Raw genomic sequence first — 144,179 nt, 5'->3', positions numbered from 1 at the left:
ACCCCATCGTCTTTACGACTGTGCCATTGACCTGCTTCCAGGACCCCCGCTCCCCGCTAGTCGCTTGTTCAATCTCTTGCGCCCGGAGAGGGAGTCCATGGAGAAATATGTCCATGAGTGCCTGGCCTCAGGCATTATCACCCCCTCCTCCTCTCCTGTCGGTGCCGGGTTCTTTTTCGCTAGAAGGATAGTTCCCTTCGCCCGTGTATTGACTACCGTTGCCTCAACAACATCACGGTCAAGAACAAGTACCCTCTACCGTTGATTAACTCTGCTTTTGAACCCCTGCAAGGTGCCACCATTTTTACAAAGCTGGACCTCAAGAATGCCTATCACCTCATCCGTATCCGGGAGGGGGACGAATGGAAGACGGCCTTTAAGACGCCGCTCTGTCATTTAGAGTACAAGGTAATGCCCTTTGGGTTGACCAACGCCCCTGCTGTCTTCCGGGCCCTTGTAAATGACGTTCTCCGTGATGTCCTGAACCGCTCTGTTTTTGTGTATTTGGATGACATTCCGATTTTTTCCCGCTCTATGGAAGAGCACGTCCAACATGTCCGCCGGGTCCTCCAACGCCTGCTGGAGAACAAGTTGTTCGTCAAGGCAGAGAAGTGCGAGTTCCACGTCTCCTCCATCGGGTTCCTCGGCTACATTATCGAGGGCGGCCAGATCCGGGCGGACCCGAGAAGATCAAGGCGGTGCTGGACTGGCCCAGGCCCACCAATGTCAAGCAGCTCCAACGCTTCCTGGGGTTTTCGAACTTCTATCGACGTTTCATCAGGGATTACAGCCGGGTCGCCGCACCCCTCACCCAACTCACTTCGCCCTCCGTGCCCTTCGTCTGGTCCGATAAGGTGGACTCCGCCTTCTCCGAGCTGCGTAGGCGCTTCACCTCCTCGCCCATCCTCGTCCAGCCGGACACGTCCCGCGAGTTTGTGGTGGAAGTGGATGCCTCCAGTACCGGGGTAGGGGCGGTCCTCTCGCAGCGCTCCACTCTCGACCAGAAACTACACCTCTGCGCTTTCTTCTCTCGACGCCTGACCCCGGCCGAGGTCAACTACGATATCGGGAATCTGGAGCTCAAATAGTGATCAAATATTGAATATTGAACTATAATAATCAGTGCAGGAGCTCACTTATCCTTGAAAGACACGTTTATCACTGACTTAAAAGGCCCATACATCTCCATAAATGTTCAGGGGGGAGGGAATAAGTGCTTACCCTACAGACCCCAAGAAGTGCTGTATATTCTGTATTGTTTAATATTTAGCGTTAACTTGAGCCCAAGAGCAGAACACAGGGAGAGGAGAATGAGGCGGTTTAGGTTGTTTAATATAGGTACCAAGCAGACAGGTTATTGAGTGTTCAGGAATGTGCGACAGGTGCGAGCAGGAGTACATTTACATTTACATTTAGTCATTTAGCTGACGCTTTTATCCAAAGCGACTTACAAGTTCTGTACGACAAGCCATCAGGAAGAGCACAAGAGTACTCCTCGCAAAGCACAGGAACGGCCTGGCGGGTGGTGTCTCGGGAGACAACGTAGACCGGGCGACAGATGATCCTAGGCACAGGGAGACAGGGTTAGGACAAGGCAGGGAGGATAGAACAGCAGGCAGGTTATGTCCTCGTACCTAGGTAGGTGTAGCAACACTCGGACAGGGAGTGGCAGGACACGCAGGTCTCTTGTCAGGGCTGGTGATGACCTGACGAGTCTCAGGTGTGCAGATTGAACCTGGCTGACAGTGTGTGGAAGCAGCGACAGGAAGCTGCCCATATAAGGGTGTGGAAGCAGCAGGTGAGAGAGAGGCCCTGGCTGTGATTGTAACAATAAATGCATTTTTTATTCCAATCTCGATAAAAAAAAATTATGATCTTTTCCCCCCTCCTTTTTCCGTTTTTATCCCATCCCAATGTTAGTCGTTATGCCAATTCCCAATCCCCTTCCTGGTCGTTGCGCACTCTACCGTCGGTCTGGGAGGACGGAGACTATCACATGCTTCCTCCGACATATGTGTAGCCAGCCCACCGCTTCTTTTCACCTGGCAGTGCGGACTCTCACGTGTGATGACTTGTCGTACAGAACTTGTAAGTCGCTTTGGATAAAAGCGTCAGCTAAATGACTAAATGTAATGTAATGTAAATGAAGGGTCACACTACCTCCCCCAGATCCTTCCCTCGCTGTGCAGGCGCCCCGACCGAACTGTAGGAGTCGCTGTTTACAATGACCAGGACCCACCCCACCGGCTTTCCCACCCTGTGACACTGCCAATTGTGTCAGTATGGACGGCCGACCAAGCCAGAGGTACCACAGCTGGATTCGATCCCACTGTCTCTGCGGTGGTAGACAGACGCTTAGTCCGCTGCGCTACCCGGCCGCCCCCTACAATCTCGATTTCTATTTGAGATTCCCAAATCCCATCGGACTTGACTTCTTCGTGTCCCTCAGTGAGTGTAATACCAGCATTCAACTGTATGCGCCACAGTGCCACACAGATGTTGGCAGCTGGTATTGCACTGGGAAGTGATGAGTGCTTCAAATAGTTTTGACTTCATGAGTTGAGTGTATTGTTTATTAACATAATTGTACAAACCGAACATATTTGTACATATACAGTATTTCGTTTTTGGTGTAAAGTGGATCTAAAAAAATATAATAATAATAAATGGTAAAAAACTTAAAGGGCACTTTTTTTATGAGGCACAAAAGGGCAGGTGCTCGAGCACCCTTTGGGCTCTATGTGTGCATGTGCCTGCAGAGGACTACCTAAGGGAAGCGTGGGGGAGCCCAGAAGCTACCGAAGATGCTTGATAACAACGTGGTTGTCGAACATGTCTACAGTTAGGCCAAGCTAAGTTGGCCACGCTCTGAGACTTTCATTGTTGCGATGCTAAGCTAAGTCAACCAATTAAGCTATGCTAGGTTAAGCTTGACCAATCAAGCTAGCTAAAGCAGATGTGTTCTTTTATTAAGCTAACAAGTTATAGCAGACTGGCTACATTGGCTAACAAGCTCATGTTATTTGGCCCAAGACAACTATATTTAAATTACGATGGTTCATAGTTGATGGATAACAGACAATATATTGAAGCTAAGCTAAGTCAACTGGGTTCCTTCATGTTATGACCATCATACTGTTCAATCAAGTTAAATGGACCATGTGTGTGAAGCTAACAAACTGTATTGCATTAAGCTAGCTGTGCTATGTTCGTTCTAGGTTCGTCTTTTAAGCGAGCTTTTAAGCTGAGCTATTGAGCTCGCTCGTTAGCCTAGCGATTATGATATGCAAGCTACAATGGCTAACAGGTTCTAAGTTGATTAATGTTAGACAACCCTTAGATGCCAGGCAGAGTTTCAACAGCGTTCCGCTGATGACACGCAACACATAATGAATTACCATATTAACACTTTGACTGCCACTCACTGCTAATCTCGGGTTTACGATAGTTACGTTGAAAGCCACTCACGAGTTTTCTCGTAATATATATATATATATTTTTTTTAGCGATCTGAAATCATATTGCATCACGCGAGCCTACCCTAGCCTACCCAAGGGCCGCCGGCGATCAGATGTGAAAAAAGCGCCCCCTATCGTCTCCCAGATGGTAAATGGTAAATGGAATGGACCCAATGAAAATGGATGGGGGAAAAAAAATATTCCAGTCCACATTTTCCAGTCCACTGATGCAGCCGGGGTTACCAGAGTTCATTCTGGAGCCTCTGAGCCGCGGGGAATCATGTGTTCTACTGTACACACGTTGGATCTATACACTTATCGATTTTTTCGAATGGTGATCAGGAATTGGAATATACCATTTGGATACCATCTGATGTCAGGTAAGGAATCTATGTTATCAGTGTTAGGATAATCAGACTCGTTTTCATGAAGATATAAGCTGTTTTGTGAAATGTGCTCTATCGGTTTCACTGTAAAATCCATGAGGAAATGAAAACGGCTATTATCAGCGTGCGCCTCGAATGTGCGTGCGTGCACGTGTACTATTGATCATCTAGCATTTATTTGAAAACGATTCATAAATAGGCCAACAAATATCAACGTTCTGGAATATTCCAGTAAAAGGCGATTATCACAGAATGGACTCTTTTTCACCTGAAAACGGGCGCTTTTCAAAATGCTCTCAAACGGAAATGAAGCGATAAAAAACCAATCTGCCTTGACAGCACTGACTGGAAAATGATTCTTTGATAAGCGACGGGCAGATTAGACACATAGCCATAATTTAAAACATAGATTAGGCGCTATTAACGTTAACATTGGCGCCGATGGTGGCATTCAAGCACTAAGTCGTGCGCCCCCTGGTGGCACTGAAAGTGTTAATTCAGAATTTGAATGAGTAGTTTGATTATGTCTTATGGTGTATATATGAATTAATGAATTACTTTTATTTATATAGCACCCTTCACAGCACGAATGCACAGGGTGCTTTACACTACAGCTAGTATATAAAAAGAAAAAGAAAAATCAGAAATAAATTACAACAACAACAACAGACAGCAGTTAAAAACAGTGAAACCAAATAAAATAATAGAATAAAATCATTTAAATAAAATCATCAGTCACTAATTAAAAAACGAAACTATATGAACAGTGAGGACAAGAAAGAGTGCCTATGTATGACCAAAGGCCTGTCTAAACATAGTTGTTTTTTAAAGGAGAGCGTTCCAGAGCCTTGGTGCCGTCACCTCAAAGGCTCGATCACCCCTTGTTTTGAGCCTGGACCTGGGGACCACCAGGAGGTGCTGATCGGCAGATCTGAGTGAGCGGGTGTTGGTGTAGGGATGGATGAGTTCAGTGATGTAGATAGGGGCCTGACCGTGGAGTGCTCTGAAAGTAAAAGTGAGGACTTTGAAGTGAATTCTATAGTGTACCGGGAGCCAGTGCAGGGATGCCAGAATGGGAGTGATGTGACATGATTTTTTTGACCTTGTGAGTAGCCTGGCTGCAGCATTTTGGACCATTTGTAGTTTGTCTGTGGATGATTTGGTGAGACAGGTGAAAAGTGAGTTGCAGTAGTCAAGCCTATAAAAGCATGCATGGACAGTTCTAATTCAGAGTGAGATATGATGGTGCGTAGTTTTGCAATATTTCTGAGGTGAAAAAAGCAGGTGCGTGTGAGTGTTTTGACATGTTTGTCTAGGTTCATGGCCTGGTCGAAGACAACACCCAGGTTTCTCAGATAGCAGGATCCCTATTATATGGCGGTTTTACCCCGGCCATTTTTATTTAACTTAGCAGCCTATCAATCTGTTGACTAGGATTAATGACAGCGATAAAGAATGCTTTATTCTTATACAATTTGTACAATTCACTACTTTTGATACTCAGTCATTTGGGATACACAACCTATGGGTGATACAGGGGCGATGGTCATTTTAGCCACTACTGTTGTCTGTGCTTTATATATATATTTTTTTATATACCTAAGGGTCAAGACACTGCCTTTCTTGTACTTCATATATACTGTGGAAACATTAATTTCACGTCATAATTTGTTTGTTATTGCACCAGTGTGCTGGGGCTGCTTAAAAGAAGATTAGCAAACCGATTTTATCATGTAATATCCTCCTCCGCGAGCAACAAGACACGAGGTGTCACCATTGTGGCAAAACGTAATCTAGATATTAGGGTGGTGGATGTTTGGGCTGACTCCGCGGGAAGGATAACAATGGCAAAGGTTGAATTCTCTAACATTCTCTAATTTGATACCTTGATCATAATATTTTAATTTCTAAATTACGTTCATATGGTGTGAGAGGAATGGTTATTGAATGGTTGAGTAGTTATCTCCACAATAGGCAACAATATGTGCAGTTGGCAGATGTCAAATCTGAGCTCATGAAAATTGAATGTGGGGTACCGCAAGGTTCGGTTTTGGGGCCTAAACTCTTTCTTTTATATATGATATTTGTGATGTTTCAAAACTATTACAGTTTGTCTTGTTTGCTGATGATACCAATTTATTTTGCTCTGGAAATAATTTAAAGGAACTAGCTGAATATATTGTGTATGAAATGACAAAGCTAAAATAATTGTTTGATGTAAATAAGCTATCACTGAATCTTAAAAGAACAAAATTTATGATTTTTGGCAATCGAAAACTAGATGAAAATATTTTTTGTTATGAATAAAGTAAAGGATGTAAGGAGTATGAGGCAATGAGAACACTCTGTTCACTCATCTCACCTTATCTCAGTTATTGTGTTGAAGTATGGGGGAATACTTATGGGACCAATATAAAACCATTATATATACTACAGGAGAGGGCTGTAAGAATCACACATAAAGTGAATTATTGAGAACACACAAACACATTATTTATTAAATCTAGAATAATTAAACTTGAAGACATGGTTAAGTTTCAAACAATGTTAATTATGTTTAGGGCAAGAAATAATACACTGCCAGAAAAATTACAAAATCTTTTTCATTTAGAAAGTGAGTTTAGTAGCAGGAAATTAAATTTTAAACATCAGTTTGCGGATCAGCAGCGCATGGCTGGTTGACTTTTGGGAGCTCAGCAACCGCGCCACATTAACACTTTGATCGCCATTGGTTAAATTCATAATTTACCATCCCTCGCCATCTCTATTTGTCTATGGAGAAGTTCCCCTTCTTTGCAGGGCTATAACTTTTTAAATTCTATTGCTAAATTGCCATTATTATGGCCCATTCAATGTCCTATAATTATGTATTGTTCAGGGTGTAGCAACGTTAAACTTTTTCATTCACATATTCATACTAAAATATGGTCTAAAGTATAAGTATGTTTTTATCGTTTTCTGCAGCTTTCTTCAGAACGTGATTTATAGCCCTAAATGCATTATATTGAAGATCAAATACAGTTTGGTAGGAATCTGTGCGAGATAAAAAATTTCAACTGGATGTGCTTCTAGGAGTTACTACATATCATCTGATGATGACCGGATGGGCGGGGGATCGTTTATAATTCCGTGGGCAGCGTTAGATGATTCATCCAGAGTGGGTCATATGTTCATCATAGCAGTTTATATGGAACACGTTAGAATATAACGCTGAATCTTACCGTGGCTTCCTCGCGCCGCTGGCAGATGAGCGTGGAACAGAATTTTTTCTATTATGGGATGGAGAAATGCCCGATCCATTTCCAGGTTGTATAATAGTATATACGTCCAAATCATGTTGTTTTTTCGAGTTATTTCCACCGATCGATGTTCACTGTGTCAAGACGGAGTCTCTCTAACGATAGCGAGCGCCCGGACCACATATGGATGAGCACTACCGGTTCAAAGGGTCATTTCCGGTTGGTGATCTGCCGATCGGCCACCAGATGGTGCTCTTGAACCGCTAGAGAGTTGAGTGGAGCTTTGCAGTGTGTCTCAGGGCTCCGGAGGGGAAATATGATTTCGATCACAGATTTTTGAAATATTGACATCAAAGACGAGTTACGGCGTCTTCGGCAGAATGAGCATGGCTAGGAATGACGTCTAAACACGTCATCGGCGATCATAGTGTTAAGGTTGATTAAGTTATTATTTTTACACCATCTGCTTTTATTTTACATTAGAACCATGTCTAAGCAGACACAGACCAGGATGGGAACGCTGAACGCCATGGATAAGGAGTTCATTAGGTCTATATTCCGTGAGGAAATAGAGGCTATCGTGGCTAGGCTAACCGACAGGGTTGATGTACTCCAGGAGACGGTAGCTAGTGTAACGGAGGTACCGCAGTATATCCACAGTCACGGGTACAAGTAGTGACGTGGCTGTGGATGGTAAGCGGTACTGCAAGTAAACTCCCCAGAGGCATCCAGACCCGGAAGCAAGAAGTGAATTCACTTCTTGCTTAGTGGTCTGTGATGCCGCCCGCAACGCGGGCGTCCGGGGTTCAACTCCCACTCAGGGCGATCCCTTAACAGGGGTCGAATCGACTAAACACAACGCAAGTAAGATCACACCGGCTACATGTGGTGCCGTGACCCGGATGCCCTGGGTGGAGTGAGTTTAGGGGGGTGAGTGTAACGGAGGTACCACAGTATATCCACAGTCACGGGTACAAGTAGTGACGTGGCTGTGGATGGTAAGCGGTACTGAAAGTAAACTCACTCCCCAGAGGCATCCAGACCCGGAAGCAAGAAGTGAATTCACTTCTTGCTTAGTGGTCTGTGATGCCGCCCGCGACGCGGGCGTCCGAGGTTCAACTCCCACTCAGGGCGATCCCTTAACAGGGGTCGAATCGACTAAACACAACGCAAGTAAGATCACACCGGCTACACTAGCATAGATACACGGTTAGCCGTGGTGGAGGAGGGCTTAGCCACGGTCAACTCCGCGGAGATATCGTTCTTGGAGGACAAGCTGCGGGCTTGCAAGATGAAGATGGCAGATCTGGAGGACCGTAGCAGGAGATGCAATGTTAGAGTATACAGGTTTCCCGATGAGATTGATGAGGACGCGCCGATTATGTTCCTCGAGAAAATGATACCAAAATGGTTCCCGAAGCTAGCCTGCCCTGAGATAGAAAGAGCGCACAGGATCTTCAGAGCCGCGGCCCCGGCAAAAGGCGAGCGTACAAATCCATGCACGTTCATTTTCTGCTGCCTGAGGTTCCAGACGAGACAGGATATACTAAAGGAGGCCAGGATGAATCCTCCGGTTGTGGACGGCCGTACTTTGAGATTCGCCGCTGATTTTAGTGCACACAGCGAGACGACGCAGAGCTTTCGCCAGAGCCATGGATCTCGCCCGTGAAAGGGCGGTGGAGGTATACCTGTTGTTCCCGGCAACGCTGAAGGTGAAGACGGGCCGTGGAGCTGTGTCGTGCAACCGTCTATTCAAGTCACCGGCCGAGGCGGAGGACTTCATTCGGAAAGGCAAGACGAACATCCCGGCTGAGAGGAACAGACCGCCCCCGGTGGAGCAAGCCTCGAGCGACGGAGATTGAGGGTCCGGAGTCTGGTGCTTGGGGCTGGCTTCACACGAGGCCTGCTAGCATGCCAGCTATCCAAGCTAACGCCCCTGGAGCATGGGCTAGCTCCACACGAGGCCTGCTAGCATGCCAGCTATCCAAGCTAGCACTCTTGTAAGCACTGCCGACCGCAGATTCTCAGTCCTCGGAACGGTAACACTCAGGATTTATCTATACGGTATTGTCTCAGATACGGATATGAATATTGACTATTTGAAATGTAATTCAGACAACCTTTATTCTTAAAGTATCGTTTATTTTATTTTTTTATCGTCTGCCACTCGAACTATGCATTGAACGGCGCTTAGATTGTTATGTATGGCTGGTTGACTTTTGGGAGCTCAGCAACCGTGCCAATATTATGATCTAAAAGAACTTGATCAATATAAATGAAAATAACAAATGCTTTGGCAAAGTGGTGGATCATGGAAGGTCATATGTTTCTACTGTTTGCTTTTGTATTTTGGGTGGGTTGTGAAATGTTTGTGAGTGAAAAATCTGACATGAGACAATGTGTGAATACACAGATTTAAAGTCTTTTGACTTTCAAGACCACAAACTTTATGGGGTGTCAAACTCATTTTCACAGAGGGCCACATCAGCATTATGGTTGCCCTCAAAGGGCCAAAGACCGTATAAATGTTAATGAATGTAAAATAAATGTAGCTACTCATTTACATATTGTTAAACATGTTGTTTCTGTATTTATTACTTATTCAAGTTATTGCATATGCATTTGCATAGATGTAAAAATATATGTTAGCTTATGTTATTTTAACAAATAATTTTAGTTTATCAGAACCCCATATTACTCCATTAATCAATGATCAAACCATTCAAGTAAATAACAAAGAAGAAGATCATCAAATACAAGCTATGACAATAAGTTTGTTCAAAACCTTTTTGTCACAGTCAAGAGGGGCAGAACTAACAACTGAGCTGCAAAGAACACGTGGGACAGATGTAGCAGATGTTACAAAAACAAATGGCTGCACACAACCTTGCAGAGGCCATACATCCAACTAATGGAAGATAGTTTAATTAACTTTAATGAACAGATTGCAGAATGGGTACAGTACAGTACAGCTCAATACACACAATTGTTAAGGGGATGCAGACCAGAGAAAGACTTTCGACTTGTTTACATCAGGGTCCACCATTTTCAATTCGTAATGAAATTGCTATTATGTGTCTGCATGAACACACAACTGTAACTGTACTCAAAAATAACAAAATACGGGTTGTCTCAGTTCACAACTATATTGGTCAAGTTTTGGGTGGGACTTGTTTGCGTCCCTACAGCTTCTTATTCAATTGAGCGAGATGCTCGGTTATGTCACACAGCCAGTTTGCATCTGACAGTTCAGACAATATTTCTTCAACCCTTTGTTACCTATTCCGCCTGGATCTTTTTTGTATTTTGGGCTGTAAAATTGTCAAAGAATGTCTGAGGAGTAAGTGCTTTTGGCTTTTTTCCTTTGTTACTTCATCAATACCTCAGATGTTCAACATACATGTATGTGTAAGAATGTGTAATAACTAAGGCTGTCAAAGTTAAAGCTTTATTAACGCATTAACCCACAATTATTTTAACGCCGCTATTTTTTAACCCAAGATTAATGTTAAAAAAAAAAAAAAAAAATCCACTTCTACCAGAACATTGATTTGAATTGTGAATATTATTCAGAAGACAAGTTCAATTCAAAAGTAAAAACTGAGGGGTTTTCAGTGATTAATTTCAATAGTAGGAGTCTCTACAGAAATTTCTCAAAAATTAAAAAGTGCCTTCAACAGTTTAAAAACAAGTTTAGTGTAATAGCAATTTCTGAGACTTGGTTGAGAAGTGACAAATAACTTCAAGGGGGATTAGAGGGCTATGAAATGTTTTGGAAAAACAGGGTCAACAAAAAAGCAGGGGGTGTTGCCCTGTTTGTGATGTCTGAATTTAAGTGTAAAGTAATTGAAATATATATATAATGGTCATTGACAATTTGATGGAATGTGTAACCATTGAAATCAATGTTGAAAGATCCAAAAATATATTAATTAGTTGCATTTACAGAACACCAGGGTCATGTATTGATCAATTTAATAAGAATATTTCTGAATTATATGAAATGCATAAGGATAAGGTGATTTTTGTTTGTGGTGACTTCAATATTGATTTGATGAAATCTAATGAACATACTAACATACTAAGGCATTTGTTGATAATATGTTTAGTTTGAGTTTATATCCCCTAATTATAAAACCTAGCAGAATAACAAAGGACAGTGCAACACTGATTGACAATATTTTTTACAAATTTAATGGATGATAAGATAATAAGTGGACTATTAGTGACTGATGTAAGTGATCATTTGCCTGTCTTTGCTGTGTTTGAAATGAAGAATAAATTAAAAATAAGAACAAATAGGCATTCACACAATTTGGTTAGGAAAAAATCACCTTAAGCAATACTGGCTCTGAAGGCAGACCTTTTGAGTCATGATTGGCAGGAGGTTTATGTAGGATACCAATGAAGCATACAATGCATTTTTGGGTACATTTTTGCAGACAAAATCCTAAAAAGAGGGTGAAACCATGGCTAACCAAGGGTCTGGAAAAAGCTTGCACTAAGAAAAATAGGCTCTACAGGGAATTTATCAAACATCTAACAAAGGATAAGGAGGACAAAAAAAAGTACAAAAACTATAAAAACAGATTGACATATATTATGAGATCACAAAAAAAAGACTACTATAATAATTTGTTGCAAATGCATAAAAATAATATTAAGGCTACTTGGGGTGTGCTTAATGACATGATTAAAAAGTCCAGTAAAAAGGACTTTCCAATATACTTAGGAAAAAATTACAATACATTTATTCAAAGTATAGAGGAAATTGTAAATGAGTTTAATGAGTATTTTGTATAGGCCCAAATTTGGCTAATGAAATTGACCTCCCTACAGATGGTGAAACTTATTCTGATTCACCATCAAACAGCAACTCAATGTTCCTTGGTGATGTTTGTGAGAGTGATGTGCTAGAAGTGGTTAGAAAGTTTAAGAAAAAGAAATCTACTGATAGTAATACTATTGAGTATTGACATGTCAACTATAAAAGAAGTCTTTGACTGTGTCCTCAAACCATTCATTTATATATGTAACAGTGTTTTAGTTTTAGTCTTAGTCATGTGTCAAGTGCTCCTTTTTAGTTTTCATCATATTTAGTCATCTTCATTTATTTTTCGTTTAGTCAGTTTTAGTCAACTAAATGTCTGAGCATTTTAGTTTTAGTAAGTTTTTGTCTCAATTTTGTCTTTTTTGTTTTAGTCTAGATTTTGTCGACGAAAACGGATGACATTTTTGTCTATTTTTAGTTAATGTACAAAGAAATTATATAAATTATAAAACTTTTTTTTTCTTTTCTTTTTTACAGCTACTGTTTTATATATACTGTTTTTTTTTAGTAATAACTAGAAAGTAATGGTATTTATTCAACAACAGGTGATTGTATAGATTAGTATTAGTATCATTAAAAGTTCTATTCTCAACTATGCTTCACCCACGGAAAGGTTGTTGGCACATTGGTTCCACACGGACATTATACGTTGTTGCGCACTTCCTCCTATCCAGAAGGCTCCGTTTAGGTTAGCTACTGTAGTAGCAGAGGCTCTGTTGTGATTTTAAATGCACAATAAATATTCAACATTCTCTTTTGAGACTCCGCCTCAGACTCTTATCATTTGGCACTAAAAGCTAAACATTGTCACCGGTATGGCTGTCCGCAACATGTCATTAATTGTGTGGGAGAGGTCGATCAGTTAGCCACATTAGCGTGAGCTAGGTTAGCCACTAGTTAACGCGAGCTAGATGGAAATACAAACAATGTAACGTTACTGGTGAAAAAGTGATTTACCTTGGAATACTCCTTTGCCAACTTATACTTTGCCCTTCAGGTCTGCAGCTGGATTATGAATAGTCCCAACTTTAGCCAACACAGTCAATTTCACTGAGTAAATTTGACTCAAACTGAGTACATTTTACTCAAACTGAGTAAAATTGTACTCACTTGGGCTCAAATGGACTCAGTTTGAGTAAAATGTACTCTGCGAAATGTACTGTGAAGGTAACGTTAAAGCTAAAACTAGCTTTTCAAATAGCTCTTCAGCTAATGCTAATAACATAGCTCCCCGTCACACTGCTCAACTCGGGACGAGGGCATTAAGAAAAGTTATAATTATTTTGTCTCGTCTTGTTTTAGTCAACAATATCAACATACATGAAGAGAAATTTCGTCCTGGTTTTTGTAAATTACATTTTTGTGTCCTGAGTTATGGTCAACGATATTTAATAAACTATTTAGTCTCGTTAGCGTGACATGGTATTCAATAACGTGACGTCACGTCTCATGGTCGTCATGAAAAAAACCTTTGTTGACAAAGATCTTTTATCACCATTTTAGTTGACAAAATTAACACTGATATGTAACAAATCCTTTTTGACTGGTATTTTTCCTGATGAAATGAAAATGGCCAAGGTGGTTCCAATCTTTAAAAGTGGTGACATACATACTATATCAAATTATAGACCTATATCATTGCTACCTCAATTTTCAAAGATACTCGAAAAATTCTTTGTAAATAGACTTGATGGCTTTATTGAAAAATATGGATTATTGAGTGACCATCAATATGGTTTTAGAAGCGATAGATCAACATCCTTAGCAGTAATAGATTTTGTGGAAAATATATCAACAGCAATTAATGAAAAACAACCCTCAATAGGTGTATGTATTGACTTACGTAAAGCATTTGACACAATTGATCATTCCCTGCTTTTACAAAAAATTGAACGGTATGGAATAAGAGGTGTCACTCATCATTGGTTAAGAAGTTATTTAGATAATAGGTTTCAATATGTAAATATTAATAATACAGAATCACATCTTAGAAGAGTAACCTGTGGTGTTCCACAGGGTTCCGTATTGGGACCCAAGTTGTTTATACTTTATTTAAATGATATTTTTACAGTATCGAATATTTAGAAAATTGTTACGTTTGCTGATGATACTAATTTACTTTGTTCAGGGGAGGACATAAAAGAATTATTGAAAACAGTAGAAAGGGAATTGATAAAGTTAAATAAATGGTTTGATAGGAATAAGTTGTCTCTTAATGAAAACAAAACAAAATGTATGGTATTTGGTGGTGTTCCTACCGACTGTGAAATTAAACTGAATTTAAATGGAACCGAAATTGAAAGAGTATATGAAACAAAATTCTTAGGTGTGATTATAGATCACAAACACTGTTGGAAGCCACATATACAATATATCAAAGGTAAATTAGCCAAATCTGTTGGCATTCTGTACAAAACAAGGGAGCTGTTAAACCAGAAATGTATGCATATATTGTATTTTTCACTTGTGGTGCCATACATGTCATATTGTGTTGAGGTCTGGGGGAATGTTTATAAAACAAATATAGATCCTATTATTAAACTACAGAAAAGAGCTATTAGAATAATAAATAAAGCTAGTTACCTTGAATCGACAAATCCATTATTCATAAAGTCCTGCACATTAAAATGTGTAGATATGGTTTACATAAAAACTTTGGAGATAATTTTTCGTGCTAAGAGTAAGAACCTACCAGCTTGTATTCAATGTCTCTTTCAACCAAGAGAAGGAAAGTATAATTTAAGAGGGTTGTGCATTATTATTATACATTTTTTTATTATCTTTTTCCCCCTCCTTTTTTCCGATTTTTATTTATTTATTTTTTTATCCCACTGTTAGTCGTTATGCCAATTCCCAACCCCCTTCCTGGTTGTTGCGCACTTTCCCCTACTGTTGGTCCGAGACGCCGGAGACTGTCACATGCTTTCCTCCGACGCATGTGCAGCCAGCCGGCAGCCAGCCTGGCCGCGCAGATTCTCACTGGGAGAGTGTAACGTGTGGGAGGCCGCACTACCTCTCTCCAGATCCTACCCTCGCTGAGCAGGCGCCCCGACCGAACTGTAGGGGTCGCTGTCCACAACGCCCAGGACCCACCGCCAGCTTTCCCCACCCCCTAATACTGCCAATTGTATTAGTGTGAACGGCCAGCCAAGCTGGTGACAACGCCGGGAGCTGGATTCGAACACGCGAACCCAGCGTCTCCAGCGTTGGTGACGAACGCAATCTAAAAAGCTGTAAAAGCTAGATGTGTTTCAATTTTGAGATTTAAAAAGGCCCTGAAGGATAAAATAATTCAGGAGTACAGTTTTGAGTAAAACATCAAACATAAATGTTTCTCTTTTTTTTCTCTTAAAGAAAAAGAAATAAAATTATATCTTGCAGCATATTTTAAGTTTTTCTTTCTTATATTAAAGTATATTTCGTTTTTAAGAATTGTAAAGGATAAAAAATAAGCATGTGCTTCAGCCTATTCCTTTTTTCGGTCATTGAGTTTGGAATTTGTGTGTGGAGCTCCAGATTAAGGTGGTGAAAAAGGAGATTAACTCCATTTTAAGACAACGGTCTGAATTTCAAATGCACAGAACAAGACAACACTACTACTTTCATGGCTCTAGACCTAGTCACCTACTAGCTATGAAGATACGGGCCAGTGAACAATTTGCGGATATCCCTGCCATTAAGAACCAACAGGGGGAGGTAACCACCAGCCCTAACAAAATCAACGATACATTTCTCTCATTTTATTCCAACCTATACAAGTCAGAAGTGGTCTTTGATCATACTAAGCTGGAGGACTTTCTTAATCAAATTAACTTACCACAGGTCTCAGAGGATGACGCTAAACGGTTAGCTGCACCTATCACACTAGATGAGTTTAGGGAGGCGATTGCTGACATGCAACGGGGCAAGGCTCCTGGTTGGGACGGCATTCCACCGGAACTCTATATTGCGTTCTGGGATGTACTCTGTCCCTTATTACTTTCAATGATTTTACACTCAGTCAAAGAGGGCAATTTTTCTAGGGATGTCAATATGGCACTTATATCTGTTCTACTCAAGAAAGAAAAGGATCCCACCGAATGTGGCAGCTATAACTAAGTCTCCTCGGAGCCGATCTCAAGCTATATGCTAAGGTGCTAGCCATCCGACTTCAAAAGCATATGACATCTCTAGTTCACCCTGATCAGACTGGCTTTATAAGAGGCCGACTGGTCACTGACAATATCAGACGGTTACTGCACGTGATTGATGCCAGCAAGGATGTCGCAACCCTTGTCCTTAGACGCGATGAAGGCCTTTGACAGATTGGAGTGGTCTTATTTGTGGGCAGTCCTTAGAAGGATGGGGTTAGGTGAGGGTTTCATTCACATGATCAAAGTTCTCTACACAGGGCCTTCGGCCACGATCTTAACAGGGAAACTCTGCTCGCCACTCTTCTCTGTCTCGCGCTCTTCTAGACAGGGTTGTCCTCTTAGTCCTGGACTCTTTGCTTTATCCCTCGAACCTCTAGCTCAGTACATAAGACAATCCCAGATTATATCCCCTGTTTCAATTAACACATTGGGCGCCATGGGTTATATCCATCAATATAGCCAGTCTGCCACCGTTGAAAGCCTATGGAGATTTACCTTCTTTGCAGGGCTATAACTTTTAAATTGTATTGCTATATTGACATTACTATGGCCCATTCAACATCGATTATCTATCGTTCAGGATGTGGGAACGTTATATTTTTTCATTCATACATTGTTGTGTTACTAGCGTCGAGAATATAAGTATGTTTTTAATCTTTTCTGCTGTAATTCCAAAAACAGTAGTTATAGGCCCTGAAGCATATATAGATTATCGATTGGCGTTTCGTTCCTATACACGCTATATTAAAAAATTCAATTGTATATGATCGTATACATTATGCTTCATCATGCGTGAAGGAAAGGGGGGGGGGGTGGTGTTTATAATTCCTTGATCGTCATTAACGGCTTTATTTACTATGGGTTGATACGCTGATCAGATGGTTTGCAGTGAAATGAATAAACAATCGGGCTGAAAATAACGTTAGTGTCCTCTTACCGTGCGCCGATGAGACTGGAGGAGAAAGATCCCATTTTTATTTTATTTTTTTTATTATCTTTCTTCCCCTCCTTTTTCCCGATTTTTCTCCCATCCCACCCTTCCTGGTTGTTGCGTACTTTCCCCTACTGTTGGTCGGGGAGACCGGAGACTGTCACATGCTTTCCTCCGACGCATGTGCAGCCTGGGGCAGGCCAACCTGGCCGCGCAGGTTCTCACCGGGGAGAGTGTAGCGTGTGGGAGGCCACACTATCTCTCCTCAGATCCAACCCTCGCTGAGCAGGCGCCCCGACCGAACTGTAGGGGTCGCTGTCCACAACGCCCAGGACCCACCATTCAGCTTCCCACCCCCTGATACAGCCAATTGTATCAGTGCGAGAGGACAGCCAAGCTGATAGCAACGCCGGGAGCTGGATTCGAACAGGCGAATCCTAGTGTCTCCCGGTGTTGGTGACGAACGTAATCTCTGTGCGCCACCTGCCCCCCAAGATCCCAATTATTTGACGCCGATCTCCTACATCCATTTCTGGTTTGTATGGCGCAATAAACGCCGAAATCATATCGATTATTAAGTTATGGAAGCGATCCAAATGCACTATAGTGTTTGTCTGGAGTCCCGTAACAAGATGTGACTGCCGGAGGGATTTCCTCGACGCACCGATCGGCACTTCCGGTTTTCGCGAGAGTGTAACACGCCCGACCATCCTCCAGGCGGCGGTATTGAGGCGTTGCACTCTCATACAGGGTCCCGCTGGAGTCCGGAGGTTGGCTGGATGAATTATGAATGCCATGGCGAAAAAATGAAATATTGATCCTGTGGTATAATATAATGTCCTCATGTAAATATACTCCCCTCCCCTGTGTCCCCCTTACCTGTGCCCCCCCCCCTCTCTGTGGAATAAGACATTCCCCTCCCCTTTCTCCCCAAACCTGTACCCCCCCCCCCAATTGACCTATCAAATGGGACCACACACCCCCCCTTGTTGAACTATATAGGGCTCCTCCCGACCACAATCGAGGTCTTCTCACCTGGGTCATTTCAGCTGATCACCTGGGGGAAGCCCTCAGCCATTCTCTCTATGTACTTACTATCTGTTTGGTTAATAAACCTTTGTTATTATCCAAACCTCGGTTGACTGAGAACATTCTTCATCAGGATATCCACAAATATCCCACAATCCCAAAAACGGCTTACGCCGTTGTTGGCATTCAACGCATGGCGGGCAAAAACGGCGTAACTCGTTCTTGGCGCAGGATGTGTTAAGGGCACACATCACCATATCAGCTTATACGCAGATGATGTACTCTTATTCATGCAGAACCCCGCTGTCTCTCTACCTCATCTTCTCGAAGTAATAGATGATTTTGGCAGTGTATCTGGATTTAAGATCAACTGGCCAAAATCAGCCTTCCTTCCAGTCAATGAGACTGCGAAGGCTACCATCCTCCCAGCAAACATACTCATGGTAGAGCACTTTAAGTGTCTTGGGATTGAAATATTCCCCACTATTAGCCAGACAGTAAAGTATAACTACTCCAGCTTGGGTGACAGGATTACGAATGACTTCAACAGGTGGTCCAAATTTAAAAACTCATTACAGGCCCGTGTGTCAATAATTAAGATGAATGTTTTACCCAGAATTAACTTTATCAGCTCCATGCTACCGTTACCTCCTCCTGTTGGTTACTGGCAAAAACTGCACTCTGCTGCATATAAATTCGTCTGGAACAACAAACGCCCACGCTTAAAGAGATCCACTGCACAGAGGAGTAAACTCGACGGGGGTTTAGCATTTCCAGACTTCAAATATTATTTTCAAGCTTTCTCGCTGGGAGACCGGACTCAGGGTCCTCGAGGGTTGGGAACCATGGCAGCTGGGTATGGGGATGGAGGGGGCGCGGGATGATCATTGTGCATGCTGTCTCAATTAGTGTCTTGTCATGATGTGTTAAGTTGATGTCTTATGTTATCTTTTTATGTATTATTATTATTATTGTACTGTGATATTCTTGTTGTTGTTGTTTCATGTTTGAAGAAAGAAAATAAAAAGATTTGGTCAAAAAAAAACATCAGTTTGCACGTACCACACTTAAACAGATGTGTCCTTCAGTTATTGGTGTAAAGTTGTGGAATTCTCTCCACAGCGAGCTTAACATTTTAAGTGCCAGCAGGGGGCGCACGATTTAGCACTTGAGTGCCAACGCTCTATTCAATGAGAGGGCGAGCACATTTGCGAACGCATAAACTATATCTTAAATTATGGCTGTGTCTAATACGCCCGTCGCTTATCAATTACTTGCTTGCAGTCAACATTGTCGAAACGGATTGTTTTTTTAATCGGTATATTTCCGTTTTATACCATTTTGAAAAACGCTAGTTTTTGAACATTTTCAGAAAAAAGGTGATTCTGCAGGAATCGCCCTTTACTGGAATACACAAAAACGTTGTAATTTTTCGGCCTATTTATGAATCGTTTTCAAATAAACGCTAGATTATCGATAGTATAGGTGTACTTATGCACGCTAGAGTAGCGGGCTGAAAAATCGATTCTCTTATTTCCTGATCAGCACACACACACACACACATACATATGGGACACGTTGCTATATCTGTGAAAAAAGCTCTGATTATCCCAAGACTGGTAAAATAGATTCCTTACCAGATGTTCTCCAAAAAGATTATTCCAATTCCTGATCGCCATTCCAAATATCGATCGTGTTTATTGATCCAACGCTGGGTGCTTGAAACACATATTCCACGCTGTTCTGAGGGACCACAAAGACTGCAATCGGCTCGGTTTACATGCCTGACAAGTAAAATGTGGATTCCGGATTTTCTGTGTTTTCATTCAGTCTAATCCAAAGGGTGCATTACCATCCGGGAGACGATAGGGGGCGGTATTTTCCCTGTTCGAGCTCAGAGTGAGTCCCAGTGGTAACGTGATGAATGGAAATCGCTAATAAAAAAAATAACGATTAAATAACAAGATTTCTCGTCCTTGGCACTCAACGCATGGCATGAACTAACGAGATTTCTCGTGGCTGGCACTCAAAGTGTTAAGGGATGTAATAATGTTTGTCAATTCAAAAATAATTATAAAATATAGATTTAGTCAGTATGAAAGTCAAATGTGATGTGAATAGTGAGATATTTTCTTTTTTTATTTTATTCTTGATTATTATTATTATTATTATTCCATTTTTTCTTGTTTAAACTGTGGATTGTTTGTTTCTTTGTATATGGTATAAATTATTATTTTGTGTAAATTAGGTTGTACGCCGACCATCAAGTAATACTTGTTTAGTTTAGGAATAAGGGGCAGGTAACTACTGTATAAGAATTATTCTTCTTCCTGCTCCTTTTGCCCATGGTATGGTATTTATGATTTTGTATGAAGAACTCTATGATTGTATTGTTTCCATGTGGCAAATAAAACTCTGAATGAATGAATGAACAGGAAAATTGCATTAATTTCGATATATGCTCCGAACATATTTGACGCAGAATTTTATAAGACAATAACTAGGATAATGTTGGAACTCCATGACTACGCCTTTATTGTGGGGGGCGATTTTAATACGTGTTCGGACTCAACGATTGACAGATCCGTAATCTAAGAGACACGCGATCAAAAGCAATCCTCCGCTGCCCTTTGGGCCTGGGCCCGTGATACTGGTCTAATAACCTATGGTGCCTAGTTAACCCTACGTTAAAGGACTTTTCCTGTTTATCTGCCAGACATCAGACCTTTTCCAGGATCGACTACTTGTTCTCTTCTCCCAATTTCTTCGACAGCTTTGATATCTCTTTATTACCCATCATGGCTCGCTCCGATCATAAAGGTATCTCTTACGCACAGGGCCGCCTGGGAGAAATGCGAGGCCCTGTGCGAGATTTAAACGCGAGCCCCCCCCCCCCCCCCCCCCCCCCCCAAAAGGTAAAAAATAAAAAAATTATATATAATTTTTTTTTTTTTTTTATACAGTCAACATATTCGTAAATAATAGCGCTGCCCGAGGCTGGGCATGATACAGTCAACATATAGCAAGAGAGAGAGCGAGAGAGAGCTCCCGTTCTACAGTCAATATACAGTGTACAGAGAGAGAGACACATTGGAAAGAAATTGAAATGCTATTTGGCCCTAAACAGAGAGTACACAGTGGCAGAATACCTGAGCACTGTGACTGAAGATCCTTGACTAGGTACAGACTCAGCGAGCACAGCCTAGCCATCGAGAAAGGCCGCCATAGGCAGACTGTGTGTGTTAGAAAGAGAGAGAGAGAGAGAGAGAGAGAGAGCATGTGTGTTAGAGAGAGAGCATGTATGAGAGAGATAAGCAAAGATGACCCCCTAAAGGATATTCAACTTTTAATGAAAGAACAAAACAGAAGGAAAAGATAACTTCACAAAGGCAACATGAATATACATAGATCCAAAAGGACAAAGATCAACACTTAAATCCAAAGAGAAGAGGGTCTATACCAGAGAAAACAAAGCAGCAAGGAGCCAATGGCCGACAGCTAAAGGCTAGCCAGGTAGGCTACTGACACCAGGCCACACACAGCTTTGGCCAACGGCCCAACGCTACCCAAGCTACACAAACGAACAAATGAATTCACACACAGCACATGTCGTATCTCCAAATGTTGTGAAGTAACATATGTTTTGCCTGGAAAAAAACATCGTTATTAACAAAACATTCGGGAGGGGAAGGAAGGAAGAGTGGGGTAATGTCATGACATTTTCATTAATCTTACCTGCACCAAGGAACGCAGGGCGAAAGGCCGCAACACAGGTCTCCACGTTGACGAAAGGCCTCTCGCTGTCGGGACAAAAATAAGCTATGGCCAGAGCCTTGTCATGGTGCAGGCCCGACTACATCTTCTGTCAAAGATGATGTCGTAGTCAGAGTGCCAGAACCCCCTGCTATTCTCACGGCTAATGTCAATGGTCGTAGCACAAGCTAACAGCTAACTCAAGGCTAACTGATAGCATCAAACGAACGTTCCCAGCCGAGCGCAGCCGGCAGCTAACGTCGAAGCTAAACAGCTAACTGGCTAACAGTTAGCTCAACCAGGCTATCGCTAACCATTAGCTAACGCAGAAGCAAGCTATGCGGCTACATACAGGTGCTGACACCAGGCCACACACCGTTAGCTACTAGTAGTACTACAACAGCTAGTCGGCCAGTTTAGCTCCAGAGAGAGAGAGAGAGAGAGAGAGAGAGAGATGTCCACGGCGGGAATAGAATAGAGTTAATAGAATAGGTTAAAAACTCACCAAACGTCCAAGAGGATGGAGACAACCGCGTGGAGTTGACGAAGTTCATCTGCCAAACGACCATCCTCTTCATCTTGGCTGCATGTCTCTAGGTTAGCTAACGCTAGTTAGCCTTTAGCTAAGCTAGCTACTAGCCGACATCATCATGGCTATATCCCGACTGCATCATGACAAGGCTCCGGCCATTTGTCCCGCCAGCGAGAGGCCTTTCGTCAACGTTCCTTGGTGACCGACCGACTGATAATGACCAACCTCTTCGTCTTGGCTGGCATAACTAAGCATAATAGTCAAAAGCTGCACGCGCGAAATAGTCAAACGCAGCTGACTCACGCCGGCGTACTACACATGATGTAAGTAACCACTCCCTTCGTTGAAACCAATAGTATGTCTGCTGCAGAGCCCCAGAGCTCCAATAGTGAGTATGTCACTGCAGACCCAGGAACAAGTCAGACACATTCTACAAACGTGTCTAATGTGAAATATATAAGCATATAAGCAAAACTAGATTTTAGGTCTGTGATGAAAAAGGGCCTCGCGGGAAGGGGGGCCTCGCAAAAAAAAATAATAATAAAAAAAATAAATAAAAAAAAAAAATAAAAATAAAATTATTTTGCGAGGCCCCCCTTCCCGCGAGGCCCTGTGCGACCGCACTGCTCGCACACCCCCTGAGGCGGCCCTGCTTACACAGCTTTGTTTGGTAAACTGACCACAATAGCCCCCAGGTGGCGATTTAACTCGTTGCTACTAAAAAACTAAGACTTCTGTACCGAATTCAATGAAAAACTCACAGATTTTTGGGAATTAATGATAACACAGTAAAGGATCCTAGAATATTATGGAACTCGGTGAAGGGATTTTTCAGAAGCCACACCACCCTTTTCACATCCAACTTACGTAAAGCACGGTTATCTAAGCTTTAAAAACTAGAAACATTATACGCTGACCTGTCTACTTCAATCCAATCTAACTACAATTAATGAACAGACAAATACACAGCAGAAAATTGTTAAAAAGGAAATAAACTCTATTCTTAGACAGCGCTCCAAATTTTTTATGCACAGAATGAGACAGAATTACTACTTCCATGGTGCTAGACCCAGTCACTTACTCGCAATGAGAATCCGTGCTAATGATCAGTTTTCCGATATCCCTTCAATCAGACCCCAACAGGGGGAGTTAACAACATACTCAAAGAAGATTAATGACACCTTTAGATCATTTTAGTCAAGTCAAGTCAAGAGTTGTATTTGTCACGGCATACAAGTATACAATGAAATGCGGGGGGTCTTGCCCGCAACGATTGTGCATAATACAATAATAATAATATAATAAGAATCCAATAGAACGACATTGTGCAATAATACAAGTAATCAAAGTAGGGCATATCGGTATATGTACATGAGTTTTTACAGAGCATGGTAGGACATGCTAGGTCCTGTGGTAGTGCAATACACTGTTAGCTACAGATGAGGCACTGGGTCTTTATGTACACTGCTATACAATGCTATATTATACAATCTCAAGTTATACTATACTATTCTTAAAGTGACCTTTCCTTTTGTAAAGTGACCATAAGTGTGAGCGTGTGCAGCATGAGTGTGTGTGTGCTCATGTTAAAGTGGCTACTAGTGTGTGAGCATGTACAGTGTGTGTGTGTTGTGTGTGTGTTGTGTGTGTGCTCATGTGTGCTTGTGTGTGGAGAGTTCAGTGTTCAAGGCTGATGGCCTGGGGGAAGAAGCTGAGCCAAAGTCTCTCTGTCCTAGTTGCTGGTGTTCACAGGCTGTTCAGGAGCAGGCTGTTGTCCTGGCACCAGCGTTCCAGTACCTCAACCTCCTCCCGGTAGGCCTTCTCGTCGTTTTCCGAGATCAGCCCCACCACCACTGTGTCGTCCGCAAACTTCACTATGAAGTTGGAGCTGAACTTGGCCACACAGTCATGTGTGTATAGTGAGTACAGCAGGGGGCTCAGAACACAGCCCTGGGGGGACCCGATGCTCAGGGTGATGGTGTTGGAGGTCTGACCCCCCACCCTGACCACCTGGGGCCTTTCACTCAGAAAGTCCAGTATCCAGGCGCTCAGAGCGGAGCTCAGACCCAGCTCGATCAGCTTGTCCACCAGTCTGGTGGGGACTATGGTGTTGAACGCTGAGCTGTAGTCAATGAACAACAGTCTCACATAGCCCCCCTTCTGGCGGTCTAGGTGAGAGAGGGTGCTGTGCAGTACTTGGGAGACCGCATCATCAGTGGACCTGTTTGGCCTGTATGCAAATTGCATAGAGTCCATATCACTGGGGAGGGAGGCACAAATGTGATCCTTAACCAGCCTCTCAAAACATTTCATGGCCACAGAGGTGAGTGCCACCGGTCTGTAGTCATTGAGACCTGTTGGGGAGGATTTCTTTGGTACCGGGATAATGGTAGACATCTTGAAGCAGGCAGGTACCACGGATTCCGCCAGGGATAGATTAAATATGGTGGTGAACACAGGGGCTAGCTGGTTAGCACAAGACTTAAGTATGCGTCCTGTTATCCCATCTGGGCCAGCAGCCTTCCTGGTGTTCACCCGCATAAATGCTCTTCTCACACTGTGTTCCGTCAATGAGAGAGCGTCCCCGCCCCCCGCGGATGCCCCCCCCCTCCACGACAGCCGGCGCGCCAGTGACGTCACTAGCCGGTGAGCTAGCGTCGCTGCTGTTTGCACCAAACCGAGCGTAGAAGGAGTTGAGTTTGTCCGCGAGAGAGGCGTTGTCGCTCCCCATTGAGGGGGCGCTGACTTTGTAGTCAGTTATCGTCCGCAGTCCCCGCCATAAGCCTCTTGTGTCATTCTGTGCCATTTGTGCCTCCATCTTGTCAGCATACGTCCTCTTAGCAAGTTTAACAGCCTTGCGCAGAGTATAGACTGTTGCCTTGTACTCCTCCATATTTCCTGTCTCTCTGCCCAGGTTGTAAGCAGTGGTGCAAGTTTTCAGAGCTGCTCTGATAGTACTGTCCACCCACGGTTTCTGGTTCGGGAACACCCTCGCCTTTTTTGTGGGGACGATACTATCAGATAAGGTTGCTATGAAGCTAACAACAGTGTCTGCGAACTCGCTGACGTCACTGGTGCTTCCTTGGAACATTCCCCAGTCTACGTCCTCTAGAGCGTCCTGAAGCGTGGCCTCTGATTGGTCGGACCATCTCTTTACCTCACGTGACACGACAGCGTCACGTGATCTCTGCCTGTAAGCCGGAAGTAGGAAAATGGAGTCATGATCGGACGTGCTTGTAGCTCCCGCTAATGGCGGAGCCGGTACCGCTTTATAGCCGGCTCTGAACGGGGTGTAGCAATGATCCAGCGTGTTTCCTCCCCTGGTGGAGCAGGCGATGTGCTGAAAAAAGGATGGCATCACTTTCTTCAGATTCGCCTGGTTGAAATCGCCGGCTATGATCATAGCTGCGTCCGGATGTTTAATCTGGTGGATGTTGAGATGTCCCTGTAGCTCCGCCAGGGCCCTGGCGGTGTTCGCTTGGGGAGGGATATACACCGGCGGTGAATTCTCGGGGGAGATGAAACGGGCGACATTGAATGGCCAGATGTTCCAGGTCCGGGGAGCATGAACTGGAGAGTATCTTAATCTCCTTTGGGCTTACCCAGCCATTGTTGGTAAGGAGACAGACACCCCCACAGACGCTCTTCCCGGAGACTACTGTACGGTCCGCTCGGAAGACGGTGAAGGAGTCCGAAGGAGAGATGCTGTGATCCGGAGTCGCTGGTTTCAGCCATGTCTCCGTGAAGCACATGATGTTACAGTCTCTCACTTCTCGCTGGAATCAAACCCTCGCCCGAAGATCATCCATTTTATTCTCCAGCAAACGTGCATTTGCCAGAAAAATGGATGGGATCGCCGGACAGTAAGCAGATCTTTTTAGCCTTATTCTGATTCCGCTTCTCCTTTCCCTGTGTTTCTTCTTTGTCCTACTGCCTTCTTTGTCTTTGTCCCGCCTGATCTCCGATGGCCAATCTTGGCATAAAGTGTCTCTAAACTCCTCTTTAAGTCTGGAGTTTAGGTCTATAAGTGACTGGTATGACGTCCCCGCCAGTGTAGTTTCCCTAATGAATTTAGTAAAAATAAACATAATAGTATGCACAATCTTTGCGGAGCAAAACCGACGGCGACTGACCTGGGTCGCGCCATAGTCATTTTATTCCCATTTATAGAGTTCAGAAGTCACTTTTGATCAATCTAAATTCGAGGCATTTACCAGCAGACTGGAGCTACCGAGGATGTCCGAGGAGGGGGCTGGGGAGTTGGGGAGGCCGATCACTCTGTTAGAACTCAAAGACGCAATTGCTGAGATGCAAAAACACCCAGCTGGGATGGAATTCCACCCGAACTATACCTAGCGTTTTGGGACCCACTAGGCCCACTATTGCATGAGATGATTAAACACTCCATTGAACAAAGGGGATTCTCGAGGGATGTAAATATGGCTCTTATTTCTCTACTCCTTAAAAAGGACAAGGACCAAAACGACTGTGGTAGCTATAGGCCCCTAAGTCTCATCGACGCTGACCTCAAAATATTTGCCAAAGTCCTGGCCTGTCGTCTACAAAAATATATGACAGAGCTAGTACTCTGTGACCAAACCGGCTTCATTCAGGGACGCTTAGCTGCGGATAACCTTAGAAGATTGTTGCATATAATCGACACTAGTAAGGATAATAAAACACCAGCCACAGTCCTATCTTTGGATGCCATGAAGGCCTTCGATACACTGGAGTGGTCATACCTATGGACGGTACTGGAGGCTATGGGACTGGGAAAGGAATGTATTCATATGATTAAAGTACTCTATGCTACTCCATCAGTAATGATAATGACTGGCAAGATCTGCTGCCCTCTCTTCTCAGTCTCGAGGTGTTCTAGACAGGGTTGTCCTTTGAGTCCCGGGCTTTTCGCGCTATCCCTGGAACCACTAGCTAAATGTATAAGACAAACAGAGGAAATGTTCCCTTTAACAATCAAAGATACCCCTCACAAAATTGCTATTTATGCGGACGATTTACTGATCTTTATGCACTACCCCTCCAAGTCGGCCACAAACTTACTTAAAGGTCCCGTGTCTTATAAATGGCCTTTTCCAGTGTTTAGCATTGTTTTCTAGCAATGGGGGTTTGTATCAATGGGGTCTGTGTCTCTAATTGTCATTTTGGAGGATTGCTCCAATTCAGTTGAGACAATATCCTCCCCCAGTGAATTAAGCTATTCTGATTTGACTCGCTGTCCTACGTAGCACGGAGCTGATCTGCAGTAACACCCCCTCTATGGTTGTAGCGCAACCATTCGCTCAACAACAGAGCGAGTGGAAATACCTACACTTCCTCAAGCGGGTGCCGACAGAGAGAGACAGAGAATGAGCGAGCGAGGGAGAGAGAGAGATAGAGAGGGAGAGAGAGAGGGAGAGAGAGAGATAGAGAGGGAGAGAGAGAGAGGGACAGGAGCTTCTCTCAAAACACACACACACACACACTCACACACACAACCTCCCGACCGGCGAGCAGGGATGGGGCTTCTCCACTCGCATATCACTGTCAAAATATATTTGACTCCGACGCATGCACCCGTATTCCGATCCTTGCAATAATATTCACAGGGGTATATATTGTCATTTGAAACAAGTTACCAATGCATTGTCCTGTAGGATTATTCCCCCCACTGCGAAATTAGTATTAGTATAATTAGTATCCCCCTCAATCTTTCTATATCTCTCTCTGTCTGCCAGTCAGACTGTGGGTGACTGTCACTCAAAGCGCTTATGGGCGGAGCCCAGCCCAAAACAGCTTGAAATCTTGAAGTGGAAAAATGCTGCTTTAGAGTAATTGATTAAAAATACAAAACAATGAATTTTTTTGAAAAAAACGTTATAGATGTGTTCCATATGTGTTCCATAGACTCACAGGAATTGTGTAAAGTTGCCCAAATAGTGAAAGGAATAGCAATGCATGTCCCCTTTAAAGCTGAGACTTCCGGAAGCAGCTGACTTGATTAAAGGGGTGTGTTTAAAACTGCCCTTTTGTTTTGTTATGTGCCTCATTAAGGGCCTGGTTCCTGTTTAAAAGTAGCAGTTCAGTCTATGTTGAAATCACTCTGTACTGACATTTGCAGAGGAAGGACAGGACACTTACTGAGAAACATTGCTTTATACTGAAACCTAGGGTAAGCCATTTTAAGTTAGTTAGTTAAATCTTAAAGCTGAGACTTCAGGAAGCAGCTGACCTGATTAAAGGGGCATGTTTAAAACTGCCATTTTGTTTTGGTAAGTGACCCATTAACACATTGACCGCCACAGCAGGGAGCGCTGATACCCCATTCATTGCCAGGTCTTTATTCAATGGATATAGTTTTAGACTGTGACATTTGCGAGTGCTTAAAATATATCTTATATTATATCTATGGGTCTAATAATGCCGTCGGGTCTCAGTGAGCTGCTTCTAGTCAACATTGCTGAGACAGATTGTTTTTTCATTCGTACATTTGGGTTTTATACCGTTTTGAATAGAGTATGGTTTGGGTGTTTTTCAGTCATTCAAGGAAAAGGCGAGAAAAATTAATTTTACTGTAATCCAGTCATCATGTTGTAATTTTTCCGGCTGATTATCTAATCATCCTGAAATCAACGCTAGATTATCACTATTATGTCTCCTCGTCCATACATGAAATGACCGTCGTAGCGGGGCGCTCCCCTCCACCCCCACCGCAGCCAACGATAAACAGTCATACGCGGTCCACACAGATAGCTGTGATGGGGGTAGAAATAAATATCAGATCAATGATCAAATTCATATATGATGTTCTTATCTGATGTAATGCAAAAGAGATAATCCAAATATCTTATCGCAATTCCAAATAATGTCTGCCAGACCATCTGCCAGCTCAGACAGGGTCTGAAGACTATACCAGAGGCTGCAGCTATGAATTATGAATAGAATAGCGAATAAACTAAAATAACGATCCCAAAAACAAGCGAAGAGGGACAAAGAGGAGTTTTCCTGGAGTTCTCCACTGAAGGATCCGAACCACCCACCCACCTAGTGCTAAGTATACCATTATCCTATCTATCACTCCACTCTGAAACATTTTCCTTTCCTTCCCACTCTGCTATTTCTCTACCTCTCTTCCTCCCCTACTTCACCTTTCTCGCTGCTACTCTTGACACCACAATGTGCCTCATACCTATATGCACAATCTGCTCCTCCAGAACAGATTCAACCCACCCATGGCAGTTTGGTAGCAACCCGACTAATCTATCCTACCCCCCACAGCCACTAATATACCTGTCACAGTACAGGGAGGCTTATGGAATCAGGCATCAAGTAAGCTGACTTCATTACTGCCTACGCCCATAGTCAAAACCTACAGCTCCTGGCTCTAACTGATTCCTGGATAACCCCCAATAACTCATCAACACCTGTATCTACAAATGAATGAATGAATGAATGAATGAAAACTTTATTTAACAGATTGCAGAATGGGTACAATACAGTACGGCTCAATACACACAATTGTTAAGGGGATGCAGACCAGAGAAAGACGTTTGTTTTGTTTACATCAGGGTCCCCCATTTTCAATTCATAGTGAAAGAACCAGTGGCGGCTCTACCACTAGGGGCGCTAGGGCGCCGACCCACCTGTTAATTGAGAGAAGAAGAAAAAAAAACGTTTTAGTTTTTTGTTTTATAGCCCTATAAATAATATAAACATGTTTAAAATGAATAATATTTACTCATTTTAAGTATGTTTGTGTTTCCAATGCACAATATAACTTAATTTTACAAAGATTAATAATAGTTTTCCTGAACAGGAAGTGACGATTCTGTCTGATATAGACCTTTTCATTACGTAGCCGCAGGCATTTCTCCTCGCCGTATTTCTCTCTGGGCTAGGCGCAATTGCGCCTGGAGTGCGCGTGCCCGCCGTGCACTGGTTCATCGCTGTATCCGTCGCAGCCACGCGCTTTGCGTTGAATATGATGTATTATGATGGAACTCGGGCGCTGGTTTGAAACGACCTAGCAAGCAGCCGAGCGTCTAAAAGCTCTCTGATTGGCCGACGCTGTACTTTCCGTAACCGCAGTTTGAAACATGAGTTTATGCTGTTGTTGTGTTGTGTGATGCAGATATTTGTCTTGGAGCGTGATGGCAAGTTCTTTCAACGGTTAGGCTTAGGCACTCTTTCAAAGTTGGTTAAGGTTAGAGTTTGTCTTAGAGCATGGCGATAGAACACCAGGTAGTTTGCAGGCTGTTCGAGGCGGAAATGGACAAAGACACAGCTCTTCACTCACACAGTACTTGTTGGCTAACAACAAGCTATATGGATGCGGAGGGACAACAATGGATGGACATCAACACAGGCTGGATGGACAATGACATGGAGTGGATATACTTTATCAACAAGCCAACAACAAGGTAGATTAGCGATCTTAACTCTAGTTTAATACATGATACGTTGTCTACTGATGCCGCATAACGTTGTAACGTTACAGCTTTCAGCTAACGTTAGCTACTGCTAGCTGTTAGCTCCGTTATCTTAGCTGGCCACTTTTATAATTACTGCATGGAAATGGAGTAACGTTAACGTTTAAACGTTATGTCGAGGTCATACAATACTACAGTCGACATAAGGTTAACGTTACCCCGTTTCCATGAAGTGTTTAAATAGCAGCAATCTTGTTGAAAATGTAACTTTACTAAAATGCTCTCTCTCTCTCTCTCTCTCTCTCTCTCGCTCTCTCTCTCGCTCTCTCTCTCTCTCTCTCTAATTTCGCCGCGTGTGGGGCATAACCACTCAGACAATGAATGGTAACTTGTTTAAAATGACGAGCTTTACAAATGTGTTTATTATTGAATGGATCTGACATCATCTGAGAGAGAGAGAGAGAGAGAGAGAGATAGCGAGAGAGCGGGAGAGCGAGAGAGAGAGAGAGAGAGAGAGAGAGAGAGAGAGAGAGAGAGAGAGAGAGCTGTGCGTGTTTGTGTTGGGCTATTGGAAACGTGGTTGCATTTGACTGACTGATCATATATTGATCGATGGCAATGGTGATAATATTCGCCAATGCGGGCCTTGTACATGTTTGCAAAATGTTTGGTATAGCGCCCCTAGTGGCGAAGCATCCACGAGCCGCTACTGGAAAGAACCTGTGACCATAGGATCCACAGCCAGCGGACTAACGAGTTGAGCTAATCAGTCGGATTAAAATTACAATTACAAATTACAAATTACAAACTATAACTTCACTCACACACCTCGGGGTGGAGGCACTGGCCTCATGACATCTCCTTCATGGGCTACAAATTTAACACCACTCCCAGAACTGTCACTCTCCTCTCTCGAATATCATGCAGTATCTGTCTCTAATCCTTTCAATCTCACCATTGTTACACTCTATTGCCCTCCAGCTCTGCTCGATCACTTCCCAGATGAGCTGGACATGCTTCTAAGCTCCTTACCGGAAGATGGTACCCCCCTCCTCCTAATGGGCGACTTCAACCTGCCTGACTCATCTCAGTCGGACACAGTGGTCTCCCTCCTACAATCCTTTGACCTGACTCCCACTGTCATGCCTCCCACCCACAAAGCAGGCAACTCCTTGGATCTCATATTTTCCCGCAACTCCAGCATCATTAACACCATGGTAACTCCCCTACATGTATCTGACCATTCCTTCATATCCTTCTCACTAACTCTCATACGGTGGGGAGGAGACTGTACATTAGGAGGGGGTGGGTGGGTGGGTGGGAGAGAAATATACATATGGTGGGGAGAGAATATATACATACGGTGGGGAGGAGACTGTCTATTATATGTATATTTCTCTCCCACCCACCCACCCCCTCCTAATGTACAGTCTCCTCCCCACCGTATGTATATATTCTCTCCCCACCGTATGTATATTTCTCTCCCACCCACCCCCTCCTAATGTACAGTCTCCTCCCCACGTATGTATATTCTCTCCCCACCGTATGTATATTTCTCTCCCACCCACCCCCTCCTAATGTACAGTCTCCTCCCCACCGTATGTATATATTCTCTCCCCACCATATGAATATTTCTCTCCCACTCCCTCCTAATGTACAGTCTCCTCCCCACCGTATGTATATTTCTCTCCCACCCACCCCCTCCTAATGTACAGTCTCCTCCCCACCGTATGTATATATTCAATCTCTCCCCACCATATGTATATTTCTCTCCCACCCCCTCTTAACCTGTTAAGCCTTAAATCGATCAATAGAGACCGTATTAGATCCCCAATTATCAGATCGCCAAATGATTGACGGAGCTAGAGCCCCGGGAGTCGGGGGTGGTAATGTGTACTTTTGCGTACTTTGGGGCACGCCTCACATATCGGCATGTAACTCGAGAACCGCTGGACGGATTTTGTCACCTGAAAGGGAAATCGACAGGCAACAAATAGGGCTTTAATTCTATCTATATATTGTATTAAAAAAAATGCACACCGAGCCACTAGAGGTCGGCAAAGAATCATCCACATGTGGGCCCTTGGATGTTAAGAGGTCAATGTTTTTAAATATTTTTTTTTGTAGCCAAGAGTAAAGACCATAACCCTATCAAAAACAGTAGTCAAAGTGTATATTTTCATTTTTACCGATGTTTTATACGATTAATCGGAAATACAAATGTATCGGAAAATGCTAATTATTGTAAAAACCGCAAGAAAGATTCAACCCTGCCATTGGAAAGAGGAGCATTTTCCCTATCCATAGATGTATGATTTGGCCATAATAAGGTCAAGGTCAAGTTCAAGGTCAAATATGAATTTATAATTAAAGTCAATTATCATTAATTACTGTATCTACAAATCCTTCTGTTTAATCATCTTCCCGCGGTTCATTTGCTTAGATTTTTTGTACACATGATCTCAATAAGGTGGTGAATGAGCTCAGTGAGCATTTTCTCCTACCCGTATACATTTTTGATCATCATCATCAAAATCATAAATCATAATTAATCATAATTCATTTATTCATTACAGACACAATATTACTAGTAACAGACACAATATTTCTGACACTGGAAATACATACCCCCAGGTCCCTAGATGTTCCTAGATACCAAGAACATGCAAATTGACCTTGCAGAAGTGGAGCAATCTTCCATTTACTTAGGCATGTACCTTTAGGCGAAAACGGTCTACAGATTAACAGGCTAATGTACAGTCTCCTCCCCACCGTATGTATATTCTCTCCCCACCGTATTTATATATACCGCCAGTGGCGGCTGGCCACCGGGGGCGCTAGGGCGCCGACCCACCTGTTAAATGAGAGAAGAAGAAAAAATATAATTTTTTTAGTTTTTTGTTTTATAGCCCTATAAATAATATAAACATGTTTAAAATTAATAATATTTACTCATTTTAAGTATGTTTGTGTTTCCAATGCACAATATAACGTTAATATATCAAATAAAAAAATAATCGTTTTCCTGAACAGGAAGTGACTCACTCATTTCTCCTGCCGCATTTCTCCTAGCCGTATTTCTCGGCCCGGGCTAGACGCAATCTCGCTCTGAGTGCGCGTCACTGTTTCATCGCTGTATCCGTCGCAGCCAATCAGTGCGTAACGCGTTGTGCGTTGAAATATGATGTTTATGATGGAAGCCGGGCGCGATTTGAAGCGGTCTAGGCAAGCATTTAGAATTTCCGTCTAGAATTTCCATAGCCGCATTTCGCGGAGACGCTCTCTGATTGGCCGATGCGGCGATGCCAGTTCTTTCCTTAGCCACAGTTTGCAACATGTTCGAGGCTGTGTGTTGTGAACTTGTGATTCAGTCTGGAGTCTGGACAGTGGGCAGTGAGTGTGGATATACATCGACAACAGTCTGGGGGACAGTCAGTGGACATACACTTTATTAAGCCCTCCGGCTGGACCACGTTTCAATTAAACAAAGTGAGTTTATGCTGTTGTGTTGTGATGCAGCTATTTGTTGTTAGCTCACACAGTACTTGTTGGCTAACAACAAGCTATATATGGATGCAGTGTGGAGGGACATGCATGGACAATGGACATCAACACAGTCTGGACAATGGAGTGGATATACTTTATCAAGCCCTTCTGCCTGCTGTCAACTTAACAAGGTAGATTTGCGATATCGCTCGCTCTCTCTCTCTCTCTCTCTCTCTCTCTCTCTCTCGCTCTCTCTCTCGCTCTCTCTCTCTCTCTCTCTCTCTCTCTCGCTCTCTCTCTCTCTCTCGCTCTCTCTCTCTCTCTCTCTCTCTCTCTCTCTCTCTCTCCCTAACTAACTAACGTGATTCTCTCTCTCTCTCTCTCTCTCTCTCTCTCTCCCTCTCTCTCTCGCTCTCTCTCTCTCTCTCTCTCTCTCTCTCTCTCTCTCTCTCCTCTCACTCTCTCTCTCTCTCCCTCTCTCACCCTCTCTCTCTCTCCCTCTCTCTCCCTCTCTCTCTCTCTTGCTCTCTCTCGCTCTCTCTCTCTCTCTCACAATCCTGTGTCTCCGAGAAATGCGGCTATGAAATGCTGAGATGATAATAGCACTTCAAAACGCGCTGCTGTGTTGTGAACTATAACATTAATTTCGATGCTGCTGATGCATAATGAATGAATGGTGAGTTGTTTAAAATGACAACATATACATGTGTTAATTATTTATTGGATTGATCCGAGAGACAGAGAGAGAGATTGCTCCAGAGCATTTATTAACGTTACGTTACATTTTCAACTCGACCTAACGTCGAGTTGCGACCCACCAATGGAAGATAGTACCAGCCGCCACTGTATACCGCCATCTTTCTCCCGGGTTGGTGTGATCACATGACTGACAAAGCCGTGCAGTGATAGGCCAGAAGTCAGTTCGATTGCATCCAGGCTCGATTGCTTATTCTGTCTGGGTAGCCCGGATGATGGTTTTTTACATCGAATTCTATACACCGCAATTATGCATTGAATTTTTTACATTGAATTTTATACACCGCAATTATGCATCGCATTTTTTACATTGAATTTTATTATGCATTCGAATTTTTTTACATTGAATTTTAAACACTGAATTTGTATTTCACATAGGTAAATTCGGAGCAAAAAAAATCAGATACATGATTTTCAAAGTAATTATTTTCAATGCTATAAATTCGGTGTCTGAAAAAATTCAGATACATGTTTTCAAAGTAATTATTTTCAATGCTATAAATTCGGTGTCTGATCAAATTCAAATACTTCTGTCACTAATTTGCTTCCATACAGTATCTTTCAGAGGTCTTTTGATACTTTTGATACCATACACTATCAAATAATTGTACACTTTTACATACTCCAAATGGATCTTTGAGTGGAGAGCTTTTACTTGAGTATATACATACTTATACTTAGCAAGCAAAGGAATTGTGCACTACTTCCAAAAAATTGTATTTCGTGTCTTAAAACCCCCCACACAAAACAAGTTTAAACCGGGGTGTTAAATGTGCCTGTGAATCTGTTTCTGAAAGTGTCTGAAGGTGGATGTTCTGTGTGGGCTGACAGGCATCAGAGCCAAGTCAAGAGAGCGGGAGCCTCGGTGAGGTGGCAGATGTAGTGTTGGTTCTCCTTTCCAGAAACACAATGTACCACTGTGTCTCTGTGTCTGTGATTATAGTCAAGTAGGAACAAAACCCTTTTGATCCACTGTGTCTTCTTTATACTGGCTCCATCTACCCATACGCCTTCTGTTTGCAAAAAGGTTGAACACCCCCCCCTCCCCCCTCTTGATAATGTTGCCAATATCAATGACTCATTCAAAAAAAGAAAGAAAATGTATTCTTTGCTTTTCATATTAGGGCTGTGAGTTGTTGCTTATTATTTTTCATTTGGAAAGAGTTGAAAGCCGGACTGTCTTAATCCATCCATCTCGACAAAGTGTAGTTCTAATCTAGATTTTACAGGAAAACGGAATCAAATAAATCAGTGAACCAAGAGCCTGTTTTAGATCACGTTTTAAGGGAAATAGAAATGCGCTTCCAGACAGTCCAGGGCCGTTTTCTGAGAGACTCCAGTAATTGAAATAACAACATTGTTATCATGTGTGATTAAATTTGAAACAACAATCCCCTCCCCGCCAAGAGAAATGTTTTCCTCTCGGGGATCTCCAGAGTGCTTCACTTTCCGGAATCGGACCTGTTTGGTGGTCGGCCCGGTGGCCTATAAATGGTTAGCCACCTGCTGAATGACCCACGCCATCAGACCGCCGACTCACATGGGCCCCGGCCGCAGAGGTAGTGATCAACTAAAGAAGAGAGAGAGGGAGAGACAGACTCTTGGATCATTTGTTTATCGTCTGGCGTGGGCGTAGCCCATCTGCATGTACTGCATGACTCACATCAAAGTCAGCACGCGTGCGCGAGAGAGAGCGTCTCACTGAGTCCGACCGCACTGGCGACGCGTGATTTACAGACATCTTGCTGGGTCGCGGCGGAGGGGAACCCCGTATTCTGCGCGCAGCGTAAACACCCCGTTTTCCAGTCTCCCCCTGAACCAGAGAGTGGGGAGTTCAGGGTGGGCTTGGCTGACGTATTGATTTTGTGCTGATGCTAGGGTGTCCGACGTGGAGGGCGAAACCACTCCTGGACCTGTTTTGATCCATTAATGAGAAGCAGTTTCTGGTATGTGCCACGGAGAAAGCGCTTGTGCGCTACTCGCTCACACTCGTTACATCAAAGGCCAAACCGCAGTTACTTAACCCACGTTTTAATCTGACGTTGAGGCCTTAGACTTCACGACGGCACAACAGACATCATGTCACTCATCCTTCTCCCTTGTGCATTGCACCCCTCTTCCCTCCGTTTACATCACATGATGATTATATATTGGAGACATAATGTTTGTTCAGAGCCACACAGACAAACAGCTTGTTGCTTAAGAGAAGGGGAGCCTGCTTTATGACATATGACCTATTGGCAGGGATGGATTGGCGAACGGAACTACCGGGCCCCGGCCCAGGGGCCCAAGGGCTCAGGGGGCCCCTAACGCCAGAGACTGTGCAAAGTCGTTCTTATTAACTTTATATTTCTCACTGCAAAGACGAAGGCCTTAGTCATTTGTGTCAATAACGGACCCCCAATGGTCCTACTGAAGAACTGAAGGAATAACCTAAACATTCACCTTGAAGATGTCACAAGAAGTAAACCATCGTGGCACCTTCTAAGTGGATGTTTATCCTGTTGAGATACAGGGGAATTTAGTTATTGGCTTTAAACCTCTGGAGTCTAAGCCCTTTTTGGGAGCTTTTGGGTGGTTGGGGTAGGGGATAATTAAGAGGAGGGGCTCAAGGTCAACAGCAGTGGTGTAGCAAGAAATTCTGGGCCCCGTTCACGAGACGTCCTTGGGCCCCTCTCCCCTCCTCAGCTGCGATTCATACACACCTTTTAATAAAATCCTTGATCCAGACCCTCCGAGGGCTTCCCCCCAGCTCGGAGCCCTCCCCCAGCTCGGAGACCCCCCCCCCCCCAGCTCGGAGCCCTTGGTAGTCAGTTCCATTCCACCCACTTCTACACCCCTGGTCAACAGTAGGTGCCACATACAAGTGTGATACACTATCACAAAGCTAGGACCCTAAGGAATCATTTGAGATACAGCTCAAAACTGTTTTTGTCAATCTTTTCTGTCTATTAATATGTGATTAACATTATGATTTGATTTTCACCTAATCAAATTTAGAACATGTTGAGTGTGGAGGGGCTAGGATCATTATAATGTACCTACTGTATTATAATGACAGAATTATGTCTAATAAGTTGCTCCAGCAATTTATGAATGAATACTATTAGTTACTCAGCTTATGTGCAAAAACATTCCATTCTGACTACTAACTTTTGACATCTGGAGATTTTTTTCCCCATTCAGGGTTAGAGATTAGATGATGAGCAGTCTGTTCTGAGAATGGTCCCACTTCTTGTGAATGCACCTGCAGGCCATAAATCATCTGAATGGTCTAGGTCTGTAGTTTCTGGGAGTGGCTGGCTCTGCGCTGACATGGCTGACATCATACAGTACCTCAATGACCGCTTCTACCAAGTGTCATGGAGAGGGACCCTGTCAGCCACCCGCCCCCTGCGGACGGGTGTCCCCCAGGGCTCGGTCCTAGGAACCCTTCTCTTCTCCCTCTACACTAAATCTCTGGGTAACATTATCACGTCTCATGCCTTCTCATATCATTGCAATGCCGATGATACTCAACTCTTCCTCTCCTTCCCTCCCTCAGATATCCACGTCTCTGAGCGGATCTCGGCCTGTCTGTCCGACATCTCCGCCTGGATGACGACCAACCACCTCAAACTGAACCTAAGCAAAACAGAATTGCTCCACCTGCCGGCCAAATCCTCCCCCCTGACCGACCTTTCCATCACAGTCGAGAATGCAGCTGTGACCGCGTCCCCGACCGCCAACAACCTTGGTGTTGTCCTCGACGACCAGTTGAACTTCTCTGCTCACTTGCACCACAATGGTTGAACAAACTGCCCACCACAGTTAGGACAGGCGAAACCAGTCCAATCTTTCGCCGTCGACTAAAGACGCACTTCTTCAACCATTATCTGAAATGACAATTTTTTTTAATTTTTTTTATCTAACCCTAACTAACCTTACTGTCATGCACTTGTCCTAATATACTAACCTACACTGTAGCACTCAACACTTTGATGAACATTGTTACTCAGCTGATAGAGTTGTGCCCTTCCTGATGACTTGTCGTACAGAACTTGTAAGTCGCTTTGGATAAAAGCGTCAGCTAAATGACTAAAGGTAAATGTAAATGTTTCTGTAGTTGTAAAATGTGATAAGGCTGTGATAGTTCTAGTGGTCACAATAGGTCATTTTTATCCAGCGAGGTCAAGTAAAAAAATGTATTCATAATAAATGGCATCACCACATTGAAGGGGCTACTATAGAGACTCATATCATCACACACGGATACGAGTGGACTCATTATATTCACAAGAGTCTCAGCTTCACGGCCATACCCAATTTACACAATTCCAAGACTGTTTAGGGACCACATTATGTACAAATAGGCAAAAATATTATATATATTTATAAAAAGGCAAGAATCACATCTCAGCATGACAATGCGCTGCGTCATGGTCCGTCTCCAGGGCCCCATTGTGTCATAATCCGTCCATGCATATTGGTCATGTCAGACCACATTATATGGCATCAGTGGATTCCGTGGTCCAATTATACAGGCGTTTAGTGTGTGTGCTTCAGTGTGTATTGCAGTATGTGAGCTCAGTATGAGGGCAGCCATCACAGAAGAGAGTGTGTGCTGAAAGGGGTTGTTTGTGTCAGTCGGTCTTAAAGCCAGGCTTTGGCACCAGACAGATGACCACCTAGGTCACACAGTTGGCTCTGCTTGCTCTCACATTGCTATAATTCCACTGGACTGGACCTTTTCCAGTTGTGAGTCATCCACATGTATTGCCAGGGATATATCCAAACTGGCGTCAAGACAGCCGACCCGCAATATGATACGGCTTTAATCGTCCTTTCTTTTTTAATTTCCAAACAGAATCCAAAACAACAGTGCCAGTTATCTTGGTTATCACTGCGAATTGATATTGATTTGTATATTGATAACAGATATTGTCTTACAGATGGTTCGAATTTTGATACATCTCTCCGAGGCCCAGTAACATTTGCACTGTGAAGAAACCCAGCGTGTTAGGGGTCAGAACGTGATTGGCTTATAGAGGGCCAGGGTGAAGATAGCATATCAGAAAACAGACGCTGTGCCATTATGCTCTCAGGCCAAAGCCGCCACGCCAGGAAAGCAATCACACCACAGAGCTTGGCCCAGGTGCTCCTCACTTGTCTCCTCTCAAGTAAACACTCTCCAGCTCTGTTTCCGCCTATTTGTTTTTCGTTTTTTATTAAGATCACATTTTATTTGGACATTGTCTTTCAACATCAACCCCCCCCGCCCCAGAGGTCCCGGGGCACTGCACAATGTCACAAAAGGTCAAAGTCACCAGATAGAGCGAAGCTCCCAGCCGTCTCTCTATGGAAGCAGCATGTGGAGATGGATCGCCCACATGGAAGCGAGACCCTCATCCGAAGCAGTAGATGCATTCCTGTCTAAAGCCTGCATGTCACCCCACGTCATCAGAACGCCAGATCACTGGTTACTTAGGCCTGTCGTGTCTCATCTGGACACTGTCACACTGATCTGTAGCAGAACAGTGTATACTGCCAGACACCCATCCATATTGTACTATCTTGTGTATCTGTGCTTGGCCTGGCATGACAGCATGCTTCATGGCGATGGATGTGATTGAAGTACCACACACACACACACACACACGCACGCACGCACACACACACACACACACACACACACACACACACACACACACACACACACACCCTTTGGCCACTTGCTGCCTGCCCCCAAGAGCTGTTCAAATTGTTTAAACAATAACCGCCGCTGACTTTAATCAAAAGCAGAGACAAATTGACAAGATCCAGCTGAGCATCGCCTGGCTTTTATAGAAGAAATCATATTCATATTACACAGTTTACGCTGTGAACTATTGATTTTTTCCCCCCTTTACTTGTCTTTTTTATATTTTTATTTAGCACAATCTGTCTTTTATTCGGACTACAAACAATCATAATAAAATCTTCACAGGGGTAATGTTGCTTAATATGCGAAGGTTTATTTCTTCCCCTTCTATCATCTTTTTCTCCCTTTTTTTTATCCTGAAAGCGGGGCATTCGGCAGCAGAATGTGACCATCGCTGTATTAGAGGGGGGGGGGGGGAATCATTGTGTTGCACTCAGGTGAAAAAAAGGTGTGTAAAACAGTATCACCTCTAACTAAGCATCTACGGTTACATCAAACAAGTCCAATACTTCCTCCCACTCCCCAGTTTGGTTTGCCAATCCATTGTCTCCAACAAAAGAACTTGACACGCTGAATTGGAGCCTGTGATGGATAGCCTTTGAGGTCAGAAGCCCTTACTGGTATATTGGTTTCAGCGCTGCCCCGGCCCGGGCTCCACAGCCCTGAATGGGAGGGTTTCCAGCTTTATGTTGAGGAGAAGACTAAACGAATTACTAAGCGGAAGAGTCGACTCATATAGTCATTGTGGGGAGGCTGCTGTTGGTGGCCGGCTGCTTACTCTTAGGTCGATAAGGGAGGCTTTTGTGCTTGATGTGCCTGGACTGTGGTTTCTACCAGTGCATCATGTTTTCCATGTCAAGAGAAGACAGACAAGCAAATGAGTCGGTGCACTGCACTGCAAAATAAAATAAAAGATACAAAAAAAGGTAATCCCCATTTTAACAATACATTTTATCTGGTATTGAATCTGAAAATATAGATTTCTTAAAACAAGTAAAAGAAATTAATCTAAAATTATTTCACTAGTACACATGAGCTTGTTTAAAGGGTTTTGTCAAAACAAGTGAAATGATCTTGAAACAGAAGCAGTGAACCATCTCATCTCATTTCAAGATGTTGTCACTTGTTTCATGATGAAATGTACTGAAAAAGTTCCACATGGTTGAAACGGGTGAGATGCGTGCATCCACACACCCCCACCGGCAGATTATTTCACTTTTGTTTTCTTAAAATCATATTTTAAGACTCAAGAACTCAATGAACTTAAAATAGTTGTTAATGCAAAAAAAATAAGAAGATTGTTGTTTTTGACTGATTCAGAACATACTGATTCATCAGGATGGGTTAAATGCAGGGGACACATTTCCCCAAGGGGATGATAAAGTACAACTTAACTTAATTTACACATGTTTGCTTTCAATGGCATCTTATCCATCTGATTCTATGAAGGATCTATTACCGATATCTTGTCATATTTGAATAATTACTGTATGTCTGTAAAAGAAAATGATGCATAACAGTACATAGAATAAAACATCTTTTGACATTCGTTGGTCTCTGTTCTGTCACAAGTATGTCCCCTACACTCCCCCAAATCATTGGCTATACCTGCGAGTGTGTGTGTGTGTGTGTGTGTGTGTGTGTGTGTGTGTGTGTGTGTGTGTGTGTGTGTGTGTGTGTGTGTGTGTGTGTGTGTGTGTGTGTGTGTGTGTGTGTGTGTGTGTGTGTGTGTGTGTATTCCTGGCACTGAAAGGAGGTATTGTCCTCTTGAGAAGTATTATCTAGCCAACATGAACATAACTTATCCTGATGCAGGGGACTCTATGTATCAAACAAAGGAGCCTCTTATATCACTAAACTTTATCACCGTGGACATTCCTTGTATCACGAGAGATGCCATTCCCCCACAGAGATGAAAACAATGGTTATCTGATTGTTTTCTATTTAAGTTATTCTGGTATGTCCTGCTTAAATGGAGTCCACACCTCTTGTTTACACATCACCCTCATAATAAGAGATGGACGGGGGGGACATCGTTTAAAATGCCATCATATACCATTATCACATAGCCATTTCTGATTTAGCTTGTCAGGTGATGTGAACTTGTTTTTGCATTTACTGTGTTCATTAAAAAAATTATTATTAATGGCCTTAAACGTTCGATAATCCGGAATATAAATGTATGTGTAATTATCTCCAACATTCCAGGGTGCTGGCAAACGTTCTTCACAGTTATGCTTCCTTTTATTTCCTATGTGCCCAACCGCCTCGTTGTAAAAAAGGGTCAAGCGCCCAGTTAAAATATACAGTGTATAATTTTATAGGTTTTTCCCCACGGGGCTCCTGGTGCCGGTGTCGGGACGGGGATCGAGACGACAATGCGCAAGGCAAGCACCACAGCCGCACGCAGATCAGTTTCAGTCTTTGTCAGTTCCGAATGGGGGCGGAGGAAGCAAACCCATTAGAATCCTATAAAAAGAAAGTATCCGAAGTCATAAAATACCAGGCTGCTGGACTACATGCACTCAGTCACAGTGCCAGAGACAGACTGGAAACCTCTTGTCAAGTTTCATTTTGACCTTGAGAGCATCAGCATTTTTTTTGAACAGATTCAGCTCATCATATTTTTTTCCAGCATTTCCAGCATTAAGCTATAGGAAGGTTTTCAACAAAGTGACATTGTGTGGATGGCACTTATCTGTTTTGTGTAGCTGATTTACAGAAAACATTGTTCCCACCATTACTAATGTATTTCTGACAGGAAAGCTTCACACATGGACACTGCAAGGGCGCTCTCAATTTAGAGGGGATTTTCCTTTTTTTTTGCGTCACGCAATTGGCACGTTTCAGGTGTTCGTGTGCCATTCTTCCGTTGGTATTTGAACAATATTGTTTTTTTTCCAATGATGCTCGTCGTACTCACTTGGAGTAGATGGTGTGCTCTGGCGCTTCTAGCCGCTACGTTAGGGATGGGGACATCCCAGCGATCCAAGGCGAACTCCATCAAGTCGACCCTGACGGAAGAGACACCCACGCCGGCTACAAACCGCTCAGCGGACACCCACCATAGTAGCGGAATCACCAAGAAACACAACATTCTCACGCAGGTATGTTGATCCGTTTATATTTACCAAATGATACATGTATGTTGCAGACAGTTCCAAGTTTACGCACACGACACGCCAAACACATTTGTCGTCGTCGGTTTCCCCCCTTCCTTTTTGGCAAAATAAACCATAATAATTTATTATGATCAGCTGGACATCGAACGAGAACTGGATTGACCGTTCGATTATTATCGATGTACTTCGGAAACAAACAAGCATGTGCGTAATTGTGTGTGGCGCGCAATATATTACGCGTGGTGCCTCTTGAGCGTCTTGAAGCGAACAGAAGTCCTGGACGCGCGTATTGTGGCGCACAAGACATTACGCGCGGTGCATTAAGTGTCTTGAAGCGAACAGAAGTCCGGGTCCAGGACTTCTGTTCGCTTCAAGACACTCAATACTCAATAGGCACCGCGCGTAATATCTTGCGCGCCACACAAATACGCGCGTACATTAAAAAAAAGCTTTCTCACGTGTGAATCGTTATTGGAAATAGCGGGGATTGGACCCCTCATAAACCCCTAATTGCCTTTCAGACCTTGACGCCACAGTTAGGTACAGCACACTTCCACCGTAAATCATTAACGCCAGCAGAAATGCGAGAAAAAGTTAACACTTGGGGGTAATTTTCTGTCTGGTTCTTAGTATCATTAAAGTGGCCCAGACGCTTGCTGGGATTATGAGAGCCTTACTTGGGGCCACTGACGGATACTCTTACCAACCACTTAATACCCACTCAAAGAGTTATCAATGCCTGCTGTTTCAACAAAGTGTAGAATTAGTTTGGCAGAAAACATGAAAAAACTGTCCAGGAAAGAGTTGTCAGTTTCATTGTGCCAAGGGTAAACACTAAATTAGTTATAGTCATTTAACTGTAACTGTTATGTTGTGTAAACATTTGTTTCCACTATTAACCCGTTTAACATCATGGCAAGTAATGGTCAGAATTGAAATCACGAGAAATAAAACAGGCATATTACATGCTATATTTATTTATCGATAAGCAGATATGTGTAAAAAAAAAAACACACATAAAAAAAATAAAAAAACATAGTCTCTCAAAAGTGTTCATGAATTCGTTTATTTTAGTCAGTTGTGTCTGTAAATGATGGAAATGTTAAACAGAGAGAGAGAGAGAGAGAGAGAGAGAGAGAGAGAGAGAGAGAGAGAGAGAGAGAGAGAGAGAGAGAGAGAGAGAGAGAGAGAGAGAGAGAGAGAGAGTAGTAAACAGGCCACAGCTTACGGTGTTACAAAAATTATACACTTGGATCGACTGACCAACGCGCAACGCGGTCCAGTTGAATGTACGTCTGGCATCTATCAGGTCACAGCGTCTTCTTCAGTGGTATCAGTATCGGTCACGGAGTCTTCTTCAGTGGTATCAGGTCACGGAGTCTTTCTGAGCAGCAGATGGCACTGCCACCTCTCTTATGCGCCCCTCTACAACGCGGATAGTCTGCACAGTGGGTCCAAGCAACAGCTGATTTCTATTCTCGTTTTATTTATTTGACTATTATCATTATTGTTAAAAAATGTATAAACAATATGTTATTCTATGTGTGTTTGTATCGGGTCGCACAGTCGCACTGGATTTGGCTGATGGTCTTTGGCGCTTGGCTCGCGCCTGTTATGTCTGCAGTCGGCCAATGCGAAACGTCCGCACGTTGTCACGTGGAATGATAGCGGATGGGTATCTCCGAGAGGTGTTGAGAGCACTGTTCTCGAGATCCCGCTCAGACAGAGGGTTATTAAAAAGCACTTTCTCTCTCCTCTGTGGAGTTTGGAAGAGCTCCAATCCCAAAACCTCACCGCCAGACCTCAGTCTACACGTCTGCTTCCAACCTTGCCATCGCAATAATCTGGAGTGGTTTGGAAGAGTGGCCTGAGGGGATGCTGTGTGTGCATGTGTGTGTGTGTGTGTGTGTGTGTGTGTGTGTGTGTGTGTGTATCTGGGTGTGTGCGTGTACAGAGACCACCATACTGTTATATGAGCTAAATGTCACAGCACATTTAGCAGTGTCCAAATGAAGATGGCTAATAGCTTTGATGGCATATGTGTGTGCGTGCATGCGCGCGCACGTGTGTGTGTGTCCGACTGCCTCCCGGCTTCCAGAATGGTTTCCAGACGTGTAAAGTAACAGCCAGGGCTGCAGGCAGGCTTGGCCAGATAACAGTATGTTAGCTATATAGTCTGAGCCGAGACTACTAGGCAACTCCAGTGACCCTCTGTGTATATATCTCCTCTAGAGTGGTTGTTTATGAGTGGAATAAATCAAAGATAACAACTCCGCTCTTCATTAGCCTTTAACTGGCAAAGCGTGGCACCGATTTGTAACATCTTAGGAGTAACGCTACAGCGCGGGGATGGCGTGTTATTCACGTCGTGATCTGATTATAAAGGTTATGCTAATACAGTTGGCATGTGGCAGTATGTGACTGCATGGTAAAATAGTCCGAAACGGTGTTAAAATTCAATTTGTCGGCGCTATAGTTCACAGCTAGGCCGCATTAAATTAATTTCACGTGTGCCGTTAGTTCAGCAAAAGGGAAGGATTTTCTTCTGCCTGTGTGGAGGAGGGGGATGGGGGCTTGGGGGCACGAGGTTGGGAAAATGGTCTTGTTATCTCATCTGGCTGAACTGTGGATATCTCTCCACAGTAGATTTATGGTGGAGCTGCTATATGATGTTAAGTTTGTTACAATTTGTGAGGAGTAGGTGGCAGATGCTCACACCTCTTGAGTGTGGACCCAGCGATACAGGCCTTGAGTGATTACCCTCGGCAGTGGGTGAATGAGTGTTAACTCCATAACTCCAACCGTTACTTCAATTTTGTCACACTTCCCACATTTCCTCCCTCATATCCCGTCTTCATCCTTCGCCCTAAAGCGCTGAAATCTTTTTATATGACATCAGGCAGATGTTTTGGGCCCTTAAATTCCCTAACATTAATTGGAAGATTACAACATAAGCCCCCCAATAAACTGCCCCCACTCACTTTCAAATGTAGCAAATTAGAGAGGCAGAGATTGTGACCGCCCAGCCGTCGCTGCAGGAAACTCCGGGTGTAATTTGGTGTTTTAACTGTCAGATTATAAAAGGTGGTCTTTTCCCAGCATGTCAAAGCCATTGGTATAGGGAGGCATATGACAGGCTAATGTGCTTTTATTTCCCCAAGGCTGTGTTGACAAAGTATTGCACTCCTGTCGCTCTCAGTGACAAAACAAGTTTACATTTAATCTCTCAGTCTGAACGGGGGGGGGGGGGGGTCAGGTTATGTGCTGCTGTCCCGATATCGTGATCCGGCCTCTTAAGCGAAGCCACGTCAGCGTCCCCCTCCGCCGCGTTCACATCACACTGACTTGAGAGAAAAACATGATCAAACCTAAATAGGGAGCTTGTAAAGACTTTGACAGCCACTGCGCGTCGTGGGTGGCACCGGCTCCCTGTACGCAAACCAGCAGAGACGGATAGTTTGGTGCAAGGGAGTGCTCACCGCCATAACCCCCAAGCCCACAATGGGTGCAGTGGTAAGGCTGCATGCATACAGTACAAACCCAGGCTGTCTGTTTCACATCAGTGGCCGGTCAGCCGGGCCTTAACTAGTCGCTTTATTTAATTCAACACAGAGATCTCTTTAACAAGCGGGGCTGAATCGCTGAAGGCACTCCTCTATAAAAAGCAAAGCCACGTCCTTTCTCTCACCGGCCCTACCCCCCCCCCCCCCCCCCTCCAAGCTTAACTGACTGTTTAGTGATCTTAACGAGCTGCGAGGGAGAGACGAGGCAGGCGGAGGTGTGACTGCTTGTTAGCGCTCGGCTAGATGTGGTTCCGTCTCCAGCCCGGGGTCTCCTGTCTTGCGGCTCCTCCAGTCAGCGGGCCCCCAGGGGACCCGTGAGGGGCCCCACACGGGAGCCATAAGGGGCCCACCAGGCCAGCAGCCCAGCCTGCTTAGGTGATCCCGACTCACCGACTTCACTGTAATTGGACCTGATAATGAGAGAGGAGACCCAGACCTCCTCACTCCACAGGATAACACCTTCTGCAGCAACAATAGGCCCACGAGTGGAGGGGCTCTCCTGGCCTGCTCTTCTGATCACTAGAGCTTGTCTTCTCTTTTTTTTTTAAAGCATTTCTGCTTTACTGGGGACAGGACAGTGAGTGACAGGAAACCAGGTAGAGAGGTAGACTCTCCTCTCCTCTCCTCTCCTCTCCTCTCCTCTCCTCTCCTCTCCTCTCCTCTCCTCTCCTCTTCTCTCCTCTCCTCTCCTCTCCTCTCCTCTCCTCTCCTCTCCTCTCCTCTCCTCTCCTCTCCTCTCCTCTCCTCTCCTCTCCTCTCCTCTCCTCTCATAGTCTTAATGTTTTGGAACTATAGCCCTAGCAGGGCTGTGGCTCGTAGATGAATGAGCGGCGCTGGCTATGAAGACTTAACCTAAGAGAGGTATAGATTTCTGGAGACTTTGGAGTCCAGGCCTGAGACGGGACGTGCACATAAACACATGTGTTTTTGGTGATGAAAGGAGCCAGGTTGTATTCTTAGAGATGTGTGTGTGTGTTGTGCGCTGCCATCCTATGTTATCTGATACTCGCAGGCTGTCTGTGCTTTCAGGGCATATGAGGTTTGTTTATCCAGTGACATCGTTTATTTGACTCTGTAAGGCCACTGCCTCTCATTAACACCATTCACAGTTTCAAGTTCCCTGCTTGATCACTGAAGGTCAAGTTCAATCTCCGCAATAAGCTCCAAAAGCTGGAACTGTGTGTCAAGATATCTTTTTTCTTTTGGGAAGGGTGGGGGGGGGGGGGGGTGGGGGGGGGGGGGGGGCAAGAGGTATATACAAATATTTTATATTGTTTATACTTTAGCGGCACAACAACTTTAAATGAACAGTAACTATGCATGATTTTATACACTTGTTATTGTTAAATGACTTTTCTTGTCAAATCCTTTTTCTACCTTAAAACATTATTTAGCTCCCGTAGGTTAAAAAGAACGTACTATACCGAGTGCTAAGCACATGCATAATAACACCACACTTCTATCGCGTTATATCAGAGCTTTGGAATGACACAACCGAGGTAAATAGGGGAAATACAGACTCAAGGGGCCCGGTTCAAAGCCCTGTGTATTCCGCGGGTTGAAAACCCTGGGAGATTGTCGCTCCCGCACGCTGGAGCGCTCACCATCAAAGCCCGAGTGTTTCACCAGCAGCACGAGAGCAGCACGAGACGAGGCCAGGGGCTTCCCTCATGCTCCCTCCGTCTGCGCCTGCCTCTATCGTCTCGCCAGCATGGGCCAGCGAGGCCGCAGAGTACACAGTTCACATCCCACTTCCTCCACCACATACAGGGCAGCGCTTTTATGTGCGAAGACCGTCTGGGGAAAAATAGGGGGAGCGGCGGAGAGGGAAAAAAAGTGTCCGCTGAAGTGGGCCGAGGACTTGAGATCAATGAAACGCATCCAAACGAAACCCCATCCCTCAGAAGTTGTGAATGAGGCGTTTTAAAACACGACGAGATAAGGCGAGATTATCTGCCGCGATTCGGGGGTCGGCCTCGTATCGTTGGGTTTCAAAGGGCTTTCTTGTGGTTTGGGGCTGGGATGGAGGAGGTGAGCCACCCCTCACCCCGCCTCCCCCTGCCCCCCTCCCCCATATGCACTATACGCCGTAATCAACCCTAGACTCCTGGCCCCGAAAATCCCAGATAGGAATCGTAGCAGGCAGTATGAAATAGTACTGCATACGGCCATGCTCGTTTGTCTTCATACTTAGATAACGGTCTATATTTTCACATTGGGGGGAGAGACTAATAACGGTCTATATTTTCACGTCGGGGGGAGAGACTAATAACGGTCTATATGTTCACATCGGGGGAGAGACTACTGCTGCACTCTTTCTGAACTCCTCCATGGCCCAGTATGTGGCAGAGGCCAGCATATGTGGAAATTGGCTCTGTAAAATATGATTTAAATGGGCTTCAGTATTACTCCACGGGGGGAAACGGCACGCAAAATAGCCAAAACGTGCCCTCGATACGCAGCAAAGATGATTGCGCTCCCGGAGTTCATTTGAAATGGAGATAAATTTTGAACGTCCTGAGAACTACAGTAGTAATCAAGAAATTCTTAGAATAATAATATAAAACAAATTTTGAGCATGACTGCATTCATCGCTAGATTGAGCGTCTGTCCCGTGAAGATCAGTCATAATGAAGGATCAGTCTCCAGTTTAATATTTCCCCTTTTGTAATTCTGACTGGATGCTACATCATAGCTTCCATGTGTTTCCAATGTTACTGAGTCAGTGTGGCTTACAATCCATTCAAGACATCTAATCTAATGTGGCTTACAATCCATTCAAGACATCTAATCTTGTTCACTTGCTTAATTACAAGGATATTGAATAGCAGCTTTTAATGCCCGCAGAAACTGATATTTTTCTAGAGCTGATTTAAACATGTGGAGTACATCTGATTTTGGAACAAGGCCTGTTTCTGGGTGACGCAGGCCCTAGCTATGGCTTTTAACCCTGAGAGGTGTTTGTTCTTCGAATACATTCTGACGTGAAACTCTTGTTGTTTTTATATTCATGTTTGTTATTCCATGTTCATCAGCGGTAAGCCACTCTAATTCAGATCTGTCAGTGCAGCTGTGTGTGGTTGTGTTGGCGGCAGTGGTGCTAGTGGTGGTGGTGGTGGTGCTAGTAGTGGTGGTGGTAGTGGTGGTGGTGGTGGTGGTGGTAGTGGTAGTGGCGGTGGTGGTAGTGGTGGTGGTGGTAGTAGTGGTGGTAGTGGTGGTAGTGGTGGTGGTAGTGGTGGTGGTAGTGGTGGTGGTGGTGGTAGTGGTGGTGGTGGTGGTGGTAGTGGCGGTGGTGGTAGTGGTGGTGGTGGTGGTGGTGGTGGTAGTGGTAGTGGCGGTGGTGGTAGTGGCGGTGGCGGTGATGGTGGTGGTGGTGGTAGTGGTAGTGGCGGTGGTGGTAGTGGCGGTGGCGGTGATGGTGGTGGTGGTGGTAGTGGTAGTGGCAGTGGTGGTAGTGGTGGTGGTGGTAGTGGTGGTGGTGGTAGTGGTGGTGGTGGTAGTGGTGGTGGTGGTGGTGGTGGTGGTGGTAGTGGTAGTGGCGGTGGTGGTAGTGGCGGTGGTTCCATTTGAATGTTTAATTAACATAATTCACACAGACAGACGGTTCTGTCACCCTGTGTGTGTGGAGCTGGTATTGTGTTACCTTCACAAAGTGGTCATCCATGTGCCCTGCTGTTACAGTAGACTGTCCCAGAGTCTATCTGAGCATGTAAGAAAGATAAAAAAACAAGTTGTTCAGCCTTGGGCCGACCCTTGACCCTTAGTCTGGTCAATCATGGATCTGATGCTGATCCCTGTCCCTCTTGCTTATCGATTTCTGTGCAAATCTGTGACATTATTTCATTTGACCCGAGGAACTCATCCGCCTGGTGATATGATCTCATTCCAACTAATTTGCTGTTGAACCAGGCCTCAGGGGCAACAACACACCCATGTGTAAGAAATTACCATATGACAGCATTCCCAGTAACATCTCCCCTCGTTGTACCGTACATACTTGTTGTGGAAAAAGTGAGCTTGGTTCGTTGGGGATTATTCTTTTAGCCGCCGCACACTGCAGTTGCTATGTTTACAGACAACGTGGTGTTGTTTCTACCTCGGTCATCTCATTCAGGATACTGGATATACTCAGAGGCTCTGGCCACACGGGAATTCCCATTACATTGTTATCACGCCGCCCTTGGCTTCGCTGGACAATGGGAAATGTGTCCAAGTCCTTCCAATTGGGAACCAAGGGATAATAGGCCTGACTGTCAGATATTTGTCTTTTCATCACTGGGTTTAATTTGTTTAAATCCCCACGCACCCAAGCAAAACAGTGACACAGCAAGCTAACCGACTTCTCAGAGGGGACAATTATCTAATTGCCTCTTTACAGACTAATTAGGCCTCGAAACTCTTGCTTGATCGAGGTTAACCTGACTTGTGTTTTCCTTGGTGGGGTAATATCATGCCAATGGCTCTGTTGTTAAGAATCGGAGAGATATTCCTGGTTGTTGGGGACTCAACCGGGAGACATGTTTGTCCCTCTATGGCCTGTTTTCCACCGTTGGAAAGTCTGTGCGCTTGGGAGGGAACACAGACTCAAACTCTGTTAATCTGGTTACTGTCTTGAGCAATTTCAACTTGAGCTTGTTGTCACATAAAAATACTATTGGAGACAGAGAAATAAGTGATGGTTAGAAGGGGAGGCTAAGAGTGGGATTTATATGACCCTATAAGTGGAACCAAAAATGTTTTCCGTGATGTCTGGTAGCCATTACGACAAGACCTGTATTTTATGATGCCATTCTGAAACGGATAGTTAAGGATGACAGGAGAGCTGCTGCTATAGCTGACAATACCGTTTCACGTTTTTCAGCCAAGTACAAAACACAAAGGTGAAATAACGACAACAAGTTACATAACATTCTTCCCAAGGGGGACAATCCACCCTAAAAGAGACATATTTATTTCCCACAGTCTTGGAACTGTTCGTGTCTACATTTGCGAACATGAGCAATTTCCCCAAAGCTAGAATTGACATAGAAAGCTAGGGGCCTCTTGAGGACGTCATCAGGAGACTAAGATCTCATACGTTGACCATGAAGGGGAGAGAGACCTTGCTGACACGGTGGCAGCACCTAAATGGATCTTACAGGGTCACAGGCTCATTCTCAAGAGGTAGAACCTAGAAGGTATAAATTAGACTTCTTCATCAATCAGACAACATTTCAATCCACGATGGATCTTCATCAGGTCAATTAAAAAAAACACGACAGACTCCTCACCTACTGGGAGTAGACACAGCGGTGAAACTCATCACAGTTATTGTTGCATTAGGCATATATGGGCTATAATTAGCAGGGTGCCTAGGGGACATACATAGAAGAGATGATATTCATAGGACCAACATTTATATAAAATACATCAGAAATGACTTTCATATCCATGAGACAATACCAAAAAAAACATATTATGATATGTGGGCTGTATGTGGTTCAATTACAAATATGCAAAAGACAAGAATTACACAGGGTAGTTCACGTGTAAATAAGCAGTGGTAACTCTTCTTTGTTAGTAAACCAGATATATTTCATACCTAGAGCTGACATTCATGAGAAATGTCTCATTTCACTTCCTTGATTCAAACCTTCTGGAGACGTAGTTTGTAACGTGTGCATGTAATCACCTTCTCTCCTGAGCAGTGCTGTAGATCATCAGTGTTGCCTCCCCTTCGTGGGGTCTTGACATGCTCTATAGACGCTTTCCCTGGAATTCAATTGCTAGGGGAAGAGTCGGGATCCAAATGTATTTCCTGTCAACTATTGCGTCAGCAACCTTTGCAACAGGAAACAAACTTGGGTCCTTTTATAATATATATTATCATTGTGACTTTGAAAGTGTCTAAGGAAGGGACACCGTGCCTCTGTGAAGTGCAACGCCACTGGACTGCGTTTATCTCGAGTGCGTGTGTGCGTATGTCACTTCTGTGTTCCGCCATCCTGGTCCTTAAGAGGTCTTGTAGTCTTTCCTATACATAGGCAAGACCACAAGGACATGAATAACTTTCTTTTGAGTACATGTGCTAGTCCCTCTTATTTGAATGTTCATGTGTTGTGTGGGTGGTTGTATGTAGTGCACTTTGTAGTGAAATTACATTGCATGCACGAGCCATGAGGAATTTCCTCATCTAGAAAAGTGCCTTGTCTTATAGGAGGCAAATCTGATTTTAGCAACAATCAGAGGGCGTTTATAGACTACTTTGGGGGGAGGGGTTAAAGATATTAGATAGTTGTGGGTCTGTGCTTAACCCTTTCACTAGCACACTATGGAAGGTTAACCCTTTCACTACCACACTATGGAAGGTTAACGTTAGGTTATGACTATAACCAAGTTCTGTTAGTTAGGGCGATGCTTGGCTTCGCCTTCTGCACTATCTCGCGTACGTGCACGCGTACTGAATAAACCACAAATGTACCTCTAATACCAGTATTAGTCTGACCACACCCCTCATCAGCTTACCTTCATAAGCAGGTGTGTGGTCACCTGCTCTCCTCCTTCCCAAGCTTTCACCACAAGGTGAGGTCAAGGGCTGCAGCGGCCGTCCGAAGCCAAGCATCGCCCTAACTAACAGAACTTGGTTATAGTCATAACCTAACGTTCTGTATCGTTAGGGCTCAGCTTGGCTTCGCCTTCTGCACAAGGGAGGCCAAGCGGAGCCACTTGGCTGACAAATACACCCCGCTGACAGCCCCCCAAAACCATCAGAACAGGGAGGGCCGAGCCCCCCCGACCCCCCCTAATGGAGGGTATCCCCCCTATTAGAGGCTTCACGGGAAGGCGACGGACCCGACCGTGCGAAGAGCTCTCAAGCAACTTAACGCACAGGGTGAGCAGACCGTGGCTTGACCCACGACTACACACACGCACAACCCGCATGCCACCCGGGAACGAACGGAGGAACAACCTCGTTACTGCCCCCAGAATCACGGGGTCAAGGGCAAACCCAACCCCGTGGCAAGGCCGTAGCAGCGGAGCACGAAGGAAGACCCAGACCCACCAAAAGGACTGGACTCCCTGGAATGGGGGCCCGGAGAAGTCCATGATGCCAGCATCAAGACCCCACCAGGTGGGCACGTAGTGCCCCGCCCCCCACATCGCCAGCGTATTCGGACAAAGGCCCCTCAGTTACTGCACCTGGTATTCCCAGGCGGAACCAACCAGGCCAGTAAGCCGAGCGGGCCCCGTCCCCCCAATAGTACACCGCCTGGCACACTGACCCTGCAGAATAGGCAGTCAGCATGGCCGTAAGCACACAAAAAAGGTTAACCAACGGAAGCAGGCAGCGCACCGGGGAAAAACCAGGCAACAGGCTGTTAACCCTAGCCTGGAGACTGCGGACGAGACAGGCGCCAGAGGGGACAGCTGAACACAGCCGCCCGGCGGAAGGAGCGTAAGCTGGCGGTGTTGCATGACCAAGCCTCCATTTAACAACCCCCACCCAGAGGGGTCGAGGCAGAGAAGGCTGACACGATTGGCAGACGTCATGAACGTGCAGGGGCACCCTCAACCGGTGAACCCGGGAGTTGACACTGCTCCAACACACCAGGGAATCAACCACCTCGGTGTTACCCAATGCGGTGGTTGTTCCTATAACCCCTCAAGAAAAAACTCCAAAACACACCTGCGGGTATACACCGGCTATACCGCAGTACAAGTGTTTCAGTTTCCAAAAAGGGTTAACCCAGGCCTACGGGTCGCAAACATCACTTCGGACCGGGCCTGGCGGTACGGGAAAGCACAGGGTCACCAGAGGAGGTCAAAAAACCACCCCCACAGGCCCCTCTTCGCCACGCGTGAGAGAGGAGCGAAAAACAATGGAGAACCAGCCCCTAAGCACACCGTTCCTGGTATTCCCCGGCGGTCTCCCAACCAAGTACTAACCAGGACCAACCTGTGTAGCGGCCGAGATCCGACGAGATCGAGCGCGTACAGAATGGCATGGCTGTAAGCCATGACGACAGTGCTGAGTAAAAACATACCCAACCAGGGTCTCCATAGCGCTTAACCCTGTGACACCCAGACCGACCTGGCATTTTTCCCCCTGAAAAAAGCCCAAGTCCCTCAGGGTACCAGAACAGCAGATCTGCATCCCCGGCGGACAACGGGTTCAACTGATCTGGACCAGCGTGACCAGAACCAGTCCCGTGCCCTAACCACGCCGACATGCCCCAGGAAAAGGGCAGATATGCGTGTTGATCTTAACATGAAAAGAAGGCGCCACCCAGACGTCGGGACGAACCGCGCCTGGTGGCCCACCCCAAGGGCGTGAGACCCCACTACATATGTTCAGATCCATCCCGTCATCATCCCCCAGACATGAACGAGGATCCGTCGACAACCCACCCAGGTCATGGGATGTGGTCGCCGGAAGAGGAAAAACCCCCATCTCAGTTGCTTTATAAAAACGCTGTTTCAACCACAAGCAACTAAGGCGTGCCAGTCAATCGCCTGTTTACAGCGAGCTAGCACTATACGTGCGTCGGGACACACCCCCATCAATGAACAGGCTATTTAGACCTGCCATTGAATCCCCAAGGCGCCCAGGGGAACGACAAGAGGGGTGTGACACTCCCTAACTCCAACACTTCTGGAATAGAAAGAAGGAAGCATCAACAGTATGTATCCCAGTCTACACAGCCGGGGTAAAAAATGTTCACATTTTTACATCCCACCACCCTCCCATAGGAAAGAGACGGGGATCCCCAGAGAGACTTCCCACGCGAGCTGTACAGATTGAAAAGAATATATTGCACCTTGAGCCATGTAAAAAACTGGTTTTAGGGCCTCCGGGGAAGAGGCACCGAACCCATACACACTCAATAAACGAATTGAATCGAATATACATACAATAGAAAAGGACCCTTCTAGAGGGTCCACTCACTTTGACAATCTGAGGAGGAAGGCTCTGTACTCTGATGGAGGCTTCCTCACATGGATCACATGGAAGAAGGAGTCCGAACTCACAGAAGGCCTGAGTAGGCGCTTGGTGAGGAGGAGCCCTGACCACCCCCCCTGAAAACAGATCCATCACATGGACCTGAACAGCACACGGAAGTCCTACCAACAGAGACGCGCACGGTGACGTACTCTATGGCGGGGGAATTCCTGCGGTGCACACGCCCAATATACCAGGCCGTGGGACCAGGAACTCCCTCCCCCCCCCCCCCCCCCCCCCCCCCCCGTAACGTGCCGAACCGCCACGTGACGGGAACCTTGAAGGACAGGGGGTGTACCCCTGACCGACAGACAATGGGGAGAGGAAAGGTTACCAGTTCACCCCTTTACGACCCCACACCCATGATACGACGTAACGACAAAAAGAGAATATGACACAGTCATAGTCAGCTCTATGAAGCGTTTCACAGCTCCACACAGCGCACGAGCTAACCTGCTATCTGATTTTTACTAAGGAAAAACACAGAATAGAGAGGGCTCTAAGAACCCCGGTCCAACATACACATGTGCTTCTGTGGCCAGTACAACCCAGTTGTAGGTCACATGACACACACAACCCATCATCATCACAATGAGAGAATACATCATTCTTGATTAGTATCGACCACAGGCCTTGCTAAACACACATGACAGCAACCAAACCAATTTCCCTTTAGGAAATAAGTTTCTCCAGCAGATTTAGCACAACCTCAGCAATCAAGCTGAGAGTTACATCGTATCCCTACCACACAAAAGACACAATTAATGCACAACATGTCTGATAGGAGGTGATAAAGTCCCCAGGGAACCGGGGGGGGAAAAAACACAATCCTCCTATTTTACCCTCAATACGGCCAGTTAAAACAGGAAAACCTGTTAATGTGTGAACTCACTGTCCATTGTCATTACAGTCTGAGAAAGAACATTCTTTTACTCACTCGTCACCAAGCATAGCTTCATAGGTTAGTTGCCTTAGTAGTGAGTACACGGTACACATAAACACCATGATGTTTCTCACACAACAACCAGATCAATACATCACGACCTGCACGGAGAAGCTACTGCCAGTGACAAAAACAGCTCACACACAACCCGCAACGTATCTCAAATGCATTGCAACAACACACGTTTTGGGAAAAAACACCGTCATTCACAATACATTTAGCAAGGTAAAACCAGAAGACGTGTTATGAGGGTCTGGCCAACCCCGTACCTGCCCGGAACGCAGATCAGCGAAGTGCAGTCACAAGCGTCCCGTGTTGTTCGATCCGGGCAGCGTCGCCGCTCCACCAGTCGCTACAGTCCTCTTTGTTGACGCAATCCCCGTCTAGGCTCGGGCAGGGTTGACGAACATCCCCTGTCAAGGATGACGTCGTGGTCAAGAGTGTAAAACATGTTAAAAATCAAAGCACGTTCAACAGAATAGCATCAAGCTAACGGCTGCTCCAGCCGTTCGGGTGCTATCGCTTCCGCTCGCGAGACGCCGATCTACGACGCACGCGATCAGGAGCGAGCTCCCGGCGGCGCGCGAGAAGCCAAGCTCCCCGCGCCAGGCCACCGACCGGCTAACCGTAAGCTATGAACATGTAAACAATGACATAACACTCACCCAGACAGGCCGCCGTTCTGAACCCTCCTCACTTTTTAAGAGAAAAGAAAAAACAAGACGTCAACACCGCTTCACAACGGTGACAATAACACGTCCGGCGGAATCAGCACAGTACCAACTGGCCTGTATAGCTGACTTTGAACATGAATCTGCCGCTATCGCACATTACATGCACATATCCCCTCGTGAAGGAATACTCTCATTTGGATATGAAAGATGGGGTCTTAACACGGTGACAGAGAGAATCCACTCGTCCAGAACACACAGGGATCACCAGTGTCAATGGTCGCGGCCCACTAGTTAAAACTATAATGGTCGCCAGACCAAGGCCTTCTGTCGCCTAGACGGCTAAACAAAGGACCCTAGCCTGGGGCCGGTTTCCATAAACTTTGTCTAGTAGCCCCCATAGCACTAACAGACAAGTGGAGCCCGCCAGCAAACACTACTCACCCAACCTGGAACGCACCGCTCCTCACAACAGCGGCATGTCCGACAGTTCAGCTGTGGCCTGACAGGTTTCACCCCAACAAACACAGCAAGGAACTGCAGTTGAGAAGCATGCAGCGGCGTGCTCCCAATACGAAAACCGGTGGAGGGTTTGTAGAATGATCATCATCTTCTAGACACTCCAGTACGAAGACAATATCGCCGTATTTTCTCGAAAATAGTGAGAGAGAAAATAAAGATATGATGTCAACGTATCCTTGTTTCCCAAGCTGTTCCTAATCCAATTTCTTCCATCATGGTGTCAAGTGTGGGGATCTACCGAGGCACTTCTTCCTTGTGGTGAAAGCGAGAAGGAGGAGAGCAGGTGACCACACACCTGCTTATGAAGGTAAGCTGATGAGGGGTGTGGTCAGACTAATACTGGTATTAGAGGTACATTTGTGGTTTATTCAGTACGCGTGCACGTACGCGAGATAGTGCAGAAGGCGAAGCCAAGCTGAGCCCTAACGATACAGAACCGTCTGTAGTGTGGTAGAGAAAGGTTAACCGTCAGTAGTGTGGCAGTGAAAGGTTAACCATCTGTTGTGTGGCAGTGAAAGGTTAACCTTCTGTAGTGTGGTAGTGAAAGGTTAACCTTCTGTAGTGTGGTAGTGAAAGGTTAACCTTCTGTAGTGTGGTAGTGAAAGGTTAACCGTCTGTAGTGTGGCAGTGTAATGTTAACGGTCTGTAGTGTGGTAGTGAAATGTTAATGGTCTGTAGTGTGGCAGTGAAATGTTAACCGTCTGTAGTGGTAGTGAAAGGGTTAACCGTTTGTAGTGTGGTATTGAAAGGTTAACCTTTTGTAGTGTGGCAGTGAAAGCGTTAACCCTTTGTAGTGTGGCAGTGAAAGCGCTAAGCCTTTGTAGTGTGGCAGTGAAAGTGTTAACCGTTTGTAGTGTGGTAGTGAAAGGGTTAATACATGCCAATGTTGCCTAATGATGTTTTCAAAATCCTTCCCTAAGGGTAGAGAACTGTAGAAAACAACGTGTACTTGTATCAGTTGGTGTTCTGTGTTTGTTGATGAGACACTCTTCTTGTGTAAGATCTTTGTACTTTGTACTTTGTACTTTGTACTGCATTGGTCCACAGTTCAGGGTAACCTTTCTGAACCCATTAAGTCTAATTCATCAACTTGCTTTTTGAAGTCTGTTGTTTTACTGCAGATTCTACGAATCTGGCTGTATTGGCTAAGAGGCAGCGTTCTTTTCAAATGCGTGGGATGAAAATAATCAGATAAGAACATGTGTCTGTTTTCTTTCAATATAGATAATCTGTCACAAGGCTATGGCCTTCTCGTTTTATTTGTGAGTTTGAGGTGTTCGTGGCAGCTGTTCAAATATGAAAAGAATGAATTAATAAATAAAAACTCCATTAGAGTCTCCTCAGAACCCTGCCAAATCATAAACTACATATTGTCTCTCTACAGATTAATGTGCTTTATCAGGATATATATTATCAGGGTTTGCCACAAAATCATTTTCAAAAAGTGCAACAAACTGGGGATTTTTACTAATTGTACTACTTCCCCTTGGTCCCTTTTACGTTCTTCTCGTTCTTCTCAAACATTAAAACATTCTTTTTCAAAACAATCTATAATGTGCTGCGTGCCGGGCGAGGCGTCCCGAGCGAGGCGTCCCCAGGCAAAGCGTCCCGAGCTCTTTGACTGAGGAAACGTGTGAGAGCTTCTAAACCTCCCCAGTGCTCAACATTAGTGTATAAGCTTTCTAAAATTCACGGTTACCACTTACCAGTGTAATTGTCCTCGTCTAAAATCTTGAATAGATTTTTAAAAATATTAATCATCTCCATGGAATCCTCACACATTACCCCTACGTTATGAGGGGAGGGAGGTTGTGAATGATTTCAAGAAGAAGTCAAAAAAACTTGACACGTTCTCAGCAAGTAGCTTTTTGTGGATTTTGGAGAAGAGTATAAAGAAGGTTCCACCTTCGTGCACAAACACTCTTTTATTTGTAATCTCCCCATTTTCTCCAAATTTTCATCAGTTTCTTTTTTTGCAACCCAAGAGGTGACGTCTTTATCTCTTGTTGTGGGAGATTTATAATATAATATGAGCAAATAACTTTCTGAGTCCAAAGTTGAAATAAGAAATAGAAGATAGATTTAATTCCTCACTTGATCAATGATAAGGAATGCCCAGTTGGAAATCAGACCAGTGTAAACTAACGTCTGATCACAAAGTGAGCGCGAAGTCTTGTTTGAAAACACAGTTAATACACAGTTAATACATGCATATGACGTAGACGATGCTGGAAAATCACCCTGAGGGTTGGCTGAAATGACTTATTATGACTGTCTTTTAAGGAAACAAAGCAGTCCCCATAACAGTGTGACTTACGGCCTCATAGCATTCAGGGTCTAATACACTTACAAGGATACAACCAATATTGTTGTGACTGGCTAAATAAGTGCTTCTCTTAAAGAGAGACGCACACATTACGTTGATATAGATGACAGCCCCTCTCATACAACACCACAATGGTATGATAATATATTTCCACAACACTCTGTTATATCATATTTCACTGCCTACAACTGTCCACACACCATAATGAAATAAAAGCTCATTTGGATGTAAAAAGCGTCTCGTCTCTTCAGGACATTACAGAGTGGAGCCTGCGTCCTCAGGTCTTCTAGGGCGTAGTAGGGATTATGTCCATTCAATATGGGAAACCTATTTGAGTGCTTGCATGGTGGGATGTTGTTACAGAACATACTCTTGTCTCCGCAGGTGTATCCATGCAGCAGCGACAAGGAGTGCAGCGTGGGCAGCTACTGCCACAGCCCGCAGCAGGCCCCCTCTCGCTGCCTCACGTGTCGCCGGAGGAAGAAGCGGTGCCATAGAGACGCCATGTGCTGCCCTGGCAACCGCTGCAGCAACTGTACGTAGTGAAACAGCTCTCGCTACCTTCATAGCGTATGGATTATTTCACTATTCCAAAGCTATGTCAACAGAACATTATTATTGTCAAAAATAATGGTGATTTTGCTATATTTAGCTATTGTAACGGCTGACTGGTCAATTAAAAGACAGGGCTTAGAGCTTGTTCCACTCCACCAATGCACCTGTAACAAATACTTTTTAGAACAAGATAGGTCTGCTCACTCTGCCGTCATCCTGATAACGGCAACTAACCAGACCAACAAGACCTGACCCCCTTGTGCCATCCAGTGGTTTCTGGAGTCCTTAGTCCTTGTGATTAATTTTAAACATCTTTAAAACTCACATTTCACCTCCACAGATAATAATTTTACTCAACATAAAATAACATAATTAATAATAATAATTTAATTATTTTCTCTGAATATGTTTGTTCTGTAGCAAGTCGTTTGGTTGTTGCCGCCATCTTAAGCTTTACAAACTTCTCCATTCACTCCATCTCCTCATTATATATAATATAATATATAATATACAGTGTCTCTGGTTAACAGCTCTTGTTGTTTTCAGTGAGAGTGAGTAGAAGTTAACCTCTTCTCATGCGATAGGAACATGTATTCTGTTTACATACTGTAGTAACATGATAGTGAAATAGGACGACAGTCTGTTTTGACCGCAGGGTCCTATAGAGACCTTGCACATGAATGCTTGTGTCGTTTTCTTACTTCCAGCATGGCTGCCTGTAATCATTGGTAACCACAATATTACTATTCTACTGTGACTTGTTTACAGGATCCAGTAATAAGATACCAAATTATTATGTTTTTGTTGATATATTTATCGTAAATTGCCACACAGCAACCGTTGTTTTGCACATAGCAACCATTGTCTCAAAACAATGCCAACTATGTTACAGGCAGCCATGCTGGAAGAGAGAGAACTACACAAGCATTCCGTGCAAGGCCTATATTGAGCTATCTAGCCTAAAGGCCTGGTGAGAGAGCATTACATTTGAACCATGTCGAACACATGCTTTCAGACAGACCTTATATGTCCAGGATGGGCATCCGTAACTTCGATGAAAGGGCCCATTTAGCCATGTTTATGCCAGAGCATTTCACTGTACTTCTCTTCTCTTCTCTTCTCTTCTCTTCTCTTCTCTTCTCTTCTCTTCTCTTCTCTTCTCTTCTCTTCTCTTCTCTTCTCTTCTCTTCTCTTCTCTTCTCTTCTCTTCTCTTCTCTTCTCTTCTCTTCTCGTCTCTTCTCTTCTCTTCCCCTCTCCTCTCTTCTCTTGCCTCTGTGTGTGAGGGCCACAGATAATCTATGCTGTAATCAAATGCAAGTGTTTCCAAACGCTTAAATGTCTCCACACAACATTTCTTACTCTTTATACCATTTATTCAATTAAATACATACTATTGCTTGTAGGTTTTGAAAAAGAACAGTTTGGTTTCTGCCTGCACTGACATTGCTAAAAAAGAAAGAAAAAAAGATTACAATCACATGAAAACTGTAAGTCATGGAAGTCCTGAAAGGACCAAGCAAGTACTATATATGTTAGGAGTGTGTCTACAGATTTTCTTTTAAGCAGTTGTATAGCCTGCCTTTAAACCCTCATGTTATCTCAATACTGCAGTTCAACACTGAAGCAACATCGGTCTAAAGATCAATGTTAGAAAAAGTTAGATTTTGACACCTTTTTGGGCCCAACTACTAATAGACAGTTAACAGCCTTCAAAATGTCCGTTGGGGGAGTGCCAGGAAGCCATCAGTAGGATGAAGCACCCCAAATCCTTGACCTTTAACTTGTTTGCTGGAATGTTTTATGAGGTTAAAACAGGGTGGAAGTCTGCCAGGTCTTACGTCTTATTCCTAGACTTATAATATTAACATTCCTTCACTCATCCGTCTCCAGATATATGCGTCCCTATCTCGGAGAGCGTGCTCTCGCCTCACATCTCGGCTTTGGACGACCATAACAAGCTCTCGACCAAGGACCACGGCTGGAAGAAAAATGGGAAAGCACATGTCAAGCATTCTCTCAAAGGTAAAGATCTGATCTACGACCCGTCTCTCTTCCCCCGTGTCTGCTAAACATGTTTTCCGGAGACATATCCCCCTCTCATCCCCACTGTCTCTTCCGATTTCCTCCCTCTCGTCTTCCTCACCGAACCAACCGGTACCCGACAGCTGAATCCCCCCGCATTCTGTTATTCACTGTCTGCGCGTCCCGCGGAGCGTGTAATTGGGGGACGCCAGTCCACAAACTACTGCAGTAATTATCCCTCCGCTCGTATATCAGCGGAGGCACTCAGCCCAAGGCGCAGCGCGAGGACTCTGGAAGAAAACCACAATGCCCCCGCTGTTTCGGCACCTACATAAAACAGGCGTACAAACACCCTCATTGACAGCGCCTGCTGTCTTAGACACAAGCGAGAACCACAGAATGTAGGTTTGGCGCGATACGTGCTAATAACTCACCGAGCCCCCCGCTTGGCACCCGTTTCACCTGACTGTAGTGAATGTGGAGCCCCTGTCAGGGTCGTCCATTAAGCCTCTGCGTCTAATGAGACACTTAAATGACTCAACTATAAACGTGCTCTCAAGACAACATGAGCCGCTGAAAATACTGAAATCGGTATGAAAATGGCACAGTGTTGCCATAAATGGCTATAAATAGAGTAATTTTGAGTAAAGGCCATTTATTTTTATTTGCACTTGGTCTTATTCCCTCATCTCAGAACGCTGTTCGATTGCAGTGACCTTTTTGCGAGTGCACCCCCAAAAACATCATCATCTCTAGCAGTCGCGGACTGGGACCATAATTCCTACCGGGAATTTGACTCAGGCAGGCCAGGCCCATACCCATACCCATACCCACCCAACATAATGACGCGTTCCTTACATCTCCGCGGCTTCAATATCAGCATCCAAATCATCCATCAGACTTATAGCTGTTCTATTTCACGGTCAGGTTCCAACAAACTGTCTTCTTTAACTCCCAGCAGTACATCCAATAAAGTGATCAAGTGATCAACATCCGGAGTTTCCACGTCAATTTCAATGTCCATCTGATTCAAAACTCGTGTAGTAACACTTCTGATTGCGCCCCGCTTTCGTCTCATTCTTTCAATTTTAGTCCGACGTTCGTCTTCTTTCGGCAGTTGATCTCATCATGATTTAAATTAATAGGCTTGTTTGAGATTGGCATAACCACTTCGAAGCAGAGAATATTATGTACAAGGCGGAAGAGCCCCTCGGAGCTAAACCAATCAGAGAGGGTCTTCGCTGTACGCGGGCTAGCCAATCAGAGAGCGTCTTCGCAAACTGCGGCTACGAAAAAAAATCACGCATTCCTGCCTGCTTGCCTGAACTTATATATGCGCAAATAGAAACATGTATACCGACCTGGCCTGCTTCGGAGTTCAGTGGCCTGACTGCGGGCACAAACAAACACATTTAAAAATAAAAAAAAAAAGCATTTGCCAGTCTGCCAGGGCAGCCAGGCCATGCCAGTCTGCCAGGCCACTGGGAAAACTCCCGGTGCTCCTGATGGCCAGTCCGCTAGTGATCTCTAGGATCTGGTGCAACAGATACAGCAAGCGGTAAAAAAACGAAAAACAAGGATGATTTATTTTGCACACAATCTCACGCATCATCCAAAAACCCGAAACAATTTAGCACACATTCATTTAGTTTGACATCTATTGAGAGTAAATTAGTTTGAATATGACCACCAGTGATGTCATCAGTGCAGCAACATAGATATAGATATATATAGATATAGAGGAGAAATAGTGATACCTTGTCTTATAAGGACTGCTACCTTATAATCTCATTGAGCTGTAATTAACACAACATGTTAATTACAACACAATTACAACACAAGGATTCAATATCCCAGATGACATCACTGCTGGCCATATTCAAACTCATACAACTGTCTAACTAAAAGAATGGGTGCAAAACCTTTTTGGATGTGTGCATGTGAGATTATGTACAAAATAAAAAAAAAAAGCTTTTTGGTGAAGTGCCCCTTTCACTAACACACTACAGATGGTTAACCCTTTCACTACCATACTACAGACAGGGTTAACCGTCTGTAGTGTGGTAGTAAAGGGTTAACATTCTGTAGTGTGGTAGTGAAAGGGTTAACCCTTTGCCGTGTGGCAGTGAAAGGGTTAACCTTCTTTATTACATGGTGTTTTAACATTCGCCAAAATGCTTGATTGTGATTGGTCAATAGCGCTCGGTTGCCCCTAACAGCGGTCAATTATTTCTCGATAATTCACCGCTGCTACGGGCAACGCGCAATAATGACCGCTGTTAGGGGCAACAGAGCGCTATTGACCAATCACAATCAAGCATTTTGATTGCAGTCACGAAAGCTAAGCTCGGTGTTCCAGAACGCTGTGTCGGTCAATTATTTTGTGACAATGACCTCGTAGCTATACATTATCCCTTACGTATTGTTGCAGTGAAAGGGTTAACCATTTGGTAGTGAAAGGGTTAAGGCTTAATACTGATGGTAGGAGCTTCATGCTGAAACAACTAAACAGGAAAACGTGGTGTTGTCAGGGGTATAGCTGATTTGCGTGTTGAAACAGCCTCTGGCAAGGGGTAATGTGCATTCAAAACTGTTTCACAGAAAACCTGCGTGACTAAATAACATGTCTAATAAATATTTGTTGTACTAATTACACTTTTGAAAGAGTAATACAAACCTCCTGCCAAGAATATCAGGTTGTACTCAAATGGGATAATTTGGTTAATAAATCAGGAAATGGTTTGCTTGAAATCTATAGAGGCTTAAATGCATTTCCAGTCTGCTAACGTAGCCAGGGTTGGACTAACCTCTGCGTATGGAAGCCATAACAATGTAATTGTTTTGTTTTTTGTTGGCAACACTATACAATAAACTTTAAGATCGTTCTTACATGCTGGGTGATATCTGAGAGGGAACATAGCCAATCTGTAGAATAGAGGCATTGCACAGAATGTTTGTGTACTGTAGCTCTCTTTCTTCCAGTATGGCTGACTGTAACCATGGTAACCACTTTTGAAAATAAATTGCCCTATTTCTGAGCAGCGGTAGAGAAGGTAAAACACTGGAAAATCATGATATTACTGTTCTACTGTAACTCGATTACAAGATCCAGTAGTAAGACACCAAATTATGCCTTTGTAAATATATTTCCCATTATCAACAAACAGCAACCGTTGTCTCTTCCATTGAGATGTACAAAACAATGGTTGCTATGTTACAGGCAGCCATGCTGGAAGACAGAGAACCACACAAACATTCCATGCAAGCCCTCTATTGTTGTGCAGGCTATATCTTAAGGCAGGCTTTTTATCTTTGCCATTGGTTCTTTAGCTGCAGTGGTTGCAGATGAGCATTTATAGTTCAAGCCTCAACGCTAGCAGTGCCCTCCATGCAGTTAGACGGCATTTTCGCTTTCAAGTATAAATGAAGCTTTACTCTAATCACAAATGATACAAATAATACAGCCTACAGACTTGATATATAGAGAACTACAGTATTAATCTACATTATTAGTTCAGTCAGGAACACCCTCTTCATAAAGATTATAGTTCAACACGGTCTCATCAGAAAACGTAAATAAAGTACTAATCGACCGCAGGAGAAAAGGTACATAATTGTTATAGCCATAAGTGATATATTTCGTTATTGTATAAGTAACATATTTACTTTTCGTATCGTTGAAAGTCCAAAACAAACAGCACGGCCAGGAGGTAAAGGCTGCCAGGAGGTAAAGGCTGCCAGGAGGTGAAGGCACACGCCTCCCATGCGAGCATCCTGGGCTTGTTCCCCAGCAGGAACTAACGTTTTCTGGAAACTTTAAAATAAATTTTTGTAAAATACGTCAATATATTACAACTAGTGCTGTCAGGCGATTAAAAAAAGTAATCTAATTAATTACAGGATTTGTAATTAATTAATCTAATTAATCGCATTTTAATCGCATAACCATTTTATGCCTGATATTCTATATTCTATAATCATATTTCAAATAGCATGTGTCCGGATGGCAGAATTCAGTACTGTATCTACAAAACCTTCTGTTTAATCATCTTCCATCTATTAAATTGCTTAGATTTTTCAGGTCTGGTCAATTTGAGCATGGTGTTATTCACAGTCAAAGATTAAAAAAAATTTATTGATATTCTCATTTGGTTCATTACAATTTACTCTAAATAAAAATGTCATTCAATCAATCTGCGCGGTGATTGATTGAATGACATTTTTATTTAGATTCTTTGTGGATCTAGCCCACAGTATTTCTGAATACATTCCCTGAGATTCATAGATGTCCCTAGAATCAGATACCAAGAACATGCAAATGGACCATATTAAAAAAAAAAGTCTGTAAATGTGTATTCTACACACATGGAATAAATGAGATAAAAAAAGAAAAATTATAAAAAAAAATATATATATTTTTTTCTTTTTCTTTTTGTAATTAATTTTGAGTAAATTTTCATAACGCGATAATTTGCAGTGTAATTAATTAATCTAATTCATGCGATAAACGGACAGCCCTAATTACAACATAACGTACAATATGTACTTTTTTCCTGTGGTCGATACGTACAGTACTTGATTTACATATGTTAACCCTCCAGTCACCCTTGTCGCAGTTCTGGTCAAAAATCCCTTTTTTTAACGTGTGTTTGTGGATAGCGTTGGCTAGATTTTATGCATATGCCAAAAAAGTTGCTCAGTATCACATCTTGGACTCACATTACAATAATCCATGTTTGTTTTTTTAAAACAATCTCTATTAAGCGCGTGAACAACAAGTGTCACACCTTTCACCCTAGTCACAGAACTGGACAGGTTAGGGTTAGGGGGTTAGGGTTAGGGTAACCCTAGGGCAGGGGTCGGCAACCTGCGGCTCCAGAGCCCGCATGCGGCTCTTTAGCCACTCAACTGCGGCTCCCTGGTCAAAAATATATAATTATATATATATTTTTTTTTGTATCTCTTATTTTGGAGATCGAGGTCATACTGACACTGAAATGAAAAAATATTTCATCAACTAAAATATTTAGTCAACTAAAATATACAGTATGTCACACCCCACGCCTCTCCCTGCCGTCTGCAAGTTTAATTCAGCGTGGACAGATTAATTTGTTTTCACGACTAACGATGCAGGCTTACCTGTATGCCTGATATGTGGTGAGAAATTTGCGAACAACAAGAAATTTACTTTTTATTTGATAGATTTTCCACAAATAAGGGAAGGACTCAAATATAACTGAATAGTTCAGGGTTTTATTTCAAAGTCGGTCTACAGACACCAGTGTTTTGTCTCCTCTTCTGTGTTTTATTTAAAAGTAGGTCTACACAGCCAGTCTTTTTTCTCCTCTTCATAAGAGTTTGAGGTTTTCCTTTGTTATAACAGGTAAAAACAGCAATAAAAAGTCAAAATTTTCTTTTTGTTGCTTTATAATTCCATTAATGCAACAAACTGTGCTATAAGTATAAAGTACAACTAAAGCACTGTCGGTTGCTTAGTAAGTTGACAGTGGCACAAGACCACTGCACAAGACCCGCGGAAATATCAATGTTTATAGAATGTTTAATAAAAATTCCCACGGTACTGGCCATCCTCTCAGTCAAGAGAGCACTCGCAAATATGCTGCACATAACACTAACGGTGCGCGGTCTCGTGCCACTGTTGGTCGCTTAGTTGATGCTCACCCCTTCGCTGTCTTGCGCTCTCTCTCTCTCTCTCTCTCTCTCTCTCTCTCTCTCTCTCTCTCTCTCTCTCTCTCTCTCTCTCTCTCTCTCTCTCTCTCTCTCTCTCTCTCTCTCTCTCTCTCTCTCTCTCTCTCTCATTCATCACGGTGGTGAAAAAAGTTAGTCTGTAGGCGTGTATGCTTTACCCAACCCAGTTGTGTTTCCGGGTGCGAGTTTTGCGCTCTGATTGGCCAGGTCATGTGACATGTGCGCCAATCGTGGGACAGCAAGTTCTGTGCCTATTTCCGGGTCTAACAGCCTGCAAACTACCTGGCGTTCTATCGCCATGCTCTAAGACAAACGCTAACCTTAACCAACTTCGAAAGAGTGCCTAAGCTTAACCGTCGAAAGAAGGGCAGGCGTTCTATCGCCATGCTCTAAGACAAACTCTAACCTTAACCAACTTCGAAAGAGCGCCTAAGCTTAACCAGTGTAGACACTTGCGGTCCCACGATTGGGCGTACATGTCACATGACCAGAAATGACCTGGCCAATCAGAGACGCGGAAACACAACTGGGTTGGGTAAAGCATTCACGCAGTCTGGAGCCCTGATGCGGGGTCCCCCACCCCCCCAAAAAAATGAACAATTGCAGGTAATTAATATTACATATCTCTTGTCGTGGAATTAACACAACATTATGCATACTTTTGACAATAAATAAAATAAGAATTTGTTCTTACTTGCTTGCGTGGTTAAATAAAGGTTAAATACATAAAAGAAAAAAATATTCAACCGATACCGATAATTTCCGATATTACATTGTAATGCCAATATTGGCAGATAATATCAGACATCTCTACATAAAAGTGAATTGTACCAGAGGCACATTATGCATGCCATGCCACGATCTTCTCACATAACATGGAGCCGAGTCTCTGTATCCACGATTAAAAATAGAGATCCTTATACAACCAAGCTTTGACAATGGATACAAACTCAAGAGACGGCATACATTTTAGGATAATAATAATAATAATAAACTTTATTTGTATAGCACTTTTCATACAGAAGTTGCAGTTCAAAGTGCTTAGTTGCAGTTCAAAGTGCTTATAGTGAAACGTTATCCTTTGATAAGCTCTGACATTATGTCCAACATATGAAATCACTGTTGAGAGGTGTATCCCTGTTGCTCTTCAGCAACGTAGCCCGCACACAGCTGATGTAGCTGGTAAAAAATAAATGTTGCCCCGCTGCCCTCGCCCCCCTCTTCTGTGCCGCGCCCCGTGAAGTTAAGCCGTATGAGACACACATCCTCTTATGATGTGATACTGTCAATATCACAAGACATAATAAGCCAGCATAGCATGTAGGCCTATGTAGAGTAGGGGACATATCTAGATGATGGGATAGATTGATACAGGTGGAGGCTGGTGTGGAGGGAGTTTTACCAACACCATGCAGCAGCAGAGTGCAAAGCAATGCACTGATGAGCGAGAGGCAGAACACCTTCAATGGACCGAATTGTTGTCAAGTGTTATAGCCGTGTTCAATTACAATCGCTACACATCTCTGATCGGCTGATGCCGATTGTCAGACTCACACATGACTACCGCGTCCCGCCTGAACTGACGCTAAAGCGACATTTAATTATGAGTTACTTAACTCATTATGCTCTGGGCTCCGACCGGCACCAGGATTCTGAACCGCTAGCCTGCCCGAGGTGACAGGATTCACCAGAGTTCTAAGTACACCAGCCTGCCTTGGGCTTTATCTGTCACCTAACATTTTATGAATTAATTGTTGATATTGAATTGAACAATGAATTGTTATATTGCTTGGTGTGGGCCTAATCTTGCATGTGACTAGCGTGAATGAGCCTGGCTGTAATGTCTTGTGTGGTTTTATAGAGCCCATTCTCATTCAAATATCTTGAGGTGAGAAGTCACCCCTTTGAAAATGGCCATGTCCATGACATTTCCCTCCCATCAAATTGAAGCTAGCTTAAAGTTGATTAACTTCAGAGCAAAATCGACCCCTTTGTCAGTAAACTACAGTAGCATGACATGGCAATGGTACCTCTGCAATTCCTCAAGATGTCTAGTTTCATATGGTACCAGGACCTTCGCTATAGCTTGCAAAATGAGCTCACTAGAGCCATTTAAAGACAGTAATAAAAAGGCGGGAAATCTGTAACATAAACAAGGCAGGCTGGGGGCTCAACATTCCGGGACCCTCAGGCAGACTGTGAGCCGAGGTGTTAAGTAGTAAATTAGTTAATGTTCCGCTGTTGATTATTAACTCCCCTATCCCCCCCTGTCCAGGGCACGAGGGCGACCCCTGCCTGCGTTCATCGGACTGCTCTGAGGGATACTGCTGCGCCCGCCATTTCTGGACCAAGATCTGCAAGCCGGTGCTGCGGCAGGGTGAGGTGTGCACTAAGCAGAGGAAGAAGGGCGCTCACGGCTTGGAGATCTTCCAGCGATGTGACTGCGCCAAGGGCCTCTCGTGCAAGGTGTGGAAAGACGCCACCTCCTCCTCCAAGTCCAGGCTCCACATGTGCCAGAAGGTCTGAGCAGCAGGGCCCGCTTGCTGGCTAAGGCCTGCCTCTCTGTCTGCCAGGGGAACACGTTTTTTTTTTTTTTTTTTTTTTTTACAGGATGGGATCTGTGACCCTTACGGGAGAAAAAAAGGAATAAAAAAAAACGACAGAGACTGAAAAAAGACAGAACGGACCGACCTCTCTGCTCGGCAAGCGCAGAAGGTTCTGAGACAGTTTAAATGTGTTTGTGGTGAATGGTTTCCAGTTTTCGCCCCTCTAACATTCTAACCCTTTGAGATCGGCGACTATTATAAGTTTAGTTGCTCATCGACGTCACTGTCCAAACTTTGAGCATTCTAAGAACTTTCAGGGAGCCCCGCGGTCAGCCTCGGTAGACCCTGTGTTAGGCGTTGGGACATTTTACAAGATGGAGCCATAGTAAATATGAATCTCGTCAGTATCACAGACACACCTAGACTGTGTCAAGAAAAAGCCATAACGTTCCTATACTTTCTACAAAAAATACAAATAGTCTCTTGTCAACCAATTACTCAAGAGGATATTCTCATCAAAACAATGTGTTTTTTGCCTTTGTTTACTAGATGGGCCGGAAGTGATGTCTCTGTTGTTACTGTCTGTGTTGTTGGCACATTTCAAACTAGAAGAATGCACTCAGTAGAGCACACACCGCTGCCAAGGCTCCACTTTGCCGCTAATTTCACACACACAAAATATATGATTGGATCTGGCGGTCATATGGTTTAGTTTATCAACAATCAAATGAATACATATTGATACCATCAGTGGGATATCTCAATGGGACAACACATTTCAAATGTAATCATAATCGGACAAGCTGTTCGAGTTCACGTTTTGTGAGGATAGCACCACCGTGAGGTCAAACGACTCGCCTCACAGGGCTCCTCACTATTGGGAGGATAAACACATTGGTAAACAAGTGTGGCGCAAATCGGACAAAGCGTTCACATGTAACGCATTGCTTCCTGTTTACCATGCGTTTATCCATAATACAAATTCTAATTGTATTTGGTGGTCAGACATTTTGGCCAATAATGTAAATAATACACGCAAAGATGTCGGTGGACTTCATACAGTAGGTCCTCTTTGGCAAATGTGTTGTCCATGAGGAGCCGCATGTCTGTGTATCATTCTTGGGACAGTATGACTAACGGCTCAGGAGAAACACTCAATTCCAATTGGGAATTGAAAGTTTTGCCTGATGGTGGCACTCGAGGAAAAGGTCACCCATGGTGGTCACCAGCACCTATAATACAGTCGCTATATTGGCTATATGCCATCCTAGAACCTAACTGCATACATCGTACACAGACATTGACTTGTGTTCTAGTAACCTGTGACTTAATATGATATATAAACACTTTTTTACCAAAGAAAGATCCTTTACAGTAGAGCGATGGGTTTCATTAATTCCAGTCATCGGTATAGCTGTTCACCCAGTCTATACACCAACAGATAGATGAAACATTGTTTCCATGGACACAAGATTGACTTTGATCTACAGTACAGCATCTGTTGTCGTGACACAGTGTACATTTGACTCTATTCGCCTTATTCACTTCACTGCTATATTGGTCAACTTTGATGCAATGGGGGCCCATGGATGCAGAAGCGCCTATTCACTTCGAGCACCAAAAGAGTCAAAACAGCAGGTAGACAGAATTCCAACCTCATGATCACCTGGCTTTTTTCACTGCCCTGTTGTTTTTGTGTTTTGAAATGGAAGTGAATTAGTCATTAGACATTTCAACTCTATTGCACCCTTCACACATGGAATGCACAGAGAGGAAATTGGTATCTATCTTCTTGTCTGACTTTGGTGAAGACAGTAAGCGCATTTCCCATAAGGAAATAATGATGGCGGGCGAAGTGAATGAGGCAAATAAGAATACATAATTTTCTTTGGACCCAAATACATACAGAAGTGATGTTAAATGTATTGCAATTAACCATATTCACATGGTGGCCATTTTGCTCTAGGCGGGAACAGGGTGGAAAGAAATTCTGACCTGAGCATGACATGAGCAAAATGGCCACCGTGTGAATATGGTCAATGGAGTCAAATACTGTATACAGTATATACAGTGATTTAACAAAGCTATAGCGGTGTTGCACTTCCAAAAGACTGATACCAGACTCCGTTTCTCATATAAATCACCTCCAAAACCTGGACTTGGAGTAGTACAATTGAAGGATATAGTGAAAGCATAATTATTTTCCATTCATACAGCCAACAGTAGCTACAAAATGATGATATGTGGAGAATACTGGCTGTAAGTAACTGCAAAATACTCAGAATATCATTGCTGATTACCATCGCATTTTCAATCTGTATTTACTGTATGCAATAGATTTCATTTTTTGGCATGTTTGGGGGGGCAAACATGTCTGCATACTTTTTTCCTCATGGAAAAATACTCTGCCGGTTTGAGTTTAACTGGATGTGAAAAGGTACCTAATAATCTTCTCAATGTCTCTCATGCAGTTTAATGTTAGATGATTTCATCACGTCCATGCAACAATATGAGCGTCTCCTTCTGTTTTATTTTGCCTTGGAGCGCTAAGTACACCTGTTTTGTAATCATGAAAAAAAACATTAATAAGCTCTTATATTGTAAATAGATTGGAAACAGTCAAAACGTATTTAAGAATGAATGTATATCATGTACATATTATAAACATATGAATACTTTAACAGCAGAAATACTAGGTGGGAAGGGTAAAAGGATGAGGCTGGTTAGATAGAATCTAAATAATGTAGATCAGGTACTGCTTAATGCATTATGTATAGGCAATTACGCATGGGGGAAAGACATTAATAATATGTCGTTGACTGAAATTATGAACTGGATGCATTTGGAGGATATTTCATGTAATAAAGTCAAGCGGATCAACCTCTAAAATACTTTGTGTAAATGGTGTGTAAATGACATCCAGAAATATATCCCACTAAACAATGTTGTTTGTGTGAATACTTTCCACTGATGTGTTTTTGTTTGTGTATTTACAGTGATGACTGAATAAAAGAATGTATTTTGTATAATTGTCTACATGTGATAGTTATATTGCCCCAGAGTGGATTGACAAGATGGCCCAGGGTTGTTAATTGTTCCAACTTATTTTTTTGAATTTTCGTTTAGGCCAAAGTGAATGTTAAATGTGAAAATATACAAAAACAATTGCATTATACAGACCACAAATAGGCTATAATACATCAAGGACAATACATACATTTAAAAATATACAATTCAAAAATACAATTAACAACTACATATTTATAATAGTGCTGTCAATCGATTAAAATATTTAACTCGATTAATCGCATGATTGTCCATAGTTAACTTGCGATTAATCGCAAAATTAATTGCATTTCTTTAAATGATATTTAAACAGATCTTTTTCAAGTTCCAAGTTTTAATACTCTTATCAACATGCGAGTCAACAAATGCTTGCTTTTGCAGCTATTTAACACAAAAGGATGACCCTCATGCATTGCAAATTTGCATCAAATTCAAAACAGAGTGATGCACAAAATTACTTAAAAGAAAATAATAATTTAAAACAATGAATAAAGTGTGCATGAAATAATAGGGGAAAACGACAGGAACTCTCTCACACACACTCTCTCAGCTTTCTTTCTCTCTTGCCCCTTCCTCATCTCTCTCACCCCCTCTCTCTCTATATATAACACACACACACTTCAGAAACAAACATAGTATCAATGAGAGCATCAATAATACACCTGAGTGAAGTCTAGTAAAAAATAAAAATAATAATAATAATATTTGTTTAGTTAATCGTCAGTTAAAAAAAATTGTGGCGTTAATAGAATCGGGCGATAACGCGTTAATACCGCGTTAACTTTGACAGCCTTAATTTATAACCATAATAAAACATGCAATATATGTTGATGCATTCTAATAATTCTCATAACAGGTTATTATTATAAGATACAAAAATATTTGCATAATGTCTAATCTTTTGAAATAACAAAACAGCTGCATACTACGTGCATCATTATGCATTCATCTAAAAGCAATAAAACCAACCTAAGCAAGATATTTTTATTCATTTTCAATATATACATAAACGTAACAGCCAATATATATTGTGTATCCAGGTTGGAATCTGTGGTGCCTTTAAACCTGGCCAGTTCAAGAGTTTAGTCCCATCCCAATGACTTTGATTGACAGCCTAGTGTGACCTAGTGTGATTCTACCATGCTGCCTTAGGAGTGCACACACTGTTAACTGGACCAATCAAGCGGAAATGGATCTACAGTATAGTAGCTCCTGGAGAAGTTGTAGTTGAAGAGCCACAATGGTAGGCCTATTTTACCTTGCAATCTAAAAAACTATACAGCTGTCCAACAGTTAGCTTTGTTAGATAGTTAGCTAATAGTTAAGCTCAAACTAAAAAGTGGTTTAACTACATCCAAACTACATCACGGAAAATGTTCACAATCTGAGACTGGAATCTCATCAATTATTCACACGAGGCAACAACTGTCTGAACAGAGTAAAGAGTGAGTGTGTTTGATTTAGGGACTAAATCGTGTATCGTGATAGATATTGTGCGTCGTAATATTATCATTATCAAGGGCCAAATTCGTCCGAGTATCGTATCGGGAGTTACTCGTATGGTCCCATCCCTACTACTGTATATGCAGAGATACTCCAAAGAACATTTCTCACACAGCCTACACATATTCCCTGGCTGTGTGTTTTTTGGGAGGAAAAGTGGCTCCCTGGAGAAAAAGTCTGATGTTAGCTGGTGTAGAAATGCCTTTGATCTGATTTACTGGATAAAACCAGACTTTTCAAACAGCATGTTGTGTATGCACATGTGTAAGTGTGTGTGTGTGTATGTGGCATATTTGTGTTTGTCTGTACGTAAACACACACACACACACAGGCATATTTGTGTTTTGCATGTGGGGCTAGAAAGCACAGTGGGTTCTTATGCACACATGCATGTCATTTACATAAGCATTGTATGTGCAGCATGTAAGTTTACTCCTATGTGTGTATGAGTGTATTCCTTGCTCTGTGTGTGTGTGTGTGTGTGTGTGTGTGTGTGTGTGTGTGTGTGTGTGTGTGTGTGTGTGTGTGTGTGTGTGTGTGTGTGTGTGTGTGTGTGTGTGTGTGTGTGTGTGTGTGTGTGCGTGCGTGCGTGCGTGCGTGCGTGCGTGCGTGCGTGCGTGCGTGCGTGCGTGCGTGCGTGCGTGCGTGCGTGTGTGTGTGTGTGTGTGTGTGTGTGTGTGTGTGTGTGTGTGTTCTAACTAATGCACAGGATTGTCTTGGATGCCTCTTGTGATTACTGGATCCTAATAAAGGTGGGAACAGAGTCCCTCCAAGCCTATTATTCCAACCAAGTCCTCCCCACCATCCCTCATCTAAACACATAAAGGCCTGACGACTGGTCCACTGTGACACGATTGGCTGGATGCTTGTTTTGGGACGAGAGCTATTGGAGTGCAACGAACAACAATCCCTCCCTCCTCCTGGAAAGTGCTGAAGTACTGTACGGCGTCTCTGTAACCGCCGTATGTTGCTCTCCACACGGTGCCTTTAATATAAATCAGGCTGAACTATTTACACAATGAGAGTGGCCATTTCTGCGGCAATGGAAAATTATTCCTCCCCTCCATTCTTATAAAGGCATGGCCAAAGTTTGCCCTGTGTCTTGATTTGTCAGGCAGCATCTGTGTTTTGATTTGTCAGGCAGCGTCTGTGTCTTGATTTGTCAGCATTTAGTTGATTCTCTGTCCTCCTGCACTTTGACATTTTCACGCTGGTCCAGCTGTTGCTGGTTCTGGGGCTGTATATGTACTGTACCGCAGTGGAGGCTGCTGACCAAATTTTTAGGTGAAGCACAAATTATTATATTATATTATATATTAAATAATATTTTTAAAACATCCCCCACTGTGTGTCAGTGGTCAGTGGACACAGATGAAAACATATTAACATTAGGTGACAGCGGACCTGACCAGATGAAAACATATTAGGTGACAGCGCACCTGACCAGATGAAATCATATTAGGTGACAGCGCACCTGATCAGATCAAAACATTTTAGGTGACAGCGCACCTGACCAGATCAAAACATATTAGGTGAAGGTGACAAGGAAGCCACAGACTCATACCCCCCCGACACTCAACTAACCGCCTCGGACAGTCCTTCATACCAGTGCAGTCCCGGCGCCATGGGCGGGCATTAGGGGGCCGGGCCCGCCCACTGAGTCAGCTGTGCCCCCCCTGGTAAAAAAAAAAAAAAAAAATTTAATCAAAGTCAACTATCCAAATCCTTATTCGGGGACAGCCCTAGTGGGCACTTATGTCAACAACAACACTACTGAAGCTAGCACGGCACTCTGTGAGAATTCGTTTTCTACCCTCAAGAACGTCTTTACAGAACATCGCCTTAGAATGCTTCATCGACGCAAGGCCAATTTAATTCAGTTGGCATTTGAGAAGGACTTAACAAAAAAGTTCAGGAATGAGTGGAGGGACAGTGTTTTAAGAAGATTTCACTCTGTCCCCAAACGCCGCTTGCCGCTCTACTAATGATGGTGAGTAGCTTGTGGAGGAATTTTGTTTGCTTTTTTATGCACCTTATTTTTGTCAGTTCAGTTCAGTTTGTCAGTGAATTCAGAAGTGTTGAATAAATGGAGACTTTTCAAAGATATAGAATAGAATAGAAATGTATTATCCTGATGGAAATTTGACACTGCAAATCACTCAACATTAAACATTTAGACAGAACAAGTCACGAATAAGAATAACAAAACAAATGGCCTAAGAATAAAATAAAAGATACAGTAAATAAATACAGTAAAAATACACTGAAGTCTACAGTAGGTGTAATATTGCACAGTGCTGTTTAAAAAGTAAGAGTCCAGGAAGATGGTAACTCACTCTGTGCTCAGTGATACAGTGAGGCACATTGATGCATTGTATAGTCTGATGGCTGTCGGAATGAAGGACTTCCTGTGCCGTTCAGTGCTGCATTTAGGTAGTGTGAGCCTATAACATGCTCCTCCTGTCAGCCAAGTCTGTGTATAGTGGGTGGGAGGGGTTTTCCCTGATGGCCTGGAGCTTAGCAAGGTTCCTCCTCTCCGCCACCCTCGCTAGAGTCCAGCTCCACCCCAACCACGCTACTGGCCTTCCTGACCATCTTATCCAGCCTGTTTGTGTCCCCTGCTCTCAGTCCGCTGCCCCAGCAGGTCTGTTATATATATCCGTTCAGTCTGTTTTTGTATAAGTGAAAGTTCTTAAGATAGAGAGAAATTAGATTTTTCAATTGCCTCTCTGCTGTTTAGTTCAGCACCGTGGGCAGCGCCAAGCAAGCCACAGCGCCGCTGTCCCAGCTGAAACGTATAAAACCTGTGTTGAAAAACCATTGTGCCCCCCCGAGAACATTTTATGCCCCCCCACTAATTTGTTTCTGCAGCCTGGTCTGTACCAGTGGCCATCAGGCTCCACAACAGTGGGCAGCGACTGCTGCCAGACATCGACCTAGAACTAATAGGAACTAAGTAGGACAATAACACTACCTTATGCATACTGCACCTTATGTGGATACTGTGATACTGTGAATAATGAATAATGTATATTTCAGTTAGTTAGATAGTACATTATATTGACCTATTTGTTTACACTGCTTGTGTTGTTTTCACTACCTGTACCCCCCCCCCCTTCCCCCATGCTGCTATGATGCCTGAATTTCCCCAAGGGGATCAATAAAGGAATATCTTATCTTATCTTAAAAGGAAAGATGAAATTACCTACCTGGGTTCCATCCTATAGAGGCAAATCTTTCCTGTGACAAAATGGGATCCAATGTAATAAAACTAAGTCAACCAACGAACTAGATTCCTGTACCGGATCTCCTCTCTGGTAAACAAGAATACCTTGAAGACTCTAACAGGAGCACTCATTCAAGGGTACTACGACTATGCTTGCACCTCATGGTACCAAAGCACCTCAAAGGCACTAAAAACAAGATTACAAACATCACAAAACAAACTGGTCAGACTACTGCTTAATAAATAATAAACTATAATAAAACAAAAGAGATGATTGTGGACTTCAGGAGGTCGGGGGTCAAGGACTACAGCCCCCTCAGCATCGACGGGGCACCAGTTGAGAGAGTGAACAGTTTCAAGTACCTCGGAGCCCACATATCCGAGGACTTGACATGGACCACACACATTGACAGTGTTGTGAAGAAGGCACGACAACGCCTCTACTTCCTCAGGCGCCTAAGGAAGTTCCAAGTCAGTCAGAAGATCCTTAGGAACTTCTACTCATGTACAATAGAGAGCATCCTGACCGGCAACATCACCTCCTGGTTTGGGAATAGCACTGCACAAGACCGTAGCAGACTACAAAGAGTGACACGTTCAGCCGAACGCACAATTAGAGGGGGGCTTCCCACCCTCCAGAACATTTACAACAAGCGGTGCAAGGGGAAGGCTAAGAGAATTATTAAGGACTCGAGCCACCCGAACAACTGCCTCTTTGAACTGCTGCCGTCAGGCAAGCGATACCGGAGTCTTATGGCGAGCACAGAAAGACTCAGAAGGAGCTTCTATCCCCAGGCCATCAGGCTGCTAAACGAACAATAATCGCTAAACGAACAATAATCACTATGCAACAACCATCAAATGCACACAGCACACACACCCACACGCACACACTCACTCAAACAAACAACACACTGCAGCACCCACTCTCCACACTTTAGATCACACAAACACACTTACACTTTATATTTATTGATAAAGGATTTGCACTACAACTCGTACACCTACTGTGAATTGTACCTAAACTGCACCTCGTCCATTTATGCCTTGCACTATATAGTATTGTATATTAGTACACTGCACAGTATTGTATATTGTATGGTAACTACGTCTACGAACATTGTACATATGTCTAAACTGAACACTGTGACCTCTTTTTTTTTTTTTACTTCTAATTTTTACTATGTCTTTATTTCATACTTATCTTGTCATGCACAGTCTCTGGAGCGCAACAGTAAGAAGCATTTTGTACAAAAGTATTCTGTACTTCTGTATGACAACTATTAAAGAAACTAAACTAAACTTATGTTTACATTTTGTATAAAAGTATTCTGTACTTCTGTATGACAACTAATAAAGAAACTTGAGAAACTTGAGATTGGCCCGAGCTAAACCTATCCTCCTCACATGCAGCTGGACCCATTTTGACTTTGCAATGCAGAAATCTCTGATTGGATTTGCAAGGCTGCCAATCATATTCAACCTCCGTGTATTGGATGTCAAGGGCTGTCAATAATAATAATAATAATTTAAAAAAAAATATATATATATATATATATATATATATATATATATATATATATTTTTTTTTTATATATAGGTATATGTAAATTAATAATAATTATGAATTATGAGTGAATTTGTGTTTCACGTGTTGTCATAGAGAAACCTCTGCATGGAGCTGGCAGACGGGAAGCGCACCTACGGGTTGGCACAAGGGAGAGGAGACGAATCTGCTACTGCTAACGGCGCCGAAGTGTTCTTCAGTGAAGGTAAAGATGTTCTTGTATAACGAGATGGTACGTGGTTTAACATCGACGTATATGGGAGAATGTATTACCTACAAACGGAGTGCAATAATAATGACAAATGTAATGTAACTGTCAGTCATGACATCCAGACGTGGCATGAAATTATGGGTCATTGTAATCACGAGGATTTACTAAAGCTGCAAGCAGTGACAGACGGTATGCACATTAAAGGTGAAAAGCATAGACCTGACAAAGAATGTGAAGTTTGCATAAGGGGGAAAGAGAGAGGAGTCAGAGGCAGCTTCTGTCACATTATGCAAAACACGCCCATTCTAGTTTGATTGATTGTAGCCACGCCCCCTTTGAACCCTCTGATTGGTCGAGGTGTTTAAGGGGGCGGGACTTAGGGCTAGGTCATACCTTATAATTGATTGCTTGTAGCCACACCCCCTTTTGAGATGATTTATGGCCCCCTAAGTCCCGCCCACTTTTCTGATTGGTCGATGATTCAAGGAGGCGGAACATCCGGTTTCGAGGGGAGGGACATCCGGTTTTAGGAGGGGAGGGACATCTGGTTACGGAAGGGGAGGAGTTTTCAGAATTATTTTTCAAAATAAACGTTTTTTTTATTTTTTTTTTTTTTTTAAATAAAAGTTCTTCAAAATAAAAGATTCAAAAATAAGTTTTTTTTTATTGTCAGAAATAAAAGATTCAAAGTTTTTTTTTTCAGATTGTATGTATTCCAAGGTTTTCAGATTAAACATTTCACAATATGTATTTGTGTATCTTAAGAATATAGTTTCACAATAAGTATTCCAAGGTCTTAAGAATAAATGTGTGTATCTTAAGAATGTGTGTATTCCAAGGTTCAGATTAAACATTTAAAGTGTGTGTGGTTTAAGTTACAGAATTAAGAATATGTGTATATCTTCAGAATAAATGTGTATGTGTGTGAGTGTGTTCAGACACTTGTGTGTGAGAATTAAGAATAATACAATGTGTGTTTTCTTGCAAGTGGTATGGTTTGAGCAGAAAGCATTCTCCCCATGCTGTGTGTGTCTCCACTCCATAGGGTGAAATGACATACAGAAACACTACAGTGGTTCTGACACTGTCACGATTCTGAATGTGACACCGCCTTAGCTGTCATAGAGGAGGGGTGTATGGATAGCGAATGGGATGGCTCAAAACTGCCGTATGCAGCTTCTGCCAAGTCCAAAAGATTTACGACCCTCCGACTTCCCCCTTTCTGGCAGTTTGGTGTGTGTGGGTGTGTGTGTTCGCTCAAGGAAACGGTTGGTTCTCTTTTTTTTTTGCAGAACACACTTATTCAGCAAGGGTGTCTAACCACTCAAGGAAACTGTTAGTTCTCCTTTTTTTTGCAGAACACACTTATTCAGCAAGGGTGTCTAACCACTCAAGGTTGGTTCTCCTTTTTTCTGAAAAGTGACACTTATTCTGCAAGGTTGTCTAACCACTCAAGGAAACTGTTAGTTCTCCTTTTTTTTGCAGAACACGCGTTTCTGAAAAGTGACACTTATTCTGCAAGGTTGTTTCGACCCTCTCAGCAGAAATGTAGGGGGAGCCTACATTTTCTAATATATCAGCAGAAAAAAAAGCAAACCCCCTCAAAAAGGTGTCACGCTGTGTCTGTTTGGCACAATGGTGCTTAGAACTGTGTTGAAAATATAGAGATGTCTCTTGTCATTCAGAAACCTATAATGTTTTTTTTTCAGAAGCGGCATATTACTATCGCTGATGGGGGCACGTAGTTAGTAATAAAACAGGGGTGTGTATGAGGATGTCTTCACAACTTAATATTACAGTGAAAGAATAAAAAGGGAACTATGTCCGCACAGACAGAGGCATTAGAAACCCCTACTACTGTAGATTTCTCAGAGGATGATCAAAACAGTATTATTTCGATGGAGAGCTTTAATAGGCTACTAATACGGGCTAGCATTGGTAGTATGTGTGTCTGTCTGTGTGTGTGATTATTTTTGTTATATTTTAGTTTCATGGATAAAGACATAATCTTTAGACATTTGTGTTTAAGCAAAAGAAAATTACAAATGTGTCTATAAAGTGTAGAATATCATAATCTTTAGACATTTGTGTTTAAGCAAAAGAAAATTACAAATGTGTCTATAAAGTGTAGAATATCACAATCTTTAGACAAATGTGTTCGGAAAATATAAGTGTAGATAAAATATATGGGTGTTACAGCATGGTGTAATGCCAACGGGGGACAGGGCTAGTGTTTAAGTCATATGCTTGGAGGCTAAGTTCTCCTAGATGGCTGCATCACAGGGTAAAACCGGTGAAGCGTTTTATTTAAAAAATTGATTCTTTTAAAAAGGCTGCATTACAGTGTTTTTTGTATTATTATTCACATTAATTATAAAAGTTAAAGACATGATAGCTTAAAGAGTTGGGGTGAAAATATAAAGTGCTGATCTCAGTGTGTGTGAGGGGTGTGAACAGGGGCCCTGTTATAGGTGTCAAAACACCGCATGGGGCGTGAAGTTTAGACGACATGCAAACTCAGATGTTACAGGCAACATGAAAGTTAGTGTACAACATTTTACTCATAGCATATTTCTAGTTCACACAATGGATGGGTTCACATGTTTTCACACATATTTTAAAAAATGTCCCCATAAACATGCATTTGTCCTAATAAACTAACCTACACTATAACATGCAGCACTTTGATGAATATTGTTACACAGCTGACAGAGTTGTAATACCAACTATTTGACAGTTTGGGACACGGTGGTGATTCTTATTTCTTATTTCGTAAAACTAAGACTAAAACTAAAATTAAGAGGCTACAGATCAGAGAACGACTTTTGTCTTGTTTACATCAGAGTCACCCATTTTCAATACATCAGGGCCTATATGGCATACAGATAGACTGTAATGCTACATCGATACATTTAGGAGATAGCAGATTACAAATACAGCACTGTTTGTGATAACTTGTAAGGGTTTGTCTGTCTAAGCTGTTTCATTAGGGTATTTCATCTGTCTTTAATTAAGACTTATTTCTGGATATAGATCACCTCAAGGCCTGAATGTCCATCTACTGTATCAATGCTAGGCCTACATTTTTAGGTCAACTTCCCCTTTTTAGCACGGTTCAAACCTCACCACCCCCAATTTATTTCACAGTACCACTGAAAATAGCACAGAGTATGGGGAAAAGGCCTTTATGTGATAGCTAGACCTTCTATGCTAGCTATGTCTGTAAAGGACTTTCAAAAACCCATTCAATATAGTTTGTTCCACCTCAAATGTAATGTTCAAAAAATAGGTCTCAGTAAGCGTTCTGTGTATTTTAAGGTGATTGTTGTTGCTGTCAATTGGAACCAGGTCTAGCTAAGAAAGGGGATCAATGATCTCAAATTAATACAGGGTAAAAAAGGTTTAGCATCTTTCATGCATGAATTGGAACTATATTGTGGTACACACGAGTAAATCAGACTATTTGCAAATAGTATTGTTCTAAACAGTGTATTACAAATACAGTGTATTTGTATTTATATAATTGTCACCTGAAAACATATTGCAGGATATTTAGCAGAAACTATGGTAAATGTACTTTGGTGCATGTAAAAACGTCATACAACTTCATACAGAAGTACAGAATACTTTTATACAAAATGTTTCTTTCTGCTACGCTTTCTGTTATTTTATGAAATAAAATAGTTTAGCATGTAAAACTATAAGTAAAACTAGAAGTCACGTAGACACAATGTTCAGTATATACATATGTACAATGATCGGTGCAGAATAGAAGTAACTGAGTTACTGTTGTGAAGGGCCAGATTAAACCGAATATATATATTTATTTATATATATATATTTAATTGTATTTGTATATTCTCTAATATTCCCTGATATCCCTTGTATATTCCTTGTACAATATGCATTGAATATCCATTCTAGCCTACTGAACATCCCATAATAGTCTCCATTCTACTATTGGTCGAGACCTTGGTGCCAGGCTGCCATACCCCTCAGACCCAGTTCAAACGTACCGCTCGACATGTACGAACAAGTCCTAGTTCCGCGTAGGAATTTGGCTACCGCACCACTAATGGGACTATTTGTTCATAGTGCGTATATATACTGCGCTACTAAAGTAGGATTTTCTTTTCAGTCCAGTTTCTTACCCTCCAATAGAGTCACAGACGTAAAGCCTCCCCGCGATGCCACGTGTGGGAGTAAGGCCAAGTTCGGCCTACCATCGGTATTGAGACATCGTGTATATTAATATTTGAATAGTCATATTTGGCACTATATCGTCGAGTTGGACGTAGTCTATTAAGCTAATAATAGTCTGTTAATATATAGTGCTTCGTGCGGTGAGAATACTACCGTAGTCAGTACCCCATCGTTTCGGGCAGAGAACTGGCTGCTTACCCAGGGTGGTTGACCCTATGTGAAGCTGCACCCGAGGAGCCCCAGAGCCGACGAGCGAGTGGACCTGTATACCGGATTATTCTACCGACGACAGCCCGCCTTCCCAGGCACGGATTATGCTTTGGATACTTTGATTATTCTATGGATAAAGACCCCCGACACTACCGTGTGTTGGAACCCCCCCCCCTGGAGAGGACGCAAGGTGAGGAGACGCTCTGCAAGACGAGGTCTCTCCACATCTCTCCCCCGTGGACCGGAGAGAGCCGGCCCACAAAGAGTCCACCTGCTTTCATCTGTGGTCCAAGGATCGCCGGCGCATTGAACGGCACTACAGTGGGTTCACCTGGGATACCCTTGGCCGGACGAGGCAGCTGGATTCTACCCCCCCCCCCTCCTACTCCTGTCGGCTTACAAGCGACCGGATTAACCCCCTCTAGTGTATCCAGCCTATAATCATTAAAGTATCATTGCTGTTATTCCTTAACTATTCCAGGTCGTATATTTACCACCTGCGCCTTCAGAGATTGGACATTATCTATTGATATACCGACAAATACTCCTTGCCATAAAAGTGCATACTATTTCAATTCATAAATGTAATTAAGTGATTAAGTGTTTATTCTACACACCATCGCTGTGTAGGAAATAAAGACCTGTTTCTAATTCGTACATTTGTGTTGGATCCGTTTCATCTACGTGAGAGTGTTCATGATAATATATTTATGCCGTGTACTGGGTGGCCGAATATTAAGTACAAAGGTAGTGGTAGTAAGTATCATATCTAGTAATACAGTCAGGGAATTGTACCCCTCAGTTACAATTGGTCCTTCGAGCCGGATGGTAATTAGTGTAATATTAATATAGTGTTATTAATATTGAAATGGCCTATGATGAACACTCCACGAAACGATCCTCCTAACCAACGCCCGCAGCGCGAACGACGGCTCCCTCAGTACTTAGAGGCTTACGCTGTCAGTCAACAACCTAGTCTTCTACTAACAGTAAACGCGGTAAAACTAGAAAGTAAAAGTATGTCTAACTCCAACGCCCAGACTACCCCGACCATAGAGGCCCCTACGGGCTCTAATGTAACTGACCAAGTTCACGGTGGGGACCAGTGGGAACCAGACATGACTTCACACCCCGCCAGTACTGAAGAAGTAGTCCCCGATGAGTCCCGGGAGGAATACAACGCTACCGAGAGAGAACTCGGCACGGAAGAAGACGGGGAGAGCACCGTGGAGATAGAGCTCCAAGGCTCCGCAAGGAGTACCCCGAGGGAAGGCTCCCCTATACAACCGCCTTCTCCCAGCGAGGCAGAGAGGACCCTACAGCAGGCATTCCTCGTCAGCCTGAAAGCCTCTACTGAACGCGATAGACTCCAGGGTGAACGCGATCGATTGCAGATACAGCAACGGAGCGAAGAAGAGCACATACGCCTGGAAATAAGACGCATTCAGATGGAAGAGAATGTGGCCCGAGACCGAGCAGACAGCCAGCGAGCAGCTGCTGGTGCTCTACGGGACGCAGAGCGCGACAGACAGCAAGCGCAACTAATAGAACAGCTGATCAGACGGACAACACCCTCTCCCTCCGCCAGAGGCTCCAGGAACTCGTCTAGACACACCTCCAGGGCGGCATCCCCTAGCCGAGTAAACAACCCTGAACTTGACCAACAGACGAGGTCTATACCCCCCACAGACCACCTCCCCCCACCGGTCCAAGCGAGACCTAGCAACCGGGAAGGAGCAGCATATCCTGTGGAGAGGCTAAACCAGAGACTACAAGCACTGGATGACCTAACTGAAGACGAAGAGGAAGAGGAGGAGAACCGCGCCCGAAGACAGCACAGTACTCTACCGGACCAGGAGGTCCGGTACAGCCCAGGCTATACTCCCGCGGAGCTGCGCTACAGACCCCCGACTCTATACACGGGTGAGCACGACGCACGACCCGCACCGAGGAACAGCACCTGGACAAGCGGGCCATGGTACACTGCCGGTACCAGCCCATACCAAGGAGCGGGAGGAGACTCGCCTAGGAGGCCTCTCCCCCAACGCTCGCCGATGTATCCACAGTCAGCGTCATACCTTGGCACGCCTATGGTACCCGACTTCACCCAAGAGAACCGGGCCCAGTATACAGAACTCCGCATGTGTCTGGAGACCATGTTGGTGGATGTATTGGATGAACGCCACAAATACGCCATCCTACTGCAGCACTTAAAGGTGCCCCGCGCACACAATATAGCGCTCGCCTACGCGACTTCCACCACCCCATACACAGCAGCGCTGGTAGCATTGGACCAGAGGTATGGGCGCATATGGGATTACGTGATCCAGGAGATCCGACACATCGACCGCTTACCCCCAGCAATAGACAATCGAGCACTGGACGACCTGTCCATCAGAGTGCAGTCCCTGGTAGGGATGTTGGGAGCGCAAAGAGAGAAGGGGAAGTATGAACTTTACGCCAACTCAAATGTGGAAAGGATCCTGGAGAAGCTGCCGCCCGCTCGTCAGGAGCGCTTTAGGCGGCAGAGGGACCACAGAGACCCGAATGGCCCCGAACCGAACCTCCTCGATCTAGCAGACTTCCTGGCGAGAGAAGTCAGCAGCCTACGGCTAGATACATTCGGACGGAGCACCCCTGGCTCCAGAGAAGGAACCAGACGACTAAATGATGGAAGAAGATCGGTGACTGTGATGCACCAATCGGAGTCAGTACCGAGCAGCAGGAGCCACAGTACCCCCTCCAGAACGGAGAAGTGGAAGATAGTGTGCCCCTACTGTGACAAAGAACACTGGCTAGCGCAATGTGACTCCTTCCCCAAGCTGAACGCGGAGGAAGCAGGTCAATGGATAAAGTCCAACAAGCGCTGTTTTCGCTGTGCGCGCTCACACATGGCAGCCGAATGCCGCTTAAAGAAGAGGTGCACCAAGTGCGATGGAGCCCATCTGGACATACTTCACGACAGTAACAGACGGCGCCCTTCACCTGCACCATCCAGCCGCAAAGCGAGCGTCATGTACATCGATCCCGCCAGCAGCAGTGGAGCCCGAGTACTCCTAAAAGTAGTGCGTGTGACACTAAGCTACCAGAATAAAGTCCTGGACACTTACGCCGTCCTCGATGACGGGTCAGAGAAGACCCTGCTGCTCGCCTCCGCTGCGGCACAGCTAGGGCGACGGCCCAGCCTGAGCGACGGTACCAGATTGCAGACGCTTTCACCAGCCAAGAAATAGGACTGTCGCGGTACACATACCCCGTCGCCAAGCTGATGGAGAAATATGCACATCTGCGCAAGTTACCGATCCCGCTCATAGACAATGCTATGCCGACCCTGTTGATAGGCTCCGACCATGCAGACCTCATTGTCCCGATAGACCGGGTTCATACCGGACCCCGAGGCTGTCCTGCAGCAGTCGAGACCCGTTTGGGATGGACTCTCCAAGGCCCGCTCGCCAAATCTCTCAACCGAAGTACAGCCACTAGATGTCTCCACTCCCGAGTCACAGAGGGAGAAACCGCACTCCTGCAACACGTAGAGCGGCTATGGAGCTTGGAACAAATGCCCTTTAAGAATGGAAAGAAAGACATTCGCTCTAAAGATGACATTTACGCCATTCACCTCCTCGAGACAGGGACCAAGAGAGTCCCGGTCAACGGCGTGTTGAGATACGCCACGCCACTCCTGCGGCGAGAAGGAATGCCTACTTTCCACGCCAAGACAGACGCCATAGAATGGTACCTGCTGAACACGGAGCGGAGCTTAGCCAAGAACCCCGCCCAAGAGAGTGTATACCGCGCTGAGATTGAGAAGCTCATCACAGCGGGACACGTCACAAAGATGGACATTAAAGAGGCTGACCAGACCACTGAATCGTGGTACGTGCCCCACCACAAGGTCCATCACAACGGTAAAGACCGCATAGTATTTAACTGCAGCTACCAGATCGGATCCCAAAATCTGAATAAAGAGTTACTGCCCGGTCCCACACTCGGCCCCTCCCTACTCGGCGTTCTACTCCGCTTCCGCCAGGAAAAGGTGGCCATCAGCGGGGACATTAAAGGAATGTTCCTGCAGGTGAGATTAGTAGAGGCGGACAAGCCCCTGTTACGGTTCCTATGGAGAGAGAAGCCAGGAGATGAGCACCCAGCCATCTACCAATGGGAAGTCCTCCCCTTCGGAACGACGTGCAGCCCCTGCTGTGCGACATTTGCACTACAGAAACATGTAGCAGAGGACCCAGCAGCGGACGAAGAGGTCCGACACAGCGTAAAGAACAGCTTCTACGTAGACAACTGTCTACAAAGCCTTTCAACCCAGGAAGAAGCCGAGGCTCTCCTGATTAAACTCCGCGCCTCATTGATCAAAGGCGGCTTTGATCTCAGGCAGTGGGCCAGCAGCGATCCGCAAGTACTGCGCAGCCTCTCCTCCGAGGACAAGGCAGCCAGCAGCGAGACCTGGATGGCTACAATCCCGGGAGAAGCCCAGGAGATGACCCTGGGATTGGTGTGGCGATTCAAAACAGATTCGCTTCACTACAGACACAAGCCCCTGACTACGGAGCAGGGAAGGCCGGCGGCGGCGCCGACCACCAGACGGAGTGTGTACACAACACTCGCCCGACAATATGACCCGCTAGGATGTATTCTACCGTACACCACCAGGGCAAAAATGATTGTACGAGCATTGTGGGACAAGGACCAGGGCTGGGACGACCCCATTCCCGCACACCTTGCATCCACCTGGAGAGAGTGGGAGATGGAGCTCCACTCACTCCCAGGCGTTAATATGCGCCGAAGCTACTTCCCACCCATGGTGAGGCCAGAGACATGTAAAATGGACTTACACGTCTTCAGTGACGCCTCAGAGGTCGCATACGGATCAGTAGCCTACTTGCGGGCCCAAGACCAGGGGGGAGAGATCTACACAGCATTTGTCCTCGCCCGCTCGAGAATAGCCCCACGCAAGCAACAATCTATCCCACGTCTAGAGCTCTGCGCAGCCCTAGCCGGAGCGCACCTAGCCACGCTCATCCAACGTGAGCTCACCATACCGGTGTCTAGAACAATCCTGTGGTCAGATTCCACGACGGTACTCGCCTGGATCAAATCGGACTCATGCAAGTACAAAGTCTTCGTGGGAGTCAGAGTCACCGAGATTCAAGACTTAACCGAAGAGTTAACCGGAGAAACAGAGTGGCGCTACGTTGATACAAAACAGAACCCAGCTGACGTCATCACCCGGGGGATGCCCCTGGATGACCTCACCCGTCGCAATGTCTACAGTGACGGCCCCGCATTCCTAAGACTCCCGGAAGGACAGTGGCCCATGCCTATCCCGAGGGAAGCAAGTCCAGAGGAGGTGGAAATTAAGAAGTCTGTGTTCTGTGGATTGAGCACCGTAGCCTCCACCGACCCTAACATAAACGATTGCACGTCCATAGAGAGTGCACAACAAAGAACATTCCTGCGGTACCACCCGGAGTGCAAGTCCCCCGCTGATATGTCAGCAGCTAACTACGAGGAAGCAGAATTGCTTCTACTGCAGCGAGCCCAGAGAGACTCGTTCCCCGATGAATTGGCCTGTCTACAGGGAGGAAAGCCCGTCCCATCCGACAGCAGATTAATTCACCTGGCCCCCGAGAGCGACGCTCACACCCTCATCAGAGTGGGTGGTCGCCTACGCAGAGCCCCCAATCTACCGGATGACATTAAATACCCGATCGTATTGAACAGCCGACACAAGGTCACAGAGCTGATTATAAAGAAATACGATGAGGATGTACATCACGCCAGGAGCAGTTTCCTACTGCACTACCTACCGTCTCTACAGACCCGCCAGAAGTGGGTAAAGGAGAGAGACAATTTGACAGAAGGAACAGTCGTCATGATTATTGATCAATCACTGCCCAGAGCTATGTGGCCGGCCGGCCGCGTAAGCAAAGTGATCACCGGTGCCGACGGCAAGGTCCGAGCAGCTGAAGTGCTCGTCCAGGGTCGCACTTACACCCGTCCCGTGGCAAGGCTCATAGAACTGCCTCGACTCCCAGACACAATCGATGATGACCATGACCCTACAACCCTATGACTTTGTGAAGTTGACTGACCCCTACAGCAAACCCTTATGTGTAAATAGACAACGCGATTAATCTGTCTCCGTTTAACTGATTAGGTCTGGGACCTATTCAGGGGGTGGCTGTTGTGAAGGGCCAGATTAAACCGAATATATATATTTATTTATATATATATATTTAATTGTATTTGTATATTCTCTAATATTCCCTGATATCCCTTGTATATTCCTTGTACAATATGCATTGAATATCCATTCTAGCCTACTGAACATCCCATAATAGTCTCCATTCTACTATTGGTCGAGACCTTGGTGCCAGGCTGCCATACCCCTCAGACCCAGTTCAAACGTACCGCTCGACATGTACGAACAAGTCCTAGTTCCGCGTAGGAATTTGGCTACCGCACCACTAATGGGACTATTTGTTCATAGTGCGTATATATACTGCGCTACTAAAGTAGGATTTTCTTTTCAGTCCAGTTTCTTACCCTCCAATAGAGTCACAGACGTAAAGCCTCCCCGCGATGCCACGTGTGGGAGTAAGGCCAAGTTCGGCCTACCATCGGTATTGAGACATCGTGTATATTAATATTTGAATAGTCATATTTGGCACTATATCGTCGAGTTGGACGTAGTCTATTAAGCTAATAATAGTCTGTTAATATATAGTGCTTCGTGCGGTGAGAATACTACCGTAGTCAGTACCCCATCGTTTCGGGCAGAGAACTGGCTGCTTACCCAGGGTGGTTGACCCTATGTGAAGCTGCACCCGAGGAGCCCCAGAGCCGACGAGCGAGTGGACCTGTATACCGGATTATTCTACCGACGACAGCCCGCCTTCCCAGGCACGGATTATGCTTTGGATACTTTGATTATTCTATGGATAAAGACCCCCGACACTACCGTGTGTTGGAACCCCCCCCCCCTGGAGAGGACGCAAGGTGAGGAGACGCTCTGCAAGACGAGGTCTCTCCACATCTCTCCCCCGTGGACCGGAGAGAGCCGGCCCACAAAGAGTCCACCTGCTTTCATCTGTGGTCCAAGGATCGCCGGCGCATTGAACGGCACTACAGTGGGTTCACCTGGGATACCCTTGGCCGGACGAGGCAGCTGGATTCTACCCCCCCCCCCCTCCTACTCCTGTCGGCTTACAAGCGACCGGATTAACCCCCTCTAGTGTATCCAGCCTATAATCATTAAAGTATCATTGCTGTTATTCCTTAACTATTCCAGGTCGTATATTTACCACCTGCGCCTTCAGAGATTGGACATTATCTATTGATATACCGACGAATACTCCTTGCCATAAAAGTGCATACTATTTCAATTCATAAATGTAATTAAGTGATTAAGTGTTTATTCTACACACCATCGCTGTGTAGGAAATTAAGACCTGTTTCTAATTCGTACATTTGTGTTGGATCCGTTTCATCTACGTGAGAGTGTTCATGATAATATATTTATGCCGTGTACTGGGTGGCCGAATATTAAGTACAAAGGTAGTGGTAGTAAGTATCATATCTAGTAATACAGTCAGGGAATTGTACCCCTCAGTTACAGTTACCATACAATATACTATGCAATACTAATATACAATAATATATAGTACAAAGCAGAAATGGGGGTGAGGTACAATTTAGGCATAATTTACAGTAAGGTGTACACAGGTATGGGTTGTAGTGCAAATCCATTACCAATAAATATAAAGTGTGTTTAGGTGTTCTAAAATGTGGAGAATGGGTGCTGCAATGTGTTGTTTGTTTAAAGTGAGTGTGTGCGTTTGGATGTGTGTGTTGTGAGTGCATTTGATGTTTGTTGTATAGTGTTATTGCTCGTTATGTGATAATTAATCGTATTGAATTCTGAATTCTTTGTTTATAGGCTGAGTATCAATGATACACTTGAAATAGACATCTAAAATCATGAAACAGGTCGATTTTTACTAGATTGAATCAATAGTCAGAAGGATAATGCTATTTTAGTCAAGGGTTGAGATATATCACCCCCATGACACATCCCTACTTTGTAAGACAAGCAGTTTGATGTTGTAATTACAGTGATCTTCATTTTTTTTTATCAATCTGCTTATTGTGTATTATTAGGTGTTTGTTTATGTTTTATCAGTCATTTGTACCAGATCTAGCTCGGGAAAAAAAGGGTCCATGATCTCAAATGACTACCTGGTACAAAGTATTGGTTGAGTGTCAAGGATACACATAAATTATAAACATCTAAAACCATGAAACTGACCGATACACTTAAAACAGACATGTCAACATAGTTTTTTTTACCTGTTTACACACTGATGAGGTAAAAAAAAACAAAGTGTTTCAATACAGATGTATTTTTTAGAAGTTTAGTACGCTCAAGCCCCAAACGTATTTTCTTTAACCTGTTCTAAGGTATACAAATAGCACATTTATGAAGGACTTTGCAGAACAGCATCTAGTTTTTTTAGCCCCCCTGAGTTTTATGCTCTCAATATTATGGATCTGCATTAAATCCTACACACAGCATGAAATATTCAATCAACACAAAGATGATAATTCTAAGGCAAACAAAAATGTAACTCACTCACCATAGTTAGTGTATAGTATGGCTAACATGTATGAAAGTAACATAAAACCGTTATTAGAGTTGTTGATACAATATTATAATTCATAATTTTTTGCAGAAAAAAACCAAATACAGAGTATTACCGGCGAGGTTGTGTGCTCCTTGTCCTGATGATTGAAGGAAATTCATTTTAAGAACTAATTAGCATGAAACATCTTAATACAAAGATGTATTTTATACATTATAACCATGAAAATAATACAATGTTAGGTTTTACCATGATTATAATGTTCACAGATAGGAATGTATCATTCACATTCAATTATCCAAATGTACTCAGTTTGTGTCAGATGCGTGTGCGAAAGTTCCCTGCACTATGCAGGGTTTTCCATAGGCTACTAACAAAAACAATTCATATTGTTTCAGTGATGGCCTGGTTGATAGATCTATTGTCGACATGTCTTATTTCTACATGAAAGTTTTGCATCGTTCACGCAATAAAGATGCTGTTTGTGTAAAAATAATGTATAATATCTGGACTGATTCACTGTATAGTGAATCCAGGGGTATAGTGGATCGATTATATTTTGTATGAAGCACCTTAAAACAATGAGGCATTTCATTTATAATATCAAAACATGTCTTATGTTCTATAAGATGTTCTTATGTATCTACAAGTCTTATGTAGAATGATGTAAAAAGAGTTCTACTAATATATAAAAACGTGTACAGAAAGATAAATATCCGACCCCAGGAGCCCTGTCGGAGTGTATACAGGTTCTGTACAGTATACCACATGCAAATCCCATATGGTCTAGCGGTAAGGATGCCCTGGTTTCAACAGGGAGGCGCGGGTTCGACTCCTGCTATGGGAATTACACCTTTTCTATACAAAACAAATGTGTTGGTATGTTTTATTGTAACTGTTTGACTGTTTGGTTGTTTTTAGTGCAAGACTGTCAGCAACATTTAAGAAGGGTCTAGGGTTATCTCCTCAACACTAGGTCTGAGATGCATTTAAGTCCTAATGATAGGTTTTTCCATACCTTTGCAAGGATATGTATGACTGTGCTGCATTCATTTATTTTAAATTTGGGGGACTTTATGGTATTTATAGCTTATTCATGATTTAATGTGATACTTCTTATTGAATTGTTTAAAGAATATGTGTTTGTCTCAAGGGTACACTAATGTATGTATTGTAGGACCTTACAAATAAATCTGATTTGATCATGATCCCAACAAATGGTAAAATGTTTTCAAGCATTACATTTAACAGACAGTGGTGACATTTCGAAGTTTTAAATGGACCCCAGTTCACATAGCTGAAGATAGTTGCACAACTGGATAATATTTTCTATTTTTAAACATCTATAACTGTAAGGAGGAACTTAAAATCATTCAAAACAATTATTACACCTTGAGGTAGAATGAAACGCAGATGGGTATATTATAAAAATGTATTAAAGAATATTACAGATCATGCTGTAACCTTTTTTATCAATAATATAAGCGTGGATAACATCGATAATGTGATTAATATCTAAAGTTTCTAAACACTTGTGATTTTTCAGCTTAAAAGCACCCCATTTTATTGATTGTACAGAGCCATAAAAACATTTCATTACAGAAAACAATCATCTCTCAGGGATACATTTTTAGTAGTATGGTATATTCAACATGAATCCCCCGGAACCTCCTGGCATAACGTTGGAATAGCAATCACGATCAAAATCAGCCAGGTGGCAGTATCACCTACCTTATGAACATCATGGGCCAGCCATTAGTGTGTTATTAGTGCCAGCCCCACAGCCCCAAAACAACTAGGTAGTCATTGTGAGTAGCAGTGAGAAGGACATGTTCGAGAATCGCGATTGCCTAGAGCGAACTATTGGATATTATGAAAAAGACAAAATGGATTATATGGATGATGATTATGGACGATAAGGTGCGTTTGTTGGACTAAGCACTACTGGTAAAATGTAAAACAACTATAACCATCAGTCTCAGCATTGCCTTTGACTTGGGCCTGCCGTCGTACTGGCTCATTTGGCAGAGTCAGCGGGTGGAAGTCGATGGGTGGGGATTGGACGTTGTGGACAGTGACTCCTACACGTCGGTTGGGTGACGCCTGCACAGCAGAGACAGGAAGTATCGGGGGCAGCGTGAGCCTCCCACGCGTTACTCCTCGCCACCGAGAGTCCGCGCTGTCTGGTGAAAAGATGCGACAGGCTGCATCCTCGTGTACCGGAGGGGACACGTGATGCAAGGCTTCTATCCTCACTACAACCGACCAGTGGCGGGCATAGTCTAGCAACGTTCAAGACAGCGGAGGGGAGAATTGGCAATATGAAATTGGGATGGGAGAAAAATTGAAAATGAGGAGAAAAAGTGGATAAAAAAAAATAAAATAAAAATAACCACATCGACCAATGAGGAAACCTATTCGGCTCCATGGTATAGTCTGACCCGAGCACACAATAGTAACCTGGCTGCAATGCAATGGCGAGCGAACTATTGGATATATGATGAAGAAGACAAAACGGACTATGGATGATGATTATGGATGATAAGGTGCGTTTCCACCAGACTATGATGTTGGACTATGTTGGACCAAGCACTACTGGTAAAATGTAAAACAACTATAACCAAATCGACCGATGAAGAAACATTTTCGGCTCCGTGATATAGTCTGGCCCGAGCAGATGAAGTAGACGGATTAAGGCTATATGTATTGATCCTGTTCTGATTCAAGACACGTTTGGACTCAACATAAGAAATGGAGTACATCTAAAACAAAGGTAACGTCTTTTTTTATGTGTACTTTACCGAAACTCCATCATAAAACATGCGTTTATATGATCGCTGCTTCGGATAAACTACCCCCCCCCGGCTTTGTGAAGAAACAAGGCCATGTGTTTACCTTTGACCTGGAAATAATGTGTAGCTGGCCCAGAGACAGCAGGGATGGGGGTACACGCTGGCGCTGAATGAGTTAAGGTCATTCTGCCTTAACACAGCGCAGAGCGCATCAGACAACTGTCGAGCAGCCAAGAAATACGATGTTACAGAGTGTAATGTTAGAAGATGGCGAGCCCCAAAAGACCACCTTAAAAATGCAAACAGTCAGAGAAAAGTGGCAGCTTCCAGGAGATTGACTTTCTTTATAAAAACTAAATTTGGTCTTCAAAAGTATTTTTCCAAAATTGAGTCTTTAAAAAGAGGGGTCGTCTTATAGTCAACATCGTTTTATATTCAGACCAATGCGGTCATTTGCAGGAAACATGAATCCATGTCCAGAGTTGCATTTCTGATTGTAAAATTATAGGTTTGACTTTGAAATGTAGTGCAACAAACAATGAAAGGCAAAGAAAGACATTTTTCAATTTGGCCATTTAGTCTCACCACTTCAGAGGAACTGGCAGCAACCAAATAATCCCCTTGCTTGACTGAAAGCCCTTTAAAAACCACTTTGTAAACCAAGCCCTAAATTCTTAAATGGTAGCCTACAATGAAAATGGTGTTTTTCAATCTCACTCAGAATGTATGTATCAACAGAATCAAACCATTTTAGATATCCAATTTGCTTCCCTGAAAACAGTGCATAATCTACTCGGGTTAGCCTGATTAGCCCACCAGTCAGTCAATAGTTGTAAATTATATCAGCTAGGTGCAGGTACGTGCACACATAGAGCCCAAGGGGTGCTTGAGCACCTGCCTTTTTGAGCCTCATAAAAAAGTGCCCTTTTTGAGATAAAAAAAATTAAAAAAAAATCTTTCTCCACTGTCAAGAAACTCCTACAACCCCCGGACAACAACTCACTCCCCTCCCCTGACCTCTGCAACTCGTTTCTCCTCTCCTTCAATAACAAAATATCTCAAATCAACAGCTCAACTCCCCCACCCTCGCCCCCCCCACTATCATTTTCCCCCCACCTGACTCCATCCCTCCCACCCCTTTTTCTGCCTTCGCCCCAGTCGAATCCTCCTTCATCATGGACCTCATGACCACCTCCAAGACCACTACCTGCTCCCCCTTTTTTTTTTTTCTTTTTTTTTTTTAATTTTTTTTTTGATTTTCTATTATTCAAAACATACACAAATGACAATACTGAGACAATTACAGGACAGTAATAACAGCAACAATAACAACAACTACATGTGGATGCCTATATACGCCTATGGTAAATGGTTGTAAATGTGCAAGATAAAGTGATAAAAGTCCCTACACATGTAAACAAACACATCAGGAAAACAGAAACAAACGACAACAACAAAAAAACAGAACAAAAAATTACAATATTTTCAGAGACATTGAGAGATACAGGATGTCCTCAACACATCTTTAACACATCTTTACCAGAATGGAGCTACTAGAGAGATCAATGAGAAGGTCATTCAGTCAAGTCGGGTGGGAGATCTCCAAGATAGTCCAGAAAAGGCTGCCAAATTTTATTGAAATTATCAACCCTGTTCCTTAGTGAATAAGTCACCTTTTCTAGAGGGCTACAGCTCTTCACCTCTGAAAGCCACATCCCAAATGGAAAAGGGAGATCTGACTTCCATTTTGTTGCAATACATTTTTTGGCAATAACCAGGAGGAGTTCTGTAAGCTTGATGGAATGACTGCGTGTAAGGTTTGAGTTTGTAAAGTTACCAAGGAGGCATAATTCGGGATCAGTCGGAAATGTTATATTATGAATTTGTGATATGGCCTCACAGACCCGCTCCCAGAAACTTTGCAGTTTGATGCAATGCCAAGTGGAGTGAAGGAACGTGCCCTCCTCCTGGCCACACCTAAAACAGAGGGGCGAGATACTAGAGTTGAACCCATGTAATTTGGAGGGGGTAAAATAAACCTGATGCAGGAAATTGAATTGAAGAGTCTATATCTTGAATTTAGTGTGCATGTGACCCCATCTTTACATAGGTCCTCCCAGAGGCCTGGATCAATTTCTGTGTCCAAATCTACCTGCTCCCTTGACCCCCTCCCCACTACTTTCACCAAAGCCTGGCTTCCTGCTCTCATCCCCCACCTCACCGCCCTTTTCAACCAGTCACTATCCCTAGGCCACGTCCCCTCCCCCTATAAACTTGCCGCTGTCACCCCTATCCTCAAAAAAACCCACTCTCGACCCATCCAACCTCTCCAACTACCGCCCCATATCCAATCTCCCTTTTTTCTCCAAAACACTCGAACGCATTGCTGCCTCCCAACTCCACTCCCATCTCCAGTCCAACACCCTCTACGAACCCCTTCAGTCTGGCTTCCGTCCTGCTCACAGCACCGAAACTGCACTGGTTAAAGTCATCAACGACCTCCTCATCTCCGCTGATTCCGGTGCCCTCAACATCCTGATCCTACTTGATCTCAGTGCAGCCTTTGACACAGTGTGTCACTCCATCCTCCTCCAAAGGCTGCACCAACTGGGTGTTGAGGGCACAGCACTTGACTGGTTCTCCTCCTACCTCACAGACAGACACCAATTCATCGAGTAGGGGGTATCTGCAGAGCCGCAGAGCCAGGCGTGGACGGGTTTGAGGCAGGGCTTCGTGGCGTAGACAAGTATTAGTGGCCTGGACAAGTATTTGCACTACTTTATTTGCTACTACTTTATTTGCACACTCATTACTATTATCCCCATGATTTCTGCCATCATTGTTATGTTGTAAGATAACATATGTATAAAGCCCCCATTTTCTTTTCTTCATTAATAACTTATTTCATTTCTAGCACATGTTCATTCCAAGACAAACAAATGGAATTGACTGTGGGATTTTTATGCTTATGGTAAGATTGTTTCATATTGGTATACATTGGTTTTACCCTTGAATATATATATATATATTAAGTCTTCTATTGAAGACGCAGAACATTACATATAACTGCTGCTGGATGCACCACGTTTTAGTGGAGTTAGGAAATTAAAAGCGCTCTTCCCCCTCCCCTTTTTTCAGTACACCCTTTGCATTGTCGCCAACACCCGGTTCCAGTTCACAGAGGTCTGTATTTCCAACCAAAGTAAAGGGCCTATGTAACACATATTGCACAACTTGCAAGCAGAGATACTTGTGATTGCAATTACTTAAAAATACCACTTCATATCATTCTCATGACATCATGCCATTGCCTACCAATATAGCTCAAAATCTGTGTTCATTTTTTATTTTGCATACTAATGTTCTGTGTCTTGAGTCGTACTTGTATTGAAAAACTGATTTTATATGTCTGAGGAGAAGACTGGTACTCATCATCTTCGTCTCCACAAAAAGAAAAATTACATGTGAAGTATGTTGTGTGCCAGGTTCAAACAGTGCTGTATATGTACAGTTTATTCCTACTCTTATCCAAGCTCCGGGAGGGTCATCAAAGAGAAGTCGCCTATTCTCAGTCCTTGCCCCACAATGGTGGAATGAACTACCCACCCCAGTTAGGACAGCCGAAACCCGTCCAATCTTTCGCCGTCGACTAAAGACGCACTTCTTCAACCATTATCTGAATAAAAAAATTAATAAAAAAAAATCGAACCCTAACTAACCTTACTGTCATGCACTTGTCCTAATAAACTAACCTACACTGTAGCACTCAACACTTTATGAACATTGTTACTCAGCTGATAGAGTTGTGCCCTTCCTGATGGCTTGTCGTACAGAACTTGTAAGTCGCTTTGGATAAAAGCGTCAGCTAAATGACTAAATGTAAATGTATTCCCCCTCAAATGTATATACTCTATTATTACTAGATCTGGTATGTCATAAATGTCTAGATGTAACATTACTGTCTATGTACCTATGTAAACGAGACGAAAGTTAAGTTGAAGATGGGGGATCTATGTAAACGAGACGAAAGTGAAGTTGAAAATGGGGGACCCTGATGTAAACGAGACGAAAGTTAAGTTGTGTATGTGTGTCGTAAACGAGAGAGGGAGCGAGTGGGAGAGCCCCCCCCCCCCCCCCCCCCCCCCCTCATCCGCATGCGCAGTAGTGAAAATACTTGTCCAGGCCACTAATACTTGTCTACGCCACGAAGCCCCGCCTCAAACCCGTCCACGCCTGGCTCTGCGGCTCTGCAGATACCCCCTATTGAATTCATCTCCCTCTCCGACCACACCTCTTCCCCCTCCCCAGTCACACAGGGGGTCCCCCAAGGCTCAGTCCTTGGCCCCCTGCTCTTCATCTGGTACATTCTCCACCTTGGTCACATCATCCGTAAATACCACCTCAACTTCCACTGCTATGCTGATGACACCCAAATCTACATCAGTACACAATCCCCCCACAGCCCACCCCTCAGTCACATCGAATCCTGCATTACCGAACTCCAAACCTGGATGACTCACAACTTTCTCAAATTGAACAGTGACAAAACGGAACTTCTCATCATTGGCACCAAAACCACCCTCACCAGATCCGGACCCATCACACTCACCATCAATGACTCCACCATCATCCCCTCCCCCCTAGTCCGAAACCTTGGTGTCCTCCTCGACCCTACCCTCTCATTTGACCCCCACGTCCGCTCCATTGTAAAAACATCATACTTTCACCTCCGCAACATTGCTAAAATCCGTCACTGCCTCTCCCCCCCTGCTGCTGAATCCCCCATACACGCCTTCATCTCCTCCCGCCTGGACTATTGCAACTCCCTCCTCACTGCCATCACCTCCCGCTCCCTCCATAAACTGCAAATGGTCCAAAACTCAGCCGCCCGCCTCCTCACTAACACCCGGTCCCGTGAACACATCACTCCTGTCCTCCACTCTCTCCACTGGCTCCCGATCAAACACAGCATAAACTTTAAAACACTACTCCTCACCTTCAAAGCCCTCCACAGCCTGCGCCCCCCCCCTACCTGACTGATCTCCTTCTTCCCTACCGCCCCACTCGTTCCCTCCGGTCCTCCTCCACTGCCTCCCTCACTGTCCCGACATCCAAACTCAAAAACGTTGGTGATCAGGCCTTCTCTCGCACTGCACCCCGACTCTGGAACTCCCTCCCTCAGTCCATCAGAGACTCCCCTACACTCTCCACCTTCAAAGCTTGCCTCAAAACCCACCTGTTCTCCCTTGCCTTCAACCCCCCCCCCCCCCCCCCCCCATACCCCCCCCCCCCCCCCCCCCCCCAACCCGATTGATGTCTGTCTCCTGTCGCTCCGTCTTCTTGTGCTATCCCATGCTGTCTTCCCCTGTTCCCCCCATGGTCTCATGTTCCTTTTGTTTTTGTTTCTTTGTTTTTGTTTCTTTGTTTTTGTTTCTTTGTTTTTACTGTGTTCCCAACTACTGTCAGCGACTTCGGGTCATTAAGAAGCGCTATATAAATAAAATTAATTATTATTATTATTATTATTATTATTATTATTATAGACTGCCCTTCCAACTGAAAAATGTCAGGATAGAATAAAAATATTAGGTAAAGAGAGAGAGATGCCCCATATTCCATTTCAGTTTGCACGGCTTCCTCAGCGTGCCTCTCCACGGACCTATATATTTTATGCATAGCGTGGGTGGTGATGATGATGATGATAGAAACCGCTGTGGCCCATACAGTTGAATGCTGGTATTATACTCACTGAGGGACACGAAGAAGTCAAGTCCGATGGGATTTGGGAATCTCAAATACAAATCGAGATTGGAATAAAAAATGCATTTATATTAAACAATACAGAATATACAGCACTTCTTGGGGTCTGTAGGGTAAGCACTTATTCCCTCCCCCCTGAACATTTATGGAGATGTATGGGCCTTTTAAGTCAGTGATAAAAGTGTCTTTCAAGGATAAGTGAGCTCCTGCACTGATTATTATAGTTCAATATTCAATATTTGATCACCAAAACCCCCCAAAAAGCATAAAAATGGGGGGCCCCCGCCCGAAAAGGGCCCTTAAAAATCGGGCTTGTGGGCTACGCTCGCTCGGTTAAAACACACACAGGTATAGTGCCCTTTTCAGCCTTTGAGCATCTGCCCCTCTAAAGTCCTGTGCACGTGCCTGAGTGGGTGTGTATCTGTTAGTGGCTTGATGTGATGGAAATTAGTCAGAAGGATTACGACAAACATCTGTATCTCCAGTATGCACCCTCCCAAGTGATGATGTTTGGAGGGCGTGGAGGAGATGTATTATAGCAGTGTTTCTCAACTGGTGGGTCGCGACCCAAAAGTGGGTCGCGGGGCCATTTTGAGTGGGTCACGGATGTGTGTGGGGAAAAAAAAATTATTTTTATTTTTTTACTAATTTTTTTTATTATTATTATTATTTTTTACTACCTATCTTTGTGAACGTGGCTTCTCAGCTCTGGTCCAGCTGAAGACAAAGCAGAGGAATAGATTGGACATTGAGCATGACCTCAGAGTTGCTTTGTCTACCATCACCCCAGACTTTGAAACTCTTGTCAGGAGCAAACAACATCCCCAGTTTTCCCAATGGTGCTTCTCAAACTTTTTCTGTCAGGCCCCCCTTTGGCGGACCAAAATATTTTGGGCCCCCCCCCCCCCTCGCCCCAACAAAATAGTCATGAAATGGGCCATGTTTAAATTTATTGAAATAACACCAATATCGTGACCTTTCAAATTGGCCCTATATTTTGTTTTCAGAGCTGTCATGGATGAAAAGCCAGCTTCACACAGATACTGTATGTGGTGCTGAATGGTATCAACACCTTAACTGCTGCATCATGAGATACTTGGTGGGCCATGAGATGAGATACTTGGTACTCAGCACCACACTCTGAAACTAGCTCTCTAGGTGGTATCAGATGAGATTTCAAAGAGTTCTTCCAAGAGTTTGGATGGAGATGTGTCGGGAAGCTTTGTCTCAATGTTGTCTGTAAAGTTTTTTTTTATCCAGAGTAACTTGGTGATCCTTTTCTGTGTTTTATTAAATAATGATTTTCAGATTTTGAGAAATGGTATTTTCATGGAGAACAGTGCAGCTGCAACAGATAGCACTTTAGTGATAATTTTCTGGAAAATAAAAATAAATTTATTTTTTATTTTTTTATTTTTTTTAAATAAATCTCAAGGCCCCCCTGTCATGCCTCTGCGCCCCCCACTTTAAAATTTAAAATAACCTGGTACATAAATGGAGTAAATGGAAGATTGCTCCACTTCTGCAAGGTCAATTTGCATGTTCTTGGTATCTAGGAACATCTAGGGACCTGGGGGTATGTATTTCCAGTGTCAGAAATATTTAGTCTGTTACTAGGCTGAGTAAATTGTAATAAATAAATAAATTATGATTAATTATGATTTTGATGATGATGATACAAATTTTATACATTTTCTGATAAATGCTCACTGAGCTCATTCACCACCTTATTGAGATCATGTGTACAAAAAATCTAAGCAAATGAACCGCAGGAAGATGATTAAACAGAAGGATTTGTAGATACAGTAATTCATGATAATCGACTTTAATTATAAATTCACATTTGACCTTGAACTTGACCTTGACCTTATTATGGCCAATAATGCTCCTCTTTTGAATGGAAGGGTTGAATCTGGATTTAGTCATTTCTTGCGGTTTTTACGATAATTAGTATTTTCAGATAAATTTGTATTTCCGATAAAACATATAAAACATCGGTAAAAATGAAAATATACACTTTGATTACTGTTTTTGATAGGGTTATGGTCTTTACTCTTGGCTACAAAAAAAAATATTTTAAAACATTGACCTCTTAACATCCAAGGGCCCACATGTGGACGATTCTTTGCCGACCTCTAGTGGCTCGGGTGTGCATTTCTTTTAATACAATATATAGATAGAATTAAAGCCCTATTTGTTGCCTGTCGATTGCCCTTTCAGGTGACAAAATCCGGTTCTCGAGTTACATGCCGATATGTGAGGCGTGCCCCAAAGTACACAAAAGTACACATTACCACCCCCGACTCCCGGGGCTCTAGCTCCGTCAATCATTTGGCGATCTCGAAGATCTTTGCACAGGGTTGTAGCCAATGAGTGTGGCTTTCCAATGATACCCCATGATATGATAATTGTGGATCTAATAATTGATCGATTTATGATAAAGAAAAGCAGGGTCCCCCTATAGGGGGACCTTAAGGCTAATAATAATTTAGGACCTGTTCAGAGGTCATTAATCGGCATGCATGCGATTCGTCTCTGCGATTAACCCATCCCGTCGTCCTTCCCCCCCAAGGGCAGCCGGGAGCAGACAGGCGCAACGTGAGCCGCGCCAGGGGACCAATCCAAGTGCTCCTGTACGTCTTCGTCAAGGACGCCACAGCGTTAGCGATCTTGTTGTTGTGCATGTTTTTCCATTGGGTTTATCTTATCAGGGGGGGAACCCTTGCGAGCACGGGGAAAACATGCAAACTCCACCAGTGATGCCAGTAACGCGTTACTAAGTAACGCGTTATTGTAATCTGATTACTTTTCCCCGAAAATAGTAATCTAACGCGTTAATCTTTAAAAGCCAGTAATCTGATTGCAGTTACTTGTCCAAGTGGCTGTGCGTTACTATTTCGTTACTATCTCATCATAAATTCATAATGCAGTATTTTATTTCGTTTTCGACAGTCAAAAATACATTTTGAGCTATTTTTCTTATTTGGGAGTGACGTCGTGTGGCAGTGAAAGGGTTAAATACACAAGAATGTGTTCCGCGGCGTGACTGGACCCTCTGTCTGTGAGTGACTCTGCTTTGGTCCAATCACATTCCCCATCCACAGTCTGCGAATCAGAGGCAGAGTAGGGCGGGTCTTCACAGCACGTCATGTGACATATGCGCCAATCGTGTGACAGCAGGGCTCCGTCGTTACAGCCTCGTCTGCACGGAGAATTCCACCCCAAAACGCTTGTCTAAACGCAAAATTAAAAGTGAAACCGCAAGACGACTTTTGCTGTTTCTGTTCAGACTTCCATCCCAAAACGCTCGTCTAAACGTAGCCTCAGTCACTACTTCACGTTTGTGTCAGCTAAGCCGGGTGAAAAAAACATTCATACAAAATACTGTCTACCGCTAAAAACAGCACATCCAATTGCATTGAAAGCATGGAATCACAACACTAGCCGACGCTTCGACTAGGTACAGGAGGACTCGGAGGTCCACCAGCCAAACAGCAAAAGAGATAGATTGTTTCTTTCCCTTTTGATTAATGTATATTTGATGGTGGCAGAGCAAAAGCTCTTATTTGCCAGATTTACAGTTAATTTACATGTTAAAGAGAGACTGATTGTATGTTTATAGAGAGACATTTATAAAAACAATTTAATAGTTACAGTTGATATAATTGAATAGTTCAGCCTGCATTTGTTAGATGTGATACACTGGTTTTGTAAAACCACTGGCTGGCTGCTCTAATGCTGTGAGCATCATAGACTGTTGCTTTACCATACTTGATGGTACAGAAGCTGAAGCACTAGTTTAACAATTTACGTTATGTGCAGAGAAACAAGTTAAAAACAATTTATGCACTTTCAATAAAGCGTTTAAAAAAAAACTGTTGGGGGAACGACGACGACTTCGTAACCTAGTTACTTTCAAAGTAACTAAGTTACTCTGATAATCAAGTAATCAGTAAAGTAACTTAGATTACTTTTTAAAGGAGTAATCAGTAATCAGTAATCAGATTACTTTTACAAGTAATCTGTGGCATCACTGAACTCCACACAGATAGGCCTGGGAAATACCCCACCTGGGTAACTGGCATCATGGAAACCTGGTCCCCAAGCGGGAATCAAACCCTGGACCTTCTTGCTGTGAGGCGACAGTGTTAACCACTACACCAGTTCCCTGGTATGTTAAGCTAAGAAGTCTGCTAAGAAGGATATATTATTTATTATTATTTTATTTCATTGTGTTTTTAGCCCTAGTTGCACTTTTGTTGCAACCCCAGTTATCCCATTAGTTCCCCCAAACTTACTGTAGGTATGTAAGAAGTCTGATAAGAAGCATAATTATTTATTATTATTATTATTTTTTTAGCCCTAGTTGCACTTTTGTTGCAACCCCAGTTATCCCATTAGTTCCCCCACACTTAGGTGTGTTATGTTAAGCTAAGAAGTCTGCTAAGAAGCATATTATTTATTATTTTATTTCATTGGGTTTTTAGCCCTAGGCACTTTTGTTGCAACCCCAGTTATCCCATTAGTTCCCCCAAACTTAGGTCTGTTATGTTAAGCTAAGGTTTTTAGCCCTAGGCACTTTTGTGTTTATTTCATGTTTTTAACAGTGCATGAAAGATTGTGTATTACTGCAAAAAATATATATTTCAAATAAATATAAAAAAATAAAATAGTGATTAAAGAATTTGGGTCGCGACTTAATGACTACGGAAAATGTTGAGTCCCGAGACTAGACCAGTTGAGAACCACTGTATTATAGGACACGAGTGTCAGCTCATGGTTGCATTGATCCATTGGTGGACTGTTTCCAACATGGTGGATTTGATCACCTGCAGTGATGTAGACATCCTTGTCATCTGGGAACTGTCCATCTGTTAACTTATTTGACAGGAATGAGAAAATGTCTTGTTACACCTGGCGCAACTAACTCCTCGTCAACAGAAATATCTCTACTTGACGTGTATTGTGTCTAGCACAATAAAAGCTTTCCCATAGAGCTCTGCATGATGTTTGAAGTGCTGCATTCTCAGCTTATTTGCTGTCTTCTTCTGTGTTTTCTTCTCATGGAACAACAGTAAGTTATTTCGCTTGATCGGTGCTGTCAGAAGTCTGTCATTTGATTCAAGCACTCTTCCTGAAATTGTTGTACTGCTCTTGTCCCGTAGACTCGAGTTGATGGACAGATACAGCAGCAGCCGCAGACTCACACACCTTATTGTCTAATGCAGTGGTTCTCAAACTGTGGTACGCGTACCACTAGTGGTACTTGGTGGTACTGCTGGTGGTACTTGAAAACATTTACAAAAAAAAAAAAAAAAGATAAAAAAAAAATTGCAGTCAGGCCACTGAACTTAGAAGCAGGCCAGGCCAGTGTTTCTGGTTGCGGCGGCGCGATAGTTAGATAACCTAAGTGGGGAACAACCAGGAGATCACTGTGACAGAGAGTAGTGCAGTCTAAACAGTCATAAATCTTTAATTCAACTTCAGCCCTGATCATAACCATTTATCTTTTTAGATTTTTTTGTAATGTCAGATAAAAAATGAAATACTCCCACTTTTCTGAAAAGAGTTGGTGTTAAATCTTTTACAAAAAAATCCATCAAAATCTGTGTTGCTGCTAATCATTGACACATGCCTAGCCTGTAATAATCCCCCCCAGAAAAATGTACTTTGCATTTGATATATTGAAAATATTTTACTTTTTGTGTTTTTTTTACAATAATTTGTGATGCCATCACACAAACTGGCATTTAAATGGTAAACATTAAAAAATGTATTGAATATGTGTTTTCTTTTTTACAATAATTTGTGATGCCCATCACAAACACTGGCATTTAAAGGGTAAAAATTCAAAAATTCCTGCACCAGAATGCAGGAAATTAAGTTTTTGTAACAAAATAATTGTGTGTGTGTGTGTGTGTGTGTGTGTGTGTGTGTGTGTGTGTGTGTGTGTGTGTGTGTGTGTGTGTGTGTGTGTGTGTGTGTGTGTGTGTGTGTGTGTGTGTGTGTGTGTGTGTGTGTGTGTGTGTGTGTGTGTGTGTGTGTGAGAATGACGGACAATTGCTTGCTGTGTGAGAGAGAGAGAGATAGAGAGAGAATTAAGTACATTTGCTGAAATACAGTTGTTCTTAATTTTCTCACTTGCTATGTGAGAATGTTAGTTATTGTGTTCTCAATGCCCCTTGCATTGTATGAGTTGTGTGGAAGCGTTTGCTAGTTCTAGTGCTATCCCTTTGTACATTGTGGCTGTGTCTGACAAAAGTTAACAATAAATAATGGTATTAGGAATACATTTGCCTCCTGCGTGAACTGTGCATAGCTGAATAGACTGTATTTTAATGCCGGTCATATGGTGGTACTTGGAGAGCCAGCTACGTTCTCAGGTGGTACTTGGTGTAAAAAGTTTGAGAACCACTGGTCTAATGTAACCAGGTCTTTACTGCCCTCCTCGAAGGGATTCCCATTGCTCAGCAACACCTCCATCAGGTCTTTGGCATGGCGTTGACATTGGTGCTGAGATGCAGATCCTTTCTTGTGATGAGGACGTTCTTCACAATCATCGTTTGTTCTTCACAATCAACTGTTGTTTACAGTTCTCATATCTAACTCTAGTTCTCCACATATTTATTGTCTCATTGTGTGAAATATCATATAAGATATGCTCCAATCATGTTTATTTTATTTTTATTCAATTACTCATTCATGAAAACCTAGGTACAGGCACCAACATCACCATTCTAGGTTCAATAGAATAAAAGTTATGAAGCGTAATTCGAAATAAATACAGAAATTGCAGCCATATTTGATTTTTGCCATACCAGAATATTAAAAACATCAATATTTGAACTCCAGTTGATTCCTCACACAGTATTAACTTAAAATAGCAATACAAAATTATATTACACAGCAATTGTGTGAACATTAAAACGTTTTTAAAGAATTCATGATTTCGATTGTGGCCATTTTGGATACATTTTTATTAAATTCAACTGGTTCCTTGACACTCAAGCTAGAATTGTTCTATAGATCCTTATCTTCAAATTAGAAGTGAAAACGAAACTTTCGCATATACATTTTAAATGACTGAGTGTCCAGGCACCCCACTATCAGAAAAGTGTGTGGTTTTCTGGTCAGCAGGAGATGTGCATCTCTGGCAGCGTATGGTCAGTGGCATTGTTCGTCAAATAGTGTTGAACTTGAGTGTTACACCCTGAGTGCATAGTATAATAGACATATTTAGCATGGTAGGTAGTAGTATACGGATAGTAACATAGTACATAGTAGTAAGGTACTAGTAAAAGACAGTTATTTATATATATATTATATTGTAGAAATCATCGGAATAGAGAAACGCACAATTTCTATCAGTTGACAACACAAAGCCGTGTGTCATTTATTTCGCAGTAGCACAAGTGACAGCTGTCAGAACTATGCCGGGCTAGCTTCTGACAGCTCGTAGTAATCAAACATTTATCAATGAAACCCCATACAGGGCGTCTCCTCTCAGCCCAACCCCAAAACCAACCTCCTTAAAGTGACAGTGCCCCATCAACACATCTCAGATATTGATTGAAGAGGTGTTTCTATATGGGTGACATGTCCCCATACACAGGGCATACGAGGGCATTCGCATGCAGTCACCAGCTCTCCACCCAATCCAATGCCTATATGGGAGATTTCCCACAACCTGTTAAGACGGCACTCTCTTACGTTAAGACAGCACTCTTCTCAAAGAAGTATTTCCCACAACTGGCCCCAGCATCCTCTCTATCATAAACACCTCCCTAGCCACTAGTACCGTTCCAACCTGCTTCAAACATGCAGTGGTCCAGCCCCTTCTGAAAAAACCCAACCTAGACTCCACCCAGCTCAATAACTACAGGCCAATCTCCAAGCTCCCATTCCTATCAAAGGTCCTTGAAAAGACTATTCTCTCTCAGCTGTCTCCCTACCTGCACTTGAATAACATCCTGGACACATTTCAGTCAGGTTTCAGAGCCAACCACAGCACAGAATCTGCCCTGCTTAAGGTCACCAATGACCTGCTCCTCACTACCGACAACCGGGACTGTGCTGTCCTTATGCTCTTAGACCTCAGTGCAGCTTTCGATACAATAGACCATGCTATCCTCATCGACCGTCTCCACCAGGCAGTTGGTGTCAGTGGCACAGCCCTATCATGGTTCACCTCCTACCTCAGTGATAGAAGTTTCTCCGTTAATATCGGAAACTGCTCCTCCCCCTCTGCCTCTCTCTTGCGGGGTTCCACAGGGCTCCATCCTTGGCCCTATCCTATTCTCCCTATACATGCTGCCCCTTGGTCTGATCATTAAAAAACACAACATCTCTTTCCATTTTTATGCTGACGACACTCAGGTCTATCTCCCCATGAAACCCAACAATACAAACAATCTTTACAGTCTTCGTTCCTGCCTAGATGACATCAAATGCTGGATGGCACACAATTTTCTACAGCTCAATCAGTCAAAGTGTGAAATCCTCCTTTTCGGCCCTCCGAACCAAACCAGTGTCATTACCAGCAGCCTGGGTAATCTGTCTCCCCTAGTCAAGCCCTTTGTAAAAAACCTGGGCGTGCTCTTTGACCCCGAGTTTTCCTTCAATAGGCAGGTAAACTCGGTGGTGAAGGGGTGCTTTTTCCAGCTCCGGTCCATAGCCAAGATCAAGGCCATTCTCTCCCCCTCAGACCTGGAAAGAGTAATTCACGCCTTCATATCCTCACGCTTAGACTACTGTAACTCCCTGTACCTGGGGCTAAATAAATCCACCAACTCCCCCAAAAGCTGCCGCTAGACTGCTCACAGGTACCCGGAAGAAATCACCCCTGTACTTGCCTCCCTCTACTGGCTCCCGGTGCGCTTTAGAATAGACTTCAAGGTCCTTTTATTGGTTTATAAAGCCCTAAATGGTAAGGCCCCTGCTTACCTAGCAGACCTCCTCACCCCCTATACCAACGCCAGGGCCCTCAGATCGGCTGATAAGGGTCTCCTAACCACCCGTAGGTCTAACTTCAAGTCTAGGGGGGGACGTGCTTTTGCGGTCGCAGCCCCTGACCTCTGGAACAGCATCCCCATGTCCATTAAATCTTCCCCCTCCATCAAGTCTTTTAAATCAAAACTCAAAACCCACCTATATCGCCTGGCCTTCCCTGACTCACTTTGACTCTTGCCGTACTTGTTGACGTGTTGTTGTTTTTCCTTTGTCTATCCGTTGATTTTATTTAATTTTTTTTCAGTTTATTTTATACTTTTCTTTGTACTTAGCTTAGCTATGTGAAGCACTTTGGTTGACAAGCGTCATGTTTAAACGTGCTATATAAATAAATTTGATTGATTGATTGATTGATTGACTCTCTTACGCCACCATCGCCAAAACACCAAAAGAGCATCAAATCACTGACCTCTAGGACCATCATTCAGGTCATAGTACCAGTTAGATTAGATTACATTGAAATGTATTGTCATCATACAGCATAAGTACATTACAATGAAAATAAGGGTGGCATCCAACCCCACTGCAAATGTAACAGTAAAGTGCAATAGTAATATTAATATAGTGATTAAGCTGGGTATAAGATATATACATTTGTTCTACTGAGTATAATGCTAATCACATGTATGTACAGAGTTGTAATATATTTAAATGTTTAAAAAAAAATCTTATGTACCCCAGTTGCTATTGCATGCACATATTTGTGTTTTATTACACGTATATGTACATACATACCAACTATTCGGCTGTTTTATTCTCCACCCATCCATAGCAACACTATTATCACCAACATCCAAGAAGGGGGATCCCCCCTTGAAGGGCCCTTCTAAGGTTTCTCTCCTCCACATCGCCTGTGGTGCTTTTTTCCTATTGCTAGGTTTTTTCTTACCTTCACTGGGGTATGTCTGGGAGTGTTGCATTTATTTATTTTACATTTATTTTGGATTTCATGGTGGGTTTTTCGTTCTTGATTTATTGGGATGTTTCTTCTTGAATAGTTTAAAGAAGACTTGTCTGGCCCATGGGGACATTAACTTGTGATTTCGGGCTTTACAAATCAATTTGATTTAATTTAATATGCATTTATATGTCCAGTGATACAGGTATAAAGACACTATGGTCAGGCACTCTACTACTGGCCCCTGAGCAGCTAACACTGGAGCGGTGCCTTTTTTATGCCAATTATTTTTACCATATTTAATTTTTTCACCTCCATAGAGAGAGTGATCTGCAATCTGCTTGGGTTGGGGGTGCAATTCCTAACAGGCTCAACCATATGGATAAAAGTTCCCATATTATGTGCATTACACAAACTAAAAACAGATATTACATTACATTACACAAACTAAAAACAGATATTACATTACATTACACAAATTAAAAACAGATATTACATTACATTACACAAACTAAAAACAGATATTACACTACATTACACAAACTAAAAACCGATATTGTCTGAATTACTAGAAGAATGAAATGCACCACCTTTGGCTGATAGTCTAATAAATGTTTAAGGTTCTTAGATGGATCCCCTGCTGCCTCCTCCTCCTCTTCCTCCTCTTCCTCCTCCTCTTCCTAATCCTCCTACTCTTCCTCATCTTCCTCCTCTTCCTCCTCTTCCTCTTCCTCCTGCTCCTAATTCTCCTCCTCCTCCTCCTCCTCCACGGGGAGCGGCGTACTGGCTCATGTTAGGCAGGCCATGCATTATGCAGCAGCTTAGGCCACTGCGCGGGATCTCCATGTCCTCGGCTACAGTCCACCTGTCGCTGCTCTGGTCGTAGTGCTCCACGTTGGAGATGAAGCAGTCATTGGAGGAGCCTCCGACCACGAAGAGCAGGTCGTCCAGCACCCCGATGCCAAAGAAGCAGCGGCGGGTGAGCATGTCGGGCAGGGCGCGCCAGGAGTCAGTCAAGGGGCTGTAGGCCTCCGCGCTATGCAGGTCGTTTTCATCGCCCCACCCTCCCACCTGAGGACAGGACACATGAGAGGAAGGTTTTAGTGTGTGGTTAAGGCAGGCAGGCAGGCATACACTGTATTAATCCACTTAGGGAATGAGGGCATCACAGCAGCATTGCAAGTCAAATGATACATATCTATATAAAAAATATCTAGTATAAAGCATTTTGTCTCCCTGTGCACCTACCGCATAGACTTGTCCTCCGTACGCAGCCACTCCCACTGCGCCACGCCTGCTGCTCATGGGGGCGATCAGAGTCCACTGGTCGGTGTCTGGGCTGTAGCACTCAGCTGTGAGTAGACGCTCTGCCCCGTTGAAGCCACCACAGATGTAAACCTGTAATAAGAAAAATTATTCTAATTTAGTTTATATATTCCATTTGATTTCATTCTACTTTAATTGTCTGTTAATGTTGATGCACCAAAGGACCCAGACACATCTTTTGTATGTGCAAGCTTACTTGGCAATAAAGACATTTATGATTTCTGATCTAACGTTCCTTGGGTTCATCTACCACCTTGTGTTCCTCAGTTCCACTCACCTTGCCGTGGAGGGCTGCTGCCCCAGCGATGCTCCTGCGCTCCAGCATGGGTGAGATCACTGTCCACTGGTCGGTTTCAGGCTCGTAGCGCTCGGCGGTGTTCAGTACCCCGTGTTCGTCGTACCCGCCCATGGCGTAGATGCAGCCGCCCAACGCGACCACGCTGAGCTCACTGCGGCATGAGTGCATGGGAGCCGCCTGCAGCCAGCTGCGAGTGACAGGGTTGAACCTGCGCACACTGCTGAAATGCCTTGCGCCGTCCAAGCCACCGACGCAGTAGACCAGACCGTGGAGATAAGCGGTGCCGTGGGTGGCCCGGGGACTCTCCGCCTCAACGCTCACGTCCATCCATCCACCGACTCGGATATCGTAAGCCTCCATCATGCCATTGGTCACGCTGTGGCCACTATAGCCTCCGATGGCCAATAGGACCTCCTGGGGCAGGCGTGGACGCATCAGGGGGTTTGGGAGCCTGTCGGTGCCAGGGGGTTTCAGGCCACTGAGGATGAGGGGCCTGCAGTCGTGGCTGTCCCTCAGCACAGGGTTGTTCTGGACGTTGTTCAGTAAGTAGTCAGGCCTCATCAAGCCCATGCAAACCTGGGAAGAGACAAGCAGACAGTGGGTACAACTTAGACATCGGTTGTAGACGGTTTCTGTTGCTAGGGAACAGTTTGGACCCAAATGTTTGAGAACCACTGTACTAGGGAACCTAGTGTTGTTTTAATGTAATGCACAGTAATACAATTAGTTACCTTGGGCAGCAGCAAAGGGATGTGTGTTTTACGCTCCTCACGGGAGTGGTCGATCCAACGGAGGACGGCCTCGAACACCGTCTCTTCACGTTCAGATCATCCCTCTCGATGATGTCCACCAGTTGCTGCAGGGACAGCTCCACAAACTCTTGCCCTGACCTTGCGCCTCAGGTCAGGGCAGTAGTATATGTCCGCCAACCTCCAGATGCCGACACAGTTTTCCAGAGACAGCTGGCCTTCTAGGAAGTCAGAGCATGCTCCTACTATGCCAGTGACGAGAAGCTGGTCTGCAGCCACCAGAAGCTCTTCCACATTCTCTGCTGTCACCGGCACAAAGCGTGTGTAGGCGTACTCTATGATGAGCTGCATCATACCCGGGGACACCCCAGGGATAGTGTAGACTGCTTTCTCTGAGTCGCTCCAGCGAGTGGAGAGGGCTCTGTGGGACGCAGAGTATAGAGATATCTGATGAGTAAACCATAAGCAACATTCTGTCCTGTGTAGTAATATATTTTCACCGTAGAAGTATAGGGTCTTAGCACAGTAGAAGTATAGTATATTTTTACAGTAGAAGTACAGTATAGTATCTGTTTACAGTAGAAGTACAGTATAGTATCTGTTTACAGTAGAAGTACAGTATAGTATATTTTTTACAGTAGAAGTACAGTATAGTATATTTTTACAGTAGGAGTACAGTATAGTATCTTTTTACAGTAGACGTACAGTATAGTATCTGTTTACAGTAGAAGTACAGTATAGTATCTGTTTACAGTAAAAGTACAGTATGGTATCTGTTTACTAACCAAGCTAACCTGAACCAAGCTAACCTGAACCAAGCTAAGCTGAACCAATCTAACCTGAACCAAGCTAACCTGAACCAAGCTAAACATACCTGAAATAGTCACTGCAGCCACACAGGATTGCCTTGTGAACATTCAACTCAGTGCTGTTGACTTTAATAACCACATCACAGAACCTTCCCTCCAGACGCAGCTCATTAAGGATTGTACAAGACATTGTTTCCTTTTCCATGTGGGGATTTTAAATTGTATCTACAGAATATATTCAAGCTTACAGATAATTAGCCGGAAAAAACAAGTGAGATCTTCACTTGTCTTCTGAGATCTGAGATCTTCTGAGAGAATTGTTGAATACTGTACACAAACGTTCTAGAATGTGCTATTATGACATCATGGTGTTCTGCTTGATGAATCCCTATCATGGAAACCTCATATCACAGCCATAACTACAAAAATGGCCAAGAGTATTGGTATTCTTGGAAAAACACGTCACTTGCTGAGCACCGAGGTTGCCACAATGTTATATTACTCTATGGTTTACCCATATATCAATTACTGTAATTTAGTTTGGGGTAGTACGCATCAGACCAAACTTGAGCCCATATACCGTCTGCAGAAACGAGCTCTAAAAATAATCAGCTGTGTACATCGAAGTCATTCTTCTCAGCCTCTATTCCATAAGTTAGGTATCCTCAGTGTTTATCAAGTGAATCATCTTCAGACTGGTTTATTTGTGCATAGTTCTTTAAACGGAGCCCTTCCCCCTTTTTTTCATGACATGTTTGCCCACAATCACCAAATTCATAATTACCCCACACGTAGTTCCTGTTTGCTTAGACCACCCTTTTCCCGCACTTCCCAATCTCAGTTTTGTTTGCTCTACCGAGGGTCAAAGTTGTGGAACTCTTTGCCTCCACATATTTTGGAATTTTCTTTTCTGAAATTCAAAAGAGCACTGAAATCTTATCTCCTAGATCACCAATATTTCCCACATGGACTTCCTTTACAAACTGTAGTCTGATGGCTTGATGTATTTTGTTATTGTATTTTCGTTTTATTATATATTCTTACTGTCATTGATTGTTTTCTCTATACCAGAAATCGTATGGCATGGGGTGCCTACTTCGGTGTCTATGTAGGCCTGCTTGTGTGTGTTTGTTTGTTCAGGGGGGGGGGGGGATTTTATTTTATATTTTATATTTATCTTGATATAATGTAATTTTGCTTCCTGGTGAATGCCACATGCCAGCCCCTTGAGGGTTTTTAGGCAACTCTCCTACACATCCCTTGTGGACTATATTGTATTATATATGTAACTGTTTTTATATGTGTAAATAAACAAACAAACAAACAAACAAACATCACAAATGTTCTAGAATGTTTGATTATGACATCATACTGTGACATCCAGTGATGGGAACAGTATTTTCAGTAACGAGTAATCTAACGGATTACTCTTCCAATCTTAATAACGCTGTTACCGTTACTGCCAAAAAATGCACCGCGTTACTATGATTGAAGCTGTTTTTTTCATCAGACAGATCTCTGCGCCGAGAAGCAATACTTTTTTTCCTTGGTTAGTGGGCAGTGCGCGATTGGCTGAGGTTGAGTAAAATGTCATGGTAAGCCAATCAGAGGTAGAGGTGGGCGGGTGTTCGAAATAATCCAGAGTCTGACACACAGTGACAACACAAGCGACTCAGTCAACGACAGACCGCGGTTCTGTGTACGTTTTGATAGTTTGTTTGGCGAGCCCAAATAATCCAAAACGAATCCAACGAACAACACAAGCGAGCAGTTGTGTTGTCCATGAGCGTTTTTTGTTCACTCTTGTGTTAGTTGTGTTGCAGTGCAAGGCACTACAGTAGTGGAGGCTACAGCCTTATCAACAGTGCTGCACTTCCTGCTTTAATAGCACAGTCTTCAGGTGCTCAGATATATATATATCTGTATGTCATGCATGTCTTAAATGTCATGATTAGATTAGTTTAGATGATTAGATTAGATTCTTATATCTGTATGTTGTGTATGTCATAAATGTCATGAATTGAAAATGGGGGACCCTGATGTAAAAGACGAAAGTCTCTCTGGTCTGCATCCCCTTAACAATTGTGTGTATTGAGCTGTACTGTACTGTACCCATTCTGCAATTTGTTAATTAAAATGTTCAATCAATCAGTATATATTTGTTATTTATTTTTGGTATAGTGCTTAACAAGCATAATTTAATATTCCCCAGTTGTGGCCTGTTGAGGGGCAATACATATCAAAAGTTCCAAAACATCTATTGTGTTTGTATTTGTATGATCCACTATATAAACATAGTAATTATAATATCTACATACATGGCATTTGATTGGAGGCTAGTCTCACTTTGTCCCACAGCAACATTAAAATAGTTTAGATTTGTGTATGTTGTTTATGTAACAAATGTACTTGAAAGTAACGCAATAGTTACTTTCTGAAGTAACTAGTTACTTTTATAATTTGTAACTGAGTAAGTAATTTAGTTACTTTTTGGAAGAAGTAACTAGTAACTGTAACTAGTTACTTTTTAAAAGTAACTTGCCCAACACTGGTGACATCACAACGGAACATGTTTGAGTTCCAAATAATATGTTTACATTAAAAAAGAACAAATAAAATGATAAAAAAAAACTACATAAGACAATGATTCAAATTATAATAAAATATTTAAGTAAAATTTATAGAAATAAAGAAAAATAAGACAATGAAATAAAGATAATAATTCATTTAAAAGCTATTTTAAAAAGGTACGTTTTGAGCAGTGCCAACCGAGTCTGCTGTCCTAACAGACTTGGGGTCTGTAGAGTAAGCACTTATTCCCTCCGCCCTGAACATTTATGGAGATGTATGGGCCTTTTAAGTCAGTGATAAAAGTGTCTTTCAAGGATAAGTGAGCTCCTGCACTGATTATTATAGTTCAATATTCAATATTTGATCACCAAAAAACCCCAAAAAGCATAAAAAGGCCCCTCCCCGCCCAAAAAGGGCCCCCAAAAATAGCACAGGCCCAGTGCCCTTTTCAGCCTTTGAGCACCTGCCCCTCTAAAGTCCTGCGCACGTCCCTGGCTAGGTGGTTCCCAAACAAGTAATGAAATTAGTTTGCTACAACTTAGGCCTTGTCCACATGTATACAGATATTCTTGAAAACATAGGGCCTCCCGTCCACATAAAACTTGCCTGTATGCTTGTGGACGGGTGAAATGGAGCTAAAACAGAGCTTTTGGAAAGGCCACGCCTCCTCATCATACTCAGAGTTAGCTGTGCTCAGAGAGGGTGCACTAAAACAGTTATAACTAATCAAATGATACATCTGAAGCTGAAAGCATTCTCTAAAGAGGCAATAGTATCCACTGGGTTGCCTTAGCAATGTTAATGTGATCACATACAGTAGGAACATCTTGTTCCTGTCAACATCTGAGCAGATTTGTTATGAAATGCTGTGAGTCACTGTGTTGCTGGTTGCCTGTCAACGTTGCCCACATTGATGTGATGCACCCCAAAACCATTTGAGCAACATGACAGGACAAAATGACCAGCCAAGAGGAACTGAGGTCAGACATACGAAAAAATATCCCAGGTCAAAGTGCGTGGAATGGAAAGGGCCACTAGTCTAACCGTTACTAGACCATTAACCCTTTTAGCTTAAAGGGACACTAGTCTAACCGTTATAGACCATTAACCCTTTTAGCTTAAAGGGACACTAGTCTAACCGTTACTAGACCATTAACCCTTTTAGCTTAAAGGGACACTAGTCTAACCGTTACTAGACCATTAACCCTTTTAGCTTAAAGGGACACTAGTCTAACCGTTGTACCCTTCCTGATGACTTGTCGTACAGAACTTGTAAGTCGTTTTGGATAAAAGCGTCAGCTAAATGACTAAATGTAAATGTAAATGTGTAGACCATTAACCCTTTTAGCTTAACCTCTTTGCGTCACAGCACTTTGTTCTCATCTGTCGGCTCAGGGCTGCATTTTTCGCTGTTCATCCAATACAGCATTCGAAAGTTTAATTTGCCGCCTTTCCATCGCCACCACACCAGGGGCGGATTTAGGATTATAGGAGATCCGGGGCTTAGCACAGTTAGGTGCCCTTTTTTTCTTCTTTTTTTTACCTTTTTTTTACCTTTTTTTTTTTGCAGGCAAGGGGTGGTTTGGAGGGGGTCAGGCACGACCCCCTCCACCTCAGATTTCTTTTGAATTTAATTAACCTGTACGTGCAATTTCCTGCAATATAGAGCCTTCAATCTTGACCAATAAAGCTGCTCTTTTCACTATAAAACTCAGTTAACCATAACGTAGTTATGGTTAGATTTATATATTGGGGGGGGATATATCATATTTTTCATATGATCAAAAAGTGGTGGAGCAAGAGCATACCTTTGCTCCCCCAAGTTCAATAGTGGGAGAGCAGAGAGGCTCCGAATATTGTGAGGTTTCTGTCCTTGCTCTCTCACTCGTTCTGTTCCTTTAACCACCCTCGCTCTGTTTTCATTTGTTTCTCTGTTAATTATTTCAATTCCCTCATTCACACGCTTCTCCCCAGTGACGTCATCAGAGACGTCGCTGATTGGTTCTCTCAGGACCGCACGCTTTTCAATCACATTCCCCAGCTGTCACTGCCTTTCAATCAATCGATCCCTTATTATTTATACCCCGTTTCTCCACTCTAAGTTTGTTGGATCGTCTTGATTTTTCTCTGGTTGCATTTCCCCGTGTTGCTGCTGCTGCTGCTTTTGCTCCTTGTGCTATCTCCAGGAATTTCCAAGAAGCCTTCCCTTGGACACCTGTTCCCGTGGCGCGCCCTCGCTCCGCTGTTTGTTCCAGCACCTTTACGCATTACGTCTGGGTGAGTTTTTATTGACTGTCTTGATCTATTCCGTTTTTCGTGTGTAACTATTACACTGAAGACTACCACCTTTGTCAGACAGTCACTCACCCAGCTTTTCTATTTTTGCTTGTTCCCTTATGGGATAATATTTTTGGGACCTTCCATCTCCCTCTGTGTGTTGCTCACACCGAAGATATTATTTCACTATTGGATTGTTTTGGACTTCACTAACTGTGTGTATATTACACGAAGATATTCACTGGGACTGTGTTTGGATTTTTGCTAACGGTGTGTACATTACACGAAGATATTCACTGGGACTGTGTTTGGAGTTTTGCTCACTGTGTGTATTACACGAAGAGATTCACTTGGGCTGTTTTGGAATTGTGCTCACTGTGTTTAAATTACACGAAGAATTGTTCACCCTGTTCTCCTGCTCGTTCAAACTGCACTGTGTTGACTCAATCCCTCTCTCCCTCTCTCGGTCTCGCAACACATCTGAGATTCTGCCGAGAGAATTCTGCAGAGCGGTTCAGACGTCAACACCTGCTATCCCCAAGACTACCATCACGGGAGAAGCTGCAGAGCAGCAGAACTTTGCCCCTTGTCCTATGTACCTGTCTTGTTGACTTGCCTTTCCTGTTCTCTTTATATTTAGTATCAAATAAACAAGCCCTCGTATTTGGCAACTCTGAATTCCTACTCTCTTGTGTCGTGCGTTTGGGGTCGGTATCAAACCATAACATTACGATCCAACCAATATGACGACCCCAGCCGACACAGAGAGGGGCAGACGAGAACTTCCTCGACTTCGAGTTTGCCACCCGAGCCAACATACCTCTTGAGGACCTTGTGAGGCCCTTGGAGATCTTTTCGTTGGACCAACACCGCCTGGCCGACATCTCTCAACGCACCGGCCCAGTCGTGCTGACCATCGCTGGGAACCACGTCGAGAGAATCCAGTTCCTCATTACCCAATCCCCCCTTGTCCCGGTGGTCCTGGGTAGGCCCTGGCTCGCGCTGCACGAGCCCCACATCGCCTGGTCCTCCGGTACCATCAGGGGCTGGAGCTCCTCCTGTCACGCCCGCTGTCTGCAGGCGGCGTCCTGTCCCCCGCCCCGGAGGCCGGCTGGTGAGTTGCCCCCGGACCCCTCGTCCATTCCTCCCGAGTACCACGACCTCATGGAGGTATTCAGTAAGACCAGGGCTCAGGCCCTTCCACCTCACCGCCCCTATGACTGCGCCATCGACCTCCGCCAAGGGGCTCCCCTTCCCGGCAGCCGCCTCTACAGTCTGACTGTCCCGGAGAAGAAGGCGATGGATCTCTACATCTCTGAGTCATTGGAAGCAGGACTCATTCGGCCTTCCTCCTCCCCGGTGGCGGCCGGGTTCTTCTTTGTTGGTAAGAAGGATGGGGACCTGCGACCCTGCATCGACTATCGTCAGCTCAACGAGATCACCATCAAGAACAAATACCCCCTACCTCTCATGAGCTCCACCTTCGAGCCACTGACCCAGGCCTCGTTCTTCACCAAGCTGGACCTCCGAAGTGCCTACCATCTTGTCCGTATCCGTGAGGGCGATGAATGGAAGACCGCCTTCAAGACCCCCAGGGGCCACTACGAGTACCTTGTAATGCCGTTCGGCCTCACCAACGCCCCGGCGGTATTCCAGGCACTCATGAACGACGTCCTCCGTGACATGCTGGAGGTGTTCGTGGTGGTGTACCTGGACGACATTCTCATCTTTTCCAGGACCCTCGAGGAACACATCCTGCATGTCCGCCGTGTGCTGGAGCGCCTCCTCCACAATCGGCTCTTCGTCAAGGCGGAGAAGTGCCGTTTTCACTCCAACTCCGTCGACTACCTGGGCTTCATCGTTGAGAAGGGCTTGACCCGAGCGGATCCTCGCAAGATCCAGGCTGTGGACGATTGGCCAGAACCCACCACTCGGAAGGAGTTACAGAGTTTCCTCGGGTTCGCCAACTTCTACCGAAGGTTCATCCGGAACTACAGTCAAGTGGCGGAGCCACTTACCAAGCTGACCTCCCCCGCTCTGCCGTTCGACTGGTCCCCAGCGGCATGCGCTGCGTTCCGCTCCCTCAAGAGAAGGTTCACTTCCGCCCCTATCCTGCTCCACCCTGACCCCAAGAGACAGTTCATCGTGGAGGTGGACGCCTCGGATTCTGGCCTGGGCGCTGTCCTATCCCAACGTTCTCTTTCAGACCAGAAGGTGCATCCTTGCGCCTTCTACTCGCGTCGCTTCCTCCCCGCCGAGAGGAACTACGACACCGGCAATCGGGAGCTGCTGGCGGTCGTGGCTGCGCTGGAAGAGTGGCGTCATTGGCTAGAGGGTGCCGAGGAGCCTTTTACCATCTGGACGGACCACAAGAACCTGACGTTCATCCGCGCTTCCAGGCGCCTCAACGGTCGGCAGGCGAGATGGGCCAGTTTCCTCAGTCGGTTCGACTTCTCGCTGACCTTCCGCCCCGGTTCCCGCAACACGAAGGCCGACTCCCTGTCCCGGATGCACTCCAAGGGGGCTCCACCCTCTGAGGACCCTTCTCCCATCCTCCCGGAGGCCCGAGTGGTTGGAGCCATCACCTTGGGCATCGAGGGTGTGGTGAGGCGTGCCCTGCGCTTCCATCGTGCTCCAAGCAACGTCCCTAGGAATCGTCCCTTCGTCCCCGACTCTGTCCGGTCCCAGGTACTGCTGTGGGGCCATACCAGCCGGTTCGCCTGCCACCCAGGCGTCCATCGCACGTTCTCCTTCCTGGCTCGTCGTTTCTGGTGGCCCACCATGCGGAACGACGTCAAGGAGTTCGTATTGGCCTGCGCGGTCTGTGCCCGCAGCAAGGCCTCTCACCAGGCACCCTCCGGGCTCTTGCAGCCACTTCCCATTCCGAGCCGTCCATGGTCACATGTGGCGCTCGACTTCGTCACTGGTCTACCCTCCTCCCAGGGGAACACCTGCCTTCTGACCGTGGTGGATCGATTCAGCAAGGGGGTCCACCTCGTGGCCCTCTCCAAGCTTCCCTCAGCGGCCGAGACGGCGGACCTCCTGACGCACCACGTGTTCCGCCTTCATGGCTTTCCCCAGGACATCGTCTCTGACCGGGGGCCCCAGTTCACCTCCCAGGTATGGCGGGCTTTTTGCAAGGGGTTGGGGGCAACGGTCAGTCTCTCCTCTGGCTATCATCCCCAGACAAACGGGCAGACGGAGAGGATGAACCAGAGCGTAGAGTCAGCTCTTCGGTGTGTGGCAGCCGAGAGACCGGCATCCTGGAGCCGTTTCCTTCCCTGGGTTGAATACTCCATCAATTCAATGGTCAGTTCCGCCACCGGCCTCTCCCCTTTTGAGGTCTCCCTGGGCTACCAGCCCCCTCTTTTCCCCGCACAGGAGACGGAAGTGGCAGTTCCCTCCGTGCAGGTCCACCTCGACCGCTGCCGACGAGTTAGGGAGATCACCAGGACCGCGCTGCTCCGAACATCTGAGCGCGCCTGTCGTGGTGCCGACCGGCGCCGGGTTCCTGCGCCGACTTACCGCCCTGGGCAGAGGGTGTGGCTCTCCGCGAAGGACCTCCCGTTACGGTCCTCGGCCAAGAAGCTCAACCCCCGCTTCGTCGGGCCTTTCGAGGTCCTAAAGGTACTCAGTCCGGCGGCCCTGCGCCTGAAGCTTCCTGCATCCATGCACATCCACCCCGTGTTCCATGTCTCCCGGGTTAAGCCCGTCTCCCTCAGTCCCCTTATGCCTCCAGCTCCTGATCCGCCGCCTCCCGTGTTGGTGGATGGTCACCCCCAGTGGCAGGTCCGCCGGTTGATGGGCGTTCGTCGGCGGGGCCGGGGGTTCCAATACCTGGTGGACTGGGAGGGTTACGGCCCTGAGGAGCGTAGCTGGGTCTCCCGGCAGCTCATCGTGGATCCCGGCTTGATCACCGACTTCCATCGGGCCCATCCTGACGAACCGGGTCGGCCTGGTCGCCGGGTGGCTCCCGTGGAGGGGGGGGTACTGTGAGGTTTCTGTCCTTGCTCTCTCACTCGTTCTGTTCCTTTAACCACCCTCGCTCTGTTTTCATTTGTTTTTCTGTTAATTATTTCAATTCCCTCATTCACACGCTTCTCCCCAGTGACGTCATCAGAGACGTCGCTGATTGGTTCTCTCAGGACCGCATGCTTTTCAATCACATTCCCCAGCTGTCACTGCCTTTCAATCAATCGATCCCTTATTATTTATACCCCGTTTCTCCACTCTAAGTTTGTTGGATCGTCTTGATTTTTCTCTGGTTGCATTTCCCCGTGTTGCTGCTGCTGCTGCTTTTGCTCCTTGTGCTATCTCCAGGAATTTCCAAGAAGCCTTCCCTTGGACACCTGTTCCCGTGGCGCGCCCTCGCTCCGCTGTTTGTTCCAGCACCTTTACGCATTACGTCTGGGTGAGTTTTTATTGACTGTCTTGATCTATTCCGTTTTTCGTGTGTAACTATTACACTGAAGACTACCACCTTTGTCAGACAGTCACTCACCCAGCTTTTCTATTTTTGCTTGTTCCCTTATGGGATAATATTTTTGGGACCTTCCATCTCCCTCTGTGTGTTGCTCACACCGAAGATATTATTTCACTATTGGATTGTTTTGGACTTCACTAACTGTGTGTATATTACACGAAGATATTCACTGGGACTGTGTTTGGATTTTTGCTAACGGTGTGTACATTACACGAAGATATTCACTGGGACTGTGTTTGGAGTTTTGCTCACTGTGTGTATTACACGAAGAGATTCACTTGGGCTGTTTTGGAATTGTGCTCACTGTGTTTAAATTACACGAAGAATTGTTCACCCTGTTCTCCTGCTCGTTCAAACTGCACTGTGTTGACTCGTTCCCTCTCTCCCTCTCTCGGTCTCGCAACACATCTGAGATTCTGCCGAGAGAATTCTGCAGAGCGGTTCAGACGTCAACACCTGCTATCCCCAAGACTACCATCACGGGAGAAGCTGCAGAGCAGCAGAACTTTGCCCCTTGTCCTATGTACCTGTCTTGTTGACTTGCCTTTCCTGTTCTCTTTATATTTAGTATCAAATAAACAAGCCCTCGTATTTGGCAAATCTGAATTCCTACTCTCTTGTGTCGTGCGTTTGGGGTCGGTATCAAACCATAACAAATATGGCCAGGCGTCTATGATTCACTGATACAAAGTAAAATAGTGCAGTGCACTAGAATAAAATAATGCAATAGTGCATTGCAATAAAATAGTTATCATCGTATTTTTTCGGGAGGCCGGTAAGGAGTGCATTATAGTAGTCGAGTTGGCTTGAAATAAAGGCATGGATCTGGTTTTCAGCGTCCTTTTGATTTATAAATGGCCGTACTTTAGCTATGTTTCTAAGGTGGAAGAATTAAGTTTTTGTCAACTTGTTGATTGTGATTTAAAGCTTAGGTCTGAGTCTACCATGACACCAAGACTTAACTCACTCAAATACAGTTAGCAGCTGGATAGACCACAGATGGAAATTAGCTTCCGCTAAATCTGGTGCAAACATATTTTCATGTAACAATGATGAATTGTCAAATTGTTATTTTTTTTTAAATAGATTCAGGGCTTTTCAGAAAACATTCGGGGTTTGAGCCCAAGTAGCCACCCCCTAGCTCCGTCCCTGCACCACACTCAACCAATGGACCTATCTCAAACCCTGCCCTCTTTTCTTGATCCTCCAATCACAGCTGTCGCTTATCTCGGACTTCCTCGGTAAGCGACAGCTGTGATTGGAGGATCAAGAAAAGGGGCAGGGTTTGAGATAGGTCTTTCGGGTCTCGAGTTACAAGACGATATATCCGGCGACCGTCATTTGACAGCCGCTCCGTCAAATGACCACTTCCGGTCCTGAACTGACCAATCACGACTGATAGCGAAAATTATTGATCACCGTTGTAGCCAAGGAGAGTCCGCTCCGAAAGCGACCCCAGACCGGCGGGTGAGAGTAGGGGAAGGTGGGGAAAGTTGACAAAGAAGTCCTTTGTCCTGACGCAAGTGTCAGAATGAATGGGAATGGATTTTGGATAATCAGGCTGTATTTTTACCGGTACACAGTACACACATTACAAAAGGTTTTCTACAAAACTCATGTTCCATGGGATTTTTATAAACTTTGGACTGTATGACTATAAGACTTGGCTATGGAACCGTTGTGTTTTCCAGCACAAAGTCAACACAAAAGTAAGGAGAAAATATTTTATTTCAGTGTGTTCAAACCTCTGTTTCTCTAATACATTAGCATATGCAAATCGCAAATTGCTTTCGTTTTCTGCAAAATGGGGGGTAAGCTTATAGGGGCAGCCTGGATTAAGTTGCAGTGATGTAAATAGGTTTTCAATGCAGTGAGTACCTGGGCCCCACAGGTGATCATTTGAGTGGGACCCAGGGATATTGAGTGTGTCCAGAATAAGATTTGATATTTTTTTATGACTTGTAGTGGTAAACTTGTGTTTGATGCCATATGGTTATACATATGGTTATATTCATCTGTATTCGGATAGAAGACCAACAGAAAAATATCCTTCAGTTGAAGTGAATAATCTTAAATTCCTATGATGCTGTGTTTGCATTCCTTGATGTTTTAATGTCTAATTTACAACAGTAATTACACCACAGAGTCATACATATTGTACATATTCCCCCCCTTAGTCCTATACTGTAGTCACAGAGCATCTTTCAGCCCCAGTGACAGAGCAGGAGAGAGATAATAGTTATACTGTATATATTTATGTGAATAGCAAATAGTTTTTTTACATTTATTTTTGACAATGTAAATGTATATTTCCCAATAAATAGAGAGAGAGAGAGAGCAATGGTATGAATCAATTTGAAGTAACATAACTGCTAATGCACAGACATGTCAATCATGGCCCGACCCCCTTTTTTTGTTTTGCTTTTCTTTTTACAAATCTTTCTTACGTTTTAGACTGATATATTTAAAAAAAAAAAAAAAAACTTTTTACATGTAATAATTTACTTACATTTATTTTCAATAGGTCAACTATTCAATATAATATAATAATAATAGCTTGGATCGATATAGCGCCTTTCAAGAAACCCAAGGACACTTTATAGAACAACAAAAAAGACACACAAGACATGAGTAAAATAAATAATAATAATAAAGGACAAGGAGATGACTAGAGGCCATATGCCTTTGTGAACAGGTGGGTCCCCAATGGTTTGTAATGGTTTGTAGGCGGGTGAGGGGGATAGAGAGCAGATCTGTGTCTGAGGATCGTAGCTTCCGGGTGGGGGGGGGGGGGGGGGGGGGGGGGGTGGAGGAGGTGAGATAGGTATTGGGGGTGGGGGTGATGTGCTACCAGGGCGTGGTGTGGGTGAGAACCCTGGCTGAGTTCTGCACATATTGCCAATATTTTTCTCCAAGATCATTTGAATGGAGTACTTTAACTACCCGAGTACTATTTTATCACAGTGTTACGTTTGTAAAGGATTTGGGTACTTCTTCTATCGCTAAGAACTCAAGCTCATGTTGATATTGGCTACATAGTTACAGAATCTTAATTTAAAGTGGGGGGGGGAATCACCCTTAATGTTGCTCTAATGACCTCATCCAGTTCAGTCTATATTTGTGAAAGAAATGCTCCATCCAATGAGAGCCAAGACTACTAAAGATGTCATCAAGAGATGAAAGCTGCTTTCTTAAGGGCCCGTGTCGACCGGGGACGTTTTATGAGTTGTCAGCTCCTTTCTGTCATTCATTTCTATGCTACAGAAGCGACAGGCGCGCTCCTTTTCCCAGTGCCGCGCCTCGCGTTTTAGCGCTCTCTGTGGCTAGCGTTTTTGGGCGGAGCGCTCCCAGCGCCTAAAGTTGAAACTAGTTCAACTTTTGGAGAGAAGCGCTGCTCATCAAGGTAACTTTTTTTGACCGACCAATCAACATCGAGCAAGTGGCGGAGCCGCGGGAGTCGCGAGACGCTCTGGAAACGCTCTGAGCGTGCATATTTTTGCTTTTGAAAACAGTCCGCCTTGAAAAAAACATCCCCGGTGGACACAAAGCCTAAGGCAGGACACACTGTAAAAAAACGAAAAAAATCATCTCAACTTATATTTTCAAGTAACCTTTTTGCATTGGAGTTTTGTTGTTGTTGAATCAACTACATAGGGGAGATTAAATATTAAATCAAGTTTACATAATTCATATTTAGTTAATTCAACACAAAGAAACTGCCAATGCAAAATTGTTGATTCAACCAAAAAAGCTAAATCCAATCCAAAAAGTTTACTTGAAAATATAATTTGAGAAAACAAAACCTTTTTACAGTGTATTGTGGCACAGAAGCTGATTCACTTGATTCGCTGTCTCCACACACATAGTGTTCTATAGGTGATATTTCTGTATTAAACTTAACCTTCAGCTATTCTGCAGACTATGGGAAAATTTCTACACCAACCTTTTGTGTGAATGTGTTCACCAGATGTTTTATAACCTTGAAAATCCATCATTAGAATCTTGAACCTTTGTAGATTTCTCTGCATTACAATGCCAAAGTGGAACTTGCCGTCGCTCAGAATATCCAAGACAGAGTGCATATAAGTGTGGATATTGTTGAAGAAATGTCCATATGATAATATCAGAATATATATATATATATATATATATATATATATATATATATATATATATATATATATATATATATATATATATATAGATGTTTTAAATCCAAGTGAACGCAGAAACAACACAAGGGGTAGACTCGGAGCAGCGTTTGTAGACACATATTGTACTGTGATTTAGTCCACTTATTATAATCTATAAAATAGTTGTGAATATAGGCTGTTACAAAGGAAATATGTTTTTGAAAGTAGTCCAGCTTTAGGTGTTAAATATGGCAGGAGACATGTGATTATTATACAGAAATAATAAAAGCTTGTTATTTAAGAAAAGTGCGGCAATTATGATGGAAAACACCGTTACGAAACCTTTATTCCTACGAACACGGCATTTTCAATATTTACGTACGTTTCATGGTAATCTAACTCCAAAGAAGTTATTATAGTGAAGAAGGTATTAGAAAGACATTATTAAGATGTATTTTAAAATATTTGCATTTCGTTTTTACGAGTGTTTTATTGCCCTCTCGATTTCAGGTGCTGAGAGATGCAATAAATCATTCCCCCCACTTGCCTTGACAGTACAAAGGGGGGAAAACCTGCAGTGATTATTATTCAGTTACCTGCCTCTCACTCCACCGTTAATATGTTCTCTGTCCAACAAGTGTCCAGACCTTTCAATATTACACATGTGCTTTTGATCCAAAATAATGACTCCGCTCTACCTGTGTTTGGATAAGGTTTCTCTTCTCTGAAACCCTGGCTGCTGCCGGGGTGGTTACCTACTCAGGGGGGAGAGTGTCTCCGTGGAGCGGAGAGACGTCAGGTCTCTGTGGAAAGAACGGTGAGATACAGAGTAGCATTTTCCCCCCGAGCTCCAGGCCACCCACCGCCAGAGGCCCTGAGAAACCCTCCAGAAGGAGACTAATGAGACAGCGACAAGTCACTGACTCCACACTTTCCAAAACGCGTCAGCAGAAAGCACCAAATGAAGCGGCTCCCATAGACAGGTTGACTGCTCGCGGAGATGCCAGTTAAGCAAAATTGACTTGATGATTCAATGGAATGGAAGGCTTTCATTTCGTGCCCGTGCTGGCGGCGCGTTAGTAACAACTGGGACCGGTAACTAAGGCTCAACACACGCTGCTTCACATTCTGCACTGAGGGATGTTTCCCAAACAAGCAGAGTCATTGACTTGATGCTTCATCTTTGTGTGTGTGCGTGTGTGCGTGTGTGCGTGTGTGCGTGTGTGCGTGTCTGTCTGTCTGTCTGTCTGTCTGTCTGTCTGTCTGTCTGTCTGTCTGTCCGTCCGTCCGTCCGTCCGTCCGTCCGTCCGTCCGTCCGTCCGTGTGTGTGTGTGTGTGTGTGTGTGTGTGTGTGTGTGTGTGTGTGTGTGTGTGTGTGTGTGTGTGTGTGTGTGTGTGTGTGTGTGTGTGTGTGTGTGTGTGTGTGTGTGTGTGTGTGTGTGTGTGTGTGTGTGGGGCATGCCGTTGGGAGTACTTGTGAAGATTACAAGTCATAGACCCTGAATTGATAGAAGGGCCCTTCCCGTTCAGATCTATATTCTTGAATGGCTATTTGACTGGTACACCTCAACATGGCTGCCGGACAATATCAATGTCATCAATCATAATGTAAATAAGCGTTGGTTTTGTCCATGAGATACACTAGAGACCCTGGCTACCCGTTCAAGTTATGTGATTGTGCTTTGATGATGATGATGATGATGATGATGATGGTGATTCATCAGACCAGTAGTATGTCATCCACACTGAATTTTGATCGCAGCACCTCTATTTTGCTCATGCCACGCCTTTTTTTTCTCACGTTGAAAACAACTCAGGGAATAAACAGGGATTAGACACTATTTGTTCATAAATTACAATTTTAGGACAAAACACAGGGATATAAATCACACCATAGACTATCAAGGCCCAGAAATAGTCCTCACCTCTTAGTTCTAGGTCACCTGGTGATTCATAATTAAACATAATATTAAATGTCCAGGTAGGAACATTTGAAAATATCCTGCAGCTGACTGTGGAAATAGGCCTGAAAACTGATCAAACGTAACTATTCACAATGGCACGGACGCTCAAGGGTGACCAGTGTTGAGAAGTAGAACTAAATAATTTCACTTCCTCTATGCTTTAACAGTAATGGAAGATGTGACAATAACAATCTGAATCTGAATCTAAATCTAATTGAATTAACATGATACACTAAGAATGGTAAATGATGCATTTATGTAACGCTGTACAATTGGTTCCTCTTAACCCATTCACTCACACATTCACACACCGACGGCGACCATACCATGCAAGGTGCCGACCATGCTCTTCGGGAGCAATTAGGGGTTATTAAGTGTCTTGCTCAAGGACACTTTGACGCGCTGCCTGGGAGGAGTGGGAATCGAACCGGGGTTACCAGACGACTGCTGGTGATGGTGATAGTGATGGTAATGGTGATTATGGTAATGGTGATGATGGTGATGATGATGATGAGGATGATGATGATGATGATGATGATGATGATGATGATGATGATGATGATGATGATGATGGTGATTGTACAAAAGGCGTGGACAATTTAGGTGCCTATCCCTTTAATATGTACATTATTTGGTTATAGGAGAGCAGATATGTACCTCGCGAGTGTTGCGGAGTAAGAATCTATCAAGTTGAAGTTCAAACAGTGATGATGATGATCAATGATGATGGTAATGATGGTTATCATGATGATACAAAAAAAATTATTATTATGTTTTTGGTAGGTTTTTATTGTTTTACTACCGGGCAGAGAGAGAGAGGAAGAACGGGAAAGACATTCGGCAAATGACGCCGGGTCTGGGAATCGAACCCGGGTCGGCCGCTTCTCTCTCTCTCTCTCTCTCTCTCTCTCTCTCTCTCTCTCTCTCTCTCTCTCTCTCTCTCTCTCTCTCTCTCTCTCTCTCTCTCTCTCTCTCTCTCTCTCTCTCGTCAGATACAGAATGCAGGTGTGATACTGTCAGCGGAGCAGCTGATTGACGTCTGTGGGCCAATTACGTCAGTAATATAACCCGCCCCAGATGTCATGAGGCTGCGAGGTCGTTGTGTTATTCTGCTCTCTCTCATATTGTTCTCTAGTCCATTGTGCTTCGACCGTGTCTAACTAGGGGTGTAACGATTCGACCTCACAACGATTCGATTCGATTACGATTCTTCAGGCAACAATTCAATGCATCATGAAATCTCTTCATTTGACCACGATTCGATTCGATACATTTTCGATACATTTTCGCACATTTTTTTATCAGTTAATTCCCCCCAAAAAAATTTATACACAAATGTGGCTGGGGGAACTGATTCACTCAGCATGAATGTACTATACAGTAGGTCAATAAAAACAATACACAGGGAGCTCCCGTAGCTCACCGCGTATCTCGGCGCTATTTCGGCGTCGGGGACAACCGTGCTCGTCACGGATCTGGGGTACACGAGTTCGACTCCCGGACTCGCCGTATTTTCTCAGAGTGTCTTCCCCTGATCTATATCCCATTCAACCTGTTTCTGTCGGTCATGCTTGACCAGAAAAAGCGATAAACGCTAAAAAATGAAGTAAAAAAAAAAAAAAAAAAAAAAAAAAAATACACAATCTTTTTTTTTTAAGTTTCTTTTTTATTTTCTTTGATTAATTATTTCGATTATAATCTATTCTAACATTCAAATCGATGCATCGAATCGAACACATTAGAATCGATGCATTTCGATTAATCGATGCATCGTTACTGTTATGGTTTGTAACCGACCCCAATCGCACAACACAAGACAGGTATGAGAATAAGCCAAAACAGGGCAAATATTTATTATAGAACAAAAAGCGGCACAGTCCCTTTAAGGGAAAACACAAAAACACTAGAGTCAAGGAAATCTGGAAAATGCGGCACTGTGCCTTTAAGAGGCGAACAGGCTAAGGGACTAAGGCTAAGGGCCAGGGCTAAGGTAAAGGGCTAAGTGTCAGGTCCAGGAACAGGGGCACTGGAGAGGGGGACAGGGACAGAGGCCCGGAGAGGCGGGCTGGAGACAGGGACAGAGAACAGGGTTAAGGCCTTGGACAGGGCGAGGGCCAGAGCTGCTTACAGGGATGAGGACAGGGTTCCGACAGCGGAGGCCTGGCACGGGGACAGGGGCCCGACGGCGGAGGCCTGGCACGGGAACAGGGGCCCGACGGCGGAGGCCTGGCATGGGGACAGGGGCCCGACGGCGGGGGCCTGGCACGGGAACAGGGGCCCGACAGCGGGGCCTGGCACGGAGATCCTCCTCCTCCTCTTCGGATGCTTCAGACGGGCAGCGCAGAACAAAGGGGGTCCCAGGGGACCGGGATGGGAACACGCCGTCCTCCCGTGGAATACTAGGGAGCGACGACGAGCCTCACCCCAGGAACGAGGATCACGAAGAGACGCCTTCCTCCCGTGGAATCGGGAGCGATGGCGTGCCGGCTTGACGTCTGGAGTGGGAACACTGGAAAACCTCCCGTAGAGAATTAGAGAGCGAAGACGGTGTCCCACTCCAGGCAAACGGCAACAGGTGGTGATGGCTGGGCCGTCGTCTCACGCCGGAGACGCGGCAGGTGATGGTGACGTACAGAACTCCATGAACACAGACACAGATACAGAGTCCAGAACACAGAACGACCCGACAAGGACTGGAGGGGAGTCTGCAACCTATGTACTCTCCCGAGGTGATTGCAAACTCCCAACAGGTGCGTGAAGGTAGAGGATCAAGGATGTCCAAGGGTGGGGGCTGGTGAAGAGTAGAGGAGAGTAAATCATCGCAAGGGTGGGGGCTGTTGAGGAGAGTAGACAGGGAAAACACAGGAAAAAGGGTCCAGGGAACAGGCGAATCCTCACAGTTACACCCCTATGTCTAACCCTTGTTCTCATCCTTCCCCGCAGTCCTACCTGGCTCTTCACCCTGTTCTCGTGCTCTGCCCCCTGCCTGCCTGACAAACTCTCCTTGCCTTTCCCGGAATGTATGAGGACCTGCACCTGTTTTGATCCCTGCCTGACTAACTGCCCTGTACTCGCTTTGACCCCTGCCTGGCTGACTACTCCGTTCCTGTGTAGGCACTGCAGGGACTACAGATGAAAACTAGCTCATTAGCTAATCCTGGTACATTTACATTGATATGGAAACTGAAGATGTTGATTAATGTACACTGTCCCTGGATACAAAATAAATAAATAAATTAACTTAATAATATGCACATCCTGATTTAGAGAAATATTCCATTCCAGTCCAGAGCAACATGGTTAAAGAGGTGAACAGAACAGCTCTTAGGAAAGTTTCTTAAAGGTACACTATGTAATTTTGGGAGAGTAACATACATTAAGTGAAAAAAAAATCAAAGTTATATTTTTAAATGAAGATTCCCTGGTAACTGAAGTTAGAAGAGTTACTGTTTCACAGTCTTGCTGTTTACAAAGGCTGGGTGTGTAACTTTGTTTGTAAACATATTCAGAAATGTCTCCTAGTCTTACGTTTGGTTCACAGTGCCTCAAAATGATTTTGTTTTGCTTAATGATGACACAAGATGGAATAATTGTAAGAATTACACGTGCGGTAAATGTGTTTTGTAAACAAATTGCAGGCTCTGCCAATGTAAACTAATTTCTCAACCCCAAACTGCATGGCGCAGCTTTAAAATTGCCCTGCTGAAATCACCTGTGAAGATAAACACATTGTCTTAGCTTAGACAGACATGTCAGGGACTGTCTCCTCTTGTTAATGTGCCCGTTGCCACAGCGTGTCATCAGAAACCACAAGGTCCCCTCCTAGTGTTTGTGTAAGTCTTCCATTCTTTATCTTCTTCCCATGACGCGCAGGGACCAGCCGCCGCCGGCTATGCACAGCAAACTGCGGTCACTCACCCACTCAGTCACGGAAGAAGTGTGGTCACTCACTCACTTGGTCATGGACGACCTTGGCAGGGATGTTTTGTCAGACGCATGCATAGGTAGCAAGGGTTTTGTGCTTCTTTTTCTTATGCCCAAGACCCCAAATATACTGTAAAAGACTTATGTCTCATCCTGTAACCAAATATAATTAAAACATCAGAACTAGAGTAATAACTTAATTCACCATACACAATAGAACACAATAGATGTACAGTGCAGTAATGTGTCTCGGTGGTGCCCACTGAGACGCATGGTATAAGGACAATAGGATACAGTGCGAAGAGAAAGGGTTTTTTGTTGGCGGTGGTGCTCCAAGGCAATCATGTTTGACGTATCGCATTTTTGATGATATTATTATATTTTGATATAAGCAGGTGGCTTTTTATCAACTAAAATGAAACACTGGTCTAAGAACAGTACAGTAGTTTTATATTTGTCCACATTGTGCATGTGTGTGTGTGTGTGTGTGTGTGTGTGTGTGTGTGTGTGTGTGTGTGTGTGTGTGTGTGTGTGTGTGTGTGTGTGTGTGTGTGTGTGTGTGTGTGTGTGTGTGTGTGTGTGTGTGTGTGTGTGTGTGTGTGTGTGTGTGTGTGTGTGTGTGTGTGTGTGTGTGTGTGTGTGTGTGATGGGGTGGAGTGGGGGGGCAACCTGATAAGTTTGAATTCACAAAAGCTATTCAGAATAAACTGCTATAGGTGAGACAAGGCAGTATTAGAAATGCTTCTTTGCACTTGGTTTCAATGTCTCGCTTCCCTTACAAGCCTGCTCGTTGATTACTGTAATCATTACAATTGGCAAAAGATTGAGTTTTATCAATGTAGTTTCGCATTTTCCATGACCTCCCTGGCTGCGGCACACTGTAGTCAAGCATACGGTCCAAGAAAAGAACAGTCTTTACATCAGTGGTTATCCAAGCAGACTGGAGCTTTTCTCTCTGCCAACATCTAGTCCCTGGAGCCCTGCCTGGCCAACCACTGCTTTCTATCTGCTCTCAGTCCGTTTGCCCCACTGTTATTAAACAGTTGTTTTAGCCCTTAATGGAAATTCGAAGTAGGAATGTACCCGATCCAAATCTGAATATCTTTTAACAAGACATAGTTTGCTCGTTATTATTCGGGGGTAGCTCTGTAGTTACTATTTTTAGAATATTTCTGGAACGCAGTGTGCTAGAGTCTTACCTGAAACGGCTCCCGTTAGCATAGCCTCGTAGCTTTCCAAGGGTGGGTGGGTGGGATCATATCCCTTTCAGAAGCTGTAAATCCCTCATGGAAAAGCAATGTTCCTTTTGGAGACTTTATAAGACTAATAAATCCATCTGTGAATGTCTTCTGTTCTGTGATGATAGCTTAGCCATTGCTTACCAGGGCGGGATGTATCCCACGAGGCATTGGTTGAGTCTGTTGACGAATCAAAGGCCATGTAGCGCAGATGAGCTGATCCATATAGGACATGATAAGAGATTACCATGACTCACCTCACCTCATTTGCTTTATTCTGATATTTGGCCAACAACCGAAATAGTGAGTAGAATAACGTGAGCATAATATCTAAAACTGAACTTAAGAACTTCAGTTTAACTGAAAATGGGGGACCCTGATGTATAACAAGACGAAAGTCTTTCTCTGGTCTGCATGCCCTTAACAATTGTATGTATTGAGCTGTAGGCCTACTGTATTGTACCAGTTCTGCAATCTGTTAATACAATTTTCAATCAATCAATCAATCAATCAATCAAACGTGATTCTCCTTTGTGCATTTGGCTAGTATTTTTTTTGTTATTCCATTTGTACCAGATAATTATATGTTTTATTTGGCTTCTTGACAAGGAAATGGACAGTAAGTGAGTTTTCTCCCATTTCTTTTATTGGGACCAATATGGTATAGGCCAATATTAAATCAATTTGATGCTTTGAAGGCACAACAATTGCATTGGCAAGGAATATTAAAAATACAACATTTGCCCGATTGAACACGACTTCTGGTATAAACCACGTACATGTCTATATATATATATATATATATATATATATATATATATATATATATATATATATATATATATATATATATATATAGATAGATAGAGTTTGTTGGTTGAACAGATACAGATAATCTCTGTACACCTCTAATTCTAGACCTGTGTAATACTGTAACTCACAGTGACACCATGCCCTTCGTGCCTCACATGTGAGTTATGTCATGTTATGAGAGGTAACGTAAGATCTATTGTCACAGCAGAGATTCTTTCTGAGAAGATGTCAAAGAAATCTGAGTTTCTTCTGTTTGAGTATGAACATGGATGCCATTTCACTTTGATGTGTTCATATGCCCACTATGAGCTTCCTTGCTGAATGGAAATGTTAGTAAACATTTAAAAGGATGGGACAGGAAGAGCAAATTAAATCAGTCCAGGAGGCATCTGCATCTGGTTCATTGGGTTTAAAGGGGAAGTTAACTTTATTTTTTTGTACCATGAGTTGAGAGATATAGTAATAAGGACTTGTATCAAGTGTTACGTAGCTTTTGAGAAAATTAATGCAGAAGTTGTTCCACAACGATGTTGGCATGGGTTGGGTGGACGGATAGTGGTCGCTCTGTTGTTAGTGATAGAATAACTAATTAGAGCTTGACTTTGTCGGCTATTTTGGAAAATGTTTAAGGTTTCAGATAGGTCTTTAGACTTGAAATTATAGGATATTTGATTTTGCACCATAGAGAGCAAAGGCATACAGCCTATTACGTTTAGGTGACCTACGTGGTACCAGAGGCACACATATGATATGACAGATGACATGTTTGGCACAATGATGGTTTGTGCAGCAGGATTGTTTCTTTTACAGGACAGCTCATGGTCAGATTCAGATTCAGAATCAGACCAGGACGTGTCACTGAGCACTGATATCTCTCCCCCATCCGACTTCCCCTCACCGATGTCCTGCAGCGCTGCCAATGCCTCATTGGCATTCATGAATCTGCCTTCAATCCATTTTTCTCCTTTCAAATAGCGTATATTGATACGTTTCCATTTTAGGATAAGATGGAAACTGTGACCCTGTCCAAGGTCCAATAACTTAACTCATTGGACGCCGACAACGATTATATATACGTGTTTGTCCGACAACCGTTGAACGCCAACCACGTATATATACACGTTATTTGATCGTTATTTCTTTTATTCGATATTTCTATTCATTACAGGCCCACGGACTCTGCGTTAACATTGGGAATTGCATTGAGAATGCCTAGGTGCAATACCGGCCGCATCACGCTAGACGGCGGTATCGAGCACCCTTTCTAACATTGTATCCTGGGCTGTGGGATGGCCCCAGGTCTGGGGTTTCATCTTTCCTTCTCGGGCGAGGCGAACGGTTCTGCCGGTTACATTGAAGCCCGTCAAATATGCCCGATCCCTTTGTTATGGTGGATTATGCCATCGAGCAAATGGACATTGGATCTACCAGATGGCGATCAATAAATTGGAATATTCTTTTTGGATTACTCCCGGCCACAGGTAAGGGCGATTTGATGTCAATTTTAGCTTGATCCTGCAATGCTTTTACACCAATCGGGCTGATAACCGTTTTTAGTGTTCAATGCGAATGCTGTTACTGACAATCAAATAATCAGAAACGACCCCCCCCCCCTGTTACGTATGCAGGTGAGTAGTTGTGAGTCCAATGGTGGAGGCGACAAGGAGAGACGGAGATAGGTAAGCTCTTTCGTTGGAGGTGTCTTTTATTAAGCACACAGAGCAGCGTATAGTCAGGAAAGACGCCGGGCGTCAACAGAGAAAAAGAGCAATAGTAAAAATAAGTGCACAGCGAGTGGCTCAGCAACATCTGACCAGCTCCTTCCCACACATACGGATATCTGAAGCCTCGACAAAAATACAAGGGAACAGAAGTGAATAAATAGTCACAAAACCAACATTCCAATCAATTAACAGTGACAGCTAATTGACAGCACAATGACAGCAACCAGTGGTGAAGTTCCAATCAGTGACACATCAGGAATGGGGCGTGACAACCAAAATGCAAATACCAACCACCAGGTGACATAACTCCAGAATGACAGCTGGGTTCCTAAGCCAAGAACCCAGAATGTTACACCCCCCCCCCCCCCCTTTCATGCATTCATGATGGAACATAATAGCTATGATCTAGATTTGATTTCGGGATAATAGCGTATACAGGCAAGACATGGCAACGTGTACAATGGAATCGACGTATACTACCATAACTATTTCACTATTTTTCACTATTTCATAAAGCATTTCATGAATTACCCTAGACCGCTCTAAAACCATACTTATAACTCAATGTCAAATGACTATAGTATTGTATCCATGGCAATAATATAGAATATAGATTTAGCTCTACAAACAAGGTGACTAACTCCCATCGTTTACAGTGTGGCAGTAGCTACCACAGGATAAGGCTAATCCCCAGCGGCCAATGAGTTAATGATGTTGCGTTCTGCCATCTCAATGTGAGGTCTCTTGTAAATAAGTCTTTCATTTGTCAAGATTTTCTTTCTGATCACTGAGTCGTCGCTGAGGCCTGGTGAGAGTGTCCCTTTAATTGAAACCTGTCCCCCAGATTTCTCCTTCTTCCATCAGTTTATGTTTGGCCACATGGGTGGTCTAGCGGTCAGACATTTTTTATTGGTCCTCAATTTTTCTTGGTTTTGCTTCCTTTGAGATTCTTAGCTTCATTTTAAATGGCTATACAATATTGTGTGTTTTAATTTACAGACATCCAAAACTAAACGCATTTTGAGTTCTTATTCTTGGTGATTTTAACATAGCAAGAATACCCTGAAGACTCTAACAGGAGCACTCATTCAAGGGTACTACGACTATGCTTGCACCTCATGGTACCAAAGCACCTCAAAGGCACTAAAAACAAGACTACAAACATCACAAAACAAACTGGTCAGACTACTGCTTGCACCTTACTCCTAAAACCCACCTCACCCCTGCCCATTTTGATATCCTAGGATGGCTTAGAGTAGACGACAGAGTACAGCAGCTTGCAATGGGCCTGGTCTACAAGATATACTACACCACTAAGATACCCATGTACATGTCGAGGTACGTCCGAAAGGTCAGTGAATTCTATGACCACAACAGAGGGAGTTCCACAAATCATGTCAGATTCGGCTCAAACAAGGGACTAAACACATTTAGCAATTATGCCAACAATGTGGAACGCCCTACCCACAGCCGTAAAATAATGTGAATCCCTACCTTCAAAACCGCCCTCAAAGAGCACCTACGGGAGGCTGCAATTCGAAACTGGCCCCCGTAAATGTCCAAAACTCCCACCCACCCAACCCCCTCCTGTACAGTTTCTTCGCCCTCGAATGTATATATTTTTTTAGGATCTCTGTTAAACAGTACTGTATATTTGCATATCTTGTATGTCATAAATGTCACAATACTGTATATCTGTATGTCATAATGTCATGATATATATCTGTATGTCGTGTGTAAAGTACTTGAGTAATTGTACTTCGTTACAATACGTAAGTACTGTTTTGGGGGATTTGTACTTTTATTATTAGGTTTGTATACTTTGTACTTTTACTCCATTACATTTCAGAGAAGAAAAACATACTTTTTACTCCTTACATTTAAAATGCAGACCTACAAAGTACAAAGTACAAATCTCACAGGTCCAACCATTTTAATTAGTACATTTTAATTGTTTATCTGGCCGAACTAACGTTAACGTTATTAATCCTGCGACCGCAGGTAAACAGCCAATCAAATCCCCATCAATGGAAAATGAACCCGCCCATACCCATGCTGATTGGTCCTTGTGCAACACTAGAAAGCGGGGATCTTTGATTAAATACCTGCTATCAGAAGAATAGACAGTCAGATCCGCATTATTAATATTGTGATATTATTCAGGGTACTCCAGTATTCTGTCTTTAATATTGTGATATTATTCAGGGTACTCCAGTATTCTGCTTTTAATATTGTGATATTATTCAGGATAATCCAGTATGCTGTGGTTAATATTGTGATATTATTCAGGATACACCATTCTGTTTTTAATATTGTCATATTATTCAGGATACTACAATATATCAAGTCTTTAATATTGTGATATGATGTGAATGCCGTCCATGTTAGTTTACCTTCAATGGAGAAGTGCATTAGATAATTGTAATGCAAAAAAAAGTGTCCTCTGTTCTTTAATTTCAGCATTGTCTATCGCAGAACACATTCCATTGTGGGCAGAGTGTATGCTTGGTTTCATTCCAGCCTTGCCTAAACACCAGCTGATGATTTCACTAATTGGCTCACCTCTTCAACTAACTCACCTGGTGCAATGTGTAGTTAAAATGAAAACTTGGCCCACGATGGAATGAGTTTGAGACCCCTGGGCCCTCATTCATCAACGTGTTCTACGCACAGATTTGTGCTTACCCTGTGCGTACGATCATTTCTAAGCAAAGAGTGGGATTCATCAATTTCAACTTGAACTTGACTTTGTGCTTATATTTACGCACAGCTCGGACCATGCGTACCTGGCGCCCAGTGGTAGAATATATTATTACAACAAGGAAATGAGCTTCTGTGCATAATAACACTGGATGTTCTGTATGAACCGTAATTAATTATAGTTCATTGTAAAATAGCAACAGTAGTGTAATTATGGTCAAAACCCTATAAATAGCATTTGGAATAATAGATCTTTCTCTCAGAATGAATGCAGCATGGTTTATATAGCGTTATCGGAATATACGGGGTGTAGGCTACTGACTGACTGCGCTCCGCGTAGCTTGATTGATTGATTGAAAAGTTTATTAACAGATTGCAGAATGGGTACAGTACAGTACAGCTCAGTACATACAATTGTTAAGGGGATGCAGACCAGAGAAAGACTTTCGTCTTGTTTACATCAGGGTCCCCCATTTTCAATTCATCATAAATCATAAAGCTCAACTCGTTATTATTTTGCGCACAGACCGCCGAAACACGGGAACGTTTTGATTATATTTAAAAGGCTTTACGTTAAACGAAACAAGTGGAATTTCGAAGCTGTAAGCCGAATACAAGTCATATGAATATAGTGTTCTTCCCCCTTTTTACTGTATAAGAAAGAATAGAAAACGCATTGCAATGACACCAGATAGTGGACAGACTATGTATATGATGGGATTCAAGTTCATGTATTGAAAGGCAGGCTACATCATACATGCAGTGAGATTCATTGTTCTTGTATATGCTCTCGTATTATTGTTTATATAGGCTACCCAATACTGACGTCAAAATAGATTGTAGTATGCCTCTAGAAATCATATGCAGCAGGTAGAAAATTGACGGGAGATCCATCGCGATTTGGAATAAAATTGAGGAGAACTTTAATCCCTGGGTATTAATCAAACAACACGGGAAAAGGCAGTCATATTCCAGCGCGGTCTTTATTAGCCGACAACAAAATAGATGCCTCTAAAAATCATATAGCCAATCGAACACAACTAATAAAGGCATTCATATTACAGCACGGTTATAAAGACACACAACCAACGCCAAACAGTGGTCAACGAACGGTCTTTATTAGTATTTTGAGCTGTCCAGGCAGAATTGCAGCAATGGTCTTAGGGAGCCGTTGATATCTGACATCACCGTTTACAAGTCCGCCTTTTATTTATCCCATAATACGCGATAGTGTCTTCTTGGTTCGACAGCAGTGAACAATCTTCGTGGAGTTTCTCAGAGTTCCGCTCGGGTCAGTCCATTATTTCACATCCCATGGGGGGTGTTTCCTCATTTTCATGACCATATATGGATAATCATGCACGAGCATTGACGGTAGAACAAAGTGGTATTCATCAACACGGAGGAGCATAGAGCCTGCGTACGCACGTGTGATGAATCCCGACTTCCCTGTGCGTACACTGGTTCTACATTCCGTGCTTACGTGTGGAAATAGAACATGTTCTACGCACACATTGATGAATGAGGGCCCTGGTCTATCCCTTTCACAATTCTTTTTTAACTTTAACTTTTTAGTACTTAAGTACATTTAAAAGTAGGACTTTTTGACTTTTACTCAAGTGTGTTTTTAGCCAGATACTTTGACTTTTACTTGAGTCAGATTTTGAGACAGTACCCATACTTTCACTTAAGTATAATTTCTGGGTACTTTTTACACCCCTGCGTGTATGTCATAAATGTCATTATGAATTGAAAATAGGGGACCCTGATGTAAACAAGACGAAAGTATTTCTCTGATCTGCATCCCCTTAACAATTGTGTGTATTGAGCCGTACTGTATTGTACCCATTCTGCAATCTGTTAATACAATTATTATCAATCAATCAATCAACATCCTTGTTTGCCGTCCCACTCCTTCTTTTACTACTGATTGTATGTCTTGTCCAGTCTGTCAGAGGTCCTGGTCACAGTGAGGGTCATACCATTGATCTTGTGCTGTCCCATGGTTTGTCTCTGGATAATCTACACTGGCTAGACGTCCCTGTCTCTGACCATAAAGCATTTTTCAGACCCGCAGCTCTCTCCTCCTGTTCCCAAGACCCACACCTCCATACGTGAGCCAGATTCCCATTTAACGAATCCTGCTTGAATATTCCTGACTCTCTTGCACCTTTTTAAAGAAAATAATGTGAAACAGAACTCCCTGCCTTGGATTAATGGCCATACAAGGGACCTTAAAAAGGCCATGCAGGGAAGCGGAACGCAAGTGGAAAAAGTACAAGCTTGTGGTTTCACTAGACACTGATGGCCACATATCAGAGCTCTGTGAAAGATGCCAGGAATTCCTATTTTTCTAACCTAACTTCTAGCCAGTGTCACAGTCCCAGGGTCCTATTCCAGACCATTGGCTCAGTGATCACTCCCCCTTCCAGGCAGCTAATGGAAGCCTCCAGTGAAAAGTGTGATGAGGT

At 43.8% G+C, this 144,179-nt stretch overlaps 1 protein-coding gene across 1 annotated transcript; it reads left to right on the top strand.

Moving 5' to 3' along the window:
• Nucleotides 1–43,195: 43,195 nt before the first annotated feature.
• Nucleotides 43,196–74,528, top strand: dkk2 (dickkopf WNT signaling pathway inhibitor 2). The gene is made up of 4 exons (XM_084318509.1): nucleotides 43,196–43,747; nucleotides 61,152–61,302; nucleotides 63,214–63,345; nucleotides 71,330–74,528. The coding sequence occupies exons 1-4, from the start codon at nucleotides 43,544–43,546 to the stop codon at nucleotides 71,578–71,580; spliced, it is 738 nt and encodes a 245-aa protein (XP_084174635.1). The 5' UTR covers nucleotides 43,196–43,543; the 3' UTR covers nucleotides 71,581–74,528.
• The last annotated feature ends 69,651 nt before the right edge of the window (nucleotides 74,529–144,179 follow it).

The sequence above is a fragment of the Notolepis coatsorum genome (genome assembly GCF_963971535.1).
Source record: "Notolepis coatsorum genome assembly, chromosome: 7".
Lineage (NCBI taxonomy): Eukaryota > Metazoa > Chordata > Actinopteri > Aulopiformes > Paralepididae > Notolepis > Notolepis coatsorum.
The sequence above is the reverse complement of the archived record's forward strand: the minus strand, read 5'-3'. Positions and strand labels throughout refer to the sequence as shown.

Excerpts from the sequence above, each read along its gene's own strand:
- dkk2 (XM_084318509.1), top strand. The coding sequence starts at position 43,544 with ATGATGCTCGTCGTACTCACTTGGAGTAGATGGTGTGCTCTGGCGCTT. Across the intron at positions 43,748-61,151 it reads AACACAACATTCTCACGCAG|GTGTATCCATGCAGCAGCGA; the intron begins GTATGTTGATCC and ends TTGTCTCCGCAG. Across the intron at positions 61,303-63,213 it reads TGGCAACCGCTGCAGCAACT|ATATATGCGTCCCTATCTCG; the intron begins GTACGTAGTGAA and ends ATCCGTCTCCAG.